Genomic DNA, 121,433 nt, shown 5'->3' with positions numbered 1-121,433 from the left:
AATGTATATGATTATAGGCTTCTCATTGGGCTAGTAAGAGTAGTCAGAGCATAAACTTGATCTTGCCAAATACAGAACCTGCATGAAAACTCGTTTGTTCCTAATTGTTAAAAAAAAACATAAAAAATATTTATAAAGTCTTATAATCAAATTAATTACTGGTTATATTACCCCAGCTCCTGTATAAGCAGCAGCCGATCAGTGGGCTGTCATTGTGCTGGTGGAGGTGCTGGTGGTGGTGTTATGAGGTCCCACCCCCTCTGCTGTGTCCTCCAGTCTCGTCAGGTTGGAGGAGGAGGAGGAGGAGGAAGAGGTTTCACTGGCTCCTCACATCCCATACTGGATCTACCGGACTCACTCCACCTGTCGCGGACGGACGGGGGATGTTGTTATGTATTCGCGTCGTAAGCGCGTGACAAGACAGGACGGCACGAGAGTCGCAAACACAGGCGCGAGCTGTGTTTTCGACGGAAAACGGGAGATTTAAAAACACACGCGCGCGTACAGAGAGAGAGAGCGAGAGAGAGAGAGCTCGGCACCTGTTTATTATCTGAGCTGTTTCCTCTCCCGCGGACAGAGGAGGGAATACCGAGCGTAATTCCAGTGGATGGTTTTATCCGCAGTGGCTGAGCCGAGCAGCCGAGCGGGGAGCAGGATGTCCAGGCAGCAGCAGTCCTACCGGACCCCGGTCAAACTCAACGACAACGTGGTGGAGGTCAAGAGCAAAGTGAGTATAGGGGTCTGATGGGGATGTTAGTGGTAATCAGATGATTGTAGCCTACTACTGGTTCTGGTTCACCGATGGAACCCCCCTCCTCTGCTGTCGACGACAGACGCGGTGTCGCTCTCTACAGACGCACCGACAGCAGCTGCGTTTCGCCGGTGATTCAGAGGAAATGCAGCGGGGTTGTTGTTGCTGCCAGGCGGCCTGGGTGCGTCTGTAGCCGACCCTGGAGCAGGAAACCAGACCCGATCCCTTCTGCTGCCGTCCCTTCTATTGCGCATTCATCCCGCCCCCCGTCTCCGTGTCGGTGCTGTTAAACCTCCGCAGTCTGTGTCGGTGTCTCTTTGTCTGTGGCTTCAGTTTTATTTTTTATTTTTTTTATCGTCCTCAGGTTGTGTTACTGTAGGACTGCAGTGTAGCGGGCTGTCAGTGCTGTGCAGCTGTGTGTCTGTGCTATCATCACCATAATAGCATGGCTGTTCCGCACATGCAGTGCAGTAAACAGTGCGGTGTGGAGGAGAGCAGCTCTCCAGCAGAGTAACAGAGTAACTCAACGTCTGACAGTGGACGAGCTGGAGCTGACATGTAGGCTGACTGCAGAACGAGGCACAATCATAACATTCAGTTCACTTCAAAGTAGTTTTAATATAATAGAGCGCCTTACATGTATTGCATTGTCAGTAATCTGTCAGTAATCTTTATTATTTGTTGCTGTCCCATAGAGTCTCAGTCAGATACATCTGAGGCAGTGTGTCCATATGTCCTCTGTCATGTCCTCCTCTATAGATTTACACTCCATTCTGTGCCCATATGTAATAGGACGGATCATTACGGGGAAACCAATCTGAAATTTTGAGTATAAAGTTATTATTATTTTACGATAATAGCCTAAAGTTGAAATTATAGGTTAGGTGTTGTCTTAGAGGGGAATGTCAGAGCATTTCCAATCTGTAAAATGAGGAACATTGAACATCCTGTTTTACTTATATGGCAAATAATGAGATACTGTACTACAGCTTATTACAGCGTTATTGTTTGTAAGATTGATTCTTCTTCTTCTTATATATCTTAGTTTTTTCTCATAATATGACTTCAATAGAATGCATATTTTCACTGTACATCAAAAGACAACATAATTTGTTCTGCCACCCTTTAGAATAGGCCTACATAAAAATTAAAATAGCACATATTCATACACACACACATAAACCAAAAAATCCTCACACACATCAATATACGCTCTACAAATTAATCACCAAAAGAGAGAAAATCTTGAAAATATATAAACAAAGCTTTAAAATACATGGCACATACTGGCTTTAAAAGCCGGCCATTTATCACAGTATTGTTTGTGAACTTGAGAGCATTATTGAACTTGTGTCATAATGGAGAGGCATCAGAGCAGCATAGCAGCAGGATTCTTCTGCTGCTGTCACCCTGTTTACACATGTGCATGTACAGAGCCTTTAAGAAAGGCAATCGGGGGTTTTATGGAATCCATGGTCATTTTCAAATGGAGATGTCACCTTATGCATTTTTTTATAATTGTACCAACATTTCAAAGATTGTCAAACAATCACACTGACAAACTCCTGTTAGGATGTTTTCATATTTTGTCCCTGTCAACCCTGAAAAACCAACTCGGAGGGAATCGTGAGCATGTATTTGTGCGTGTACACTCTGATCAGTCTGAACTGAACTGAACTGTTGCACTGAGATGTTCCGAAAACAAACCAACTGCCTGGATACTCCACAGTATGTTACTGTATCTGTATAGTCCTCAGTGTTTCCCTTTGAATGTTTTGTAGCACTGCGCCGTTGCTGTTGTGCCAGTGTCCATGAGGGCCTGTATTCATGCCACTCCAAATAACTTCAGATTCAGTTGCCTCTGATGGGATTTTTCACTTTGTCTTTTGTGTCTTGATTTACTGCTTTTGACATTTACTAATTTATCTGTAGAAATTAATATCAAAGTAAATAGCCATAGCGCAGAAAAATACTCACACCTTGAAAATTAAAAAGTTGACAGAGGCTTTTGCATTGAGATAAATATATTCTCTTAAAGGGACAACGAGGAGTTTCTATTTGGTTATAAAAAAATCTCACGTTAATGTGGATGAATCTACGTTACCCACACTTGTTAATGGGGCCATTTTCGATAAATACATTGTTTTGTCTCTATCGTTATTTTGTTATTATTAGTGGTGGTGGAAATGCTGGTCGAGCCGAGTCTCTTTACTTTCGGTTTCGTGGCGAGTCATGAGAATAACGCCGCCGAATCGCCGTTTATGGTCGGAACTACGACGGTATGTGATCGTCTTCGAACCTCTGACTTTAATTCTTGATGAATGAAAACATGAGTCTGTCTTGTGCCGGTCAAAGAATTTCATGGTGCACGGAGGCTCATAAATGTAGTGTGAAAACGCTTCGCTTTTCCAAAACTCCTCGTTGTCCCTGTAAGCTTGAAAGCTAAATAATAAGCATCACTGATAAGCTTTATGCTCATGTTCACCATCCTCCTTTCTGTTCACTTATTCAGTTAAGTGAGGTAGTAATGTCCCTGCAGCTCAGTCCAGCCTGTCTCAGCCTGTGAAGCCACTAGCTCTGCTTAAATTTCTGACTAACAACACTGGACTGGACACACACTCTGTTATGATGAATGTTTTGTTTAACTTGATTTTTAAACATAAAGAGCTCATCACATCTGATTTCGCGTTTGATAAAGCTGGATGAGGCCTTTAGCCCCGCCCACTACCTGCTGGCTCCAGGTGAAAGAGCGCAGAGCATCAAGATGGTTCGAGGAGGAAACATCAGAGAGACTCAGCCACATTCACACTCAGAGGAGGAGTCTTTGGAGACCAGAAACAGAGTCCAGCACAAGGTTTCATCTTTATTCACCCCGTCCCCACAAGTTGGATTGATTCCTTGCGTTTGCAACATGTGAATCTCCGGCTGTCTGAATCTGTTTTTTTTTTTTGGTTCATTGGTTCGTTGCAGTTTAAGGTGGTAACACTGACTGATCACATAGACGTTAACAAGGTTTAAGAATTGATTTTCAAAGGGTCTTAGTTCTTTTGTGTTCAAATTATGAGTTCATTAGAAAGATGACTCTGGTCTCTTTCTGGTCTACTTCAACACGTATGGAGCCTCAGTCCTTTTTCTGTTTACACTAGTTCCTCTGGAGCTCTCAGTCCTTTACTGCTGAGCATTATGGATACATGTCACCTGGAACCAGATAGCCACTGCTGTACTTGTCCTGCCACATTCCTGTGGTATTTGTTTAAACAGTTTATATATGGTCTACTGTATGACGTATGGTGGATATTTTGCATAGTGAGAGGGGGTGAGGTGGTATCTGTGTGTGGCAGAAAGGTGCCGTGTTATATCTGGAAAAGTACAGTACAGTAGTTGTACCCTCCACCCGCCCGGGGAGGAGCCTCACATTGTAAACATTTTGGGATTAGCCCAAATTTAAGGAGGTCAGGGGACATGCATCCCCATTCACAGCAGCTAAATACACTGATTTCCATGCCATCTGCACATCATTTGGGGACAACATGACACAAGATCATGCTCTTATAGTCATGTATCAGTAACACAGCTTAAAAAAGGTTGTAATTTCATCATTTCAGTCAGTATCACAAACTAAGGATAAACAAGGAAAGGGTGTGCTGGCCTTAAAGGGATAGTTCAACATTTTGGCAAATTGGCCCATTGTCATATCCCTATAGTCTTAGCAGTAGGTTTGTTACCTTTAATTGTCGGTGCAAGCTATTTTTAGAACGGCGGAGCAGAGCCGCGAGCTGCTCAGAGCTACGCTACGGAGGCTAATGGGATTTCTTGGTTTCCTTCATCAAACTCATCAAATACACAATCCAACAACTCCACAACACTGTGATGGACAAGTTGTGACCTGCACATTCACCACGCTATGAGATAATAACACAACGTTACCAGACAGAGTTGTTTGAGAGGGAAATTCATGTAAAACAGCTGATGCGCGTTGCCTTCAGGGACAGTTTTTCATCAAGCAGTCTCTGTATTTACCTCGAAAACAACTCTGTCTGGTAACGTTCTGTTATTATCTCATAGCGTGGTGAAAGTGCAGGTCACAACGTTTCCACCAGAGCGTTTTGGAGTTGTTGGATTGTGTATTTGATGAGTTTGATGAGGGAAACCAAGAAATCCAATGAGCCTCTGTAGCGTAGCTCTGAGCAGCTCACGGCTCTGCGCCGCCATTCTAAAAAAAAGCTTGCACCGACAAATACAGGTAACAAACCTACTGCTATGACTATCGGGATTATGGCAATGGGCCAATTTGCCAAAATGTTGAACTATCCCTTTAACTAAGCCATGGTGATACTGATTATGTAAATCCAAACATTCCTGAGTGACAGCAAAGCTGACATGAACACTGATTTTTAAAACATCTGTCTTTATATGAGCGACTGTTAAAAGGATAGTTCACCCAAAATTTAAATTGCACTCATTATCTCCTCCCCCTCATGTTGACTAAGGGCTGGGAGAAGTTTCAGAGTTATCTGTGGCTTCTCTGAGTTACAGGGGGTCTCGGCGTAGCAGTGCATGTCCATATAATGGTTGCAAATGGATACGTAACAAAAAGACACACCAAAAAACATCCAAATACCTCCATGCTGCTCGTATGTAATGTCTGTCTTGTATTGAAGCCCCGAAATGCAGTGCTGCACGGAGCCCCGCTGTAACTCAGAGAAATTTAAATTTTGAGTGAACTATCCCTTTAAGGCCTGTGCACATGGTCTGAATGACGACAGTATGCAGCCCAGCTGTGGAAAATACTCTGATGGCACCGACATTACACAACCATGCTGTTGCTTCACTCTCAAATGATACTGTGTAGTAGCATGTTATTACTGGGCACCAGTAAAAAAAAAAAAAAATTAAATTGAATATTCAAAAATCATGCACAATAGTTGTTAGAAGACTCTAACCAAGATATTGAATGGACAGATCAATCCTCAATTCCAGTCGGTGGTGAGTGGAGCTGCTGACACAGGTAATGATGATGCCAGATGAGTTAGAGGACGGAGCAGCAGGTCCCAGTGTGGTCAGCAACATACTGTATCACAGAAGAATATTAAACAAATGCAAATGTTCACACATATTTGTTGTTGGACATTCCAAGTCAGTGTATTTCAGATCTGTGGAAACACTGATGTGCATATGCACAGTCACTTCTCTGATGCCCCGTCTCTCTCAGATGAGCTGAGCAGCTTCTTTATCACAAACTGTGTTGACAAAGTAAAAATCCCTCTGTTTTGCCAACTCGCAGTCTGCACTCTGAAGCTGATCCTAGATAAGTAAAACACACCAAGCACAGTAAAGACAGGATCACTATTTGATCAGGTTTGTATTGGCCAATACTGCTCCATTAAGACATCTCTGCCTTTGTTATTTTATATTGTGATTGATTCAATTTAAAACAAACTATATGTGGTATTTTATTTAAACTGAGACCATGTAAAAGCAAACATTTAACACAGTGTGTAACTTCTGCCTCTAGACAGTGTCGGGTGATGTCATGAAATAACATGAGACCATGGGAGTTCTTCACCATCATTACTGTTGACACTGTACAGTCTGCAGGATCACTGCTGACCTTCATTTGGACTCTTTCTCTGAGAACTTATAAGCAGATGTTCGGTTTTCAGCAGAGAAATCCACAGAGGTGTCGCCCTCTTCTTTCATGACAAACACCACAGGATTAAACAAAAAAAAAGTTTGACTTCACTAGAAATGGCGCTAAAGAGCTGCAGCTGAGCTGTCCAACATTTACTCATATTTATCACTCACATTTATAACATACTATTTTTTCTGAATTTCTAACACACTAAATTCCTACGCACTGAATGTTGTAATCCTTAGTGTTTTTGAACCCATTTATTGAATCAGCACTCTTTAACCAGACACTTTTCACCTGGTTATATACAGCAACACATTTTCACTCACTAAAACACACAGTGCACAAAACACAGCAAAAAAGCTGTTAATGTTTTAGAGTATGTTATTATTGGTTTTTTTTAAGTATATTTTTTGGCTTTTCATGCCTTTATTAGAAAGAACAGTTGAGAGAGACAGGAAATGGGGAGGCAGAGAGAGGGGGGATGACATGCAGGAAAGGGCTGCCCAATGCAGGATTCGAACCAGGACCGCCTGCAGCCTCTATACATGGGGCGCCTGCTTAAAGGGATAGTTCACCCAAAATTTAAATTTCACTCATTATCTACTCACCCTCATGTGGACTAAGGGCTGGGAGAAGTTTCAGAGTCCTCCGTGGCTTCTCTGAGTTACAGGGGGTCTCGGCGTAGCAGTGCATGTCCATATAACGGTTGCAAATGGATACTAACTGTCTTCGTAACAAAAAGACACACCAAAAAACATCCAAATACCTCCATGCTGCTCGTATGTAATGTCCGTCTTGTATTGAAGCCCCAAAATGCGAAATTGTTCCGAAAAAAATTAAATAAGTCTATATTTCAAGCTTGTTTTGTAGTGGAACCTTCTCGAAGCTCCTCTTCCCGGTTTGTCAAATTTGGACGAACTGGGAAGAGGACAGACCCTGGTTCGTCCAAATTTGATGAACCCAGAAGAGGAGCTTCCTCTACCAACAAGCTTGAAATATAGGCCGAATTCCGATTCCCCCCTTAGCCCTAGCCCTTGGCCCTAACCCTTCGTTTTGCGCGTTCACGTGAAGTGGTAGGGGTGTCCCAATACTGGTTCAGACGAGGGTTAGGGGGAAGTGGTAGGGCTATCTGGCCCTCGAAACGGAGATTTTTCAGGGGCACACTACGGACCGAGGGCTATGACAAGTTTCCCAGAATGCATCTTGCGGCAACCCGCAGCTGTTTTATTTCTCACTGTAGCGCTTTTATTACGTCGTTTTGTTGCGTTTTAATATTTTTTCATGCGAGAAAGTAGCTGTTTAGATCCCCGATGTGCGGTCGGTTTATCCACATGAGGCTGTTTAGACGTTTGCTCCGATGTTTTTCGGAGAAGTGAAGCTCCACGTTGGAGCCTCCACCTGTGGAGCAGATCAGCGGCTCGTCACGGAGACACCACCCCGTCCGGAGAGCTTGTCAGCCGGCCAACCTCCCGACCTCGTCCCGGTAGAAAAGACGACCGCTAATTCACTTACCCGCAGGGTTTTAAAGGTTTACCGCCGCATAGTTTTATTTTATTTTATTAAGTTAACGTGTTTCTGAATAGAGGATTTGTGGCAAAAGCTCGTCACGTCTGCTTATGTGAAAGCCAGCAGAGACGACTGATGACGCATGTGATTGTTGAAGTGGTGTCCCAATTCGTAGGGGTTGACTTTCAACCCTACTCTTTGTAGCTCCGTTTCAAGGGCAAGGGTTAAGGGCTAGGGGTAGGGGTAGGGATGAAAAATAGAATCGGAATTGGGCCATAGACTTATTTAATTGTTTTTTCGGGACAATTTCCCATTTTGGGGCTTCAATACAAGATGGACATTACATATGAGCAGCATGGAGGTATTTGGATGTTTTTTGGTGTGTCTTTTTGTTACGAAGACAGTTGGAATCCATTTGCAACCATTATATGGACATGCACTGCTACGCCGAGACCCCCTGTAACTCAGAGAAGCTACGGATAACTCTGAAACTTCTCCCAGCTCTTAGTCCACATAAGGGTGAGTAGATAATGAGTGAAATTTCAATTTTGGGTGAACTATCCCTTTAACCACCTGCACCATGCCTCTTATATGTTATTATTGTTGTTAGCAGAGTTATATTTTTACTAATAGTGTAAATCTTTTCCACTCCATAGTGCCCTGTGTTAGTCTCAGTATGTTGGTGTTGGATTCTACAACCAATCAAATCAAATTTCTCTATATAGGCCTACTGTATTATATATATAAAGCACCTTTCATGCAAGTGTGCAGCACAAAGTGCACAACAGGCAACATCTGTCATCAGTTTCATGGTTCCTGCCTGTGTTTAATAAGTTATATACAGCCTGGAGCTTATTTACAGAGGATTTGCATTTCTTAATATACTCCCATATACAGTATATGGTTACACAATCTGCACACAAATAGAACAGTAATTATCAATAATGATCTACAATTCAGTTTTGTAACACCACAGCTGATGAATAATGAATTATAAAATCACTGGAGCCTGTATTCAGCTCAGTGCTGAAGTGAGAGTCAGCAGCAGCATCAGTGTCTCTCTCCACCTCCAGCAGCTGCTGCTCTGAGCTGCTGGACCTGCTGCTGCAGCCTCCCTCCCTGTCTGCATCAGGTGGAATGTATGACTCTTTCAGAGCTGTAAGCTGTAATGCTATTATGCCAGAGAAATCCTGCTTCTTCAGTGGCTGAGATACATATTTTGGAAACAGAAACGGAGCAGCAGCAGCATCGCACTCTTCTGGCTTCTGGTGCACAGCCTAAGCCGAGTCCACAAGGTGAAGGACAGGAAAAATAGGAACTGAGCAGCAGCCAATCGCAGCAGTGATTCATATCCAGAACAATCTTATTGGTGGATTTCATCATAATCTGAATTACACAGGCTGCTGTTGATCTATTGTAGTATTAATAATGGTTCCATTTACCCTGCACTGTGACGCAGACACACAGTGAGTTTAGGCAACAGTCCTGTTAATCCATTTACATCATTACATAACCCTGTAATAAACCATTTAGCTCTCAAGCATTACCAGTCTTTAATTACTGGTGTGCTTCATAGTATATCTCTGACACCCTGCTTTTTACCAGCTGTCTTCAGTGACTAACTATTGCATGATGCCATACGCCCAAACCTGCAATTCTGCTACAATCACAGTTGTGACAGACAGTACACCCCTGTGTTTATCTGACATTTGACACCAGCTGTGGGGCAAATGATTGTATGTCATGAGGAAATATGTTAAGGATGTTAGAAATGAGGGCTGTTGTGATGGCATACAGGTTCACCTACTTCCTGTTTCTTCCCTTTGTTTCAGAATAAAGCTCCTGGAAAATGTTAAAGCTCACTGCAGTGAGTGCAGCATGGGAACAAAAACAAAGCACAGCAGTTAGAATCAATGCTTTAGGATAGTTACAGGCATCTTGATGTTATCCTCCATCTGCTAATGGACCTCACTGACCTCACTGAAACAGGAGAGGAGGAAGTAGACCTCTATAATAGACTAATCATGTATGTATCTCCCAGTGAAGATGTTTCATGGTCTGAAAGTGTCTTGTGAGGCTTGGCTCAAACAGCCTCTAAAGCTCCTTCATCAGGAGAGGACACACACACACACACACACACACACACACACACACACACACACACACACACACACACACACACACACACACACACACACACACACACACACACACACACACACATTCTTACATAATCTCAGCAGCTTGATACAAATGACCTCTGACCAAAATGCCCAAAATCCAGTCACTTCACCCTCGAGTCCTAGTAAAGATTTGTGAAGGTCTGTCAAGGCGTTACTGAGATATGATTTCCATGAGAATGGGACAGACGGATGGACAACCTGATAATACAGTAATAGAATTGAGCTTTCTCAAAAGAAAACATGTAACAGTTGTCAGGGTAGTGATGGTTAGCTCTAGTCACTGTGTAAAGGAACTGTTTAAGTCTGCCTGTGCACTGTGTTCTGTGGGTTTTTCATCAGTCTGTCCATGACACATGTGTGTGTATGTATGCCTATTTACATGTGATATATTTGCATCTATCTTTTTATTTAATTTAATTTTGAGTATTGAATTGACATTAATTAAGTAATACTTATATAATTGCAGGGAAATGTAATTACAAATAGCAATACAATTTTTTTTTATCATATCTTGTCACGGTTAAAGGGACAACGAGGAGTTTCTGTTCACGTCTCACGTTAATGTGGATGAATCTACGCTACCCACACTTGTTAATGGGCCCATTTTCGGTTTCCGTTTTGTGACGAGTCATGAGAATAACGCCGCCGAATCACCGTTTATGGTCGGAACTACGACGGTATGTGATCGTCTTTGAACCTCTGACTTTAATTCTTGATGAATGAAAACATGAGTCTGTCTTGCGCCGGTCAAAGAATTTCACAGTGCGCGCGGAGGCTCATAAATGTAGTGTGAAAACGCTTCGCTTTTCCAAAACTCCTCGTTGTCCCTTTAAAGAAAGAAAACATAGCAGATCACATAACTGCCATGTCATATAACTGTCTGTATCAGCTGCTGACTGTTGTTCATCTTTCTGCAGTTTGAGGCAGAGTACCGTCGCTTCGCCTTGAAGAGGAACGGCCCCGGTGGCTTCCAGGAGTTCTACCGCCTCCTCCAGACCATCCACCACATCCCCGGCGTGGACGTGCTGCTGGGATACGCTGACGTCCACGGAGACCTTCTGCCAATCAACAATGACGACAACTTCCACAAAGCCGTCTCCTTGGCCAATCCGCTGCTCCGCATTATCATCAGCAAGAAAGGTAAGGCTGAACCCTGGTCACCACTAAAATGTTCAATATGAAAACAAAGCCTCGCTGCTGTCCTCCTCTGTTTACTGCTGTGTGAAGGAGAGAGAGAGAGAGAGTGCCATGGGCTGTGCACAGCTGCAGGGAAGCTGTTTGTTCTCCACATCAAACATGGTTTATTGTTCATACACAGCAACCTGATGATCCTCTGCCTGTTGTTTTCACACAGATCTCTCCTGTGTGGAGTGTGTGGTTATTTTGTTCTGTCACGTTCATTAGAGAGAGAGACACACACACACACACACACACACACACACACTGTCAGACACTACAGGGTTTCACATCCACAGGCTAAGGGACACGGTCAGGATATTATTATAGAGTTCAGAGACAGCAAAACAGTCTCGACTAAAGGGAAACCTATTCACTTACATTTCTCTTATCCATTCCCATTTCCCTTTTCCCAGCTGCTTTTCCTTTTCCTATTAGCTAATTGATTAAGTGATTGAGCTTCTCCACGTAGCCTCTCTGTGACTCTCTGGGCCTTTAGTGCTTTTTAGTCATGAGGTATTCATTGATGGATAAAACATTCATTTATGAATTGTATTTAGAGTTCTTATTCTATGATCTACTGTATTAAAACGTGAACTTAAGGAAAAGATTTTTACTTTCCCTTGTCCAATAGGTACAGACGTTAATGATGCTTTGATACAGTTAAGAAGCTTTAAGAACCTCATACATCGACACACACACTGTGAAGTCTTAAAAGATGCAACATTAAAACAGAGCTGCTAGAAAGCCCATGAGACCGCAATCCTGTGAGTCTCCACAGTCACGTGGATGTGGTGAATTAACAGGGCAGCAGTTGGAAAAGAATAAATGAATAACGTGATTGGGTGAGTAGATTTCTGGCTGAGCCAACTCATGGCCCAATTCTTCCTAATGAGGGGGGCAGGCTAACTTTCTCAAGCAACATGGAGATTGAATTACAACATTATTCCCAAAGCTGCGTGTGTGTTTGTGCTCGAGATGTTACTTCTGAATAAGATCAAATCTCATGTTAAACACTGTGTTTAACTCAGTTGTATACGTTGATTTCATCTTGCTCCTTCTGTACACCCCCCCCCCCCTCCATCCCCACTTCTTTCTCCCAGACCACCGAGTTAATCTGATTAAACTAGCAGCTGTCTGTGATTCTGAACAACAATTGTGGCCCGCTAAGTAGCAGATAAGCATCATTACATCATGAATTATGCAGAGGCACAGCAAGAGAAGGTGATCTGAGACTAAACAATAGTGTAGTCTACAATAATCAGTCTCATAATCCATAATGGTGGAACAGAGCATACAGAGTGATGGATGGATGTGTGTCTAACACCCCTCATGTGCCACAGAAATCTTTTATATCCTTTAGTTTCTCAACAATGCTAACTTTAGGCTTTAGCTGTAAAAGAAGGAGTCTCATCATTTTAAAGCTGTAAATGATCTCAAAAGATATGGAACATTTTCCCAGAATACAGGACGATAACAGACAACAAGAAAACACCATAATTAAGTGAAAATAAACTTATGAAAATAACAAAAATGAGACTTTATGTCAAATCTGAGGTGGCCCTGGAAGGTCAAAGCACTGCAGCTTAAAACACAGACAAGACTCTTTATAAAAACTGATGTGAATTAATATCGTTTATGTTTTAAACTCAACAAAAACCCTCAGAGCAAAGAACTATTAACTGTGGCCATGTGAACTCCTGCCAGACAAACACAACACTGTCATTGACAGGTGACTAAATGACAGCCAGCGTTATTATGATTATGGTTACACAAGCGTCACACAACAGGATGTACTTGGTTCAAGTGAATAAATGCAGATTACTGTGACAGCATTTATTTGTCCATTAGTAGCAATTGATGGTATTAATGTGATTAGGAGAATTTAAAACTTTATCTTTTGTTCATGACCTTAAAATGAATTTGTCCTTCTCTTGTCCTTCCTTCTGTGGCCGAGTTCACTGTGAGAGAGCAGGGTGACGATGTGAAATCACCCTGCTCTGATTGGTAGAGGAAGAGAGAGAGGATGAGAGAGAGGGAGAGTGATAGAGGCCCATCTGGTGTTGTGTGCCATTTGCCACTAAGTGGATTATCTTATACTAAGAGACTTCATCAATCATATCAGCTCCACTCACTGCCTCACTCTGTGTGTGTGAGTGGTGTGTTGTCTGAGAGAGAGAGAGAGAGAGAGAGAGAGAGAGAGAGAGAGAGAGAGAGAGAGAGAGAGAGATTGGTTGTGTTTGTAAACATCACCAATATCAAAGAGGTTGTTAACGAGCATGTCCGTCAGCTGTGTGAAGCTGGTTGCCATGGTGATGCTGTCAGTGTCTCTCCCTTTGACACAGCTCTTAGTGAAGGTTGGATCAGAGGCCGACAGTTCAATAAGTGTAGCTCCACCCTGACACACCCATTAGAACCTCAGAACAACAACAAGATGACAGAAAGCTGACTGCAAAAGTCATTGTATTTAAAGTCACTGGTGTCCTCTCTTAGCATCACTAAAGATATTAAAAAAATAATACAAAACATCTCATGGCATCACAACTGTTTCTAAGACAGGATGTTCAAGAAAACACTAAATAAATGTACGCACACTGCAGCCACCTGCACCACTGAATACTTTGTGTGGGTGTGAGAGATTCATAAAGTTTGAGGCTAAAAGCAGTGTGAATACTGGATTAAGACTTTTTGAACCTGACAAAAACATACAGTGATCAATAATTACAGGTAACAGAGCTACAGTGGTAGCCGACTAGCTGTGTTATGGTGCGTTCCAGGCTTTTGAACCCATAAGTCACGACTTCAAGTCACCAGTTATGACTTTGTAGCGTTCCAGGCAAGTTACGAGAACTGGGAGTATCCAATCCAAATCCAATAAAAACAACCAAGTTGACCAAAGTGCTTTACACAGAAAAAAGTGAACAAAATCAACATTCAGTAAAAAAAAGCACAACAGATAAAAACAGCAAAACAAATAAATTATAAGACCATAGTTGCTAAAATATTTGGATTTCAGACTGTGTTAAAAGCCAGGGAGTAAAAGTGCGTTTTAAGACGTGTTTTAAAAACAGCTAGGCTAGGGGCTTGTTTCACGTGAGGAGGGAGGGAGTTCCAAAGTTTGGGGCCAGCAACAGAAAACGCACGGTCCCCTCTGCCCCTGGGTCTGGTCTGAGGGACCTCCAGGAGCAGTTGGTTTGTGAGGGACCGAGAGGGGACATAGGGCTTTAAAAGGTCAGTCAGATAAAAAGGGGCAAGCCCATTAAGAGCTTTAAAAACAAACATCATCTTAAAATCAACTCTAAAATGAACTGGGAGCCAGTGCAGCGATGCAAGGACTGGGGTTATATGATCAAATTTATGTGTACCAGTCAAAAGTCTGGCTGCAGCATTTTGGACCAGCTGTAGGCGGGAGAGTGAGGACTGACTAACACCCAGATATAAACCATTGCAATAGTCCAGTCTTGAGGTAGGCTAATAAAAGCGTGAACAACTTTATCAAAGTCTAAAAACGATAAAAACGGTTTGACCTTTGAAAGCATTCTTAGTTGATAAGAATGCTCGATCTAGTACGAGTTCACAGGTGGGAAGTTACGAGTTTGACTGTACATTCCAACGGGTAACCATAGGAACACGTCGGAAAAACATGGGTTGCCTGGAACGCACCATAATAACCTGCAGAACTACAGTGGAAACTATGGTAACAACCTGCAGAACAGTAGTAGTCGTGGTGATAGCCTAGCAGTACTACAGTGGTAGCCATGGTAACAACCTGCAGAACTACACTGGTACCCTCAACCAGTAGCCGTGGTAAGAACTTGCAGTGGTAGTTGTAGTATTTTACTGAGAGGTGAAAGTTGTAAAACTACTGAGGTTGGTGGTAGTGAAGATTAAATCTAGTTAGAGTTAGGTGACTGACATCATGATAAGCCTACATCTGAAAAATCTGAAGATTAATTTTCAGACTCCAAACTACTGTAATACTGTTACTGCATTAAATGACATGAAATAATAGCACAGTGATGTAGCTGGTGAGTATTTTTATCAAGTCTTCTGCCACCAGCAGCTCAGCCAATGGCAGATTACTGTAGCTCTGCATCCAGGTTCAGAGTATAAGCTTTGTGATACAGTTAAAAGAGAAGCTGACATATCTTTATGCCAGAGCCTGGTGTGTGTGTGTGTGTGTGTGTGTGTGTGTGAGAGAGAGAGAGAGAGAGAGAGAGAGAGAGAGAGAGAGAGAGAGAGAGAGAGAGGGAAATGAAGAAATGAAGAAAGAGAGATTGAAAGAGAGCAGGCAGAAAGGGATGAAGATGAGGGTTGGGTTTATCTTCTTCCTGCCAGAGGGTGCCATAGAAATGACTTTCCAGAAATAACACATAACACACACACAGAGACATACCCAAATGAACAGAGTTTATTCTGCCGCGGCTGCTGACATGCTTGTGTCTGTAAATGTGTCTAGAAATGTATTTATATTAAGCTTCCCCAGCCCTCTGACTGAGATTTCTGTGGCGAGCTGACTATGGATGGCTGAAAATATCTGTGTACAACATGAAGATAGGAGCAGGGAATCAAATATTTAATACACAGGCAGCGAGATACAGGGATGGAGGGAGGCGGAGAGGAAGATGGAAAGAATCAGAGCTGGACAGAGAGGTTTTCACATCTTGTGCCTTCTGTCCTGAAACGCTGCCACCACACTAACTCAGCTAATGAACTGATGCAGTGGCACTGGTGGTGACATAATGGTAATGTTGTGTGTGTGGAGCTTTGGCACAGTAGCATATGTTCCCCCGCTCTGACTGGAGAAACACCAGAGAGGAGGAGATGTAGAAGAGGACGTGTGAGACACACATCAGAGAAATGATATTTCAGTTCATTACTAACCCCACGGGAACAATTAGCTGCTAAATACAATAAATAAACGGAGGTGTTTGGTAAATAAAACGTTTAAGGCCGGGAACACGTGAGGGAGCACGTGAGTGTGGCAGCTGCAGAACGTGTTGATTTCCATTTTGGCTCTCATGTTAAAGTAATAGAGAGAGAGCTTCTCATCTAGAGATTGTCCACGTGTGCTGGGAGACCTGTTGATGTCATCGTCACATCACAGCAGCAGCATTACATAAAACTGGCACCTCCAACTACACTGGTCTCTGTCTGAGCTGGATCTGAAGTGATAATTCAACTTTAACCACTGTAGCAGCTGCATGTGAAAACATAACACTACACACTAAAAACATTTGGGTTAAGAAATAACCCAACTGCTGGTTCAAATAAAGACGAACCCCTTTTTGGGTTATTTTAACCCAACAGGTTGGGTTTTTCTTTTTTGACCCAACTTTTGGGTTGAATATTCAACCTAAGAGTTGGGTTATGCTAACTGCAACGATGGCTTATTTTTAACCCAACTATTGGGTCGTGTATAAAGCGCTTGCTCGACCCAATATATTCACAGGTAGCTGTGGTGGCGGGCGGAGACACACAGAATTGCCCAACCCTTAACCCAGCAAATGGGTTACTCACTGAAAAATAACCCAATTAATTGAACAACCCAGGAATTGGGTTAAATTCATAGCCCTATAACCCTGAAAATGGGTTACACTCTGGAAAAATAACCCAAAAATTTAACTCAACACCAATAACTCATAAATTGGGTTACAGAGATAACCCAACATTTTTTAGTGTGTAGAAGTAATTTGGAAATAGATAAATCTAACAGTTCAGTAATCAGCAGACTCTCTGTAGAGACATGCGGAGGACCACAGCCTCAGACTTGGAGGTGCTGACCCTGATGGCAGCCTCTACACACTCAGCTGCTCCCAGTGCAGTGCAGTAGGTGGTGTGGGTTACTGCCACACCCTCACAGCATGCAGTGGCTCTTTGTCCCATGTCTGTCTCTCCACTGTAAACAGGCTTATTCTGGACCTGCACTCAACTGCCATATGGCGGCCCCTTGGGCTCCAGATGGTGGGCACTGCAGAGTGAGGTCACTGTTACACACACTTACACACACACACACACACGCATCTTATAGCAGCTTGTGCATTTCAGAGAGACACAGTAACATTGTCCACATCATGTTTTATGAATGATGATTACTAGTTTGTGTTTTATTGTCTTGGTCAGACACTAAGTCAGTGTGTAAGTAGCTCCCTCCCTCAGACTGACTGAGAGCAGCTTGTTCTCCAGATCTTTAACTTCTCTATCTTGTTCACTCACAACATAAAATTAAGACACTCTGTCAGTAAAGGCTCAGAGTCAGGAGGAGAACAGATGCTACAAAAGGTTGCTGCTGGAGTCATAGTGGAGCTGAACACCAGCTCCTTAGACCTGGTGGCTGATGGGTAATGGGGCAGCTGAGTGGCAAGGCCCAATGGAAACTACAGATGAGAGACCTGCTGCAGCATTTGAGAAAATCATTGCATAATTATACGATATATAAAAAGCCTCCAAAGAGGACTTCATTACATCTGGCCTAAACATTCAAAATGACCTTATTTGATTTTGGTGGACAAAGGTCAAAGGTCAAGGTCACTGTAAGACCTTTCTGACCATAACTCAAAAACTCATAGACAAAATATGACACAGTGTAACACATGTCAATAAGGATGTGACCCTAAAGGTCAAAGGTCAACTTCACTGTGACATCATAGCATTGTGTAAAATAAACCTCTGGTTGTTATTCAACACTGTAATTCATGAGGAAGAGACTGTGACCTCTTCCTGTAATTTGGCCGGTTGACAGATGGAGCAACCACCAGACAGTAATTTTAGGTTTCATTTGAATACTGTATTGGAGGGGGAAGGTGAAACACCTCTCCTTTTATTGGAGTTGATGTGTCCTTATGTAAAGATGTAATAGAGAGAGTTTTCAGCAAAACATGCTGCATGCTCAATTTGTTTTCAGCCAACCAGCTAACTGAAGGGGAACTTTCTATGAAGATCCATGCTATGCTAATAACCACACATTTCATATGTTAATAACCTAACCTTCAAAACACAAGGAGCAGCAAGAATGGACATTTTCTCCCTCTGAAAGGTCTGAAACAGTAAACTATACAGTCATACTGCAGTTATGTCATGTACTCTGTCGCCTTTACATTATCTGTCAGAGAATAGGAAGTTCCTCATTGTAGATTATCTCCAACAATGATGCATATGAATATGAAAATACCTGTCACTCATTATTTATATTAAATTATTATATTACAATTACATGTGTGAAATTATTATATGAGTAAGATACTCATGTCATAATACTACCACACTTATTCAACACATCTTGTCATGATACCTTACCTATCTTAGCTTTCTTTTTTTTTATTTCTTGTTCTATTGACAAGATGTCATATATATTTTTCTACTTCACTTTTAATTACATTCCCTACAATACAATATGAAGCTACATACAGTTACATCACATCATATGTATTTGTCAAACAGGGTTTTTCAACAGCTGTTAAATGCAGTTTGCAGATGATGTCTTTGTTGTCATGGCGAAGCCAGACGTTTAGGAACAGGGCAGTTTGTGGATTTACATGGATTATAATGCTGATCAGATTTTGGGTGTATCACTGCATTAAAGGACAAGAATGGTCTCATATTCTAGGGAGGGAGAAAGCCCATAATATCTTTCTATCAATCTGCAGTGTGTGTGTGTGTGTGTTTACAGGGGGCTTAGCATGTCTGTGCCTTCAGGCTTCAGTCTGGCTCTTTCCGGTGAGGTCTTGTCTCTGTCCTGTCTGCCTTGTCAGGAAACACACACACTTTCTACGTAGACACGGTGTGTGTCTGTTTGTGTGTGTGTGTGTGTGTGTTTGTTTGTGTGCATTAGTAGGCTATGTTTTGCCACTGATGTTGCTCTGCGTTGGTGGATATGTGAAGCAGCCTGTGTGACAGTGAAGGAATGCTGCTTACGGAGCAGCAGGTCAGGTATTTGTCTCCAGCAGAGAAGAAGCAGCTTTCACAGTGTTTACTCTCTTGCTGCTTCAACAGAATAATGTGTGTGGGCAGTTCTCTCTGTCTGCGTGGCAGAGGGTGTATTAACCTGGAGACGTTCCTGGCAATAACACTCCCAACTTTTTAACCAGCCTGTCCAGTCTCCTCGTGTGTAACACAGGTGCAAACTTAGTTTTTATGTTCTGCATAGAGCCAAAACAAAAACGACTAATAAGACTATTAATAATACCAAAAAGCAAAATGACATATGACATGCTAGCTGATAAAAATCTGGTGTTAAAGGGATAGTTCAACATTTTGGCAAATTGGCCCATTGCCATAATCACTATAGCAGTAGGTTCGTTACCTTTAATTGTCGGTGCAAGCTATTTTTAGAATGGCGGAGCAGAGCCGTGAGCTGCTCAGAGCTACGCTACGGAGGCTAATGGGATTTCTTGGTTTCCGTCATCAAACTCATCAAATACACAATCCAACAACTCCAAAACGCTCTGCTGGACAAGTTGTGACCTGCACATTCACCACGCTATGAGATAATAACAGAACGTTACCAGACAGAGTTGTTTTAGAGGTAAATTCATGCAAAACCGCTAATGCACGTTGCATTCAGGGACAGTTTTTCAGCAAGCAGTCTCTGTATTTACCTCGAAAACGACTCTGTCTTGTAACGTTCCATTATTATCTCATAGCGTGGTGAATGTGCAGGTCACAACTTGTCCACCAGAGCGTTTTGGAGTTGTTGGATTGTCTATTTGATGAGTTTGATGAGGGAAACTCCATGAGCCACGTAGTGTAGCTCTGAGCAGCTCGCGACTCTACTCCGCCGTTCTAAAAATAGCTTACACGACAAATAAAGGTAACAAACCTACTGCTAAGACTATAGCGATTATGGCAATGGGCCAATTTGCCAAAATGTTGAACTATCCCTTTAACACAGCATCTACTGCTGTATTGTTTTGTTGTTTTGTTTTGCCATGGATGAGCAGTCATGGCTCCACCCACTGAGGAGACGGGGAGGGTTCACTGTGTCTAACCATACTTACTGCTTGTAGTGCGTCATCTTTTGTTATGGGGTATGTTTGATAGCGTTGTGTGGCAAGCAGACAAACATCTGAACGAAGCATCAAAGACATGATGACTGAAATAGGTGATAGGTGATGATAACACAGCATTGCTCACTGTCTGTTTTAGTAGCATGTATACAATAGATAAACATTCTTATCAGCCCAAGGATGATGTGATGGTATGAGGCCATGTTTGTCATAGCCACCTGTTCAGCTGTCTCATGCCTCTTGGCCATGAGGTCAAACAGTGAAGGCCTCCTCACAACTCACCACAGCAGAGTTTGTCTGGATTATTTTAATCTCTGAGTATATATTTAACATGTAGGATGTAAGAAGGTAGCCTACTTTTTTGGACAAAATAATCTTTCCTTTAACTTCCTTTAACCACAAGTGGAGGCTGCATGTAAAACACAATTTCCTTCATTTCTGTGATTGCACATGTGACTATTGCCACTGACATTTTTATTTCCTGTGTGCAAAATATGAGAGTGTGCCTCGTCTCTCTGTCCAGCCCCAGAAACAGTGAACACTGTTTGACCAACACCACCTCACAGGAGGCAGCAGACAGCTCACTGACATCACAACAGGTGTTTTCCATCAGCTGACACTACTTTATTCAAATGGTTTGCACAGGCTGACAATGCAGGTCTGTTTGGCTCAGAGCCCATGGCAACACGGGAAAACAAGAGACAGATGTAGATCTGTGCTCCCGTAGATCAACGGAAAGATTGATGACTCGACCCTCGTGGTTCCTGTTCTCATCTCTTCCACTGGAGCTTTAACTTTCAAGTGTTGTTTGACTCTTAACTAATTAACTCAGTGTCTCTCACTGGATTTGTTTCTGGAGCTCATAATCATAGACACTATCATAAGGTGTTATGTTAATTACTTAAAGCAGATATCAGTGGAATGTTTTTGTTAATATAAGTCCTAAATAGTCCTATTTTATGTCAGCAATCACTTACATGAAGTATTTCAGCCTAAACACGAGTCTCTCCGTCACTCTGCTCTGCTGTAACCCGAGGAGAAAATTTTCCTTGTGGGATACAAGTGTTATCCAATGAGGGGAGAGAACGGCATGAAGGGCTGTGTGTGCAGCCAAGGGATGCGCGTGAATGTGGTGACGTAGCACGAGGACCAATTGATGCCTGACAAGGGCGGGGGCTGCTAACTCATGGTGCGTTCAAGGAAACTCGTACTTTGTGTTTTTCCTTCCTGTGAAGTCATACCAGTTCGATCTGGTACGAGTTCACGGGTCGGAAGTTACGAGTGGCCGTTATAGGGAACTTTCACAGACAACAGGACGGTAAAAACACGAGCTACGGGTTACCTGGAACGCTACCAAGTCGTAGTTGTGACTTGAAGCTGTAACTTACGGTTTCAAAAGCCTGCCTTGAACACAGCATTTGCCGAAACGGCCGTGCCACTGATATCTGCTTTAAAATATAGACACTTTTACAAATCGTCCAGGATCTACACGAGTCGTGGGTGGTAATAGAGAGTATCATGAGGCAGCTGGATGTGACTTTGGTGGGCAGGGCCGTTGCTAGGAATTCTGGGCCACCTTAAAGAATACTAAAGTGGGCCCCTACCCCCTGTATGTAATATCATTTTTTATTTTGCCTACTTTGTTTTGATGCTAATGCAGCATTACTATGAGTATTACTCAGGGTCTTATGCAGAATAAATCAGTCATACAAAGATTAGACTACTGGGGTTTTTTGTGGGCCCTACTGGGCGCTGGGCCCCTAGAATTATCATCACCTTTCTCCCCTATACAACGGCCCTGTTGGTGGGTGACAGTACATTTGTATGTAAGACATGGCTTCACACTTTTCCCGATGAAGAGGATTCAGGAGAAAACTTTTACCTAGAAACCTTTAGTCAGACAGAGCTTCCAGAAGTTTCTGTCAAACACAGATTTTAGACCTATCGCTATCAGTCAATCATGTAATGGGAGAAAAGTTTGTACAACCCACACAGAGTAAAGCAGACAGAATCAGGCTCAGACAGTCTTTGAGCTGTGATCCAGAGTCAGGTCCAGGTGCACTTGAGTCCTGCTGCAGTTAGTGGGCGAGGCTTTTCTAACCCTGTTTACTCTGTAAAAAATCTGCTGTTTAACCCCACGTGAGTGAAATATTGTTTTACAACATACAGCCAGAATCAATAGATCACATCTGAGTCACATCTGGAGAAACCCTTTAAACCTCTCAGTCGTGACTGCTATCATCCATCTGTTCAGAGCAGCAGAGCTTAAACGCAGCACAAGCCATCACTCATATGGTTCCCTGCTAGTCCTAATCCACAGAGTGTGGATTAATCCAGAGGTTACCAGATGTTAATCCTTGATCAATCAGGGAAGTTAGTGAAGGCTGACACAGTGGGACTCACTGAGGTTGGGTGACAGAAAAATAATGTCTTTATATTGGTCTAAACTTGTTTAAATGCATAACTGACATACAGGAGAATGATTTGCAGTGTAATGATTGGACAAGCTACAAAACCCAAAGTGATTTTTTTAATACCACTCTCAAATACTACTAACCTGGGCATATGCATTTACCCCGACTGCAGAGACTTTAATGATGCATACACACAAAACCACAATTTGCTGCACATAAAGTCCTTATAAACACAGAATATGTCGCTTCATGTGCATGTGTAAGTGAAGTTCAGAAATCCTAATTTAGCATAAAATAAAATTACCCCAAAATTTGTAGCAAGGTATTCCTCCTTTCTTTCTTTCTTTCTTTCTTTCTTTCTTTCTTTCTTTCTTTCTTTCTTTCTTTCTTTCTTTCTTTCTTTCTTTCTTTCTTTCTTTCTTCAGTACTGATCAGTAGAAATGCGATTAAATTGTTATAATCATTCATTTTTTCCACAGTATTTTTAGATTGCAGTTCCTTTGTTGTATTTGAATCACTAGTTTGAAGACTGTAGGTGCATGACATGACAGACAGCTCCTATTAGCAATGCCTAGAAATCTCAATTGCCCCCTGGTGGCAGGCTGCAGGACATGACATGAACCCCACCCCCTCCTTGTCTTTGGATGGACCACATGAAAAAGATGCCAAAGATGGCAGGCTTGATGATCATTGTTCTTATAACAGACAGTAGGTGTAGTAGTTTTAGAAACATTAGTTCTTAGTAGGGTTGTTGTTGTTTAACTCCACATGTTGTGTTTACTGACCAATCATTTTGGCTCAAAATGTCAGAGAGCAAGAGGAACATTTTTACATGGAATTTGTGATTGTAGACTTGTTGAGCCATTTTGGCAAAACATACTCATACTGGGAGACATGGGCCAGTGGCATGAAGTGATGATACCTGTAACATCAGGACTCTCCCCCTGTTTATTACTGTAATAGTAGTATTAATATTATAAGGTCAGGCGTTGTGGCTGTCAGAAATGGATGAGTTAGAGAGACTGTTTTATCAAATGAACATGTGAAAAGTTCAAGAGGTGGGTTTTTGCTCACAGCAGGAGTGAGTGGGACACTGTGATGATCCGGTTCATTAGTTTGTCCTTTTATTGAATATCCCTTCCTCTTCTCTTTGTCTTCTTGATAAACTCCTGCTGTCAGCTGATCACTGATGAAGCCTCACACAGAGAGAGAGATGGGAGTGAGGGAAGAGAAGTGTGAAATTAAAAAATGATGTGAATACTGTACTATAAATATTTGCAATACAGTCAGAGTGATGGGTGCTGATATGAAACCTGACACACAGAATAATATTGTTGGACTGAACTGTATGAAAGTTCCTCTAAACAGAGAAGAAGAAAAATATTCAGACGTCCTGTTCCACTTGATTAGATTATATAGACAAACCTGTCTTAGTGCGCTGAAATATGTGAAGCATGTGTGTGTGTGTGTGTGTGTGTGTGTGTCTGTGCCTTCATCAGTCTGTCTGTACTCCTCTTCCTCTTTTCACCTCTCCCACACCTCCGCCGGGGGCCAGGGGCCATCTCTGCTGAAGGTTCCCACAGACACTGACACTTTCTCTGGTTGTGTTTCTATGACAATATCTGCAGGTTTCAACTCTTGTCTGTTCTGGTGGGTTAGGCAGCTACAGTATGTAACGGTATGAACACAGGGCCATCACTGACTATTGTTAGGAGATGGAATAGGAACCAGGGGCCAATTGCACAAACATCTTAAAGGGACAACAAGGAGTTTTGGAAAGCAAAGTGTTTTCACACTACATTTATGAGCCTCCGCGCACACTGAAATTCTTGGACCAGGGCAAGACGTCCAAGAATGTTTTCATTCATCAAGAATGAAAGTTGGAGGTTCGAAGACGATCAGATACTGTCGTAGTTACGACCATAAACAGTGATTCGGTGGCGTTATTCCCATGACCCACTGGGCAGCGTCCGCAAAACCGAAAGTAAGGAAACGCTGGTCGGCTCACCCAGCATTTCCTCCACTAATAATAATAACAAAATAACAATTTCATTTCATTTTATTTATTTATTTAAAAAGGACAATGTACATTAATAACATCAGCTCTTTTCTATTTTTAAGGAAGAGAAAAGAAGAAGCCCAACGTAAATGTACTGGAGTTAGCAAGTAGCTAATTTTCACCCACTGTCCTCTGGCAGTTTACATAGAAAAGATTGAGACAAAACACAGGTATAACAAGACAGACATAGAATCAGATACAATATTGACAGATGAAGAGACAAAACAATACATTTATCGAAAATGGAGCCATTAACAAGTGTGGGTAACGTAGATTCATCCACATTACTGTAATATGAGACTTTTTTTTTTTTATAACCGTATACAAACTCCTCGTTGTCCCTTTAAGTTTAAGTTTTTAAGGTTTCCTTAAAATGGTTGTCCAAGTATTTGAGGTTCTCCTCATCTTGTTCCTATACTGATTGATTCATCTACAGTCTGTAACTGAGTGTATGGTGATAATGTAAATGAAAAAGATGTACACATCCCAAGACAAGTGGGCAACCCAACACACATCATCAGTGACAAGAAACTGTAGTAAATATGACACTTAAGGGTTTGATTTCTCATTAGCTGAGATAGTTATTGATTTACAGAAATGATGGATGGATGGATGGATAGACAGACAGACAGACAGACAGACGACATGTTTATTCATGGACTCTTCCCTCTTGTTCTTCTCTGTCGTCTTTCAGAGGATGAACCTGTAGTTTTTGCCACCAACTCCCTCCAGAGGCGTAAAAAGGGGCTGGGCTTAACTGGACTGCGCACCAGCGTCTCAGGCTCCACCCACTCCAAAAAATCGGGCATGGTGATTGGCCGGCCGCAGAACTTCAGACAGATCTCGTCCATCATCGACGTTGACATCTTACCTGAGACACATCGACGCGTACGACTGCACAAGCACGGCACCCACAAGCCACTGGGCTTCTACATCCGTGACGGGGTGAGCGTGCGGGTGACACCACAGGGCGTGGAGAAGGTGAGATCTCTCATTTCATTCACTGGAACCGTTATGGCTGAGTCACAAGTCACAACCCTGACGTCGCTGTGACCTGTGTCGTGCTGTTTGTGTGGTGGGTTTGGTGAGAGATGTTTAACGTTTAATACCTACCTTCCCTCCGTCCTGTAGGTTCCGGGGGTGTTCATATCTCGTCTGGTACGTGGCGGACTAGCAGAGAGCACGGGGCTGCTGGGAATTAATGATGAAATTCTTGAGGTGAACGGGATTGACGTTGCCGGAAAATCTCTGGATCAGGTAAATAAATACACAGGAGTCCAGCTTGGTGGAATTGAAACATTGAATACAAAAGAGTCACATAAACTGTATGGACAGTGTATATGTTTTGTAATCATAATTTTGTCAGGTGAGAAAGGCCTAAAGACTATACAGATACATAATTATATTAATTAATTATTAATATTATTTTAATTATTCAATTATTATTAATAATTAATAAGCTCTTTCTGTCTAATGTCACACCTGCTAATTAAATAAATGTATTGGTTTTTATTTTGTATTGTGTGAACAGATTGACAATGCATGTGTTGATGTGTAATGTGTTAACATAAAACACCTCCAACAAACATATTTTTGTAAACCCATAAATATATTAGATCATAAAGGAAAGAATCTATGGCAGTCATGTATCTGTCTGTTCACATTTTACAAAGATTTAAATCTATTAGTCATAGCTCTATTTAAATGTTCGTTGATGTCAATCCCACTGAAATTTCTCTATATTTGCATCATGTAGTTATTTTAAGATATTTTGCCTCACATTAATTCAACATATCAGAAACAGAGACAGAAAGGTTAGTGATAAACTGCAATGTTTATCCATATTTAGTGAGGATCCTAATGAAAATACTTAAAATACTGACTGCAATCAAAGCAGATTTATTTTGTCAGTGATAAAAGTAGAGTTCTGGCATCAGAGTAAGAGAAACAGGTGGAAAATAATGTTTAGTCAGGTTGTTAAAGTAGATGTTAGTTGTCAGGAGAGCTGAGTGTTGGTGAACATGAAGTGACATTTAGGTTTAATTATCTTTCAATCTGAAGAAGAAGACACTGTGATTCATGTGTGTGTCAGTCATCAGTATTATCATCATCAACCGTCCACCTGTCGTTGCAGGTCACAGACATGATGGTGGCCAACAGTCACAACCTCATTGTGACTGTGAAACCGGCCAACCAGAGGAATAACGTGGTGCATCGTGGGAGTAAGACTTCGGTTGTAAACTCTGGTTCGGTGGGCTCGGCTGGTTCTACAGGCTCCACTCTGTCACATGACTCACCGAGCCCCGCCTCTCAGAGCAACCCCATCACCGCGAGGTAGGCTACGACATCTGCATCACATGTTCATAACAGTTTGTTCATCATCACAAAGTAAAAATATCTTTCTCACGAGTCCACTCACAGCTGGACAGGTAAACCCAGGGTCAGGCTGTTGATAACCAGCTTCACGGAGCAGGTTATGATGTTGGGTTCAGTTAAAGGGATAGTTCAACATTTTGGCAAATTGGCCCATTGCCATAATCGCTATAGTCATAGCAGTAGGTTAGTCTAACAACTCCGTCTCGTAACGTTCCGTTATTATCTCATAGCGTGATGAATGTGCAGGTCACAACTTGTCCACAACAGCGTTTTGGAGTTGTCTGATTGTGTATTTGATGAGTTTGATGAGGGAAACCAAGAAATTCCTTTAGCCTCCATAGCGTAGCTCTGAGCAGCCTGCTGCTCCGCTCCGCCGTTCTAAAAATAGCTTACACCGACAATTAAAGGTAACGAACCTACTGCTATGACTATAGGGATTATCGCAATGGGCCAATTTAAACCAGATAATAGAAAGTTATCCTGGCTATGTTGAACTTGTTTCATATGTAAATCACAGTGATTAGAGTTAAGATGGTGGAGACCAAACATAGAGCTAAAAGAGAGGGGACATTAAAACACATTAAAATTCTCGATTCAACTTATCTCTAAACATTGTGTCTTTCATTACCATAGCAACAGCATTGCAGAAGGCGACAGCGATGACGACGACGATGACGGCGACCTCATTCTGGAGAACGACTGCCTGACGCCCTACGACGCCCAGCGGACCCTCAGCAGTAACAACACTAACCTCAACAGAGACTCGCCCAGCAAAACGCCGCACAACTCCACAGTGGGTAGGCCCCTCCCACAGAGCATCTCATTGCCCAATAGCGTCGGAGCATCCCTGAGTGACAGCTCCACGACAACGAGGATGTCCAGTCACAACGGAAACACAGCCGGTAGCAGTCACGAGAGTTTGAGGGAGGACGGGAACATCATTACACTGTAACCACGACGACACTGACGCTTACACTGTAGCAGTGATGGCGAGGGGGAGGGGTCGACCGCAGAGTGACAGACAGACAGCTGTGCTCCCATCAGACAGACAAAAGTCACTGATAGATCCTGTTTTTAAGGTGGACTGAGTCCAGGGGCCGGGGTTCTACAGGCAGGACAACACTGACAACACTACATGTCTGCAGCATGAGGCTGATGTAGTGTGGAAAAGAAAACAATTTATATTCACACCAGGAGATGATTTAACACCATAATAAATGAACTGGTTAATACACAGTAAAAGATCATGATAGAAAAGCCATAACTCAGTCTGATGTCCACCATCTACTCTGTAAACCACCAATCAGAAACATCACAACAAGACAGTGACAGAACAAACAGCATCGAATCAGGACCCTGTTTCCATGGCAGCACAAAGCACTGCCCCAGTTAGGTATTGTCTGACACACAGGTGGGGACGCGGTCGCCGCTGTGTCAAGAGATGCGCTGGGTATTTTAGTCGGTGGCCGTTGCTGTCAAGAGACATCTCGGAAACCACGTTTGTTTCTTAAGCAAATGAAACACCTGGATAATATGTTCCTACGGCAGCACCTGAAGGCAGCAGGTCCGCTGTGTGTTGTAGTTTCTGATTGGACGCCCAGAGCACAGCTGTTCCAGGGGTATCGGAGTGTTGTGATTGGCTGGGATTGTAATGATCTGACCTGCACTGCTGCACCTACAGGAACCAAAACAGCAGGAGGAGACGTTGAATAACACCCATGTGAACTTGTATCTTATAGCAGAAGAAATGATTGAAACCAGTTAAAACTTCAACAGATTTAATCATATTCGCAATAATCATCTTTTTTTTTATTATTCTTGTAATTATTTTGATTTTCTTTTTCTTTTCACAAAATCATTTGTTGAACAATATGATACGTGATTCATCTCACGGGTTTGAAATATTATATATATTTATTAGGGAAATGTGTAAATAAAAGAAATGGAGCTTATGGTTTCATAACAAATGAAAAGAGCCGTCAGCTCTGTTAAACTGTCAGAGGAGATCATATTATTCACTGTCTGATGATGATTTTAGATCATTTCTGTTTGGAGAGGAAGTGGAAAGTTTTGTTTAAGGCATTATTTTAGGACGTTTTAATCTGTTTTTACACTAAAAATATTTGGGTACAAACACATGAACCATCAGAGAGTTGTTAGGGAAATTCCAGTCTAGTTTGAACAATCTGAACTGAGAGCAGTGCATTATGGGACACAGAGCGCTCTTGTGCTCTTATCTGGGTTTTTCTGTGCATGCATGTCTGTGTGTGTGTGTGTGTGTGAGGCAGCTCTGGGGGTATCAGCTTACAGTCTGTCCACAGCGCTCTCTGTGTTTCCTCTGTCACGTCCTGCTTCACATTACATCTGTCGACCCCAATCAGCCTCACTGAGGTTTACTGAACCTGATCAGCTATTTGACGGACCCCTCCTCTGTCTGCCTCTTACAGGAGATCTGAGAAATTAAAAATCACAGCAGCACCCTGACTGAAGCCTCACCACAGAGCTCCACAGTGTGCTCATGTTGTCGGTCTCACAACAACAGTGTAACCGTGGTCACAGACGTCCAGTCCCAGGAACCCCTGCTCTGTTTTCAACCATCTTTACTGACTTCTATCGATGTCTTCCTGTTCACAGTCCTTCCTGCTCGATGGCACCTCCACAGGAAACCTTTTGATTGGCTCAAAGAGTCTTTTCTTAGCTGGTTAAAAACAGCTGTTACGGTAAATATCTGTCAAAACATATTGACTAACTGACAACTGACATTAAAGTAGTTTATACTGAGACGTCGGTGAAATAATCCCACCTCAGATGAACTGATCAACATGTGTTTCTTAAACCATAGAATCACACTGAATAACAAATGAAATGTGGGGACGTCCCGATGTAGCAGACAAATCATTTTCTGTCTGTACTGATCCCGCTGTGAGTGTCTGTGTCTGTGTCAGCTTCATCCTGCTGTCAAATCATAATTAAAACGTAGTTGGCGTTTTTGTGGTGAGCTCCCTGAGCATTAACACCGGTTTTTGATTTTGATTCACCTGAACGTCTGTGCAGTCAGAGATGTATCGGTTTTTCTCACAGAGATTCTCAGAGAACTAAAGCTGCATTTGTTCCTTTGACCTGCTGCTTTACTTAAAATATTAATGTTTACATTAAGAATGGACCTAAAGCAGTTACACTCATGCATGTTTCATTCAACAAGACCACAGCTCAAGAAATAACCCTCCAGGTCATACTCGTACCTTGTGGTGCATCTGCTACGGCTTCTACTTCATGTCTCACACATCATGCCTTTGGCAGTGTCCAGCTCTTCACTGTCTTCATAGAGTTTTCAAACCTTAAATACAGTCACACATCTGCCTTCACACCTGCTCCGTTATCATCAGACAGCAAAAATAAACCAGGTCAGCTGACAAAACATATTTTGTCAAAGTTTGATGTCAACAGGTGGTTCAACATAAACTTTTTTTCTTTTTTCATTTTAATGTAAATGTAAATGTAAGATTATGAAATAAGGGAGAGCTTCGTTACCGGGGAGAAGTTTTTATGTAAGAAAACATTTTATAAAGTGTGTAAAATATGGAGAGTATTTTTCTTATTCTTGTACTTTTAAACTGTACATGAGAGGAGGTAGAGGAGAGGAGGTGAAGAGTGTGTGTATGCTTGTGTGTGTCTGTGTGTCTGTGCGTGCGTGCATGTGTGGTAGGTTGTCACTGGCTGTGTGTTTGTGGGTCTGGTAGCTTCATTAAAGATGAAGTTCTTCTGCTTTAATTTGCAGTGAATGCATGCTCACATGTTAATGATGGTGTACTGTCAGCACAGCCACCATGGATCATCAGTGCATCCCTCACTGTCTGGATCATTTGTCCCTGCACAGGCAGTGAAGTAACACCAGGTTGGCAGTGTGTGGATTTATGCAGTAAAAACTTAAATGATAAGGGCCGCATTATTGATTTTAGATTCTTTATTGTATGTGAAGTCACTGTTGTTAAAGGGATAGTAGCATTTTTTTAAAGTGGGGTTGTATGATCTACAAATAGCCCCTAAGTACTTTAATTGCAGTAGAAGACTCTCTGCACTCCTCCTGTTAGCAACGCCAGCGCATAGCCCTGCTCAGAGATTTACAACATAGTGTTGTGAACAGACCCAAAGAAACGGCCTATTTTCGTGGCCTAAAAGAGGTTTTACCTGAAAAAAATCCATTGTTCGCTACAATATAATTTTTTCCAGCCCCTCAAAGTGCAGGAAAAACACAGTTTTTATTTGGACCTAACCAACTGCTGATCGGCGGGCCGGGCGCTAACCCTGGGCGGAGAGGGATACGTGAGTTGGTTAGGTCCAAATAAAAACTGCGTTTTTCCTGCACTTTGAAGGGCTGGAAAAAATTATATTATAGCAAACAATGGAACTGTGTATTTTTTTTCAGGTAAAACCTCTTTTAGGCCGCGATGATAGGCCGTTTCTTTGGGTCTGTTCACAACACTGTATGTTGTAAATCTCTGGGCAGGGCTATGGGCTGGCGTTGCTAACGGGAGGAGTGCAGAGAGTCTTCTACTGCAATTAAAGTACTTAAGGGCTATTTGTAGATCATTCAACCCCACTTTAAAAAAAATGCTACTATCCCTTTAACAGGCCCAGTATGAATTAAATAAGAACAGCCCAGTATTCCCACACAGAGCAGGTGGAGAGATCAGTACTGTATCGGTGGCAGAAACACACAAACAGGACATTTAGCTTAGCTTAGCATAAAGAGTGAAAGCAGGAGGAAACTGGTATCCTTGCTCCATTTACGTTTCATAACGGAAATGGAGCAATATGTCAACCAGACAGTAGCCCCCAGGTGTGAGGTAAAATAATATTTGTTCAAGAACCATAAATGTATGATCAAATTGAAATTGTTTCAGTTTGATTTCCTTAATAGTCAAACGGTATGGAGCCTATTTATTCATCATATGTAAGTCAATCATGGAAATGAAAGTGTCCCAGCCCCTTCCAATGATTTGATTGAAACATGATTTGAGAAATTTGAGAACCGAGGCCCCGGTGTGAACTGCTGGGCTGCTGATCACACAACATGGCATCAGACTGGCACAATCCTCCTCGACTCTGATGCTGTAAATCTGAAGCGCCGTAGCTCAATACAGCCGCACTGCATCACTTTCATTTGATTGTCACCTAGTTGCTGAAACGCTTGAATTTATTTCACCATCTAGGAAACACTGTTCCAGCAGGGTTGTCTGGTTAAACACTGTCAAAACGACGTTCTTTTGACTGTTTTTTTTACATCATGTGTACAACCTAAATCAGACAGCTATGTTGTTTTTGATAAGTGTATCTTTGTATGTAGCTCTGTTATGAGTTTCTCTCAGTCTGCAGTCATGATGCTAAGCTAGGCTAAACTTGTCCTGGGCTGGACACCACTGATCTTCTCATCTGACTCTGGAGCACAAACAAGCTGAAGTATCTCAAACATCAGGCTGATTCTTTGATGAATGACCATAAAGTGATGAATAGAAATAAAAAAAAACAAAATAAATGAAGGATAAGGAAGGAATAAGTTCAGTTCACATGGCCCCTCCCTCCACTACAGCCATTAACGGAAGTAAAAAGCTGTGGATCTGAAATGTTCCTCTGGACGCTGCTGCTGTCTGACTGAACAGGAAACAGCCGCTCTGTTTGTGATGTCGTGGATCTCCTCTGTATCTCCCCTGACCTCTGCGTCAGGGTCGGATCCCGGAGACGTTTTGGACGCTCACGTGGTGAAGCAAAAATGAAGGATATCCTCCCGTGACTGTCTGTTTTTAGAAAATAAAGCAAGTGCCTTTTCCCATTGAGGATACTTGTGTTTGATTGGATGTCATGTCCTGTGTGATGTTCAGTACCTGGCTGAGGTCAGCTCAGGGCAGCACGTGGTGTCAGCTGCACACAGCTGGTCTCTGTAGAGTCTGTAACTAAACTGTGAATGTCATTTGGAGGTAAAATATGATGATTATCAAATTATTATATTAAAGTAATAAAGTATTAATACAAGCCACAGAGTCTCATTTCTGTCCCGCTCTCCTTCTCTCAGTGGTCAAAGGTCAACGTCACTGTAATCACACCTCATCCATGTTAAAATGACATATTAACATTCACCAAGACTTAAAGGGATAGTTCAACATTTTGGCAAATTGGCCCATTGCCATAATCCCTAGTTTTAAGAGTAGGTTTGCTACTTTTAATTGTTGGTGCAAGCGATTCAGAGCTACGCCACGGAGGCTCATGGGATTTCTTGGTTTCCCTCATCAAATACACAATCCAACAACTCCAAAACACTCTTGTCGACAAATTGTGACCTGCACATTCACCACGCTATGAGATAATAATGGAATGTTACAAGACAGAGTTGTTTTCAAGGCAAATGCAGAGACTGCTTGCTGAAAAAACTGCCAACGACGGGAGCACGAATCAATGGTTTTGCATGAATTTACCTTGAAAACAACTCCGTCTTGTAACGTTCCGTTATTATCTCATAGTGTGGTGAATGTGCAGGTCACAAATCTGTAGCGTAGCTCTGAGCAGTTCTGTTCCGCCGTTCTAAAAATAGCTTGCACCGACAATTAAAGGTAACGAACCTACTCCTAAAACTATAGGGATTTTGTCAGTGGGCCAATTTGCCAAAATGTTGAACTATCCCTTTAAGACAAACTGGTATGATTTGGAGGTCAAAGGTCAACAGTGACTTGTCACCTCAACAACATAATAATGGTGATAATTTGGGCATTTATACAATAATTATGATAAAGTACACCTAATATCTTTATTATAGAAGTCTTAACTACATGTATAGGTGTAAGGAATGGTAACTGCAACGCAAAGACTTAAATACATGACTCAGGCAAAACCAAGATTTAATTACCCCATCTTACACCTGACACCACACCCAACACATGTATCTCTGTGAGTTTCAGGCTGACACAGTCGTCACTCGCCCATGTCCTTTACAAAGCACGTGAGCAAACACACATGAAACCTTCTGAACGCCCATGGGTGTGAGGTGTGTTCAGGAGCATTGTTATGTTGAGGTTGACTGACCAGCAGACACCTTGTCTTAAGGATGGATTATCAAGAGACGTGAACATCATGTTAACCCTTGAACTTCTTCACTGAACAAAGTCAACATTGCATTACGTTGTCGAAAGCACTTCACTGTATCACTTCATCTAACTCATGCTAGAAATATTTTGTCTTTTTCCTCAATCACTTGCTGAACATCACAACACTTCTGTCTGCCACGTATAACTTTCATCTCAAAAACATTTCTGCCACCTGGACTTACATCATCTCAATAAATTAGTATATGATGGAAAAATCCATTTCCACTTCAAGTCAAATAGCCCAAACCAAGTATTGAGTGCATATAGATGGACATACTTTTCAGAAAGCCAACATTTCCATATTAAAAATGTTGTTTTTAAATTGCTCCTTTGTAATATTAAAATTTTTGGAGATGTATTTTAGGTCTTCATTAAATGTAAGCCATAATCATTACAATTAAAATAAATTCAATAAATAAAGACATGAAATGTTTCATTCTGTGTGTAATGGAGCTATATAATGTATTAGTTTCACCTTTTGAATTGAATTACTGACATAAATATAATAAATAAATACAACTTTTCCATGACAATATAATTAATTGAGATGCACCTGTAATTCTAATCCTCAAACAGCAAGAAGATGGTTTATCTGTTTTTTAACAAAAACAAACTGACAGTGAAGAAACTGGGAGGAGCTTACAGTAATGGTGATGAAAACAACAATTCCCATGATGCCACATTATTTCATGATGTCGCCCAACGCCATATATTGTTGTTGTTTTGATTGAGAGACCCCTAGAGGCAGAAGTTAGAGACTGTTTAACGGTGATCATGCACACACACAGAGTGGGTAGGTACAGTGTGGGGGCCACACTTGAATCTCATAGGGTGAAGATAGGGTTAACCCCTCCCTCCCTTCCTTCCTCCCTGCAGATGGAAACATGCAGAAATGTCTAAAGTGGTTCCAGCAGCAGAGTGATGAAACTTCTCTGGGTTGGTCTGGACAGAAATGTGATCAGTCCAAACAGAGGTGATATCCGTTACAGGATTAGCTAAACCAAGCACTGCTGCTGTTTGTTTTACTGAGGCTAATACAGACTGTTTATATGGCTGGAGGAAATAGGGCTTTGAGTGGTGGAGGGGACAGGGAGGTCACGGTGTTCAGATGGAGCTTCTCTGGCAGAAAGCAGCAGCTTATCAAGATACAGCTGTGGAGCAGAAAGCCTCCATTCACACAACCTGATGGACATACCACTCTGGCTCTGTAGGGACAGACTACAGTCACATGGACCCAGACTCAGCCCGTGCAGCCCTGCTGCTAACGAGCTAATCTGTTAATTGGCAGTTTGACAATGTTGTCCTAATTTGGTAGGAACAGATACTGGAGAACAGATTTTTGTCATTCCCTTGCAGTAAAACAGAGCTGCTTCCTCTTATTTACCTGATATTTCCCCACAGAGGTGCTGCAGTTGTTTCTATGGCCATGGCACTGAAGCAATGTAAAAAAGCAAAAACAAAGAAAGGGCAAAACATTTTCTCGCGTTTTGGTGGGGTTTTTTTTGCATTTGGTGTAATTTCCATTTTTCAATTGTGAATTAAAGACCACAGGCAACTGACACTATGGAGTCATAACACAAATCACCTGTTGCAACAATATAAGTTTGTCATTGTGACTTTCACCAACATAAAATATGGCATGCCATCTCAATCAGTATTGAATAAATCAATGTTTAATATAAAGCTATAAAATAAATTGATCTGGTTACAAATGCTGAAATACATAAGTAGATATAAATATAAAATTGTGTCAATAAATAAAAGCTAAATGATCTTGATTATTGATTATTTTATTTCTTAAAACCACATTCATTTCCCATCTCTTTTTATTTCCATCAGTAATATTCAAATAAGGGGGCGTGGCTATCTGACATATTTAGACCAAAGCAGCAGCACCATTATGTACTTTATCTTATACTGATTTAAATGCTGTTCCCTAGTTTGTGGACAGGTTCTCTGTTATCTACGGCTGCCCTCTGGTGGTCACACTGACACAATGCAGCCACAGAGACAGAACATAGTGGTAAAGACCGTGTTCATTTATTTAGAGCATTTACGGTATCTATCAGATTTATATACAGCAGCCTGAAGTCTGTACAAAGACACACACAGATTATTCATGAGTAAAAAATACAATATAGAAGAAAAACCAAACAACTCACACTGCAGAAACGTAAAGAGAGTGTTTGTGATAAACTTCTGATGGTCTGGTTGTAGCACCTCTTATGTCTCCGCCTGTCACATTCAATAGAAAGTGGAATCTGACCATGATGAACTGAACTGTTGGTGTGCCGGTGGTCTCATCTGTCCTGGAGGTAGTGGATCAGGACTTTCTCTGAGCTCACGATGTGACCGGCTTTACTGAAGTCCAGTGACTGCAGCCTCTGGATGCCTGCACGCACACACACACACACACACACACACACACACACACACACACACACACACACACACAGGACAGAGCTTCACTACATGCATTGTTGTACTGTAATGTCAACTAACCCTTAAAGGGATAGTATCATTTTTTTTTAAGTGGGGTTGTATGATCTACAAATAGCCCTTAAGTACTTTAATTGCAGTAGAAGACTCTCTGCACTCCTCCCGTTAGCAACGCCAGCCCATAGCCCTGCCCAGAGATTTACAACATACAGTGTTGTGAACAGACCAAAAGAAATGGCCTATTTTCGCAGCCTAAAAGAGGTTTTACCTGAAAAAAAAAATACACAGTTCCATTGTTCACTATAATATAATTTTTTCCAGCCCTTCAAAGTGCAGGAAAAACTCAGTTTTTATTGGGACCTAACCAACTCACGTGTCCCTGGGCCTGGGCAGGGCTATGGGCTGGCGTTGCTAACGGGAGGAGTGCAGAGAGTCTTCCACTGCAATTAAAGTACTTAGGGGCTATTTGTAGATCATACAACCCCACTTTTAAAAAAAATGATACTATCCCTTTAACACACTGTGTGATGAGCCGCGGCGACGTGCTCCTGTACCTCGGAGAGCTGCGTACCAGCCCTGCAGACCCTGCTTCAGGACGCTGTTGTCCTCCTCTGAGACAAACCTCCTGCCATCTGAGGACACAGCAGGAGACACATGGTTTCTCTGACACCTTGCTGTCTGACAGTGGACTGCTGCTGTGAGCGTGGGCCAGTCCCAACACTAGACACCTGTTACCATCACACAACTGATCAGCTGATCAATTCCTCTGGTTTTCACCAAACCTGGGATCAATCAAACTTTAGACACACATTCTGTACAATCACTGTTACAGATAATGAAAGAAGAAAGAAGAAGTCTGTCTGCTCTGTTCATTAGGGGTGGGAGAAAAATCGATTCACATAAGTATCGCAATATTTTTTTGACAATTTTTTAATTTTTTTTTTTTTTCTTTTTAATATTGTGCAATGTGCATTTGTTCGCCTTTTTTACATACAGAGAGTCCAGGTTTTGAAAAAGGTTTAAAGGGATAGTTCACCCAAAATTCAAAATTCACTCATTATCTACTCACCCTCATGTCAACTAAGGGCTGGGAGAATTTTCGGAGTCCTGCCTTCTCTGAGTTACGGGGGGGTCCGTGCAGCAGTATTTGTCCATATAATGGTTGTCAATGGATACCAACTTTCTTCGTCCAAAAAGACACACCAAAAAACATCCAAATAACTCCATACTGCTCGTGTGTATGTCCCTCTTGTATTGAAGCCCCGACATGAGAAATTGTTCTGAAAATAATTAAATAAGTCTATATTTTAAGCTTGTTTGTAGCAGAAGCTCCCAGTGTCTCGGTTCACTGCTCTACCGGCGGAACAATTTCTCATGTCGGGGCTTCAATACAAGAGGGACATTACAGACGAGCAGTATGGAGGTATTTGGATGTTTTTTGGTGTGTCTTTTTGGACGAAGAAAGTTGGTATCCATTGACAACCATTATATGGACAAATACTGCTACGCGGACCCCCCCCGTAACTCAGAGAAGCCACGGAGGACTCTGAAAATTCTCACAGCTCTTAGTCAACATGAGGGTGAGTAGATAATGATTCTATTTTGGGTGAACTATCCCTTTAAGTTCACTTTATAATGGAGTATGTTCATTTATAGGCTCCTACAGTATCTGTGTGCAGATAAATGTTAAAATGTAGCAGTTCACCTCAGTCTATATCTCATTTTGTCAGAAAGGTTTCAGAAGCCTGCTTTTTCTATACTCTTTTATTTTTGCCTCTCTTATACAGTCCAGGCTTTTGAAAAGAGAGTAAACATATATATTGCTGCTGAATTAATCTTAAAAACTGACTTACTTACATGTGATGTGTATTTTTTGGGGAAATACGATTCCTGGAATAGTCTGTAGACAATCATAATCATTCAACTGTTTCACTGGTGTTAAAAAAAATGGGCAATGTCGTAGAATCACAATTTAAATCAAATCGGCATCCAAAAAATCGTAGAAGAATCGAATCAGGGGAAAAGCATATCATCCCAGCCCGAGTGTCCATACTCACGTTTTCCCTTCAGATACATCATGGACTGAGGACCCCAGTGGACGTTGAGCTGAGGGACAGGACAGACAGGACAACTGTTTGCTTTGGGCGTGTTACAGGAGACCAGTGGAGACTGTGAGTGGATGGTGAGTTTTACCTTCTGTGCATGACAGGACGCGACCAGCAGGGAGATGATTACAGCACATGTCCACACAGCGTTGGCCTTTATCTTCTGGAAACACAAGCACAAATCACGCTAACTGTGGTCACGTGTGAGCTCAGCCACAGATCAGGAAGTAAACTCAAGTCAGAACAGTGGAGTCACTACAGAAAAACATCCCACATGCTGAAGAGACCTGGTAGCTGAGCTGTTTCAGTCAAACTGCATGTGTAACCCTGCATCACGAAAAAACACACTGTGCTCTCCGGAGAGCTGAACCGAGCTCCTACAGTCACTGTTAGTGCTGTATAGAGTTCATACACTACACACAGATTAACATGTGGTACGTGTGTGTGGAGAAAGACACATCCTTTGTTTCCTTGGTCTTTGTATCCTGAACGCAACACTACATTACTTAACATCATATAAAACAATGCAATGTAATAAAACACAAAATAATATAATCTAATAATCAATATCTGCCATCATGCATATTGTATAAATACCAATCTATCAATAAATAATATAATAAAATATCATTTTCAGTATCATATTAAATAACGATGAATCAAAAAGTCAAAGAAAAATAATAATCAATATAATAGCAAAAAATATTCAATGATAAATATTCAAGTGACACTTAGTGGCCTGAGTATTATTTTAAATATTAAATGCAAACTTTCTCTTAATAAAAAATAAAGGGTTTAACTGAAATTATTGTCATAAATAAATCAGTCATTTTCTTTTTCGTGAACTGATGCATTTAACACAAAATAATTACATTTAAAAGTGAATACATTTCAGATGTTATAGAACTTTAGACTTTTATAAAAACAACTCTTCAGCACTGACACAGTTTAAAGACGGACACACATTTGAGCGAGTATGAAAAGTTGAAAACATGCACTTGCTTCACTCACCATGTCTGCTACAGTCCGCGGTCTCAGCATGTGTGTGTGTGTGTGTGTGTGTTTCAGAGCGATGTTCTCGGCTGCTTATATCCTCCATCAGCAGCAGCAGCAGCAGGAACCGGTTCGATCCTGCTCCCTGTGAGGCCTGGCAGGACTCCTGTTTACTAGAAGCTCAAAAACAGCACAAAAACACAGGCTGACGTCACGGCCGTGATCTGCACCCAGGAACATCAATAGTATGGAGCCGCTGTGTGGACCCTCCGAGTGCTGAGCTCTGTGTTTGTGTGCGACTGCTAGTAACACAGGTGTTTTATGTGTATATTGTTATTTCCAAAACAGGTTTCCCAGTATCAGCAAATCAGTTCTAGCAGATGAGCATTACTGATTATCCACAGTCTTCATCATCAAACAAAGACATGTAAACAGCAGCCATCAGAGATACGCTGCTCCGTGGCAAACCTCTGCCAAGACGCCACCTGACAGCATTATTTTCTTGTACATCACAAGTGTAAGTTTTTGAAGTTTGTCAAATAAGTTGTGTAGGGATTGTCTGTAGTTCAGTTCAGCTTCTGTCCTGCTGCATACTGAAACAAGACGACATTTTCAGTTATTGCATCGAAAAATAAAAACTATTTGGAAATCCCAGTGTTGTGTGGTAAGTAAGAAAATACATGTAAAAACAAGATGCAACTTAATACTTTTATTTTGGAACCTATTCAGACCAGAAATGATATAAACCTCTATTCCGAGCCCTTTGCGTAAATAAACACATTTTAATTATTTTAAATATCCCAAACAGGAGAACACACAGCAAAGAATAAATAAATTAAATAAGTTATTTTTTTCACAGGATGCGCACAGATTAGTCAGTGACTTGTTTATGGTAAAAAAAACTGACACTGAGTCAGAATGTTTTTTAAAAGCACAAAAACATTGCTCTTAACTAGTCATACAGTGTCTGCTGTATAAATAATAAAACAGTAATGTACTAAGTGCAACTTAGTAGCACACAACACATCCAGAACATACATTTTACTTTAACTATTACATTCTTCAGCAAAAAAGAACTTAGATCTTCACACATGTAAATGAACTCATATGATGAAGCTGTAAAATAAAATAAAAGACCTTATTTTGTCTATTGCCTTTGGTCATACTCCACAGTGTTATTGTAATGTCTCAATAGGCTTGAACATGGCCTTGACAATCTGAGTGATACAGTGACCGAACTCTTCCAGGACCATGTGCTCGGCCTGGGCAGGACTCTGGTCCTCCCGCTCAGCCTCCTCAGCCTGGGCCAGCAGACAGCCGCACACAGCATCCATCACAGCCGGAGTTATCACTGACACGGGCCATCTGAACACACACACACACACACACACACACACACACACACAGGCAAACACTCATTTCCATCCTGTGTCTTGTTTTTTTGTTTTGTTTGTTTGCTCAGCATCCGTTCCCCTGGAATCTCTAACCGGACAATTTTCAGACACCTTGTCTGTTGTGTTAAAGTTACTGACAGACAACCTATATTTCTTAAAAAGATAGTTCACCCAAAATTGAAATTTCACTCATTATCTACTTACCCTCATGTGGACTAAGGGCTGGGAGAAGTTTCAGAGTTATCCGTGGCTTCTCTGAGTTACAGGGGGTCTCGGCGTAGCAGTGCATGTCCATATAACGGTTGCAAATGGATACCAACAGTCTTCGTAACAAAAAGACACACCAAAAAACATCCAAATGTTGCATCCTCCATGCTGCTCGTATGTAATGTCCGTCTTTTATTGAAGCCCCGAAATGCGAAATTGTCCCGAAAAAAATAAAGTAAGTCTATATTTCAAGCTTGTTTTGTAGCGGAAGCTTCTCAAAGCTCCTCTTCCCGGTTCGTCAAATTTGGACGAACTGGGAAGAGGACGGACCCTGGTTCGTCCAAATTTGACGGACCAGGAAGAGGAGCTTCCGCTACAAACAAGCTTGAATATAGACTTATTTAATTTTTTTCGGGACAATTTCGCATTTTGGGGCTTCAATACAAGACGGACATTACATACGAGCAGCATGGAGGTATTTGGATGTTTTTTGGTGTGTCTTTTTGTTACGAAGACAGTTGGTATCCATTTGCAACCATTATATGGACATGCACTGCTACGCCGAGACCCCCTGTAACTCAGAGAAGCCACGGATAACTCTGAAACTTCTCCCAGCCCTTTGTCGACATGAGGGTGAAATTTCAATTTTGGGTGAACTATCCCTTTAACTGGTCAAGTAAAGAGGATGAGTGCATTGTCTCACTTCTTGTTGCTGCTGTTTCTGTTGTCTACATGCCGTTCAGATCTGATAGGGTTGTTTTTTAGCTGTTAACCTTGACTTCTCTCTCTCTCCCTCCCTGTTTAATTCTTCCCCTGCTTCTTTTAGGAATAATGATACATCTAAGTATAGTTCTGTGATTTGTTTTATTTATTTGTTAGGATCCCCATTAGCTGCGCTCTAGAACGCCGCTAGTCTTCCTGGGGTCCACAGTTAAAACCAATACATTTAAACATAAATCTGCAATCACAACATAACATGGACACATGGCTCACTGTATTGGAAGCACTCCTCCACTTCTCGATTGTTACTGCAGCTCTAGCAAACCAGAGTGGCATAGTGGACTGACCGTAAGGTGTTTAGGTTCGTACCCGGCTGCACAGGGTCCAGCCCTGTACCAGGTTTATACCCCATCCAGTCTGAAAACACTTTCTAAATCTAGTTGGGAATACTACAGACTAAACACCTTATACTAGAGCCGGTCTGTGGCAATGGTTGTTAAAAAACCCAACAACTAATGGGAAAAGTCGGCTGATTAGCGATGGACATATGATCATTCAGTCAGTCAGTCAGTCAGTCAGCGATATTTGCTAACATAGGTCTGGCCCTACTGTTACTGAGGTGTCAAGAGTAGCACACAGAGAGCTGATGGAGCTGACTGGTGGAGCCAAACAGTGAAAGACACAAACATGAAATTGTTAGTAATGTAATGTGCTCTTGAAGCTAATTAACTACGGCTAGTCCATTTAAAAATTCTCTACCAAATTGCAACAGAACAAATCTGTTCACATGGTTCTTGTTTGATATTAGAGATTTAAAGCAGCTCGGATGCAGAATGATGTGGTGTCAAACTGACTCACTTGTCCTTGACACTTTTCTCTTTGAGGCACATTTCAGAGCTATCGTCATAGTTTCTGCAGCCAACACATTTACAGCTCGAAGTACACATGATGTTCGCCTGCACAAACACACACACACAGAGGTTAACGCATTCTCAAAAGACAGTGGGAAAAAAAAATGTGAGTACCAGTATGTTTGAAACTGACTGATATTATAAGGTGATATAAAACAAAAGAAATAAGATGGAGGCATACAGGCAGATTTTCAATTACTATTCCAAATGATACATTTATCTCTACCAGAGAAACTGGAATTAACACAACAGATTACTATGGTTGTCAGCCTCCGCTAGACAGGTCAGCGGAGGCTAGACAGGTCAGATCCTTGAATTAACCATTTGCCAATTTCCATTGGCATAAAGGCTTCACGTGAACTGTTGACCTTCAAAATCTCATCAGTTCATGCTTGAATCTCACTGGAATTTGTAGCAAAACTAAAGGAAATCCCATTAAAGTTCTCAAGGTGGGTTCATTAAGGCCAAAATCATGTTTTGTGAGGTCACTATGACCTTGACCTTTGATCACCAAAATCTAATCAGTTCATCTTTGATTCTAAGTGAATGTTTTTGCCACATTTTGCGTTGTGTTGGCAATGCATCATGAAGGTGTAGCCTGGACATGGCCAGAGACCTAGAGACCTTGGGCCCTAGTTTTGTAGACGCCGCGCCAACGGGGTGTGTCCAGGTGCATTTTGCAAGTTTGGTGCACTCCCCTCGTCCCTCCTACCGGCGCAAACGGCAAAGAGGGAGGAGACAAGGCGGGAGTGGGAAAGGAGGAGGAGAGAAAGGCGTGAAGTGGGATTAACACAGCCGATTCAGATCTTCACCAATCAAATGAGCTCCTCTCCTCACCTTTAACTGCGCTGCGGGCGATGCGCACTGCAATTTTGTCATTTTATACTTTGACATGGACAGAGGAGACAGCGATGCCAGAGGCCGAACCTCTCCCAGGAGGAAACAGCTGTTTTGGTCCAGGAGGTCTGAACTCAGAGTGACCGAATAATGAGTTTACTAATATCCTTAATCAGGTTTGATCTGATACACTGAGAACCGCTGCCCAGTGTAAAAAACAACAACTAATAAACTAATAAAGAAACTCATATTTAGTATTTAAACCCTGTGTAAGACAGATGAGAAGTGTGCACTGATCACAACATAAACAAACACCATGCGTAACAGGGATGAAATCAGGAGCATCTCAGCGTAAAGGACACTCTCTCTCTCTCTCTCTCTCTGTCTCTCTGTCTGTCAGTCTCTTTTTTTTTTTTTTTCTGTGATGAGAGATGCTGAGTATAGGCTATATACTCACTATCTGATGCCAAGGCTGTTGTGGTTGGCTAACTGTGCGTTCACACCAAAAGCTTCCAAAGCGTCAAAAACGCCGGAAGTCAATTCATTTTCAATGAGAGCCTGGCGACACTGAGCGTCCAAAGCGTCACCAGACGAGAAGTTGAGCCAGGTTTAACTTTAGGGTAAGCTATGACGCGGTTCGGCGGCAACCGGCGGCAGCCTGTCAGAATAGAGATGTCCGTCGGCTGCCTTTTTTTTGTATTTCGGCTCCCCAATGACCAGCGCGATCGAACTTTGACCTCAGTCACGTGACAAGCGGCCAAAGCGGCTGAAAATATTTGCCGTTTTGGGAGCTGTCTTGTCTGACGCCCACCCTCGAGCGTTTTTGACGCTTTGGAAGCTTTTGGTGTGAACACACAGTAAGAGAGATGATAGTTTGTTTGTTTTTTGTTTTTCATTACGGCTGCGTGACGACACGGTCGCTCGCCCACTAACAAATTAAAAGTACGGTAAGTAAATAAATAAAGCGGATCATCACAACGGCACAGTGTGTAGTCTCAACACAGCAGTGACATGCAGTCATCCACCCTCACAGTCCTGCTCTTGGGACATCCGCAGCTGCTTTTTAGTCCCAGTTCGTCCCTGCTGTGTTAATTCAGGTGGAGTTTCCATTACGCGTGCCGACAGCCTTTGATCTGACGTCAGATGTGACGGGACAATCTATATAGATATAAATTCACGTGTTGATTCCATTAGTTGCATTAAATAGTGGTTATTGTGGTTATTTATTGCATCTAAATGTGCCTGGAACTGTGGAAACCTGCCTGCCAATCTACCACTGCACTGGCTGCGCTTCGCCTTGCGCCGAGAGTAGACCTGGTTTGAGGGGGCGAGCTCTCAGCGCACCCTCGGCGGGGCAGTTTCGCACGAAACTTCCACTGCGGCAAGCTGAATCTGTGACACCTCCCCCTGCTGCGCTGCCACACCCATCTCGGCGCAGCGCTATCTACCAATCTACCAGTCTGCCAAACTGACCGTGAGCCATGCTGCGCTGGACGAAACTTGCACTGCACTGGTTGCGCCACCCTGCGCCGCGCCACGAAACTAGGGCCCCCAATGTTGGCCACTGTCAACAGTAGTGAACCTGGGTCACTGTGTGTGTGTGTGTGTGTGTGTGTGTGTGTGTGTGTACCTCATAGCACTCGCAGTAGTTCTTAAGGCAGTTGGAGCGTTTACAGTTGCAGCCTTTGTTGTGCCAACCTTTGACCACTCCTGACCTCCCACCAGCAATCTTGGGCCTGAAGGCGTCTGGGTTACGACCTAAACAAGACTACAGAGGAGAAACACCAGTGATGATTAGAGAATGGCCCTTTAATAATGTTAATGGTCCTCAACCAGTGTTACACACATCTACAGCTCATCACATGGTAAGTACAAGAGGGAGGATCAAACAATCCTCCAAGTAAGAAAAAGCATGACAGCATGATGTTCAATTGTCAGAGCATGAGATGAATAGATGAAGTCTCACTGGGAACTATCTAGATTAGCTTCCACCACCATTCCCCATTCCCTCCAGGAACACGAAACACTCCCGATATGCTGCTGGCCGCCAGTTCGTCACGCTTGTTTGGGAGTTGACATCTCCCATGAGGACTGATGGGCAACTGCTCAGACGTCTTTTGGGCAGTGTTTGGGGGTTTTATCTGGAACTTTAAACACTGCATCAGAAAAAACAATGTATCTTCTTCCTCTCAGAGTTTAAAGCCCCAGTATGTAACTTATTTGGCTTTTTATTGGCGTTCAAGACAACTCGGAGGTCGGAAATCCCAACTTGAAAATTTCCGACTTCCGACATCATTGCGTTCACGCTGCAGGAACTCGGGAGGAAAAAAAACATGGATACCTGAAGGAAGTTTGGCGTATTATTGTGGCTCATAGCTGAATACGAAAAATAAATGCAGCAGTAAATGATGTTTATTTTGGAGGAGAGGAGACGCTGCAGATGAGTGCACATATAATGTTATAGCCTTGATAACAGTTGAACGTTATTTCTGTCACATACGAAGACCGCAATTTCACACCGTACAACAATCACAGCTTAATATAAACGTATTTCATATAGGCTACTGCAATAATACACAAAAATATGCATTAAAACCTCGACAAATAACTTAAAATGTCTAAATTGTAACCATTTAAGACGAGGGCTGCCATGTTTTGATGTTGTTGTGACGTGAAGTCGGAAAGTCGGAGCTCTGATATGATACCCGAGTTCCCGACCTGTAATTTCCGAGTTTGACGCCGTTCAATTCATTTTTTACAACTCGGAGCTCGTTTTTTTCCGACTTCCGAGTTGTCTTGAACGCAGCATAAGAATGAGTTGTTACAAGTCGTTACAAATACGTAAGTGGGCGACGCACCGAACCGAGGCGGCCATGTTGCATCGCCATTTTTTACGTTGAGTGGCAGCGTGACCGTAGGTAACCACGTTAACTCAGCGGAGCTGTGGGCTCGGCCTGTTAAAACTGTCACCACTGTGTAGTGTGAGGAAGAACGGAGGCACTGGTGTTGCATTCAGGTGCAGTCAGGCAGACGGCCATCGGCAAACCAACCGGATGTCATTTTACTCCACGAGAGAAAGACGGTAAAATGTGGGTCAGGTAGACAATACGACATCACCATGACAACATATTGTCACGCCTGTATTGTTTTGCCTTGTGCTGGCGGACCACTTGTTTACATAGACGCTTGTTTATCCTGTTACATGCAGCGCCTGTTGTCTGTCTGACGTCTGCCCGATTTCACGTGAATGCAACATCAAGAATACGTTCAGATATGCAACCACACCGCTAGATGGGGGGAATTCCTACATATTATACCTTTAAGCTTTGTTGTTGCTGTTATGGTTACAGTAGAAAAGACTGATATCAGGGTGACGGTTGTATTTGTCATGTGGTGTTTGTGGTTAAGCCACTGTCCTCACAAGTGAGAAAAATGTGTGTGTGTGTGTGTGTGTGTGTGTGTGCAGCAGAGTGTGAGAGAAAACATGTCTCCCTGTGAGTGTTTTCCAGTAACTGAGCCGTTGAATCAGATTCACTAATAGTGTGACACCGTTCACCCAGGCTGAAACACCAATTACAGCGATCAGTGCTGTCAGCCCAACTACTGCTGCAGATCAAACACCAGCAGCCAGCAACAGTCGATGGTGTTTCAGACCAAGTGATTAAACTGTTTCAAAATATAAGAGGAACTATGCAAGTCTTGTCTCTGTTCCTCTGTTTTGATAACCCTCCGCCTGGCCATGTGCATTTGTTTTTAACAAAGCTGTCGAAAAATCAATCCATGGAGCGGTGGATAACGTTATATGACATATATGATGTTACAACATGTATATTTGCGTAGGCTTATCTGTCATAAACAAAAGATTGCCGGTTGCGGAGCGCGTTTGTATCGCGGTGCGCAGCGACGAGAGCTGGGACACCGGGGCGGCGACCAGGTACTACACTGATGTTGCAAGGCTGGTTGAGATGCCAGGTGGAAGACAGAGAGCTTCTGTTCTTACTCGTAACAAGCCACAAGTCATGTAGTTAACAATCAAAATTACTCCAGAGCTTTTTAATTGAGGTAAAAATGCAGCATAGCCATGGGAGAAATCCCACTTAGTTCCTCTTTAAATTGTCTCTCAGTATTAATCGTAAGCTGCTTTCAATTACAGTGTGACAGAGGCGGGAGTGGGAAAGGAGGAGGAGAGAAAGGCGTGAAGTGGGATTAACACAGCCGATTCAGATCTTCACCAATCAAATGAGCTCCTCTCCTCACCTTTAACTTCGCCGCGGGCGATGCGCACTGCAAGTTTGTCATTTTATACTTTGACATGGACGGAGGAGACAGCGACGCCAGAGGCCGAACCTCTCCCAGGAGGAAACAGCTGTTTTGGTCCGGAGGTCCGAGCTCAGACTGGCCGAATAATGAGTTTACTAATATCCTTAATCAGGTTTGACCTGATACTTTGAGAACCGCTGCCCAGTGTAAACTAATAAAGAAGCTCACATTTAGTATTTAAACCCTGTGTAAGACAGATGAGAAGTGTACACTGATCACAACATAAGCAAACACCATGCGTAACAGGGATGAAACCAGGAGCATCTCAGCGTAAAAGACTCTCTCTCTCTCTCTGTCTGTCAGTCTCTTTTTTAATTTTTTTTCTGTGATGAGAGATGCTGAGTATAGGCTATTTACTCACTATCTGATGCCAAGGCTGTTGTGGTTGGCTAAGAGAGATGATAGTTTGTTTGTTTTTTGTTTTTCATTACGGCTGCGTGACGACGTGGTTGCTCGCCCGCTAATAAATTAATAAAGTAAGTAAATAAATAAATAAAGCAAATCATCACAACAGCACAGTGTGTAGTGTCAACACGGCAGTGACATGCAGTCATCCACCCTCAGTCCTGCTCTTGGGACATCCACAGCTGCTTTTCAGTGCCAGTTCATCCCTGCTGTGTTAATTCAGGTGGAGTTTCCATTATGCGTGCCGACAGCCTTTGATCTGACGTCAGATGTGACGGGACAATCTATATAGATATAAATTCACGTGTTGATTCCATTAGTTGCATTAAATAGTGGTTATTGTGGATATTTATTGCATTGAAATGTGCCTGGAACTGTGGAAACCTGGCACACGTCTTGGTGACGTGTGTGCAATGCGAGCCAGTCAGCCAATCTACCACTCCACCAGCTGCACTTGCCATGCACCGAGAGTAGACCTGGTTTGAGGTGGCGAGCTTTTGGCGCACCCTCGGCGGGGCATTTTCGCACGAAACTTCCACTGCTCCAAGTTGAATCTATGACCCCTCCCCCCCACCTCCCCAATTACAGTGTGACAGAATTTTTAAGTTCTGTGATGTTTCTCGTCAAAATACATACCCCTTCTTCTGCAAATGTCATGTACACAAGCTTGTATCTAATTTTCTCTACCATGGACTGAAGAGTTTCATCCTAATCACAAAGCCAAGAGGACGGGAAATAGCTCCTCCCACTATTGTGTTTAACCAATTAATATTGATTTATTTATCAATGATTTCTTGAAATTCTAACTTAACTTTATTTTGACATTCAATTCAATTTATAAAAGAACCAATGGTTCAGTCAGTAATGATTTGTGCATTAGCCCTCCATTCATCATTCATTCATATTACCATTCACTAACATCCATATGTTAATTCAATGTGTTTCTATTAATAGTACCATAAGCAATATGGTCTAACTTTGATTAGATGATGTTCTTTTCATGCATTGGCTGGTTTAGTTATTCTGTGAACTGTGAAGCCTTAGGCTCCTGTTTTTATCACAACCAGTACAGACCTTAATGGCCTTGTGCCGTTTTGTCTCGTGCTCTGCATTGTTGTGGCAGTTGGAGCAGTCACAGTTGTTGCACATGACTCCATTAGCAAAACAGTCACAGTAGCTGAAAGAGACAGTCACACACAAGTGTATTAAACACCATCAAACAACATAAAAAGTGTATGTGATGGGTGTGCTTTCTACTGCTTCTGTTAGATATGGATAGATAGTAAACATGGTCTACTCACAGTTTGAGGCACTGGGATCTGGTGCAATGACAGGGCTTCCTGGACTTGGATTCAGACAAAGTTCCAACAGCTCTACAGGTGGAAGATGCAAAAACATGGTAGGTCTAATATCCAAGTCCTCGTTGTATAAAGATAAATTCTCAGTGCAACACTTCCACCTGCTTGTCAGGTGCTATGATGTTTTGAGTTCTTGAGGTATGGCCAAAGATGTGCTTTAAAACACTCAGTGACCTACGACCTGGTCACCAAACTCTGACCAGTTCTTCCTTGAGTCCATGTGCACGTATGCTACAAACTTACAGAAATCACCTTTCCTGAGATATCACAAGTATGTGACGAGAAAACATCTGGCTACAGCTGTGGCCAGCGTGGAAACATGAACAAGTTGAGGTCTGCTGGTTCTTTGTTTCACAATATGCAGAACTATGGCACACACAGATTATTAGCAAATTATCATAATATATATAATTTAATAAGCAAATTCTTATATATAAGAATATAAACTTATGGCTCCATCATCATCAGCTGTGGTAATGCATTTTAGTAACCTCCTTGTACACTATATTTGTAAACTGTGTAACAGGAGTTTGGCATAACAGACTGACAATATGAAAGTAGTGATCCAGCAGGAGTACACTGAGAACTTTTGCATGTGCTATAGTACAGATTAGTGCCATATTATTCACTGCATGACGTCCTAGGTGGTTTATATATGTTTTTAATCAAATGTATGTATGTGCATTGTGTGTGTTCAAGAAACAACAAGTTGGTTTTCGTGTCCTTTTTGTTCACTGTACAGAAAGTGAATTCCAAGCACCTAACAGCTTGCACCTAGACATTCCTGTTGTCTAAGTCTGTGTGGTGGAAGCAACCAGATCTCCTGAGCTGCTCTTACCGTGTTGGGGGGGCTGGAGGCTGCATGCTGACCGCCTGATCTTGGGGCTCGTACAGAGAACAAGCTGTCTTGTGGGGCTGGTAGAGAGATTCTGGTAAAACACAAAGAAAAAGATGATAAGTACAGAAACTTAGATTTAACTAAAACATGTGCATTTACTGAAGAACTGTGTGTGGTCACTGTACACTGCTGTTGTAGATTATGGTTACTGATAGGTAAGAAAGGGCATTATCAGTGACTGGACACATGGTGGCAGTATCACAATGATTTTTGACTGAAGCCTTTCATGTGCTCGCTGTCAATCAAGTGTAGTTGCTGCAGCATTCAGAGTTTTTCAGATATGATTCATTTTATGAACTCCTCTTTATCAAATCAAAACCAAACTATAACTTGTGTAAGTATAAGTAAGTATGTAATAGCAATGTTCTCTTTAAATGTAAAAATGGAAATTCACTTGGTGAGATGATTTCAGGTTGTGTTTTATTACTTTTTGATCTTTTGAGCACATTTAGGGTAGTTATAACACTCACAACCATCATTTCGATCAGTATAATAGTGATATTATTTTTGATGATGAAGTTTATCTCTACCTGGAACAAAACTAAACTCAACCCTACCTGTAACCTGACCTGGTCCAACCTCTGTGTGTGTTGGTGCAGACTCCAGGGTGAGAAACACAGGTCCAGGCTCACAGTGGTTGACTGGCACCACCTGTCCAGCATTACACACCACCAACACAGACAAGAGGAGGACTTGAATTGTTTGTCCATTATTCAAAGGTAAATCATGGATTCATAGGTATCTTTTCTGGTAATAAGTCAGGTCAATTTTCTAATCTAAACCAAAACGTTTTCTTTATTTCTGCGTCAGACAGGAAGTTGATTATCTGTGGGTTGTGGACTGTAGACATTTAAGGTCATGGGCAAATACCAAAAATAAAGTCTGCACACCAGGCACTGCTCCTAAGGGTGCATTTTAATAATTGATCACTACATGTATGTGTGTGTGTGTGTGTGTGTGTGTGTGTGTGTGTGTGTGTGTGTGTGTGTGTGTGTGTGTGACCCGCCCTTTATCAGGCCTCATCAGATGAAGGGAGTCTTATTAAAATGCACCCTTAGGAGCAGTGCCTGCTGTGCTGACTTTATTTTTGTACTTGTGTCTTTGTCCAGCACCCAGCAGTTAGTTTTTCTGGGATGTGAGTGCTGCCTCTGCATTTATTTAAGGTCATGTGACCATTGAGGAGCATCCACTTTACTTTATAGGGATAGTTCAACATTTTGGCAAATTGGCCCATTGCCATAATCCCTATAGTCATAGCAGTAGGTTTGTTACCTTTAATTGTCGGTGTAAGCTATTTTTAGAACGGTGGAGCAGAGCCGCGAGCTGCTCAGAGCTACGTTAATGGGATTTCTTCGTTTCCCTCATCAAACTCATCAAATACACAATCCAACAACTCCAAAACGACAAGTTGTGACCTGCACATTCACCACGCTATGAGATAATAACGGAACGTTACGAAACAGAGCCGTTTTCAAGGTAAATACAGAGACTGCTTGCTGAAAAACTGTCGGTTTTGCATGAATTTACTCTCAACTCAACTCAACTTTATTTATAGAGCCCTTTAAAACAACCACAGCTGAAACGAAGCGCTGTACATAATGCAACATATGGAAATAAAATAATTAGCAGAAGAATAAATATAAAATACTTTTAAAACAATTTAAAAGCAATAAAACAATTTAGAATTTAAATAAAACAATTAAAATAAAAGACAATAAAAACAATAAATAGAACAGACCATAAAACACTAAAACAGAGGTAGAGTCTCATGCTGAGTTGAAAGCCAAGGAATAAAAATGGGTTTTAAGACAAGTTTTAAAAATGGACAGTGAGGAGACCTGCCTAATGTGGAGGGGAAGCTCGTTCCACAGTTTTGGAGCGGCAACTGAAAAGGCTCTGTCCCCTCTGAGCTTCCGTTTGGACCTTGGTACCTCCAGGAGCAGCAGATCAGCTGACCGGAGGCACCGAGCAGGGGCGTAGGGGTGAAGAAGCTCAGAGAAGTAAGAAGGGGCCAGTCCATTTAAAGATTTAAAAACAAATAAAAGAAAACAAAGAAGAATACCTCTAAAACAACTCTGTCTCGTAACGTTCTGTTATTATCTCACAACTATTATGTCACAACTTGTCCACCAGAGCGTTTTGGAGTTGTTGGATTGTGTATTTGATGAGTTTATTGAGGGAAACTGCTATGACTATAGGGATTATGGCAATGGGCCAATTTTCCAAAATGTTGAACTATCCCTTTCAGGTAGAAAATGATACAAAAACAATTCAATACTCGATGAGACTACTCATGTATCTGATGGTACAACCTACAGGCTGCGTGATGTGGGATGTGACTTCAGTCAATCCCTCGTGAACCTGCTGATGGTCCATGGCCTGTGGTGGACAAATACTGAAGAGGGGAGAGTGTAAGTCCCCCTAAAACAAGACAAAAGACACACCCACACACATACAGACACAAATGAGCACTGTTTAAATTCTGAATTCATACAAAAGATGTGTTTGATTGAAAATGTTTGACGTCACCGGCATCATGCTGCAGAGAATAGGTTCAAACCAAGGAGCTGAGAAGGAGCTGTGATGGCTGCTGTCTGCTGGACCGGGCACAGGGCTGAGGAAACCAGGACACCTGAATCACTGATTTATTCTGACTATTTTAAGGTTATTTTAAGTGCTTTTAATGTTAAGGTTATTTTAATACACTTCGCAACAAGACATGACCTTATTTTTTTATACAAATGCTGCTATGGATTGATTGTTGCCAAAACTAAATTTTGTTGTATTGGTTCACCAGTGCAATGACAAAGTATCTTGAAATCTTGAAACACATAGGTCTGTACACACAAAAATGCTAGAATCTGTTGATTTAAAGTCTCATCATGTTGAAAGTGTTTAAAGACACAAATATAATAACTGATATTTCATAATGCTCTCAGCCTGTTCATCTGCGTCCCAAATGTAAAAATAGTTATGAACTGGCCTGAAGATTTACTCTTGATGTCTACTGGTACTGGACATGTGAAGTGATTGAGCACTTACCTGGTCAGGAGGTGATACTGACTGGACTGGTCCAGGAAGTAATCTGGATAAGTCATCTGACACTGAGTGGACGGACATGGACACTGGAACCTGCGATCAATACATGGGAGTCAGGCAGGCAACATTTACATCAGCTGTTTATATTGAGGTGAAAGCGTGTGAAGCAATATGAACAGCACACATGCCATCTATCTTTTTAATCATATGGAGGGATCAGGGATTTTACACAACATCTCAAACGGGACGAGGATGTATGGCCAGTGATGTAGTGAAAAGAAAACAGTGTATGGATGAACATTCAACCTTAAGTTGAAGGGGTCCAACATCCCTGGCTGGATGGTATGCTGCTGAGGATGGGGCGGTATTAGGGGTAAAGTGGCATCTGAAGGGGGAGGCACCCAAACAGGAGTCCCTGTAGAGCCAGTGTGAACATCACTGTCCCTCTTAGAGCTGCAGTCAGATGAAGGGTTGTCAGAGCCCACGTGTCCCTGTTCACAATGTGTTGCTTTCAACTGTGAAGTAGGGCTGTTCATCCTGCCACCATACACCTGTTTTAAAAACACATTATAATAAGTAAAGATGTTACTGGTACTTTGTACTGACTACACATTGTTGCTTTCTCTCCGCCTTACTTCATCATTCATGAAACCTGTTCTACTGTACTTCACTTTTTGTTGTTATTTTTTGTTTGCCCGTTAGATTTTGACAATTTGTACTCCACGATTCAAATACTGTGCTTTTGTACTCCACTACATTTCAATGAAGTACCCTTACTTTGAAACGCACCTTTAATCAGTGAATGGACTTTCTTTTATTTTGAAAGTGTGTCAGACATGTTCATGGTTCATGGCAGGAGAAAAACTAATCAGAGCAACTCTGTCAGCTATGTTTGAACCGTGTCCTAATGACGCTCCTAAGTTTATTCCGTCCATTTAGTTTGACGTGTTTGCTCTCAACATATTCGCTGCCTAAAATTGGAAAAACAAAACAAAAACACTACGACAATGGCTCCTTCAGTCAATTGTTTTCTAAGGGTAATTTCAGGTTGTCAGACAGTAAGTCTGGCTAGTAACGTTAACGTTAACCATGAAGATTTAGTAAAATAAAGTTCTTCAGAACTTGAACTAAAATCTAACACAACTGACCTGCACTGTGTCCACCTCCGTCTCCAGACTATGAAGCTAATTCAACTGTATTTCCTTCCGTTCATTGGCGCCAACCACAGCCGACCTAAACAGTTAGCTTTCAGTTAGCTAAACTAACGTCCGGTTGGTTCGATGATGGCGGATCACTGAATCACTTTAAATTAATTGACTTCAACCAAAGTCCTTCTCTGCTTCAACTGAGGGGCAGCACACTGAGTAACGTTACCGCAGCAGTCCGTTCACTCCGAAGTAATGAAGTTAATTATGTGAGACTGTGATGAGGATGAACCATGGCTCAGTTTTGACTGACAGGGTATCAGAGGAAGGTGTGTTGATGGTCTGCTCCAAACGGCGTGATACCTTCACGGACTCAAAGAACTGTCGAAATTATGAAAACCTAACGTGTAGGCCTACGTTTTCTTCTTCTTCTCCCTTGAGGTTCATAGGTGGTTTGACAAATATCACCACCAATGGAGTGTGGAAGAAACTGGCAGGGTAGTAGGCTACTCATATTCCCAAATAAATAAAATAAACCTCATATCCTCCCAATTAGTTTTGATATTTTAGAAACTCGAAAAGTCTAGAGTTGCAGTAGCTATTAGATCAAATTTTCATCCCTCTTAAATTTTGGATACACATTAATGTCTTACAGGCTGTGTAAACTAGTCTGAACTGAAACTGATTCTTCTACTCATCATTTTCTTTTCCTACATAAATCTGTAATCCTAAATTGAAATAGGCTACTACTTGGCTACTTAATTAATCCAACTCTTGCAGCTGTATCATGATGTAGGCTATGGTAAGGCTATATAGAGGCCTGAATGGTTTGTGAACTATAACTGAAACCCCTTATCATTGTTCTTTTTTGCCTTTCTTTGTGTTACTTGGCAGAATGGAGTTCTACCAACTTCTAGGTGCATACTGACCATAGACTGTAAAAAGAAGATAGGCTACTGACACAAGGGAGCAGGAGGTAATCCAACAGCCAAGGTCCAGAAGGCCTACACATGCTGCCATAAGGGACACTGGTATTTCCACAGGAGTTTTTACTTTTGTCTTTATTATCTGGTAGAAATGAATCCATATCGTTAAAGGGATAGTTCAACATTTTGGCAAATTGGCCCATTGCCATAATCGCTATAGTCATAGCAGTAGGTTCGTTAGGACCTTTAATTGTCGGTGTGCTATTTTTAGAACGGAGGAGCGGAGCGGCGAGCTGCTCAGGGCTATGCTACGGAGGCTAAGGGAATTTCTTGGTTTTCCTCATCAAACTCATCAAATACACAACCTAACAACTCCAAAAGGCTGTCGTGGACAAGTTGTGAGCTGCACAATCACCACGCTATGAGATAATAATAGAACGTTACGAGACAGAGCTGTTTTAGAGGTAAATTCATGCAAAACCGCTGATGCGCGTTGCGTTCAGGGACAGTTTTTCAGCAAGCAGACTCTGTATTTACCCTGTATTTACCTCGAAAACGGCTCCGTTTCGTAATGTTCCATTATTATCTCATAGCGTGGTGAATGTGCAGGTCACAACTTGTCCACGAAAGCGTTTTGGAGTTTTGGGATTTTGTATTTGATGAGTTTGATGAGGGAAACCAAGAAATTCCATTAGCCTCCATAGCATAGCCCTGAGCAGCCTGCCGCTCCGCTCCTCCGTTCTAAAAATAGCTTACACCGACAAATAAAGGTAACGAACCTACTGCTATGACTATAGCGATTATGGCAATGGGCCAATTTGCCAAAATGTTGAACTATCCCTTTAATGGACCTTTTTAAAAGAAATTGCTGTGAATCATGGAAAGAAAGAAATTCACACTTGGTGAGTTTAGTGCCATTTGTTTGTTTATTTCACTCCATTCTCTTCAATCAGGTGATATTATATTTAGATAATAATACAGTCTTCTTCTGATCAGAGGTCCCTTTTACTTAGATCCATTTATAGTCAGCAAACACTCACTGATCCACAGGAGAGATCACGTTTTATTTACACAGGAGCAAAAAGATGTGGTGTTTGTACTGGGGGGGGGAATCATCAACCTCTGTCACAAACAGTTACAGGATCAGATCTTTGGTACCAGGACAGATCCAGAGTGAGAATGTGAATGGAGCTACAGAAAGGTGACATTTAGGGCAGAAACATAGACGTGGGAGGAGGGGGGTGACCAGCAGCGAGGCAGATCCATTAGGGATTCACTAGTTCATCTGAAGTCATGGGGGAGGGCAGGCTGTCCAAAGCTCCCATCTCTGAAAGAAACACACACACACACCTGGCATTGAGACAACATTAATGCAGAAATACAGATCAGACAACAGCTGTGTCTGTTGAACCAGTGTCAAAATGTAGCCTGCTGTATTTTCAAAACACAACAAAAAGCTGCCAAATATGATGTTTAGTTGATCAAATAGAAAAATAACACACAGTATTATCCATGATGTTCTTTTTAGAGTTCTGGTAGGAATACTTATGGTAATTGGGGTGAAGACAACCAGATCCCACGCAATTTCATGATGTCATCCAACCCAATCGTTCATCATTGTTAAGAGTTAGGTAACAGACTCAGAGTTTGAGGTGAAACGATGAGCATTACCTTTAAGTTTGAGGTACGACAGGAAGTCAATGACGATGTGGATGATGTCTTCATCTGCTATTCTTAGGGCACCTGGGACAGAGGCAAAGTTAAGCCTGTTATGTTGTCTGGAGCCAACAGGACAGTAAGGTTCAAACAAATATCTATACATACCATTAGATACTGACTGAAGGACAGATCTTAAATCTCTTTAATTTAACAAAGACATGAATGACAATCATTCTTCTCTTTGTACTATAAATAAATCACCATTCTGTAAAAAGTCTATTGAACAAACTTGAAGCAAAAAAAATAAAGTTTGCTTGTGCCGTTTATGTGGTAGCTTTGGTGCAGTGGTTTTTAAGATGTTGTAACACTACACTTGATCAAGTTTGTGTCCTCAGCAGTGAGATTAGCAGTGAGAGGACTGTCCTTTTTCTGCGTGTGAGACATGAACAGACCTGTTCTGAAGTCCTCCTCCTGACCCATGTCCCTCTTGCCAGCCAGACCCGGCTTGTCTCCTAGTGTCCTGTGTCCATCTATTCCATCTGGACAAGGGGAGTGATCACAATCGATACAGTCACACAAACAGCAGGTGGGTCAGCTGAGCTTTTTCATGCTTCATTCAAAGATTCACAGAACACACAAAATTCCTAAATTATCCCACTGCTGCAGGAGCATCAAACACCACACACATACACACACACACACACACACATACATACACAGTGAACACATGGCACACCTCTATCTAACTCTTGCAAAAAAAAAAAAAAAAAGAGCTCAGGGACATTGTTGTACACTTGATTATTTCATCATGGTGTTTGGTTTGTAATTGTTTGGGTTAATTTCCAAACTCGTACAGACCACCTGCAGGGCTTGGCTCATAGAATTGCAGTAAAACAGAGATTTGACCAACGGAGGAAATAAAAAGCAGGGTGTAGTTTGAACACACAAGGAAATGCACTGGAATAATAGGGATGATAAAAATGAAAATAAAATAATGGTCAAGCATAGAGATGATGGGGGCTTCGGTAGCTCTCTTCAGTTGTGAACTCCTATGGAGTCAATGCACAGTTTAGCATGTAGGCCTGAAGACCACGGTGTCATATAAGTCTTCATCCTGTAATCTCAACAATGTTATGTTTATGGTTGTGCAAAGACAGGTTAACTTCTAAGAGTCATTAAAGGCTCGTTGGGTATGAAAACGGACTTTTCCTCAATTAGTGAAAGCATTACTATTTAGCATTATCATTTAAAAAAAAATTATTTTCATACATAACAATCATGTATTTGGTTACAGATTCAGCAAGGTAAGATAGATTTAAATAGGTTGTCCTCTGTGGAATGAAGAATTCATACAGTTTAGTAATTTAATTGTCTATGTTTTTGTGTATATAGTACACACACACATACACGCACGCACACTACTCGCCACGTCACTGGTCACGTTCGCACAAGCAACAGAAGGCCACTTCAATAACAAGATTTTTCTTAATGTTACTTGGACATTTCTGTATGTTTGCAACTTATGAAGTTGTTGAACATATACAGTATAAACTAGAGAAAACATCCACGTCATCAGGCTGCTCCTGACTTTTACCCTTCAGTCTTCTTCAGGTATAGCCTATGTGTCTTTATCATTAGGTTCACCACTTCACTTTCTGAGTGGCTGTGATGTGTGGTTGAAGGTGAGAGAAGCTAAGTGGCCCCGAGAGTTTGACTCATCTTAGCTGCATCCCCATTAGCTGTAGTGGTGCTTGAGCTGGAACCTACTGAACTCTGTGTGTGTGTGTGTTAAATTATGAGCATGTGACCTTTGACGACCCCGAGAAGGACAAATAATGCCTAGAGGGCCCAAGCACCAAACAGTGACTGCTTGCTTATTTAGAGGAGAGCACGGCCGTTGTAGAGAGACAGCATATTAAACTGGATCTATTTATTTACGTTTTTGTGAACCTGACCAACTACTTTCTGTCTCTTGGGAGATCATGTGTAAAAAGAGTATGGGTTTTTTGTGCTGTTCATCTGGTGTCTCATGTACAACACCTTTCAGATATAGCACTGAAAGGGACAGCGAGGAGTTTTGGAAAGCAAAGTGTTTTCATACTACATTTTCCATGAGCCTCCGCGCGCATGGTGAAATTCTTGGACCGGCGCAATGTTTTCATTCATCAAGAATTAAAGCAGAAGTAAGCGGAGTATTTGTGTTAATATAAGTCTTAAATAGTTCAATCTCCCGACAGCAATCACTTACATAGAGTGTTTGGTCTGAAACACGGGTCTGTCAGTCACTCTGCTCTGCTGTAAGCCGAGGAGAAAACTTTCCTTGTATCCTACAACCTTTATCCAATGAGGAGAGAGAACGGCATAAAGGGGCGGTCCTCTCTGTGTGTGCAGCCAAGGGATGCGCGTGAATGTGGTGACGTAGGGACGAGGGCGGGGACTGCTAACTCCATCGGCTGACAGGAAGTTAGCCAAAGCCACCGGATCGCTTACTTCTGCTTTAAAGTCAGAGGTTGGAAGACGATCAGATACCGTCGTAGTTCCGACCATAAACAGTGATTCGGCGGTGTTATTACCATGATCCGAAACCAAAAGTAAGGAAACGCTGGTCGGCTCGCCCAGCATTTCTGCCACTAATAATAAAAACAAAATAACGACAGAGACAAAACAATATATTTATCGAAAATGGGCCCATTAACAAGTGTAGGTAATGTAGATTCGTCCACATTAAGGTGAGACTTTTTTATAACCAAATACAAACTCCACGTTGTCCCTTTAAACAGGAAAAACCTCATGCCTCAGTGTTGCTGCTCTAGACACGATCATATTTGCCACCCATCAGTCTCCCTGTCAGGGTGTAACCTGCTCCAACCTGCTGTTTGTCAGATAAATCAGTCATGAGTTGATCCAGGCTTCATTGCCTCTCAATATTTCTTACATTTTGCATCACATATTTTCACATTTATGAAACGACTCATGCTGCAATCACATTAGGAAGAGCAGCTTACTAAAGAATGGTCTATAGGTGTGGAGGCGACTGCTGTAAAATGATACGATGGAGTATGGGAAGTTGGTCCACAGTAGGGATGTCACGATTATTTGTTTTCACAGTTAATCGCGGTATTAAACGCCAAAATTAATTAATCGTTAAGATTCCTAAATACTGTTACTTTCCAAAATAGATGATGTTGGAAACACGGAGGCAGATGTGCACCAAAGTAAATGTAAATGTAAGAAATACTGGTCCATTTAACTAATGTAATATTGAATTGGTAGGAATTTAAATGTTAGCGTGTCATTTTTAATACAAAAAAAAAGCAAAACAAAACAAAAACGATTTAAATAAACACAAACATTTGGTATAGATGACAATTTATGACCTGAATATCTCAAACATTTCCCCTGGGGGGTTAATAATTGGTCCTATATTAATAGATACTTGAAATATTTTGTGTAAACAATGAGTAATGTAATTATATTTTTACTATATTTGATTAAATTAATTATGTGAATTGATGTGAAATTAATTAATGCATAATAATCGTGATAATAGTACTGTGATTATTTCTCTGACAATAATCGCACCAAGAAAATGTATAATCGTGACATCCCTAATCCACAGTGTAATGCCACCATGCTGGACCGACACACACTCATATGAGATTAACAGGAATCCCTGAGAGCACAGAGTGAAATGTTAAAACCGTTTGGATGCATTTAAAGCACAGACAACAGCGGGATGACAGACTCCGCCCCCGATGAAGCAGCTAAAGAGAGGCGGGATGTTTGGACGCAGCAATTCCTGCCCTGACACCAAGGCCCTGCAGTGGCCGTATGTTTCTATCTTACATTGAGTGACCAGCTCGTCTCTGCCTCTGGCACTGGGAGAATCCTTTATCTGAATTAGGTGATCAATACGACCTGAAACACAGGATGAGGCAGGAGCAACCTTTACCTGGGCTTCACACACACTCACATTCACACATTCACACACAAACACACAAACACACAGCATTTCCAGGGTTCTGGCCTGATTGGGACCCCATACACTGGTAAGAACACCGGCACGCACACACACACACACACACACACACATGGATACTGAGTGTTCAGTGAATGTGTCCTCTGAAGATAATGAGGCCATTTTAAATGACAGTAAATTAGCTGACACTGTGGAGACAGAGGACAAAGAAAGAAAACAGCCCCTGATTCACAGACCTGCGCTGGCTCTTTTGTTGTGTTACATAGGCAGCATTTTCAGGCAGCACAGAGCATCAAACACATCACACATCTGAGTAAAATGAGAAAATTGGTGTATACAAGGTCATTACAGGCGGATAATGTCTGCTCTGCTCTGCTCACTGCATATTTCAAATGTGGATACGTACTACTGGATAAGTACTAACTTGGCAAAAAATCCTGTCAGATACAATTCTACAATTGATGTAGACGTGAAATTTAGTCCACTGTAAAAACATATTAACTTGCATACAAGTACATTTCAACAAAAAATATCAGCAAACTCACAAAGGTTTCCTAAAAAATGACTTATCAACTTTAACATTTAACGTAAAATTTTGGTTTGCTGAATATTTTCCGTCTAATGGAAATGTAAAGTTCACATCCTCAAAGTCAAACACAAAGGCTCAGTTTCATTGAAGATGCATGAAAACGTTGATGCTTGTATCCACATTAGAAAGATTATCTATTAAATCTGTTGCACTAGTTTGCCATAAGAACTTTCTGGGGTGACAGTGTGTGGATGTTTTCATCTTGTTCTGCTGCCCCCAAGTGGAAAACATATAAACAAGTGCATGTTGGATTTACAGACAGAGCAACCGCTCTGTGAAATAAGTCTGCACAATCCTACATCAACTTCACACAGCAGCTTTAGATTCTTGGCATATGGGAAAAATATTATTATTAAAATATTATTTTGATTTTGATTTAAGGAAAAGAGTTCAGAAACTTGGCTGAATATTCATATACAGTCCATTTACTTAAACCTTTTATTTTGAAACCTGTAGAGGAGGATAGAAGGATATAACCATGAAAACAGTCAAAAGAAGGGGAGGAGTCCTTTGTAGCTGTCCACAGTTTATATCTACAGACAGTTTGTCTTGTCAAAGCAGAAAAAGCACAAGTGTAAAGGCTTTATTTCTTTACGTTAGTGAGTGAGCATCAGAGCACTAACCCTGGCTCACCTAAATGAGATGCAGCCATCATTAATGTTATTGATTCCTGATGCTTCACTTCAGATTTCCTCCTGTCAGAACTGTCTGATATCTGCTGCGTTACCATAACAATATTAAGACTGATGCTGCAGACTGCCTGGTTGCCCATGTATCACTGAATTTAAAGTTTCTTTCTTTCTTTGGTTGATGTTGTTTAGACAGTGTCACAGTCTGGCTCCTCTCCTGCCTCAGCCTTCATGGAGGATTTTTTTCTAATAGTTTCTTAAATGTTATGTCATGTGACTTATCACTAACACCTCTAAAGACGTTTCACTCAAAGATTTGGATAAGATCAGTCTAACAGACTGAGGGAAAGCGGGGAGCTGCTGTCTGAGCTCACACACAGGTAACGATGATACATGTTGTACAAATATAATTAAACTATGTAATGTGCGTATGAGCAGAGCAGCTGCCTCACACACTGGTCTGAAGAACCCGGGTCAAGTTTGTTGGGTCGTTCTCATCAGAACAGAAGTAACAATGGTTCTCTATGGTAACACAATGTTTTCATGTGCTCAGAGACACGACAGAGGCATGTTGTGTGTTGTACATGCTGTGTGCAACACACAATGAGCTGTTCTAAGTCACAGGCAGATATGGTGAGGTGTGTGTGTTTGTGTGTGTGTGTGCAGTCAGTACTTACGGGGACCTAACAGATAGCCAGCACTGTTCAGTGTCCAGCCACGCTTCTCCTTCGACTGTTGGATTCAGAGACACACAGTGATCAGATCATTGACAAACACACACACACACACACACAGCATATTGATGACTTTGCCTGAATTAATGGTATTCATCAATTAAAAAGTAATCAAACACACTTTTTGACCTAAAAACTTTCTTGCTTTACAAAAACAAACACAACAAACACACACACATGTACACAAAGTGCCTATATTTCTCTATGTGCTATTTTACTGTAGGTCACAACTGACTGTAAAAATATAGAACCATTTTGATATTAATTTTCATATAAAACCTGTTTATATACACTCACTGTATGTTTTATACTGTCATTTGAATTTCTCATCACCTATTTTAACATCGTCATTGATGATTTATTGTGACTGTAACCTCAGTTCCATCAAACTATTGTACCCTTAACTTTTCTCCTTGTGCTTTCTCTCTTCTCTGTTCTCTTCCTTCCCACTTAGAGCTCATATTGTGGCCTTTGTATTAGTAGTATTGTATTTGTACTTTTCTTGTAAAATAATAATAATAATAATTAACAATAATTTAAAAAAAAACTAAATATCACATCACTCATTACCTAATGAAGAGAGCACTTTAGAGCAGGACTTAGGTTACACCTAAGTTGTACTCTGCAAAAACTCAACATCTTACCAAGAATATTTGTCTTACTTCTAGTCAAAATGTAATTTCTAGTCAAAACAAATCTCATTATACTTATAATAAGACTCATCACGTTAAAAAGTAGCTTGTTTTCAGACACTTTTTACTTCTTTCAACCATATTTTCACTTGGAATAAGTAGAAAAATCTGATAGTGGGGCAAGTTTTTCTTTCTTACTACAAGTACAAAAAACTTGCTTTCACTGGCAGATTTTTCTACTTATTTCAAGTGAAAATGTGTTTGAAACAAATGAAAATTATCTAAAAAATAAGTTAATTTTTAGGTGATGAGTCTTATTTTAAGTGAAAAGAGTTTAGTTTTGACTAGAAATTAGACAAATATTCTTGGAAAGATTTTGAGTTTTTGCAGTGATAGTACAGTTTAGAATTTTTACTTTTGGTTGCAAATGTGAAAACTGTTCTCACCTCAGCTCAAACTGATACAGGTCAGGTCAAGGTGTCAAGAGCAAAATGACCAGAGCTAGATGAGTGCCCTCCCTATAACATTTGCATCATGTGTTTCTATTTTGCTGTCACGTCTAATAGCTGGACAAGAAGCGGCAGATCTGTGCTGTTGAATTTCTTACCGCGATCACGAGTCCGATGGTCTCAGACAGAGCAGCGCAGAAGATGAGCGACACGCAAAATATCCCAAAGCACTTCTGCATCTGGAAGAGAGAGGGGAGCAGCAGAGTGAGACTGGGTCATCATCTCCCTGCTCAGACTGGATCACCACACTGGTCAGAATCAACTTTGCAGAAGCAGTGACTTACCTTTGATGGGACTTTTCCGCTGCTGCAGAAGTTAGTGTGTGTGTGTACGTCTGTGTGTGGGACTCAGTGGTTGGGATGAAGTGAGGACTCTCCACCTTTTATTGTGGCTGAAGCTCGACCCCGCTGCTGTCAGCGCGCGTCAGCAGCCCCCCCCTCCCGCCAACAGGATGGGCAGGTCACGAACACAGCGCCTAATGAAATTCAATATGATATGAGACCATCATCAGATTTTTTTTCCTTTGTTGCCCTCGGAGACACTGGATTGAATTTAAAGAGGGAAAAAATCTCTCCGTCCTAATGTGATAGTGTAGTGATCGAGGCTTTAACGTGTTTATTCCGGGAGCAGTCAATAAACATGTGTCTCATGATCATCACTTCGTCTTTACAACCTTTTCCTTATGGCTAACTTAATGTCTTCTGTTTCTTTCATTGGATTTTGTGCAAATTTCTTTTTACAGATTTGACTTAGATATTATATTTGGTAAATCACATTTTAACATTTAGCTAATAAAAACCGCACTTCAAGTGTCTTTATGGAGTGTTAGAGGTTTCCACTGAGCAGGTAGTGAACAAAGCCATATCTGTAGCACCACCATGTTATTATACCTTCATCAAACGTTTTGCTGCTCCACACTTGGCCATACTGTGATTTTGATAATATTTCAATTAGTTCTAATGACTAATTACAGATTATTTTCATGTGTAGATCTTTTTTTTTAACAAATCACATGCATGTAAGCACAAAACACACACACACAGCAGTGACCAAAACATAAAAATCAGATACAAAATAAATAAAATAACATTACAATAAGTCTTCATATCATATATAGTCAGAGATCAGATGGTGCACTGATCAACACATCAGAGATCACAATGTGTCTTTTCATACAATTAATAATTTCCAGGTCAGCCCTTGTAAGCATAAGGACTGTTGCTACAGAAGAGAGTTACTGTGACTTAGTGTGTGAGGTTCAGACTAGAGAAAAACATTTTCTCCATTATCTCATGGTCTACATAGTTCAGCACCACGGACAGAGCTAAGGCTACAGAGGGAGTCACTGCAGATTCCTCTGTCAGTCAGTACTTCTACATGCAGTAAACACATGTGTCCGACATACTGGTCTGTCAGGAGGGGGTGTGAGGGCAAAGTGTCAGGCCAACCCAGAGAGCCAGAGAAACAGAAAGGGTCATAGAGGTCAAAAGAGCTTGTAATGTAACTGAGACAGTTTTCAATCTGTGGATTCATATGTGTTGAGTTTGTGGTGTAGTTCAGCACGTTTCTAATATTCTCCATGACCTTTTCTTCTTTTGGTTCCGAGTAGGTTGCATTTATTGAATAGCAAGTTGTTGTTTTCATTAAGACCCTCTAAGATAAGAACTGTAAAGCTCTAAAGCCCAGAGACTCAGACCTGACCTTACAGACTCTACCTTAGATGCATCACAAGATTTTTCCCCTTTGACATGATAATTTAACTCAGTTTTAGCAAAGCTGGAAAAATCAATAATCAATACTGATTTCTTTTCAAGAAGGGCACATTCTTTAGATTAGAGTTACTGGTGGATGTGTCACACAAACTAAGCAAATAAGAGAAAGAATGTAAATGATGGTGTAAATGGTGAAATTTAAATGTAGTTGTGTGGCCTGAACATGACATTGATCAGAGTTATAGAAAAGACATTAAAGGACAATTCCAGGCGAATTCAACTCAGGGGTGTATTTTCATATCATTTTAGGTCTAAAAGAATGAATCTGAAGATTTTCAGTTTAATCGCTCCTGTTTTGCGGTAGTTGTGTCTGTCCGCGCATCGCCACGGCAGCAATGAATGGGAGTGGATGTAAGTTCCGCTGTTTAGGCTGTTTCCAGCCCTCAAAGCCGCAATTTTTTTCCACAGACAGCATCAGATGGCTACTCAAACATGCACCGAGAAGTTTATTTACTTCAAGCAAGCCGACATGTTTGTAAAACTAGATCTAATTCAAAGTCTCCCGGAGTCTCGCGCGAGACCCAGTTGCCGTGCTCGGTGTGTTCAGGTGCAGTGGGAAAAGCTACCGTTTGTGTCATAAACACAGGAATATCAACTCTTTACTTGCGTCAAGTAAAAAAAACTTCTCGGCGCATCTTTGAGTAGCCATCTGACGCTGTCTGTGGAAAAAAATGTACACTTCAAGCAAGTAAAGAGTTGATATTCCTGTGTTTATGACACAAGCGGTAGCTCCGACTGCGCCTGAATACACCAGCACTGCAACTTCGGGCTCGCGAGACTCCGGGAGACTTTGAATTAGATCGACTTTTACAAACATGTCGGCTTGCTTGAAGTAAATGAACTTCTCGGTGCATGTTTGAGTAGCCATCTGATGCTGTCTGTGGAAAAAAATTGCGGCTTTGAGGGCTGGAAACAGCCTAAACAGCGGAACTTACATTCACTCCCATTCATTGCTGCCGTGGCAATGCGCGGACAGACGCAGCTACCGCAAAACAGGAGCGATTAAACTGAAAATCTTCAGATTCATTCTTTTAGACCTAAAATGATATGAAAATACACCCCTGAGTTGAATTCGCCTGGAATTGTCCTTTAACCTAACACACTGCCAGAAGTCAGTCGTACTCGAGCCGCCATGTAGGGCGTGAAAAGTTGAGACGATTCTAAGGGCCTTTGTCTGACAGGAGCTCTGAAATATACTGTATTAGATCATTAGGGTTTTTTTCCCCAATAATAAATAATTATTATCCACACAACAGTTATTATAGCCATCCACAATGGTTTTATCATATGAATATAATCAGAAAAGTGTTGTGTGATCCAGATTTAGTGAAGATCAGCTCTGGGAAATGATTATTGTGATGTTTAAGTTATCCACTATTACAGTAAACCTGAAAGCTCTGAACAATGTGTGATATCCATATTGTCCCCTCACTGTAATTTTTGGTTTGTTGTTTCCTTTAACATTTTATAGCGGAAGACTGATGTCTGGGTTTAATAGGTAAACTTCAGATTAATCAAGTCCAAATTACTGTCCAAGTTGGATCAAAGGAGATGTGTAACACCTGAAACATCACTTAGTGGCTATAGGCAGAGGGCACTGAAAAATAAAACAGTAGCATTAAAAACGACATTACAATCTTTTTCTCCATGTCATTTGTCAGTCACATTTCTGTTTTACCCTGTCACTATATTTTCATTGTCACTGGTTTTCAACTTCCAGTCACTAGCCTACTTGGTGCCACTGCAGAACGACTACAAGTTAGCAGCCACCTTCAATCAGTAATGCTAAAAACCACAGACCAAGCCAGAAATCTAGTCATGGACTCAGATCTGAATCTGAACAACCACATTAAGACCATAATAAAGTCATCTTAAAAACATATCAAGGATAAAAGGACTCATGTCTCAGCAGGACTTGGAAAAACGTGTCCATGCATTTATCTTTAGTGGGCTTGACTATTGTAACGGTGTTTTCACAGGTCTCACTAAAAAGTCCATTAGACAGCTGCAGCTGATTCAAAACGCTGCCCCTCGAGTCCTCACTAACACCAAGAAAGTGGACCACATCACCCCGGTCCTCAGATCTATGCACTGGCTTCCAGTTTCTCACAGAATAGATTTCAAAATACTGCTGATGGTTTACAAAGCATTAAATGGTTTAGGGCCAAAATACATCTTTGACCTCCTCCTCAACTATGAGCCGTCCAGACCTCTCAGATCATCTGGTACTGGTCTTCTATCCATACCTATGAGTCAGAGGTAAACAAGGTGAGGCAGCATTTAGTTTCTATGCACCCACTATCTGGAACAAACTCCCAGAAACCTGCAGGTCTGCCAGAACCCTCGGTGCCTTTAAATCAACATTGAAGACTTTCTTGTTTGCCGACGCCTTTCATTAACTGCACTGTAACATTATTCTGTTATATCTTTTTTACTATGTTCCATCTCCCTTTCTGTTTTACTTCTTTTTATACCTGTTTTAATTCTTGATCTTGTCTGTTTTTATATAATGTTTGCTTTTATGTTCTCATTCTGCTATGTAAAGCACCTTGAGTTGTCTTGTTGCAGGAATGTGCTATACAAATAAACTTGCCTTGCTTTGCCTTGCCTTACTTTGGCTGGGGGGGGGGGGATTGGGGAGAAAAATCACAATCAACATAAACCTGATTATTATATTATTAGAGTATGAAACTGTGAAATTAAACAATGTGTCATCTCAGTCAGGACCCTGAGGAACCTACTGATGAAGCTCTAAGCTTCTCTGATGCTGCATTGGGAGCTGGTCCCATCTTCATAATAATCCATTCTTAATTACATTCATTTACTTTTGTACCTTGGGCTTATCTCTGCAAACAAACAGTTTAAGCAGCTTCACACAACATTTCCAACCACTTGAAAATGAGGTCAGCGATACAGCATTTTACAGAGTTGTAATTATGTGTAATGTGAGAGAGTTTGGGTTTTATTTGAGGTAATTTGAGATCTGGCAGCTAAAAAAAAAACAGCATTTACCCGGTCTGAATCAGTAACTACAGGAGCTGGGATCCCTGCAAAAACTGCTTTAACACTTTTCTGAGATAACAAGATATTATCATGGCAGAAAGTGTTTTTTACTGATGCTCACATGCTAAATCACAGTAACTCTCTTCAGTGATCCCTGGTAACTAATAAACTGAAATGGCCTTGTATGAAAAGACATTTGATTTTAATTTTTACACTGTTGTCCTTCTGGGTCAAATTGACCCAATCTGTTCCCTTCTTCCATCCTTCCTTCTTTTCTTCCTTTCTCCCTTCCTTCTTTCCACAATCCTTTTTCCTTTCCTTCTTTCCTTCCTTCCCTTTGTCCTCATTTCTTCTTCCTTCCTCTTTTGATCCAATTGACCTGATCTGTTCCTTCCTTCCATCTTTCTTTCTATCTTTCTTTCCATCATTTTTTTCCCTTCCTTCTTTCCTCCCTTCTTTCCCTTCCTTCCTTTTTCTTCCTCCCTGAACGAATCTGTTCCCTCCCGCCATCTTTCTTTCCTTCCTTTTTCCCTTCCTTCTTTCCACAACCCCCCCCCTTCCTTCCTTCCCTTTGTCCTTACTTCTTCCTTCCTTTTTGACCCAATCTGTTCCCTCCTTCCTTCTATCTTTCTTTCCTTTTCCCCTTCCTCTTTCCTCCCATCTTTCCCTTTATCCTTCCTTCCTTCCCTTCTTTCCTTCCTTCCTTCCTTCCTTGACCCAGGAGGACAACAGGAGTGTTAAGTGTTGATCGATGCGTCAACCCGACATTTTCAGTTTACGACACTAGAAGTTGACGCAGGTCCACGTCTGTCTTTGTCCTGTTCAGCAGGCTTTCATGCACTGTTGCTGGATTAAGGCTCTTGTGAGCACATTACAGCCTGGTAACAGTAATATTGATTTGTTTTATTATCATTATAGTCACATTTGAAGGTTATTAGAAACCATTCAGAGGCCCAGAGCAAAGAAAGTGCACTAATGAAATTCAACCACATTTTTTTATGAGAGGAAAATATCCAGACTTTATTGGATATATTTCACATCTTCCCTCTGGTAGACACAACAAGCACCTGGAGACAGTTTAATAGGCAGGTGAAAAGTACAGCAGAGAGGGAGGGGGCTCCTCCTTGACTGTGTAATCACACACATCACACACTGACCTGCCTTTAATGATGGTCACTAGTTTCAGACGTGATGGAAGGCATTAGCTCGGAGTCAGGGCCCCTGATGATGATGATGATGATGATGATGATGATGATGATGATGATGATGTGTGATGGAGCAGAGACACAGCGAGACACAGACGGGAATGTGAGATCAGGTAAGTGGGGAAGAACACAGAGAGAGGACTGAAGGGAGAGGAAGACAGAGGAGAGGACAGAGCAGCAACGAGCAACAACAAAATAAAAGAAGCCAGTTGATGGAGTTAGTTATGCTTGCAGGAAAAAACATGAACTCATAAACCCAAAATGCTGGCTGTTAAAAGGACAGGAGCCAGAACATACAGGATCCATCTGGCATCATCTTTCACACTGATATTACGCTAACATTTTATAATCACTATAACCATTGATTACAACAAGTCCTCTAACCCAAGTGTTTCCTTAAATACTGCAACTACACTGCTTCGCTGCATTTCTCCCTGTGTTCCTGTCATTATTACTGTGACCACTATGTGTTGCCTAATTATGTGTCATAAACTAGTAACAGTCCTCCAGAACCAGACAAGCAATGTGGATTTGTTGTGTCTCAGTCGCAAAACAACAGCAGCACTCCTCTGGGCAGATCTGGGGTCTGAAGGGAAATCCCACCCTGGACTTGAATAACACTGAGGGAACTTTGATTGAAGATGTCACAGTGAAAGGCAGCAACACCTCAAATCTTGTAACTCCTCTTCATGATCATCACCCAGGACTTACAGGGAAGTAAATATTTAATTCAGTGCATGATGGGTAAAATGTTATGATGTATCTGTCTGACTTAACTGAAGCTTTTAGTGGAACTACTCATAAAATTGGTGTACACCAACACTTTTTCTTCACTTTAGCCTCAGAGCTAGCCAAATGCACATTTGCTGGTAAGAATTCATTCTATGAAAGTTTGGTCTAAACCAGGCATGGGCAAACTACAGCCCACAGCCCATATATGGTCTGTTGGGCTTTTTAATCCGGCTCATCAAATATTGGTACAAAATTGTCCAAATTAAAGCAAAGACTGCAGACTTTGATGCACTAACAACTCTGCTCCCATTGAAACTGAATGTAATTGGAATGTAAGTTTCCTTTTATATTTAGGTAATGCTTTTACATGTTTACACACATTATATTTGTATTCACACAAACACTCTCCATCCATCTGATACTGGACCGGCTTGTAAAACTCATTGTGGCCTGTGAGCCAAAAGGTTTGCCTAGCCCTGGTCTAAAGAACATACTTGACCTCAGTGACATGCAAATACACTTTATTTTCACTTTCCTTTCTGTGGAATTTCTTATAAATCCATAAATCCAGTTAGAATCAAGGCTGATGGATGATGTTGCTTCAGGTAAGGTTGTCAGGTACTGTAAGCGCATCCGCCTCAACAGATGCTCCCTGAAAGTGGACGGGACCTGTTGCTCAGTGCAGAGGTGTGACCAGACCTGAATGCATCTGCAGTTTCCAAGTTTTCTGCCTGGTCTGGGTAGAGGACTGCTGCTAACAGGGATCCATGATTGGTTGGAGTGAACAAAACACAGGAATCTCTGGTTGTTTCTGAAACTAAACCGAACCAAACCAAACCATGACATTCTTAATCACGTTATATTGTTACCATGACAAAGTCGTAAAGAAGGTTGGGACAAATATACAGTATGGTCCACATGGTCAACATGCTGTAATTTCTAGGGACCAGAGTTGTAAACAAGGGGGCAGTTGTGGGTCTGAGAAGTGAAGCTCACTTCTGCGTTCAAAAAACTGCAATCCCCCCGGCTTCCTCTGGGGGCTGGTGTCAGAAAGGAGCATTCTCCATAGACCCCCATGTTAAAATCGCCAACTTTACATCCTCAATAAACATGATCAAAGCCTGGTGTCAGAACATTTTTTGGTCACAATCGATAGTTTCTACCCCCGCACACACTCTGAGGGGGGTGAATTTTTTTTTAACTCTACCGTTTTACTAGGTTAAAACTCTGGCGAATTAGGGTGCAGAAACATTAAGTGACAGGTCCAGAGCGGTTCGGAGACAGGCTGCTTCGAGGCCAGTGGGCGGGTTCTCGGCCGGCCAATCCAACATGGCGCTGTTCAGGCCGCCATATTTGAGTCACAAAAACGACTCCCCAAAACCAATGGGTGACGTCACGGACGCTACGGCCATTCTTTTTACAGTCTATGGTTGTAAATAGGCATCAAACAAATAACTGTCAGTTGTAAAAAAAAAAATTTAAATAAAAATAAATAAAAATAAAAAAAATCCATAAATTAAAGCAGAAGTAAACGGAATATTTGTGTTAATATAAGTCTTAAATAGTTATATCTTCTGACAGCAATCACTTATATAGAGTGTTTGGTCCGAAACACGGGTCTGTCAGTCACTCTGCTCTGCTGTAAGCCGAGGAGAAAACTTTCCTTGTATCCTACAACCTTTATCCAATGAGGAGAGAGAACGGCATAAAGGGGCGGTCCTCTCTGTGTGTGCAGCCAAGGGATGCGCGTGAATGTGGTGACGTAGGGACGAGGGCAGGGACTGCTAACTCCATTGGCTGACAAGAAGTTAGCCAAAACCACCGGATCGCTTACTTCTGCTTTAATAAATTAATAAATAAAAAAATTTAAATACTATAAGCATGGCTTACAGTCTTTATGGTACGAACAAAAAATAAGGCATCATGACAAAGCACTTACATAAATGTGGAGAACATGTCTGGATGTTGTTGTGAAAACTGTGATAATCATGTAATGAACTACATACTAATATTTTCTCTCAATAACAGATGGATTCACATTTATTTCTGCCCCCCTGAGCAGCCTTAGAGCCAGAGGTGATGTGTGTGTGGATGAGACTGTTGAGAAGGTCATTGAAGTAAACTGGATCTTCCATCATGTTCCTGGAAGCTTCCTGAGACAGTGAGTGCTCTGTGACAGTACACATCCACATGGGCAGAGTGTGGAGAAAGGGATGCACCTGTTGAGAAACAATGCCAAAGTACACCGTGGCCATTTGACTGATGCTCACTTGAAGTGGTGAGAGTGTGCCAAGAAACTACTCTATACACCATTACAGTCCACAGCCCGCTGAGCTGACAGTCACATGAGTCTCTGGGTTTAGTCTGAGTGCACCAGATTCTGACCCAACCACTGATTTATCTAAAGAGCAATTATAATTAGTCATACAATTAGGTCAACAATGGATAATGTATAATGATCAGTGTGTGTGTTGGAGTGAGAGTGATTTGACTTTTTATAGCCAATATACTCAAAATTGGCATGGCCACAGGCACGATGAAGACCCGAGCTTTCAAAAACTTTTAATCACAAAGATCTTAAGATGAGGTTGACCAAGTATGAAGTCAATTGGATGAAATCACTGGGAGGAGGGAGGAATTTTGGTATGAGGAACCAAAATTGCAAAAGTGAGAGACACCTTTAAAACTATAAATTCTCACTTTTCACCAACACCTGCTTTCATGAGTTTTTGGGCACTTTTAGGCCATCACAAAGGATTCATTCAGATGAAAAATAATAATATAGGCCTACAAACAGAACACAGATGACCCAGATGGATCTTTTGTCAGTAGATCTGTTTTGTCCCTATATGTCTGTCAGTCATCTGTGTTAGCAATTAAACTACTGGAACAAACTACCAGCAGAACTAAAATCAGCCCCAACTGTAAGCACTTTTAAATCCAGGTTAAAAACGTTTCTCTTTTCACATGCTTATAGCTAAAACTTTATCTATTTTCTTTTATTTTACTTTTATTTGCTCTTGCTTTTAACTCTGTTTTTAGTGTTTTGTTTGTTTTTATTCTGTCTTATGCTTCTTCTTTTTTTAATGTTATGTCTTTATGTAAAGCACATTGAGCTGCCTTGGTATGAAATGCGCTACATAAATAAAGATGCCTTGCCTTGCCTTGCCTTACTGTCATGTGCAAAACAAGAGATTATGTGAAAAGAGGATGAGGCTGCTGGGGATTCAGACTGGTGGTGGTCAGAAAAGGGGAACCTGGGGGTCTTGATGTTTTCCACTGAAAAAGATTCTCACCTTTGTGAATATTAACTATCTGAGTTACTCCGCTGAGAGCTAACTTCTGCAGCTTCATCTGGAGGCATCTGTGATGCTGCTGGACAAAATCAAAGAGGACGCCGTGCCTCCTCACGCCTGGATCCTCATCACTGTAGAGCTGGATTAAGTTACGATCGGTCAGTGTTGCATTTGTGTGCTTCCTGCTCTGGTTTGCCTCAGTCTTGTGTTTCTGCTGTCAATACAGACCACCATGGAGGTCTGAATTGAGTTAAGAGTGACAGCTATGAATAGATCTTGTTGACTGTAAACTATTGACCTGTCTGGATCCATGTTTTCAAATAGAGTTTGGTTTTACTTAGCATGTGAGAGATATATCATCCACCTGAGGAGAAGTGACATCTAAACTCTGCTGGCTCCCACTACAACCAAAACAGCTGGTGTCCAGATTTAAAGGGATAGTTCAACATTTTGCCAAATTGGTCCATTGCCATAATCCCTATAAAGCAGTAGGTTTGTTACCTTTAATTGTCGGTGCAAGCTATTTTTAGAACGGCGGAGCAGAGCGGTGAGCTGCTCAGAGCTACGCTACGGAGGCTAATGGGATTTCTTGGTTTCCCTCATCAAACTCATCAAATACACAATCCAACAACTCCAAAACGCTCTGGTGGACAAGTTGTGACCTGCACATTCACCACGCTATGAGATAATAATGGAACTTTACGAGACGGAATTGTTTTCGAGGCAAATGCAGAGACTGCTTGCTGAAAAACTGCCCCCGATGGGAACGCGCATCAATGGTTTTGCATGAATTTGCCTCGAAAACAATTCAGTCTCATAACGTTCTGTTATTATATCATAGCGTGGTGAATGTGCAGGTCACAACTTGTCCACCAGAGCCTTTTGGAGTTGTTGGATTGTGTATTTGATGAGTTTGATGAGGGAAACCAAGAAATCCCATTAGCTTCCGTAGCGTAGCTCTGAGCAGCTCGCGGCTCTGCTCCGCCGATCTAAAATTAGCTTGCACCGACAATTAAAGGTAACGAACCTACTGCTATATGACTATAGGGATTATGACAATGGGCCAATTTGCCAAAATGTTGAACTATCCCTTTAAGTCTCAATGTTTCAACAGGAGTCTTTATGGTTGATAGTGCTGATATAAATCACATTTTAGATTTAAAGACACACATTTGAAGAACAGGGTTCATGTAAGAAAAACAAACTAAATGTTTAGCAAAGCAAAAGCACCATGGTTAGGAAGGGACTGTAATTTGTGAGGAAGGGCACATTAAAGCCGTAGAAGAAGTTATTAAAAAGAAACCCACATCTTGAGTTCAGGGAGACGGGAACCTTCTTCTTGAGATTCCTTATTACCTTGTGGTGAGAATTTGGGGGGGGGGGGGCATCAGGGCTCCAGGTCATCAGCTTTCACATCTGTCCCCAGCATCAAAGGACACCAAGCAGCAGCAGAGCCAGACCTCTGCCTGTTGCAGAGGTCTCACTGAGAGGAAAGAGAATAGGCTGTGACTCGTGAGCCATTACAGTGTCACTGACAGGTCCAGGAAAAGGTAGGTGGAGAGATGGTCACAAATAATACAGCCTCAGCAGGACGCAGAGACACACTGCAGGGCATGTCAGTCTTGAAATGAGCTTTTTGTCCTGCATTCAGATTTCTAAGGTTATTCAGACAGAAATACACCGACACACAGGTACAGGAGGGAGATTGTTTTTTGTCATTATCATCATCAGTGACACCAGAGTGTGAATTATACTGACAAGGGGGCGGACTTCTTCTGCATGGTGAAAGGGAAGCCACATTCTGGGTGTGGGTTTCATTGAGACCTTGTTAAACTAAAGCTGTGGAATAAATGTGCAGGAGTTCAAAGTATACAAACAATGTTTGATTCTGAAATGTAGCAGAGTGGAAGAATAAAACATCATAAAACGGAAATACTCAAGTAAACTACCAACACCTCCAAATTGGACTCACATACAGTTCTCAGAGAAAATGTAAGGAATTATGCTCGATAGGGTCCATCAGGTCTAAGAGTTGCAATACTGTACGTATAGCTTGGCTTTCTTATACCACACTTTATATCTTATAGAATATCTAGTGACGCTTCTGAAGAAGACGGGAGAATACTGTCGAAACATGCCAAGGTCTGAAAAAGAACGTCTTGTATAAGAAAGCCAAATTATATAGGCCTATAACTATAAGTAAGTGTCCACGAGAGCGTGTTGGAGTTGTTGGATTGTGTATTTGATGAGTTTGATGAGGGAAACCAAGAAATCCCATTAGCGCCCTCCATATAGCTGTGAGCAGCTTGCGGCTCTGCTCTGCCATTCCAAAAATAGCTTGCACTGACAAATTAAAGGTAACAAACCTACTCCTAAAACTATAGGGATTATGGCAATGCTAAAATGTTGAACTATCCCTTTAGGAATAGAGTTTATAAACTGATTAAAAACCAACTAACATTCAACAGTCTGGGTCATAATTTTACTCTACACCTTTATTTTCTCTTTGATCTAAATTGAATCTTTTTGTCTTCAGAGCAAACTGAGGGTGTCTTCTACACACATCTTTACTTAAAAAGATGACACATGAGGCACACAAGGTCTGCTCAGGTAGGCCAGTTTATAAATCTGAGGCTAACTCCTGCCGGGCCCCTGTGATTATTTTATTATGAAATGAGGAAGCGTCAGCAGCTGTAGTTTCATTATATTCCTTGAGCTTCCCTGCTGGTCTGAAGTAAGGCTCTCTGGAAACTCTCATCACTCACCTACAAACATCATTAGCATTTAGAGAGGCTGGGATCATCCTGGGCTCCACACCGACACACACACACACACACACACACACACACACACACACACACATACACACGCTCACCTGAAATCCATTTGAGATCTAAGGACTCTCAGGGTCACACACAAAAACAGGAACAGGAAAAACAGCAGAAATTTCAGATTAAAGTTCTATTTGTGTTGAATGACGAACATCAGAGAGAGAGGAGGCCACATCAGGACCGCTCATTGTAGAAGTTCAGTCCTTTGTCCTCTAAAGAAGTGTCTCCTTCCTCCATCTCTGGGATGAGCACAATATCCTGTTTATGCGGATGAGGTTTATGATAGTTTTTTTTCATTACAACAAAACGGTACAGTGTATTGTAGAAACGTCTTTGTTTACATTCATGAGTATATAAGAAGATCATTCCTCACGTTGATCTCTTCTTCACCTCACTCTACAAATCTGGTTCCCTCATTCATATCTCTCAGACCTGTATCCATTCACAACTGTCCTCATGGGAAAGCCATAGGCACGCAATCAAAGCTATCAGGCCAGCCAGGCACACTGCGTCAATGGTAGGGGGCATTTGCCTTGTTACAAGTCAATATGTCAAAGTTATTTAGAAAATATCATTTTAAGGTTAAAACAAGTTTTTATATATATCTCCTCTTTTTTTTTTTTTTTACTTTCTGAGACCTGAGAGCAGATCAGTGAACTGACAATAACATAGCTCCTCTTCCACATGTCAAAAACTTGCTAAGATCCACTTATGAAGGTTAGGTGTGCAATTGAAAAGGGTTCGATGGGCAGACACGGCCAGATGAAAAATGACATTTTTCACAGAATTTGTAAACACACCTATCACCTGTCCAGAAACACCATGGCTACACTGTATGGGATCAGAACTTAAATTGACATTATGCTCAGAGTTTGGTTTTAGGTTCCTGACTGGTAGCCTCGTAAACCAGCCTCTCGCCGAAATGCATTTTATTTCATTTCTCGGGAGAGTCTGGCCTCATCCCCATTCTAAGCATTTGGACTGAAACCCTCAGAAGGCCGAGCCAATCAGCGTCGCCCACTGTGATTGACACAGCACGTTGGCCAATCAGGGACCGACTGGTGCAAAGCCCCGTCACTACACCAACTTGCTGATTGGCTGAATGGGGTTGTCTGTAAACGCTACTACCAAAGATATTAAACCGTCTTTGCTACTACTCCCGCCCACCCCAAACGCTTAGAGGGGGGATGAGGCCAGACTCTCCCGAGAAATGAAATGAAATGCATTTCCGCGAGAGGCTGGTTTACGAGGCTACCTGACTGGTGCCTGTCTTATTAAATGTTAAAAAGTAAATAATATTTAATGCACATCTGATGTTGGACATGTCTTTTATTTTGAAAAATAACTTATTTTGAAAGGCACACGAGACACGTGAACACATGCAGTTGTAATGGTCCTCCTCAGTTTCTTATTATTTGCTCCATTTGCTCTGAATGCAAAGATATCAGTTTCTTATTAATGTGGCCTGAATGCAGTGAAAATACCTTGTTTTGTGGGTCTTTATTTTGTGCAATTTGATATTTATTCAATTTTGTGGATATGCTCTGAATGCAGAGATGCATTAGAAATCAAATATATCATTTTGCTGGTCTCCATTTTGTGCAGTTTGATATTTTTTTATTCACTTCCGTACAGTTGTCATGGTCCTCCTCAGTTTCATTCATGTGCCCTGAAATGCACTTTGCTCAATAAAGAGCAAAATTAGTTTTTTAAAGGCTTTAAAAAAAAAAGGTTTGAATTCTATAAAAGTGGGTCGCAACTTAATGACTATGGGAAAATGTGGGTCCCAGAGTGAGACTAGTTGAGAACCCCTAAGCATAGAAGACAATGCATATTAGAGGAAAATGAGGAGGAAGGACCAGAAGTGTAATATGAAAATAAAACATAGAACAAAACAATAAAACATAGCTACTCTTTTCAGAGACACAAATATTTACTGTTCACATATGATATTTGTTGTGTAGTGTACGTCACAACCTGAGTTCTAGAACAGTCAAGTTCAGAACCTCGTCACAAAGAGGAGGTGGAATCCAAGAGACAGAGTCACTAAGATATCAGTCACTTCACTGTTTACAAGTGGACCTCACACTACCTGTAGATCCATACAATCAGTTACCAATTTTCGAGGATGAACTGAGGAGACAAAATTTGGAATTAAACTCGGTAAGACGCTGTTTATGTCTATGGTCCAGTTATGTTGCAACAGAAAACCAGAGCTAAGAAGTGGGAAAACCCCCAGAAATTTGTTTCAATTCAATACACTCTAACAATTGTTTATTGTTGTTGTTTTTTAGGTCAAATGTTGGACAATAGTGCTAACAACATGTTTCTACATTAGGATTTAACTGGATTTAAATGAAATCTCAGAAAAACATGAAATAAATCAAGTTCATGGCATTTAAAGAGATGAGAATGAGATGAATGACAGTAAAATCCTTCTATTTCTTCATTTTTTTGACCTTTCCCTTTTTGTTTTCAGCACATTTATCAATTAACAATGTCAGACAGGAGGGGTCCAGATGTGTACCCAATCCCCAGCAACTATCAGCTGCTTAACTTTCTAGGAAGTGGGGGCTTTGGCACAGTGGCAAAGTGCAAGAAAAGAGACACTGGAGAAAACGTGGCCATTAAATTCTCCACACATGTCAAGTACGCAACAAGGGAGGTTGATTAACTTTGGTATTCTGATCATCACAGAAGATGAAGGTCACATCTGAATTCAAACTAAAGATAAGAACACATCTGTTTACACCTAAACATTTCAAATCTCCAGGCGCGTATATTGAACGAATTGATGAGTCACAACCTGGACCAGTCCAACATCGTAAAGTTCTACGGGTGGTACCACATGGGATCTTCTGTTGGACTAGTGTTGGAGATACTAGAAACAGATTTGTTGCACTATATGCAAGGGAGACGACTGCCTTTAGAGGAAATTAGACTCTTCATACAGCAGGTGCTGTGTCACACTGACAGATCTGTTGTAAAAATCAACACTTTACAGCTCTTAATTGTATTGCTCACCATGTTCTTGCAGTTGGCTACAGCATTTGACGGACTAAAGAGAGTTGGAGTGATACATGGAGACCTTAAACTGGACAACGTCATGTTAGTGAAGGACAAGGAACAACAATGGATCTTGAAAGTCATTGATTTCGGGTTGGCTTTTCATAGATCAGACGCTGTGGTGGGCTCTCGACACCAACATTCTTTTTATAGGTGACGTTTATAGAGAAACTGCATTTAATTCTACTAGAACACTGGTTCCCTATACGGCCTTGAACTCATGCTCCACTTGAAGCTCTCAAACATGTTGGTAGCCTACATCCAATCCAAAAACATCGAGGCCAGAAATATTTTCTAAGAGCTCTTTCATTTACAGTAAATAATAATTAAATAGGGGAGACTGGGGATGGTTAGTTAGTTTTTAAAAATTACAGTGGAAGTGGATTGTTTGATATGCAGTGGGAGACTATTCCATAAATAGGGTGCACGGTAGGAAAAGGCCCTAAAACCAATTGATTTTTTATTGACTGGGGGTCTACATACTGTAGGTCAGTTGCAACACTTCCAATATCTCCAATCAGGAATGTTAATATGTGTATGTTAAAAAGTAATTTAAGTGTTGAATACACTTTCAATATCAAGTTTTTACCACAATACTTATCTAATAATGTTACATCTCACCCTGAGGTTTCACCTCAGGTGCGTTACAACTAACCCACACAATAGGGTGTTTGAGGCTAAACCATGCATTTTCTGTTTGTGTGGCAGCCACGCCATTTAAATAGCAGACACATGTAACTAGTTTGTCTCACATGTTGAACACACTTGCTTAAAAGAACTCCCAGATACAGACGGAAATGTAAAAACTGTTAAAACCATCCCCGGTCTCCCCTAGTATTGATTTAATGTCTGTTCCTTGACTCTCTTTCTTTTTAATCCTTGATGTTGCTCATTCCTTCCTGTAACCATTCCAGTTTTTATGGATCATACATGTAACCTTTTAATCAGACTCAAATGGTTCAAAAGGTCATAAGTGGTTAAACCCCAGACAACATGAAAGGTCCTGTTACCGGGCCAATCACTTCTCACAGTGTGGAAACCAGTGTATTAGAGTATGTTTACAATATCCAGTGTGCTTTTAGAAACAGATATTTAAATGCTGCTTTTTCTCATAGAGCCCCAGAGATTATGTTGGGACTCCCCTACGATGAAGCCATTGACATGTGGTCTCTTGGGATTCTGTTGGGGTTGATGATGTTTAACGTTTTTATTTTCCCATCATTCTTTGAATACTGTCAGGTAAGTATGCTTCTTCTAGACATATACATCATTCATTTCCCTCACACAGCCTGAATTCACCATGTGAAGAATAAGTGGGACTGGATTTTTGTCATGTTCAATAGTCTGATGTGACCCCGTGTTTTCCCTCCAGATAAAGACTATCTGCAAACTCTTAGGGCAACCAGCAGACCATATTCTAGATGCTGCACTGAAAACAAATGATTTCTTCTTCAAGAATTCACACAATAAGTGGACCCTTAAGGTATTATCTTTAACTTTTATCAAGAATGAACTCATCCTTGACTTTGTGAGGTTTACTGTAACATTTATGGTTTAGGGACAACGAGGAGTTTTGGAAAGCGAAGCATTTTCACACTACATTTATGAGCCTCCACGCACCGTGAAATTCTTTGACCGGCGCAAGACAGACTCATGTTTTCATTCATCAAGAATTAAAGTCAGAGGTTCGAAGACGATCAGATACCGTCGTAGTTCCGACCATAAACGGTGATTTGGCGGCGTTATTCTCATGACTAGCCACGAAACCGAAAGTAAGGAAACGCTGGTCGGCTCGCCCAGCATTTCCGCCACCACTAATAATAACAACATAACGATAGAGACAAAACGATATATTTATCGAAAATGGGCCCATTAACAAGTGTGGGTAACGTAGATTCATCCACATTAATATGAGACTTTTTTATTGTCGCGGAATTTTTCGTTCTGCCGACGGAGAAAACTCCTCGTTGTCCCTTTAAGTCGTTGTTATTTCTTTTCTCTTTCTCTCTCTCTGCCTTTTAGTCAGACAATGAGTACTGGAAAAATAGGATTTCATTCTACAACAAGGAATTAGTCTTCAGCTCCCTAGATGATATGAAAACAGTATGAAATTTAGTCATTTGCAGTTTGTGACTCTACAATTTTATGATTTCATAAACCAGGTAAATAACTGTTGTTGATTTGTCTGTTCAGTTGAGTGGAGAGATGGAAGGTGATGGTGAAGGATGCTCGCAGGGCATTTGCTTGCTAAAAGCAATGCTACAGGTGGACGTCAGCAGCAGGATCACTCCAAGGGCGGTCCTGAGCCATCCCTTCATCACACGGAGCTACGGGAACGTGAACGTCCTGCAGCCAGCATCCTGTGAGCCAAGCAGAAGCCTCAGTGACAAGTTCAGTAGGCTAGTTATTGTTTTATCTTTGTCTCTTCCTGCTGTGGTGAGATATTTGTGTGCTCAGGATACAAGTGCTCCTCTAATGTGTGTGAGAAGCTGAGATATGATATGCAACATGTTAAGATCCTTTGTCTGTGTTCAGGTCTTACCAGGATGCTCGGGATGACGTCACATCAAAGAGTTGTGAAACAGTTTATCTGGATCCTGATGAACCCGAGGACACCGAGGAGATCCGGACTCTCAGCACAAAGTTAGAGGACACCATATTAGGTATGAAATACACACCTCAACTTAAAGGAGAATTATGGTCATTTTTGACCCCTAAATCATTGTCCTGATGGTCACCCAGTGTTGGTTGGAGCAAAAACCGTGACTAAAATTGATGCAGGCAAACTGGAGTTACACCATGGCTAGACGGTGCTAGGGATAGCAACAACGCTAACCTATGGGGGCAATTCTTTCAACCACAACAAACACTCAAAAAACAATCAAATATCTATGGTAGCCTACATGACTCAAATCCTTACGAGACACCACTGAACTCATACATAAACAGTAGGCTATAAACATTGTGTTTATGCATGTAGTCACTCACCTCAGCCTAACTCAGAAACATCCTGGAAAGACATTACTATCCAATCGCAGAGCGCCTGCTCTCCCCGCCACAGAAACAAACACTTTACTGTACACTATTTTTTATTTTACCTTTATTTTACCAGATTGCTTGAGATAAAAAAAAAATCTCTTTTACAAGCAAGGCCTGGCCAAGAAAGCAGCAACAAGATATACACACAAAGAAGAAGGGACAGACATGAGAGAGAGAGAAAAAAAAGAGAGAGAGAGAGAGAAAAAAAGAAAAGATAAATGACGTCCAGCGCCCTATGTTCTACAGTCCGGCAGGGATATGGGGGGAAGAGAAGGAGGAAGAGAGGGCTATATGAGTTCAGTGGTGTGTCATAAGGATTGCACTCATGTACCATAGATATTTGATTGTTTTTTGAGTGTTTGTTGTGGTTGAAAGAATTGCCCCCATAGGTTAGCGTTGTTGCTATCCCTAGCGCCGTCTAGCCATGGTCCTGACCGAGCGAGCGAAACGGCGACGAAAACTCGCGCAAAGGTGTCCTGATATGCAGTGTGACGATTTTGTCGCAAGTATATTCTATTGGTTCAGAATCCAAACCAATCAAATTATTGCTTGCAGCGCTATTTTGAGATTTCTGGCATTTCCTGGTTGCCGTTTTTCACATCTTGGAGTGTTTTTTTTATTTTATTCCTCTCATATTCTCCTCTCTCTGATAACTTGTTTGTCAACAGAAAGCAGCGTGTACTTTTCAACCAATAAGCTTATGCTTCCGCATCGCATCGACGATACGGCGTAGACCCGACACCGTCGTTGAGCATTCAAAGTTCTGCGTCGAGGGAACGCGTTGCTTCCAGTCACAGAAATAATGGAAACTGAAAAAAAATACGCTTTTATTGCAAATGTTGAAGCGCAGGCAACGACGAATACGTTTGCGGAGGTGGTCTGTCTGACCAGTCGAGGCTGAACGGGTGAATTTACCACACTGACGTTCTGAGCGGATCAATCACAGTCCTAAGCATAAACCAGGCTTAAGAAGTATTTAGGGGCGGGACACCGCCACAAAATGTCATAACTCTGGTTTGCCTGCATCAATTTTAGTCGCGATTTTTGCTCCCCCCAACACTGGGTGACCATTAGGACAAAGATTTAGGGGTCAAAAATGACCGGAATTCTCCTTTAATGTGAAATATGGAGGGTTTTGGCATTGTTGTTACAGTAATTCTGCCACAGAGAGCTGAAGCACTTAACATATGTTTTTCAGGCGAGAGCAAGTCTCCTATAGAGGAAGAGGAGGACGAGAAAAAAAGGAAGAGGAAGAAGAATAATGCATTTAGGCGCTTCTTTTTGTGGATGAAGCAGAAATTTAGCTTTCGTAGCTATCATGTCCCACCCTCTGAGGATTAGAGTTTCTGAAAAGATGGCAGCCACAAGTCTCTAAATGCAAATCAATTATTATGGGCTTCAGTGGTTCTGGATGGGCCGTCTGTTTAAAACAATCTCCAAATTTATTAGACCCCCATTTAGCCCTTGTACTAGAACTATGGTTACTTCTCTTGGGGTCCTTTAAATTCCTAATCAATACTTCAGTGTATAAGAAACAACTCCCACAATCTTTTAGATCAGTGGTTCCCAAACTTTCCATACTCTCGTACCCCTTCAGACATTTGACCTCTAGCCATGCCCCCTACTCCTGTGCACATTCAATTTTAATTTTTTTGACCAGAGCTTCAACAAGCACAGGTCCTTCCTCCCTGCAGCTGTCAGACTCCACAATAAGAGCTGCTCTCAGCATTAAACATAATTCAAATGTTTGTGTGTGTGTCTGTCTCTCTATCTCTCTATCTCTCTATCTATCTATCTATCTATCTATCTATCTATCTATCTATAGTATATATATACTATATATAATTTCTTATTATTATTTGTCTTTATCATAATATTAAAGCAGAAGTAAGCGATATTTTTGTTTTAATATAAGTCTTAAATAGTTATATCTTCCGACAGCAATCACTTACATAGAGTGTTTGGACCGAAACACGGGTCTCTCAGTCACTCTGCTCTGCTCTGAGCCGAGGAGAAAACTTTTCTCGTATCCTACAAGTTTTATCCAATGAGGAGAGAGAACGGCATGAAGGGCTGTGTGTGCAGCCAAGCAAGAGTACCCGTATGCAGGGACATGGGCGCCGCCATTAGCCCAGATCCATACCGGAAGTCACGACCGGAAGTTGCTCTTCTTCGTGTATATTATTTCTATGTAGATAAAAAAAAATAACTCAGTAACTCAATGGTCCATAATAAAATATTGTTTTCCAGCGGATATCTTAGTTACAACATGATTGAGCTATAAAATATTTTTTTGCATGGATCGTTTATTAAGTTATTGAGTTATTTAAAAAACGCTGCTAACGGCTAACGGCTAGCGCCGAACGGCTAACGGCTAGCGCCGAACGGCTAGCGGCTAACGGCTAATGGCTAGCGCCGCTCCTGCTGACAGCAGACCAGGAGAGAGAGAAAAAAAATAAATGAAATGTCGTTGGTGGGTGCTTTGGTTAGGGTTAGGCAATGAAGAAAGGAGTTGGTTAAGTTTAGTAAAAAGAGCAGGTAGAGGCTAGACAGGCCAGAGAGAGAGGGGGTTCTTAGAATAACATAGAAATAATATACACGAAGAAGAGCAACTTCCGGTCGTGACTTCCGGTATGGATCAGCTGGGCTAATGGCGGCGCCCATGTCCCTGCACACAGGTCCCTCTCCAGCCAAGGGATGCGCCTGAATGTGGTGACGTAGGGACAAGGACCAATAGATCCATGACGAGGGCGGGGGCTGCTAACTCCATCGGCTGACAAGACTTATGGTGCGTTCAAGGCAACCCGTAACTCGTGTTTTTCCGACCTGTGAAGTCGTACCAGTTCGATCTGGTACGAGTTCACGGGTCGGAAGTTACGAGTGGCCGTTATAGTGAATTTCACAGGTAAAACAGGTCGGAAAAACACGAGTGGGTTGCCTGGAACGCCACAAAGTCGTAAGTCGTGACTTGAAGCTGTAATTTACGGTTTCAAAAGCCTGCCTGGAATGCAGCATTAGCCAAAATGACCGGATCGCTTAGGCTACTTCTGCTTTAATCATACTCTAATACAAATACTGCTTTCTTTTTACTGCTATTGCTATTATCTGCTTTTTATTATCTGTCCTATACATTTGTCTGCTGCTGCAACCCTGTCAATTTCCCCACTGTGGGACAAATAAAGAATAATTTTATCTTATTTTATATCGTGCAAATGCTCAGACAGTTGAAAGTTATGGTCATGGCAATGTGAGTGGGCACCTCAGACTGTAATTTTATTTATTTTTCCGCGTACCCCATCACTTTGCGTACCCCTAGTGGGTACAAGTACCCCAGTTTGGGAATCACTGTTTTAGATTCTAGATAAGTCCTAGCCTACTTTAATGCAATTACTGGTGATTGTAGTTAAATGGGCAACACACTGATTTCTATTGCAATTATCATGTGAATCAGCGCAGGTAATTTCAATATTGTCTTTACCTGTGGATTGAGGTCACCTTTTTATCAGGAAACTCTCCTCTGTCAGCTTGAACAGCAGTCACTAATACATGTGCACAAAATTTAATTAAGAATCAGGAGGTTCACAAAGGAGGGGAGGGTCAGGGCTCAGGAGTTAGAGAAAGACCAGGATCAAACATGGGGCCGCAGCCCAGTCCTGGACAGAAAAATGGAATTAGTTCAGAAAGCTAAAGCTCTGGTTCATTTTGCAATCACAGAGAGCAAACATAAGTAATTCAGTGCTTCTTCCTTCCAGATGTGGGAAAGCATCATTGATATCATTCACCCAGCTTGATTTCGGCAGGTAACGAACAAAGAGGAGCTGAACCTCGTCAGTTGTTTTCAATTCTTTGCTGTGACCCTGTGTTTTGTCTTTTAGATGGAGTCCTGTGAAATCTTTGCTCAACCAGCATCATCATCAAGCCTTCAGCACTTCTAACCCCCGTTCCCTTTCTTTGGTGAATGTCTCTATAACGTGGTAATGTCTAGACCATTCCTAATGAAATAAAATGTAGAGATAATGCATGTTATGATACAAGAATGAAAACAAATGTATGTCCTGGTTTCAAAACAAACTCTCTTCTGTGCAGAGAATTCATTTTTACTGAACCCCCTCTTATGTCTTATGTCTTGAAGTTGTGTATAATTTCAATAGGGGCTCTGAGAGACAGGTGGGTTCCATTTGATGCATTGTAAATTGTGTTTTTTTTTTTTTGCTGTTGTTGTACTTAAATGTAACTGTTTAAGCCGCTGTTTTACTGTCTTTTCAGTAATTTCTCTGAATGTCACCTCCAGTTTGTGTATTTAAATGAATAGCCTACATGTAATTTGCACGAGGATGATATTGCCTTACTTTTGGTGACAGTAATATAATAAATATCAAATGAAGTTGGACTTGAATCAAGTTGAGAAGTCTGAGAGGAAACACTCGCAGCTCCAATGGCGAGTGTAATCAAACAGCTAAACATCGACTCATTGTACTGGGTTTGTAGATTTGATCACAGAGCTAATTGTCTGTCCTCTCCACTGAAGCCAGCAGATGATTAGCACCACACTGTCACCCCCTTCTATTAATAATATGTGCAAATTACACTTAATCACTCGTCATTCTGGTCATCTTCAGATGGAGCTGCACGCCCGCCATCTAAACACATTACAACGTGACACGGCAATTATGTGTTATTTAGGAAGAGAAGCTATAATGGCTGACTCTCTTTGTGGGAACATCTCTGTGTGCTTCTTATGATCTTCTCTGACAAACCCACAGTCCTTCAACTGAAACATGTGACTGGGATTTAAAAGACTTTGTTAGGGAGACAAATTCAAATGTTATCAGCCAACGTGATTTTATTTATTGTTGCGACAACTAACAGACATTAAAATGTGATGAGGTAATCCCAGTCTGTTGGCGCACCAAACATCACCCTCTGTAACTCCTGTGTGGATTTGCAGGATTATTCATCCTAATGTGGTATTCCCCTTTTACTCTCTCTGTTCCTCATTCTTTTGTCCTGAACCGCTCATCACACACATCACGACCAGTAATTTAGTCCTGTATGACTACTAAAAAGGCTCATTAGGTGACTCATATGGACACATGCACGCACACACACACGCACACACATAGACAGTTGCAAAAGTCCTGACATTTCTTTTAAGGTTCAGTTTCAGGTTGTGTATTTCCCTCTGGACTGCTGCTTTTATAAATCAGTGGGTAGTTTTTCCATGTGTCCACTCTGGTTTTTACAAAAGACCTTCTAACAAACAGAGTAGAGATTTTCAGACTCAATAATAACTTCTATTGCTCAATTTGTAGCTGAACACAGATTCTTTAATCCCACAGGATCCTGTGATGAAGCGTTTTCTCTCTTCATCACGGCAGCTCAGAATAACATGAGGAGACTCTCATGTGAGCATGACAGGGCATAAAAACCAAACCAAACATTGATCCACTCATCAGACATGAACTAGTGTTTGATCTGCATCACATATCTAACTTACTAAAATTTTGTGTGTTAGTGTGTAACTCCAGTGAGATCATAACATTTACATTTCACCTTATTGATCATCACATTTGGATATTTGCATCAATCTGGTCTGAATTACGAGTCAGTGTTTGAAAATTACCTGATAAATAATAAAACACTGTATACTGTTTGTTCAGTGGATCGCTAGATGTTTGATTTGGTCAGGTAAGGTTTGATAACTTATATATACATATTGTTTGTATTCAACATATTGTTTGTATTGTATTGCAAATGATGCACTCCACTGTTTATTCCCTCTAACAGTGTTTTTCTAATCTACAGGTTGCACTGAACAACAATAAACTGGTTCTTAATGCAGATTTGGAAATGCATGCTTTTCACCAGATCCAAACACATAAATACCCTATTGCCTCTCCCAATAAGGGTACAAATATTGATCAAGAGACTGAATATAAGTACTTGGATTTTTTGGACTGATGAAAAATAAATATTGAATATTTACTCTCGGAAAGGAAATTGGTTTCTCTTATAAATCCTCTCTTTTCCTCTTCATTATAGTGAAATTCTAATGAGGCAACTTATTTTTTTAATCAGTGCTGGATTGTCGCGACATTCTCACAGCTGCTTCATCTGTGACTCTGAAGCACCTGGATTCAATTTACTGTATCACTCTGCTTTAAGATGAGAAAGTTACAACAACACACATTGCTGCGCCATTTCTCCATCCTCTCTGTGTAAGGTGTGGAAGACACTGGGTTATATTCATTTCTAAAATTCTTATCGACCATGTCCCTCCTTAAATTACTTCACTGCTTTCTTCATCAAAACCCAAAACACCCTTAAAAATGACCAGCAGAAAGTATATTCATCTAATTCTGACTTTTTGGTCTCTAACTTTTAAAAAATCTTCACTTCAGTTCAGTAGAAGGATAGATAGTCGTAGTAGAGTATTTCTACCCAATAGCGCAGCAGTGCCATCTAGTGATAACATTTGAAAATATAAGAAATACTTTCTAATGAAAGAGGTGTTTTTGTCTATCTATCTATATACACTGTATGTTGTATGTAGAATTATTCCTTTAGTGTGGAAACAACTGTAAATTAATCCATTAGTTGATTGGCAGAAACTAATCCCTTTCAGAGATTCAAATCATTATAGACAGAATGGCTTTGGCTTTGAGACTATTGATCAGACAAATAGCTTTTTGAGATGTCACCATGGACTCTGTGAAGCTGTGATGATTTGCCAGCATTTTCTGACACCCAAACATTAACTGTAATCAACAAATAAGAGAAAGCATCAACATGTACTTACAGTTAACCTCTGTCTTCCTTCTCATTGTCATTTCACTTATTACCAAGCACACACACTGAGTTGGGTTTCTACACACTGAATATGTATTTATTATAATAAGAGGTTAAGAGGTGCACAGATGTACATTATAACAGCTCAGCTGGAAAGAAACAGAAGGCTGAGCTCCCATCTCAGCGGCCGGGGAACAACACAGCAGAGACTTGGAGGAGTTGGGTTGACTGGCCCGCATCTTAACCTGGACCACGATCATCGTCTGCTCTCCCTCCTCTATCTGGTCTTGTAGTCCTCCATGTGAGCCAGAACCCAGCCGGAGGGACCCAGGATGGTCACCGTCAGGACTACCATCGCTATCGCCTGCTCCTGCAGGACACAGACACAAAAAGATGGTTGACGATTGAGGAAAAGAATGTAAGAAAAACTAGAATCACCTCCATGCGCTTGTTTCTGGCACCAGTGAGTCAACTACCAGGTCATATGGTCACAGACAGCCTCTCCTTCCTGAGTTTCAACACAGTGAAACTGACCTTATATCCTCTAGGTCAACTTCAATGAGACACATCATCTCATTTGAAACATTTAAGTTAAATTGTGTCATAATGAGTACATGAAGTTTTAAGCTATAACCAAAAATGTGTTTTGTGAGGTCACAGCGACCTTGACCTTTGACCACCAAATTTGAATGAGTTCATCAAGTGAATGTTTGTGCCAGAAGTGGTAACATCATTCTTTACCTTCTTGATATATTGCATCCAAATGCATGTCCTTCAATTTTTCTATTCACTGATTTTCTAACCCCACTGTATATGTTAAGTTAAGTTATGTTATGTTATGTTATGTTATGTTATGTTATGTTATGTTATGTTATGTTATGTTGTGTTGTGTTGTGTTGTGTCCTTTTATTTTATTCTCAATTATTTATTTAATGTATTCTCCAATGATACAACTGCCTGGACATTCACTAGGGTTTGCTCATTGTTCAGTTCATTTGAATGTTAACTAATAGGTATATAAAGCTGTATCAACACCATGCATTGGTTGGTTACATGGTAACATGGACATACCAGTATTTCCTGTCTCAGAAAATGGCAAATGGCAACTGTACCAGCAGCTATGTCAACATAGAGGCATGCACTCTAGGTTTAAAGATAGATAAATAAAGTTTTTATCCACAGGTGGCACTATGGGGTAGATATATTGGTGAGGGGAGTGTGTTTGTATCTTGCACACAAGGACCCACACACTTATAGGGAATAAACAGGAACATTGTTTGCAAGAAAACTTCACAGCGTCCCTTTTAAAGCAGAAATTAGTATGTACTGTATATCAGCATTCCTGCGTGTGTTGTTCTTTTTGTAGGCTGTGTGTCTCAGATGTTTTTAACTTCAAGATGCCTGTTTATACGGAAATTTGTTAGTTATACATATCAGCACAGGCTACTTTATTGTGACTTATGACTTCCTGGTGTATAACAGGAAGTATCTAACTAAAGAACCACCATGTAAGTCCAAAGTGCACTGCACTAGAATCCACCTCAACAAAATAAGACGGAATCTTTTACCAGATTAAAAGATCTTAAAGGTAGATTATGTAGCTGACTGTGGCAACAGCATTTCAATGCTTTCAGATGAGATAAAATGCAGCATAACTGCAGAAGCAATATGGGATACAATTGAGGTTTTTGCTAATTTTAGTTTTTGCTTCATACTGAGAGATAAGACTCCCCCGTGTCCTCACACTTCCCTGTCCTCATAGTTAACCCTGTAAGTGAATTGAATCAGCAGCTTTGTCTCTGTTACAGTCCCATAAACATGCCCTTGATTTATTATTAAGCCATTCCCTCTGAGTCTGACGAGCTAAATGTAACCGAGCAAATAATTGATTATCCTTATTATATGTGTCGCATTGAACACAGATACTCGGTCGGTCCCGAAATATTTTATAGGCTATAATACAAATGAATAATCTTTGATTGTAAATCGGTTCGGGTCAACTCTGTCAGACTTTGGTCAGCAACAAGGTCAGATAGTTGGCAGCTGTTCAACACACTACACACTATTACACTTGCAGTCGCATAAACAGCATTTAACTCGTGCACTGCAGTCTACAGTAGGTTTGGAAATAAAAAACTTCTAGTCGGTGTTCGGCTCTAGGGGAGATGATGTATACAGAGGTAGTAATAGCTGTAGCATGTTGTTATATTTGGGCAGGCAGGGAGGTGTACGTGTTGGAATAAGGCGGAATAATGGCGAGATACTGACGCACTTATTTTGAGAGTTAAAAATAAATTCATTTGATTAGTTATCGATATCAGCATTTTGCAGAGAAAATAACAGGCTGATGGAAATATGAACAATTTCACCAAATGGATATCTGCAGAATGAGAGGTTTAATTATGAGTCAAGTCTGACGCAGTTTGAGGAAAGTGCGTCCTGCAGGAGGGGGGTCCTCCTCCGGCGCGTCGGGCCAAGATGCGCCTCGCCCTGCAACAATGACCGTTGTTGGTGTCTGGTGCATGTGTGGCTACAGCCTGTTGCAGGAGACAGAGGGCTATACCTGCTGAGCTGGCGTTAAGTCGGTCAGTTGGATGGAGCATGAACTGAACTCACCCCTACGGAGATATTGTGTTTGGCAGGTTTGGAATTGAGATTGGCTGCGGAGACCAGCTGAGTCTTCAGCGCGTTCCTGAACAACCGGGACACCGCGGGTAGGGACATAGCGACGGTCCGGAGCTGCTGCTGCTGGCTGGGCCGATGGAGGTGAAAACACAAGTAGCCTAGGAGGTCTGTGAACTACAACTGACACCGAGGGACTCACTTTCAGTTTTAAGTCTACGTACGCCACCAGGTTCAGTGTGTGCGCGCGTGTTTGTGTGTGTGTGGAGAGAGAGAGGGAGGGTGATAAGGGAGGGAGGGAGGGAGAGAGGGGGGGACGTCAGCCAGTAGCTACGTCGGAATTTGATTGGCCGTCTCACCTCTGGGTAAATGACACCGTGACCGTGAAGCGCGGGACATGTCCTCAGTTCACCCTCAGCTGCTTCCTCCACCCGCGCAGCTGCACCACGCGCCGACGCGCTGCATGGGGCCACACACATGTTTCAATGATAGATCACCGACCACACAATGACAGGCGAATTAAACAAAGTCATAAGGGAGTTTACAAGACAGTAGCATACACAGAGTTTACTTTTTCCTTTATTAAATATCTAATCACTAAACAAGTGAAAGAGTGCAGCAGGCCTACAGAATATAACAGATTGGTTAAAAGCACATAACTTGGTATGAAATAGCCTATAGCCTACCAAACTAATAATTAAGAAAAAAACGAAGTGATGCCAATTAAGGGGTTACTCAGCAGAAATAATATTAGCTATCACAATATTACAGTCTGAGTGTTGTAGCTATAGGCCTAGTTGCATGTCCATGCCTTCATGGCCACATTCATTACCTTATAGTGGCTTAAGGGTGAAAGTAAAAATAAGGGGGAAAAAAGTAAATGACCTGACCAAAATAACCTTGTAGGCTAAAAAAGAAAAATGTAAACACGGCATAGACATGTTTCAGACAGTTTATCAGACCAGCTGAAAACTGTAGGCTATTGTGCAATTCATATTCTTCCATAGGCTATTGTTGGTTTTCATTTAGCATCCATTTTACTGCTACATTAATTAAAGCAGAAGTAAGCGATCCGGTGGTTTTGGCTAACTTCTTGTCAGCAGATGGAGTTAGCAGTCCCCGCTCTCGTCCCTACGTCACCACATTCACGCGCATCCCTTGGCTGCACACACAGAGAGGACCGCCCCTTTATGCCGTTCTCTCTCCTCATTGGATAAAGGTTGTAGGATACAAGGAAAGTTTTCTCCTAGGCTTACAGCAGAGCAGACCCGTGTTTCAGACCAAACACTCTATGTAAGTGATTGCTGTCGGAAGATATAACTATTTAAGACTTATATTAAAGGACAATTCCAGGCGAATTCAACTCAGGGGTGTATTTTCATATCATTTTAGGTCTAAAAGAATGAATCTGAAGATTTTCAGTTTAATCGCTCCTGTTTTGCGGTAGCTGCGTCTGTCCGCGCATCGCCACGGCAGCAATGAATGGGAGTGGATGTAAGTTCCGCTGTTTAGGCTGTTTCCAGCCCTCAAAGCCGCAATTTTTTTCCACAGACAGCATCAGATGGCGACTCAAACATGCACCGAGAAGTTTATTTACTTCAAGCAAGCCGACATGTTTGTAAAAGTCGATCTAATTCAAAGTCTCCCGGAGTCTCGCGCGAGCCCGAAGTTGCAGTGCTGGTGTATTCAGGCGCAGTAGGAGCTACCGCTTGTGTCATAAACACAGGAATATCAACTCTTTATTTGCTTGAAGTGTACATTTTTTTCCACAGACAGCGTCAGATGGCTACTCAAAGATGCGCCGATAAGTTTTTTTTACTTGAAGCAAGTAAAGAGTTGATATTCCTGTGTTTATGACACAAACGGTAGCTTTTCCCATTGCATGTGAACACACCGAGCACGGCAACTGGGTCTCGCGCGAGACTCCGGGAGACTTTGAATTAGATCTAGTTTTACAAACATGTCGGCTTGCTTGAAGTAAATAAACTTCTCGGTGCATGTTTGAGTGGCCATCTGACGCTGTCTGTGGAAAAAAATTGCGGCTTTGAGGGCTGTAAACAGCCTAAACAGCAGAACTTACATCCACTCCCATTCATCGTGCCGTGGCGATGCAGGGGCAGACGCAACTACCGCAAAACAGGAGCGATTAAACTGAAAATCTTCAGATTCATTCTTTTAGACCTAAAATGATATGAAAATACACCCCTGAGTTGAATTCGCCTGGAATTGTCCTTTAACACAAATATTCCACTTACTTCTGCTTTAACTAGGCTACAGTTTCTATTATTTTGCTCCTCCCACTATTGGCTAAACATGAAGGACAAAAATGGCATGAAATAAATAAATAACCAGAAATAACATATTTAATTACCAAAAACGAATTCGCTTTCAGCATTTTATAATTTATTTCTGCAGTTATTTACTTTCCTATTTATGCTTATGTCATGTTTTGGTCCTTCCTGTAGCTAAGGAGTGCAGCAGCAGGCTTTTAAAGCTGGTGGTGCACTGTGTGGGTTGAGTGGAGTGGGCCTGCAGGGGGCAGTAGAACCTGAGGGCCGCCCACGCTGCCAGGAATACGGGCGAAGAAGAAGACACGCAGCAACTCCAGGAAGTGGTGTCCGAGCTGAGCTCCCCGTGGATACCTGCCTGGGCTTGTTGTGTCCACAAACGCATCACAGCAGATCGGTGGTAAGTCTATGAAACCACATTAAACATAGTTATCATGCTGGCGGCTCCCTCAGGCCTACACACGAGCCACTTCATTGAAAATGTCTTGTTAGCATTAGCTAGGCTACAGACTGTGGATGTTAACTGACCGTTGAACGTCAGCCTGACTGACACAGCCGCCCTGCTGCTGCTGCCTGGCTCTGAACCAGCTGTGGCTTTCTAACATCTGTCCAGGTCATAACTGTGCTGCCACTGTGGCTTTTAACCGTCGACGTTTCGGTACTTGTAAATGTGTTGGTCTAATATGAGCTAAACTTTGGGATAACCGGTCTGAACTAATGTTGGTGACTCTCTGGGGGCTAAGTGTTATTAGCCTGACCCGTCCCCGGTGTGTAGGTAACGTTATGTGTGGTTGTTTGTTACTTATGTGTGGTTATGTGTCAGTGGACGTTAAACGGCATTACAGTTACTGGACTGAGGTTGGTTTCCAGTCTTTCTAGCCTCATTGTTGACTGTGTAGGCTGCTGCAGCTGCTCTGCACTTCTCTCCACGTAGGCACCGTTAACGACCTTTGGATACTTCCTGTTTACTTTCAGGGCAGGTCACTGTGTTTAGTGTTTGTGCTGCTCAGGCTGAATGAAACGAGTCCTCATTAAAATGGAAGGCGGGACAAAACTCCATCAACACATTTTAATGTGTTGTCATGTCACTCAAGAAGTTTGAGAGCAGAGCAGCAGATGCCTGCACATCTGTCATACTTCAGAAGATCTGGTCTGACTGTGGCCAATCACAGCTTCCGCCAAAGACAGAGTGAGAGAGCTGGAGAGATGGAAAGAGTCAAGACAAGTCAAGTCAAATTTATTTATATAGCACATTTCATATGACAAGCGTAAACTCAATGTGCTTCAAAAAGTTAAAACAGAGATACAGTGTATAACATAAAATGGCATATAGGATAAGAAATCACACAAGAATGTATTATTATCATCATTTAAAAAGGGAGATAATAATAATAAAAATTCTTAAAGCAAACAAGACAGAAATAAAACACACTCTTTAAACATGACTAAAAGCTTGTGAAAAAAGATATGTTTTTAGTTTGCTTTTAAAAGAAGGCACTGTTGTAGCAGACCGTAGCTCATGTGGAAGAGAATTCCAGAGAGTAGGACCATAGTAGCTGAAAGCGCCATGAGCTGATTTGGAGTTGATTCTGGGTATAATGAGGAGCTCTTTATCAGATGATCTAAGTGATCTCTCTGGTGTGTATTCGGTGAGCATGTCAACAATGTAAGAGGGAGCCAAGCCATTACAAAATTTAAAAACAATAAGAAGTATTTTAAAATCAATTCTTTGTTTTACTGGGAGCCAATGAAGAGATGATAAAATGGGAGTGATGTGCTCAAACCTTTTGGTTTTCGTTATGGCTGCAGCATTTTGAATAAGCTGGGGTTTATTTACTGTCTGCTTATTCAGTCCAGCAAAAAGGGCATTGCAGTAATCCAGTCTACTGGAAATAAAAGCATGAACCAGTTTTTCAGAGTTGTTGTTGTACCTCACCTAAGTGAATACCAATGAGGGCACATGATATAGGCTAGTGATTATGAGTAGATATTGCATTGTGATTTCATTGTGAATGGTCATTATTGCTTCATTTTCATGATGAATGATGATGATTCATGATTTTTTTTATTATTATTATTGGGTCTTTTACCAAACAAATTTAAGTCTTGAGAATATAATTTGCTGCTAACAGTGCACAACAATGTTGTGACACATTTTTACCTTTGTCAAAAATAATGTAGCTCCTGTGATTTGGATATTGCACATGGCCATATTGCAATTTCAATTTGATTAAGCAGCCCTAAAGTAGCTAAGCAGTATCAATAAAAGTGATACCACCATTAAATTATTAACAATAAATATACCAAGTTGGTAATCACATTGTTCAGCCTGTGAGTGTATGTGATGATTCAGAGCAGGTATTGCAGTACTAGAAACTGGACTAAAGCCCATGGATAGAGGCTTAGAAATAATCTTTCAATACAATCAACATCCACAGTTTCTTGATTTGTACGCAAAACCCTGGATTGTTCCTTTCTGGAAATTCAGTGAGGCTTGACAAAAAGCTGAGGAAAGAAAGCTGAGATCTTTTTAATTCCGATGAATATTTTCAACTGATGTCCAATTTACATTAACATGACTCTCACTGCTGTAAAACAACACAGCAGTAAAATGCTGTCTTGGTAGGAAAAACGTGCTTGTGTGTGTGTGAGGCTCTGTCTGACACACTCACTGTTCTGACACTAGAGGGAAGTCTTTCCTTACATCTGGCCTGTGGTGGACTTTCTGCTGTTGTTCACACCTCATAGTGTTGTGGTATCCTGAGAGAGTTATAAATGTTCAGAGAGCTAACTGAATTCTTGTTCAACCTTTTTTTAATTAATTTTAAAGGGATACGCCAACATTTTTTTTCGTGTCTTGCCTCACTCCCGAGTCCATGACAAGCAGATAGACACCATCCTTTCGACTGTGCGTGCAGTAACAAGGGAGATAGAGCCGTATCGCTCGTAATTAGCTCAGCTCAAACGCTGGAAGTGTATAGGTAGTGTTAGCCTGCCGGGACCGATCTGCCGGGACGAGATCGGTCAAAACGGAGGGTTCAAGCAAAGACGGTTTCTTTTGGTTCAAGCTAGCTACATCGAGGGTAGGTTAGCTTCCTATTTCAAAGTAAAAGCACAAATTCTATCGTCATGGTTTTCTGTATGTAAAGAGCAACGGGTGTTTTATTTTGTGAAAGTAACCGGAAGTGCGTTGGTCACAACGGCTAGCTTGAGTAGCACCAAATTCGTCGGAACAAAATTGTAAACAGCTGGTATTTAGACAAATTAACGACACACTGCTGATCTAAACGACTACTTTCTCGCCTAAAAATGTTTGAAATGTGGATAAAGTGATATATTTACAGAGTTTAGAGCTGAAATGAAATCAGCTTCTGACTGCTGATTTCGGCTCGGGGAGGAGGCAGGCTAACACTACCTATACACTTCCAGCGTTTGAGCTAAGCTAATTACGGGCGATACGGCTCTATCTCCCTTGTTATTGCACACACAGTCGAAAGGATGGTGTCTATCTGCTGGTCATGGACTCGGCGTATCCCTTTAATATTTATTTTTGGTGACCAAATAAATTTAACTCAAGAGTTAACAAAAAGTTTTAAATGAACACAAATGTTGCAGGGACAAGAATCACCTTACTGCTGTGATATTTTTATAAGGCTGAAATCACACATTTGTGAAGAGATTTAAAGCATACATGCCATAGTGATACGACCTAAAAATGGATGACTGTTGATTTGATGCACTATTTGTCTCAACCAAGTTTCACATCCCTGCAAGTGTCAAACACTGAACTGTAATGAAACCAATAACTACAGTACTGTAATGGGCCTGGCTGCTGTTTAAACCTGCTGTTGTCTTTTCTTGTAGGTCCAGAAACCATTGGTCTCCATCCTCGTCCTCGGTGTGTGCAGGTTGATTGTGTGCACTTGACTGTGTTAAGCGTGTGTATGAATGTGTGTCACTCTTAGGCCTCTGTGTGTGTGTGTGTGTGTGTAGCTGTAAGGTAGTGTATGTGACCGTGTGTGCGTGACCGTGTGTGTGTGTGGGTGTGTGTGTGTGTTTGTGTCCACCATGTCTCCACATCCCTGGACATTCCAGCTGAGGCCTTCTGTGTGTCTTCACCTCCTCCTCCTGCTGCTGCTGCTCCTCGCCGACGCCTCCTCCTTCAGAGTTCCTAAGGCTGTCCCCCTTCAGACTAGCCCTACAGACCAGCTGAGTGAGTATGAGTCAGCAGAAAGACACCCAGCGGCCACATGCTGGAGCTGATGAAACCAAAAATGCACATATTTTTCATTGTGTCTTCCCTCACATCTGCCCCTGACAGGTGTTAACTCATTGAGTGCCGCGCTCCTTTCCAAAGTTTTAGTCAAGTGTACCGGCAATTTAGACGATTTTTGTGTATTCTATATTATTGCCACCAACACATACTGTGGCTCATTTGAAAGGTGAAACTTAATGCTTCAAATGGCCACAAACCGTTTGTTTCTACGTGCCTCCGTTCCTGAGAAAAGTCAAGCTAAACATGGCTGGGTTTCACCAAAATCTCTCCTTTTTTTCTAGAAAAGGAGATAGAGCGTCTTTTATGAAAGGTGCTCTGTTTGTGCCTGTCGCTCTTCTGACACTCGCATTTCTGGATCAAAGGGCTCGTGTAAGATAAATATATACAACAAATGTTGTTCTATTCACAAAACCACCATCAGGGGCGGGGGGGCGCCACTAAACAACAATAACACAGACGCACTGTGCCGTGTCACAGCCTCTCGCCGCGGAATGTGATGGTCTCTCGGCCACAGCAGGTCTGGAACACCGGCCCCACCGGTGGTCGCGGTCCTTCTGTGGTACGGGTCGGTGATGCCAGTCTGCTTTGACGGAGGGATCATCACATTTTACCACGGGAGGACACGGTGTTGCTCCAGATGAAGACCGGGCGGGACTGTCGGCTGAGAGCTTCCTGTTCGGCTCCGAGCTGCTGGAGCCTCGCGGGTGAGAGCAGAGCAGCTGCTGCATCCACATGCAGAACTCCGTTTGCAAAAGCCGAGTTATGATGAAAACTTCCAGATCATGAGCTGTCATGAGTTTTTGATCGTCATCTATTTCAGTTCTGCTCGTCGTAGAGTCCCCAAATTTACACAAAAGGTGTGTTAAAGTGTCTAGTTTCATAATTTAAAAAAAAAGCAAAAAACGAGAAATCTCGTTTTTGGCACTCAACGCATGGGAACGAAAAACGAGAAATTATGTGGTTGGCACTCAATGAGTTAAAGCAGAAGTAAGTGATATATTTGTGTTAATATAAGTCTTAAATAGTTATATCTTCCGACAGCAATCACTTACATAGAGTGTTTGGACTGAAACACGGGTCTCTCAGTCCCTCTGCTCTGCTCTGAGCCGAAGAGAAAACATTTATCGTATCCTACAGTTTTTATCCAATGAGGAGAGAGAACGGCATGCAGGGCTGTGTGTGCAGCCAAGGAACGCCGTGAATGTGGCGACGTAGGGACGAGGACTGTTATGGTGCGTTCAAGGAAACTCGTATTTTTCCGACCGTGAAGTGGTACCAGTTCGATCTGGTACGAGTTCACCGGTCGGAAGTTACGAGTGGCCGTTATAGTGACTTTCACCGGTAAAACAGGTCGGAAAAACACGAGTGGGTTGCCTGAAACGCTACAAAGTCGTAAGTTGTGACTTGAAGCTGTAATTTACGATTTCAAAAGCCTGCCTGGAACGCAGCATTAGCGAAAACGACCGGACCACTTACTTCTGCTTTAAGAAGGGATGAGTCATGATTTTTGATTTTTTGAGAAGTTTTTTTCTCAAATAGCTTTTGTGGCTCTCATGATGATTTAAAAAATGTAAATTCCCACTTTCTTGCATATTATGGTTGCATAGTATCACAACGTGGAAATGCAGTTTGATGAGGGAAACCAAGAAATCCCATGAGCCTCCGTAGCATAGCTCTGAGCAGCTCGCCGCTCTGCTCCGCCGTTCTCAAAACAGCTTGCACCAACAATTAAAGGTAACAAACCTACTCCTAAAACTATAGGGATTATGGCAATGGGCCAATTTGCCAAAGTGAACCATACCTTTAAAGCTACATGCACAGACAGCAAAGAAAGCGAATAAGCAAATTTACCCAAATATTGTCATATCACTTGTTTATGCGAGAGATAATGTTGCACAAAATACTGCTACTAAGAAATATCTTGACCCCCTGTAAGGGAAGGATACCTCATTTTACTGGTACCGATGCTTTGAAGAGGAGTTGTTTTAATAAAAGCCATATTTCCAATGAGTTGTATAAATGTGCAGCAGCCCACGTCTGCAGTACTCCTGCCGGTAAGTGGATGAGGCCAAGCGTCTCTCTCATATGCAGCTGCACCTCTCTTATAGAGACACAACAAGTGAAAATAAATGTCCACAGCTTGTCAACAGAGAGCACGCACCGAGTGAAATACGGCGTTGTTTCGGTTACATGGCCGACAATCAGGGCAAAGCTCTTCTGAAAAAGATATTTCAAACCCACACAGACCAAAGGGAGTGAGACGTCCAACTTGGCAATGCTTCTCGCCAACAGACACGTCGACGTGTTTTAAGAATTCAAAGAGCCACCCTGCCAACAGTACCTGTGCACCCGGCCACAAGTCTGGTCTGACTGAAGAGCACATTGACACACAAGAATCTTCAAGTGGCCAAACAAGTGTTTAGAAAATAAGTCAGAGAAAAACACGTGCTATTTTTCTGTTATATTTTTTAAACAGCAGCTTCAACAGAATGATTTTTTTTAATTTTTTCATGAAACATATTCAATAGCTATAAAGCTGTGACAAACTGTTTCACCAGGTGGTGGCATTAGCATGATCTGATTGATTCTTCTTTCATTAATTCCATCACTGCCTATATAGTATCAATCATCTATCAAAGTCTGCAGGATCTGCTTTAAAGAGGAACTATGTACGTAAGTCTGGTCGCTTTACCGCTGTTTTGCTAACCCTCGTCCTGGACATGTGTATTTGTTTACAACAAAGCCTGCAAGAAATCAATCAATAGAGTGGTAGATAAAGTTATATAATATATACAGTGTTACAACGTGTATATCTGTGTAGTTTAGTACTGTGTTGTTTTTCAGTCAAAAGATGCAAGTGACACGCACGTGAAAGGCAGAGAGCCTCCATTCTCCCTCGTAACAAGCTACAAATCCTGCATAGTTTGTCTTTAAAGGAGAATTCCGGTCATTTTTTACCCCTAAGTCGTTGTCCTGATGGTCACCCAGTGTTGGGGGGAGCAAAAAACGTGACTAAAATTGATGCAGGCAAACCAGAGTTACACCATGGCTAGACGGCGCTAGGGATAGCAACAACGCTAACCTATGGGGGCAATTCTTTCAACCACAACAAACACAATCAAATATCTATGATACATGACTGGAATCCTTATGACACACCACTGAACTCATATAGTGTACAGTATAAACAGTCTAAACTTTGTGTTTTTGCATGTAGCCACTCACCTCAGATAGCCGAACTCTGAAACATCCTGGAAAGACATTACTATCTGATCACAGAGTGCCTGCTCTCCCCGCCACAGAAAGTTTATACTGTTTATACTGTACACTATATGAGTTCAGTGGTGTGTCATAAGGATTCCAGTGATGTACCATAGATATTTGATTGTTTTCTGAGTGTTTGTTGTGGTTGAAAGAATTGCCCCCATAGGTTAGCGTTGTGGCTATCCCTAGCTCCGTCTAGCCATGGTGTAACTCTGGTTTGCCTGCATCAATTTTAGTTGCCTTTTTTGCTCCAACCTACACTGGGTGACCATCAGGACAACGATTTAGGGGTCAAAAATGACCGGAATTCTCCTTTAAGGCATCAATCCCATTAAGTCATATTCCTGTAAACAGGTTGATTAGAGTGCGGCATTCTTCATGTAGCACATGCAGTTGTTATTGAAATCTCAAGAAGGCCAAGTTTAAAATCACACCACAGTTTGTTTGTTAAAGGTGAAATCTGTCACAACAGAGAAGCTACAGATTAACCCTGAGCAAGAAACCATGTTCTCCAGATGTAGAAGAATCTAAAGAAAGAAAGAAATCCCAACAAAAAGAAACAAGAGCTGATTTGAATTCAACCTGGTTGAGCGACTGGTCATTGGGAAAATTGGTGTCTGGTCTATGTTGTTTGACGGGGGTCTGGTGGCACTCTTGTGTTCCCTGTTTTTTTAACATGCTGGTCTTGTGTTTCATGCTGGTTTTATTTGATACTTCAAGTGTTTTGTTTGATACTTCAAGTGTATCTTTATTCTAATCTACTGAGCTCACTCACTCATGGAACTTGTTGTTTCCCAGGTCCTAGTGATGGTGTCACTCCAAGTGCAACAGCTCCCGAGTCCAAAGTGAACAGTCAGCTGCAAGCCCCCCAACCTGAAACAAATGGCACCAACATTGCAACCAGGGACCACTCTTCCCCCAACTCATCTTCATCGGATAACAACACCAAAGCATCCGTAATCCCACAAAGTCAACCTGCAGAAGGAGGCAATTTGTCCAGACCTTCATCATCCAATCAGCAGCCAGCATCAATAGACCCTCAATCCAAGCCTCAGCCTCAACCACTTCCTCTTCCCTCCTCTACCACTGACTCAGCTCCAGCTGCTCCTAATGCAGCCAACAAAGGTGCTGGTACTAATGACTCCACCAATACACAGCCTCATGTACTCACAAACACTGCACTGATGACAACACCATCACCTACAATCACAACAACAACATCATCTACAACCACAACAACGACATCATCTACAACCACAACAACACCACTACCAGCTACAGCCAGAACAACACCACCGTCAAAAGCCACAACAACAACGACAACAACATTACCATCTACAGCCAAAACAACAACAACAACATTACCATCTACAGCTACAACAACAACAACAACAACAACAACATTACCATCTACAGCCACACCACCACCAGCACCAACAACAACATGGCCTCCAGCTACAACAGCACCACTTGTTCCACCGGCGGTAAAAGCAACGGCCACTGTAACAAACGCTACCACCACCGTCGCCACTACAACAACCGCGGCTGTAAAGACGACGCCTCCACCATCATCACCAGCCACGCCAAAGCCAAACGCCACACACGCCGAGACGCCACCGTCTCAGACCACAAGGCCATCCACCGCAGCCGCCACCAGCACCAGCGCTCCAGCCAATCAGAACGAGGCGGTCGCCCCGGGCGGCGTGGTAGAGGAGGCCGGCGGCGCTCTGACCAGACAGCTGGTGGACACGGCGTCTCTACTGGCCGTCCTGCTCTTCGGCCTGCTCTTCTTCTTGGTGACGGTGGCCGTGTTCGTCACGCAGGCCTACGAGAGCTACAGGAGGAAGGACTACACCCAGGTGGACTATCTGATCAACGGCATGTACAGCGACTCTGGGGTGTGAGTGTGGAAGGGGCCAAGCACAACCGGTGGAGGCTGTTTTTTTGCACTCGGAGACGGAGCGACGGGTGAGACGGGGACACTCAGGTGCCGTCAGCTCACAAGGTGACTTTCCTGTGCCGCCGTCACAGTGAGAGGAGGTTAAGACCAGACTGAACTGAGCACTAGCTCGCTGACTCCGAGGCAGCCGCTGATCTGTTTCACCACAGATGTTCCACTTAAGGTTTTTCTTCTTTGCTTCTTTTTCTTTGATGGTTCGAATGTGAGGAGTTTGGCTTGTCCCATTTTTGCCCACAAATAAGACGGCCTCTTCCACGTCGGGTCGTCAGCTCCAGAGTGGCTGTAACAGTCACGACACTTACAGAGCTCAATGGACGACTTCGTCCGTTGAGCTCTGATTTCCAGGAGAGTTGTTCCGTTTCTCACGGCAGAAAAAAAAGACTAAACTCAACATGTTGTTTTGTTTTTGAAATAATTTTTCGATGAAAAATTTCAAAATCCTTTCCATTACTTTTAATTTATTGTCATTTTGCAGATGAATGTAGTCACACAGAAGACTTGTGCCCATTAAGGATTCGGGGTGTTACTTGAAACAGTTCAAGTTTGAGTTTGAATACAGCCTCGAGAGCTTCATGCATTTTTCCACGCATTCAATTTGAGTTTTGAATAGAGGGAACAGCCCTGTTAAGGACCAATCACTAATTACTCATTCCACTTAAAAAGAGCACAGAAATGACTGATTGACTAAAAAATGTCAATGTTAAATTCATCATCACTGAGTCCCAGACCATAGAGTACTGAGTCCTGGTCCATCATCAGATCAGTCTTTTGTAGTTTTGTCCACCATTTCTATCAGATACACTGATGTATGATTTTACTGGAGGTCATTCCAGATCTGAGATCACAGCTTAAATGTTAAAGAGCTCTGTGATCACAGGAAAACACAAGCAGACAGCTAATCAGAGCGCTTAGTCTAAACACACCCTTCAGATTTACAGTGCAATGAGGGATTTCTGGCACAACATCACATCCAAGGTGCAGGAGGAAGGAAAAAATTTCCAAGAGGTCAAAACTGAAGCAACACTTCAAATATGTAAAAACAACACGATTGTGAAACCGTCTCATTTTAACTTGTGGCCTGGACCAGGGTGAAATGAGGAAACATTACCAACATTTCAGGTCTATTCACTTTGGCTTTGACCTCCAAATATATACATTTTACACAATCTGTGTAGATTTTTACAACCTGGCTGTCTAAATGCAATTACCCCAGGGAATAAAGTGTTGTTGTAACTGATAGAAAAGGTCCAAAACGACAAAGCTCAGATGCAAATGTCACCAGATTTATTCCAGTTGATGATCTGTGTAATGTAGCGGCCTGATGAAGTACCGGTCCAGCCCCGTCAGAAGCAGCAGCGTGCTGCGAAAGAAGATCTGAGCTGAGCTTAGCAAACCGGTCTTGAACTGGCCTCGTTCACACTGTAATGGATGTGGAAAAACCTCACGATTTCCTCAGAAGTATTTCAGCAGAGTTTTCTCAGAAACACGTTGGAATTGGACACAGGTACCGCTGCCAGCTTAACACAGTGGAAGATGTATTTCCATCACTCGGCGTAAAGTTTCCCCCTGATGTGGCCCGCCGCTGCTGCGTCAACGCCAAAGTACATACGGTGTGTGGTGTCTGCTGTAGCCGGGCGGCCAAAGGCAAAGGAGGGATCTGCATGTCGTCTGAGTCGAGGTTTATCATCATCTGTCAGTGGCCTTATCGCTGACCCTGGATCTGTGTAGACAGCATCTGCTTTGTTTCATGATGAGGCAGCGAGACAGGCTTCATACTGAGAGACGATCAAATCCACCCAAGTTACATGAAAACACTCGATCAAAACTTTCCAAGAGATCACATCGGGCAGAGCAGTGAGGTCGCACCGTTCATACCCACACTGAGTCACACAGTAGTAGTAGTAGTAGTAGTTGTTGTAGTATCTTGGAACAAGGGCTTAAGTTTTATGGATGACATTTAAACAATGGTCATGAAATGAAATCAATTGTTTACTCATGACTGACGGTGATGGTGTTTGTAGAGTGTAGTGACAGTGTTTTTTTGTTTGTTTTGTTTCCATTTCTGAATTTCATGTCATGTCATTTCAGTCAGATATTTTGAGAGATAGATTTGTTTGCTGTGAAACCAACAGTTGAAAACAAATGAAATTGTGTTTTTTGGCTTAAAGTGATAGTTCACCCAAAATTCAAATTTCACTCATTATCTACTCACCCTCATGTCGACTAAGAGCTGGGAGAAGTTTCAGAGTCCTCCGTCCCTTCTCTGAGTTACGGGGGGGGTCCGCACAGCAGTATTTGTCCATATAATGGTTGTCAATGGATACCAACTTTCTTCGTCCAAAAAGACACACCAAAAAACATCCAAATACCTCCATACTGCTCGTCTGTAATGTCCCTCTTGTATTGAAGCCCCGACATGAGAAATTGTTCCGCTACAAACAAGCTTAAAATATAGACTTATTTAATTTTTTTCGGAACAATTTCTCATGTTGGGGCTTCAATACAAGAGAGACATTACAGACGAGCACTATGGAGGTATTTGGATGTTTTTTGGTGTGTCTTTTTGGACGAAGAAAGTTGGTATCCATTGACAACCATTATATGGACAAATACTGCTGCGCGGACCCCCCCGTAACTCAGAGAAGGGACGGAGGACTCTGAAAATTCTCACAGCTCTTGGTCGACATGAGGGTGAGTAGATAATGAGTGAAATTTGAATTTTGGGTGAACTACCCCTTTAATTGATGCCAAAACTGGTGTTTCTCAAAAGAGACATTAGGGGGTGCTATTTCAGCTATTTATTTCAGCTATTTGTGAAACCACAGGGGGCAACTGGTGCCTCGCTTTGGACAGGTTTAGCTGAAGTGGAACTTGCAGGTTGAAGTACAGTGACCTCTAGTGGCATCAGACCATTTCTACTATGTCACAGAGTACTGGTTTCAAAAACATACCCACATAGTGTACTTAGAAGATGTACAGTAAGAGCTCAGGCGGTGTAGGCCGAGTACCAGGTGAAACACTTTGTTCTCACCTTGTCCCCACAGTTACACATTATGACTGAGACAGACGCAGCTTTGCACACAGTCTGGACGCAGAGGGAAGTCGTAGCCTGGCTCTGAGGAAGAGCAGACAGAGCTAGGCTAACACCCAGCCCTGGCCCCAGTGTTTGTGCTAAGCTCGTCCGGGGAGATCTGTACAGTATCAAATGGAGCTCTCCACCGACTCGTGTAACTGTGGTCAGCAGCGACAAACAGTATTTCCCAAAGTCCAGACTGTTTCTTAAAGTCTTATGATCTTTCATTTCATTTTCATTCTGTTATGTCGACATTTCAGCTGCTTTTCAGTGGTAAACGTTGTGGATCACAGGAACAGGGCCATACCAGATTGTTTATTTGAAAAAATGTTATATTTTTCCTCACAATGAATGTATTTTTGAACACTCAGCTATTTTGAAAATATTGTATGTTTATTTTCTGCATTAATCCACTGTCTGTAGATGTTTTAAATCTGACTTCAGTGTGATATTTAGTTTGCTCATGTTTCAGCTGTGGAATTTGCCATCTTTTTCTTTTTCCTTTTTTTTTAAACTTATAAGTGAAGCTCATGAGATATTTTTCAATACCAATAATGTTTACGCTCACGTTTCAATTCAGACAAATGTGAAAATAAACCTTGTGTATTGTTGCAGTAACGTTAGAGATGAGGGTACGGTGGCCGTGAGAGGTCAACCCACTGCAACTTCAAAAAAAAAACTGTACCCACTTCAGAAAACATTTGCAGACACCGTTTCCATGGGACACTGAAAGCTGATGAAGCTGGTTAGCGCACCATTGTTCAAAACTTTGTGACAAGTTAAAGGGATAGTAGCATTTTTTTAAAGTGCTAAAGTTGCTAACGGGAGGAGTGCAGAGAGTCTTCTACTTAGGGGCTATTTGTAGATCATACAACCCCACTTTAAAAAAATGCTACTATCCCTTTAAAGCCAAGGTTCATCATGTTTTTGTGTGTGTGTCTCCTGGAAACACAAAACAGTGCTGTGCATTGAGCTCTCCAGGCCACCGTAGCAGGTATATTCAAGAGTGAAGCCTGCACATGCTCAGTACGTGTCGCCTCTGTTATTGTTATGAATATATGTATGACCTTAAGGCTTATTGAACCACTCGCTCCGCATAGTTTGTGCATCAAGAACAAAAACATGACACAGATCCCAGAGGGCGGTGTGTGTCCATGCTACAGACTGAATTACTGTTGCCTTTTTCTCTCTTCTCCATCAGTTTGTGTTGGTTTACTTCTTCTTGCATGGTTGATGGAACTTTGCCAAATAATCACTGAAGCACATTATTGTCTGATAAAGCCAAGGGAAACGTAAAGCCATTATCAACCTTTGACTGATGGAAAGGAAGATGTGAACTGTATTCCATTGGGGATGGATCGGAAAACTGTCGCAGCAGAATTGGTCTTACAAAGTCCTGTTTGTGTCCGTGTGTATTTCTGCAGTGAACTGTATACATTGCATTTCTGACTTGTGTTTTTTTTTTTTTTTTTTAACTAGTGCCAATTTAGTGTTTATTTTCCAATTTTCCATATGTTTAAAGAGGATGCCACAGCACGGTTGTTGTCTTTTGTGAGAGAGTGTATGTTTGCAGCATTTGGAGCAATGTCTGTTTTTTTTTTCCAGAGCCCATTGATACCGAAGCAGAGAAAGACTTTGTTTTACAATGATTTTTGTCAAAAAAAACAAAACATCCTCTTGTTTTCATAAAAATTAGAATTTATTTTTATTTTTATTTTCAAATTCTTCAAAAAATATTTTTATAACAAAATGAAGCACGTTCTCAGCTTCCATGAATGGGTGCAATAAGTTTTATTTTTATACTCATGGTTTTTCATCCTCACAAAGTAACATTCTCTAATGTCACAAGATCATTACAGATGATAAGAAATATTCACAGGCTGACGTCACGTCTGGAGCAGAGACCATCTAACCATCTATTGTCCACTGGTGACCATGGCAACAAGAACATGAGAACATTGTGTCAGCCTAACAGTTCCTGTAGTGAGCGTGACTGAAACGGGCATCTGTGAGACCAGGAGTTGCTCCTCTTCTGATTATAATGTAAACAAATTGACCTGGATGATGTCACTATGTCTTTTTTTCATTTAATTCCTTGGACCAGTTTTAAAGGGATAGTTCACCCAAAATTCAAATTTCACTCATTATCTTCTCACCCTCATGTCAACTAAGAGCTGGGAGAATTTTCAGAGTCCTCTGTTCCTTCTGAGTTACGGGGGGGTCCGTGCAGCAGTATTTGTCCATATAATGGTTGTGAATGGATACCAACTTTCTTTATCCAAAAAGACACACCAAAAAACATCCAAATACCTCCATACTGCTTGTCTGTAATGTCCCTCTTGTATTGAAGCCCCGACATGAGAAATTGTTCCGAAAAAAATTAAATAAGTCTATATTTTAAGCTTGTTTGTAGCGGAAGCTCCCAGTGTCTCAGTTCACTGCTCTTCCTGTGAGATTTGCACTGACCAGTGGAACAATTTCTCATGTCGGGGCTTCAATACAAGAGGGACATTACAGACGAGCAGAATGGAGGTATTTTATTTTTTGGTGTGTCTTTTTGGACGAAGAAAGTTGGTATCCATTCACAACCGCGGACTGCGCGGACCCCCCGTTATTCAGAGAAGGAGCGGAGGACTCTGAAAATTCTCACAGCTCTTAGTCGACATGAGGGTGAGTAGATAATGAGTGAAATTTGAATTTTGGGTGAACTATCCCTTTAAGTTTGTGATGTCAGTGGTGTAAACTGAGCTGGTCTAGACCCTGCAAACAGACTGGTGGGTTGTGTCTGCAGTAAGTGATGGTGCAGAGGGTCCAGACACCTGCCGTGTGCCAACTCAACATTGTACTAATGCACTTTGAAAAGATATTTTTACTTAAGAGAGAATAAATGATATAAAAGAAGCAAATTGATCCTGTTGGTGTTTGAGTCAGTCAATGTTCTTGTGATGATCGTGTATATTATTTATCGCTGCGAGCCCCGGTGCGGTCGGTGTGAGAGCATCAAAGCCGTGCTTCCAGGTGTAGCCAGCGGTTTGGTTTAGTGTGGACGGCTCCTCAGACAGTCAGCTGCTCAGCACATCGATCCGCTCTCCTCCTTTCTCACAGTTCCACCTTGGCCTCGGGGCTCTGAAGGACGTACAGCAAGTTCAACTTGGCTTCTATTCCGCATCTTTGTAAAAGGTGAAATATTTTTATTGGTGTGGTTCTCTAAGCTCATCTTGTTTAATCAGATGGTGAAATGCACGCTAATAAAATCCAGTTCCTCCACAACCTTTTTGGAAAGAGAGGGGAGCGTTAGTTTTTTTTTTTTCTTTTGGCTTCCCGGAATGACTTGTTTTTTCCAAATTTCCTTCAATAATAGCTCCAAATCCCAGGTGGAGATGAAATGCTCCAAACCTGCCTCAGCTTTTGGATTCATTCATTTCAGTGCACAACACAACTCTCAGTTGAGTTAGTCCATCACTGAACCTCATGTCTGTGTTGTCAAAATCAACATTACATCACATCCATGTGGTAACTGTTCTGCTTTATGACTATGAAATACTATGAAATGTTATCTCGTTGTTTTATAACAATGAAAATGAACTATTGAGAATGAATTGTAATCATCACACAGATTAAAGTCTGCACTGCAGATCATGTACAGGCTGACAGTGGTGTTACATACAGGTGTAAAGACCAGCAGGTGGTATGAGCCATACTCCATTTCAAATAACCACATGAACCCTAAATGTTATCGACTAATGAAACTTAGAACTCAGGGAAACACAATGTGCTTTTATGTGTAAAACTGAGTGGAAATAGTTTGGTGTGGTTACATAAAAAAACCTCTCAGGATTGGCGGTGTTTAGCTCACTTGGTAGAGCTGCTTCCCCATGTTGAAGCTACAGTCCTCACTGCAGGCAGCCCCAGTTCGAATCCTGCATCGGGCAGCCCTTTCCTGCATCTCATTCCCCCTCTCTGCTTCCCCATTTCCTGTCTCTCTTTCTACTGTGCTATTGATTAGAGGCAATAAAAAGCTCTCAGGACGTCTCAAACACACAAGATTAGATGTATGAATTAATTTGTTTATCCACACATTAGTTCTAACGCCTGATCTGATAGGATCACAGTCCCAGCATGGTACACAGCACTCATGTATGGAGACAGTATCTGTAAAAATGCCAAACTGAGAAAAACAGCTTTTTGTGTTTTTCATTGTCAGGTTTAAGCATCAAATTATGAATAACTACCAAGTCTATAATTGATTAGATAAAGGTGGTGAATTAAATGTATTTTGTAGTTTGTCTTTCTGACCAATATTGACCGTTTTATGGCAGATACTGCACTTTGACTTGGTATTAGCTATAAATACGGCACTTTGCCTTGGTTTTACTCCAATGGAATCATAGAGTAAAGTATAGAATGTAGGGAGTACAATTCTTTGCAGATACTGCACTTTGCCTTGGTTTCACAGTGCTTTTTTGGATGGACAGCAAAATAAAAAGCCCAATAACTCTGGAAATTTTAGCAGTAGCAATATCAAATTCTACCAGATTGAAGAGAATATGCCACACTTTTGATTGGTCAAAAAAAAAAAATTGAAAAAATGCAGATACTGCACTTTGCCTATAGGGCAGAGTGGTGCCAGCGGCCATAACCAGGTATGCACTGTTCATACTTTTTTTTAAAAATCTGTTTGGTTTTTAAACAAAACATCTCAAAATAAAATGGTCATTCAGTCTTATTTTTAACATTATAAATCTAGACTCAGATTTAGAGCAGGTATAACTGAGAGTACATGCTGTCTTGAATATTGTCTGCAGATGAAGCATGGGACATAGGACTGGGCCGCCACATCAGACTGCAGAGGGCCTGTAAACCTGTATAACTGTATGTAATTATAACTGCATACGGTGATTGCATGTGCGAACAGTTGTGAATATTGGTGGTAATCCAGAATCTGTCTCTGTGAACCACCTGGAAACAGTTCACCTGGATCTGATCTTCAAGTGTCATACTCACACGAGTGGTTTTTGCCCAGTAAAGTGGTTGAAGACCACAAGGCTTCTACCTCTCTTGAGATCACATGCATGGGCAGAAGTGTGTGGAAACTGCACTTCTGCATTAAGCATTAAGAGGGAGTGGTTAGAAATAAACAAGTTAATTAGACAGATTTGTCATCTCTGTGTGAGACCTGCTGTAAATCTGAGACAGAATATTGTTAGAGGAGTCGAGTGGCTCTTTCCAGGTGTGTGTGTGTGTGTGTGTATGAGAAAGAGAGAGAGCAGTCATGTCAGTAACTGGAGCACTGAGAAATTTCAACCATCATCCCACCTCTATTGGTGGCAGTGCACTGAACTCTGTGTCATTACCGGAAAACTCAAACATTTTTTTAAACAGCACTTGTCCTTATGTCTAAATGTATCCATGAATAGATGGATGGATGGAGAATTATAAAACAACCACTACACGAACTCAAACCCAGCTCAAAGATCTTCCCATCAGGCCAACTGTGCTAAAGTCAAAACACTTCAAACCACTGGAATTACATTCGAGTCCCTGAGTGATACAGTTTTCCATGCCGCTGCGATGCAAAGCTTTCTGCACTTCACCTCTGTGATAATGTGTTTTCCAGAGAACCAGTGAGTGCTTTTCATCTTAGTCATCTGGCACAACTGGAGGAGCACGCCCACAACAAAGACAACACGTCAGTCAGGGTGCATGGGAGTCCAAACACAGTAAGCCGTCTGCAGACTAAACACCACACACAGTAAACATGCATCTCAGGCGTCCTGTACAGTTGACAGACACTAAACACACGACCCTTGCAGAACTGGATGGATCATTTAGAGTACAGTACTTTTATTTTTTGAATTTTGTTTGTTTTCCAATGTGGGAATGAACTCACATTTCAACAGAATAGACGCATTGCACAGATAAGCAACACACTGATACACATGGGGGTTGGTTGGTGGGAGGTTCAAGGAAAGTCTGCCTGGATTTCAGGCCCCTGACAGGGATTTTTTTTTTTTTTAAAGGGAACTTCTCCTGTTATCTATTCACGAAAATCGATTATTTCATTCAAAAGTCTGTTTTTTATTAATCAGTAATCCCCCCCCATCAACAAAGTGAAGTGTTCCTTTCAGCTCTGAATTAGCCGTTCATATCATTCATATCTACATGGAGCGGGTAAGCTCGGTGCTGGCTGCCATGTGGTGTCGCCATGTTTTTACGTTCAGTGGCAGCGTGACGTAGGAAACCACGGAAACTCAGCGGAGACACCGGAGCTGTCGGCTCAGGTGGAGGTGGCGTCTGTGAAAAGTCACCGCGGTAACGCAGTGAGGAGGAATGGAGCGTTACACTGATGCTGCATTCATGTGCAGTCGGCCGTCGCTAACAAACCAGATGTCATTTTAGTCACAGAAGTCCAGAGAAAGCCGGTAAAACGTGGGTCAGGTAAACAATACGACATCGCCATGACAACATATTGTCACGTGTATTGTTTTGCCTCGTGCTGATGGACCACTTGTTTAGAGGCTTGTTCATGCGGCTGTCTGAGAGGCTGCCCAATCTCACGTGAATGCAGCATGAAAAATACGATTGAGTTGCCTGCGGTATACAACCACAACGCTAGATGGCAGGAATTCCTACACAATGTACCTTTAAGCTTGAAATGTGCCACAACATTTTCCCAACCATTTACTCCAGAGTGTATTGGTAGGAGGCCAATAATGACAGGAAGTCCAAGGCTTCTCTGACTGTGCAGTGGGAGCTCAGTGTGTGAAGTGACTGTCAGTCCTCAGCTGCTCCTATGCACATTGTAGTTCATTGGAGTCATATTAGACCTGGTATTACAGTAAACTGTTTCCACTAAGTTCTTCTGATCACAGCTGCTTTAAATCTCCACATGAGTCTCGATTGTCCACATGTGATTTGAACTCACTTCCTTACCTAATATGCAAACAAGTTTGTCTTCTGTTGTGCTTGAGTGACTGACTGACTGACTGACTGACTGACTGAGCGGTTCATGGAGGGATGGAATAAATAAATGTGCTGTCCGCAACTCTTAGAATGAAATAAGGTTTTATCCATTTGAAGTATTGAAATCACTTGAGTTCATAGTGACACACTGTTGGGATGAATTAGACTGTGACAGCGGACGTCAGTAGAGTAGGTGGTCCTTCTGTGTGTGGTCAGGAAATGTGGCCCAGACCACCACCAAGTGTGGTCTGTCATGACTGATCAGATCTCACATGCATGAGAGAGATCCACTCTCTTGCATGATTAATATAAACCTGTCTTTATGTCCATGAGCTAAACCTGCAATGCAGGCCTGAGCACTATAGCTATTTAAGTGCTGTAGCTATATTTTACATGAGTTTTTTTTTCTTTTGTGACACTGTGACTTTTACTCCACTGAATCTGACCAGGGTTGGGGAGTAACGGACTGCATGTAACGGCGTTACGTAATAAAAAGGGTAACTAGTCCGTTACAAGTAGGCTACAGAAAAAAAAAACCCGTAATCAGATTATCGGTACATTTGATAAAAACGGAGATTACTTGGCTGATTACTTCACATTTAAAAAATCAACCACAGGCTATAGAGCGGCCGTAGAAGCCACTCGCCTTCTCTTTGTATTTCAGAGGAGAGGCACAGAGCTCCTCTGCCTCTTCTGCCCCTGTGTGTGGCTGAGGCTACGCTGCCTCATTGCGTAACTCTACTGAGTGTGAGTGGCACGTAAATTCACGTTGCTTTCGTGAATTGTAAACACAGACGCCCCCCTCAGTTTTAGCTTCTAGCAGTTTAGCGGCTAATTCAACAGCAGTGATGGATAGCTATACCGGAGAGGCTCCACAACTTCATGAGCTTCATTTGAGGAATAAACGACAACGGCAGCTTTTACCTGACGGGAGACCGACGCCTGAGCTACGGTAGCTAACAGCTAGCAGGTTACATACTTTCTATAGGCCTACTGTAATACTCGCTCTATCTCTTCTTTACACACACACACACACACAGCCCAGGTTGTCTGTCGTATCTGTTGTAAACCTTGTAATAATGGGTTGTTGACCTACAGTTAACATTATTGTTGCTTCGGTTTGAGTGTGGATTAATTGTTAACGTTGTTTGTTGTGTAGCTAATGTGAGCGGTGGTCCAATGTCACGATCCTGTTATTGATGAGTTGGGTTTTAATAACAGCTGTTTGTGTGTTCTGTGTAGCCTAGCCTACTGTAAATTAGATGGCGTGGGTTGTGATGAGAAGGTGTTGCAATACACACTTTAAGACTTATCTGTACAAAGTGTAAACCATTGTTTCCCTCAAACCTGTTTGTTGTGACCCCCCCCCCACAAACTCGTGGTTTGTGCCGGCGGCTGTCACTAATGTTGATAAAGTGATGATTTACAATCGAGAGTTTATCCATTTTGAAATTTAACAGATGCTCGGTGCGTTTCATTTCCTGTTTCCTCTGCGTGGATTGATGCGTGGTATTTAGGTAATCCAAAAGTAATTAAATGTAATCCGTTACATTACTTTAATTTTGTGGTACTTAGAGTAAGTTACTAATTACATTTTCTAACAGGTAGCCTAACTTGTAATTGTACTGGAATACATTTTTAAAGTAACCCTCCCAACCCTGCTAAAGACACATATTGCTCTTTTGACTCCACTACGTCAAGCAGAGCCTCTACTCAGCCGAAGGAATTTTATTTTATTTTCACGGGAGGAAAACCAATCAGAGCCAACTCCTCACTGTCAGCCATGCTTGTCCTAATGATCCTCAGTTAGATAAAGATGTCAGATTTAGACTGGGATAGTGGTGCACTCCACCCCCCCTTTGGACAAAATCAATAATACAAAAGCAAACCTTAACTGATGGAGAAAAAAAAAAATCAATTGCAGAAAATCCCTGAGAGGCAAGTGAAAAAAATATTTGGAGAGGCTATCGCTTTGTTTTTTTGTTTTTTCCCCCCTTTTCCCCAAATCAAAAAAGCAACAACAACAAAAAATGTATTTAAAACAACCCTAAAGTGTTTGCCTTCCTTTCAGAGCACTGTCTTTAAAAATGAAAAAATGATAGTGGAAAAACACATTTTTCGCTTGCCCATCAGGCTTCCATATTCTTCACTCTATCACAGAGGCTGTCCATTAATCTGGACCTGTCCACACCACAAAATACACTTGTGTCTCTCTCTGGTAGCCACAGAGTGTTACTGGCCAGTGGCCACACTGCCACAGTAGCTCAACGCCCTTCATTCAAATTGTAAAACTAAACACAACTGTAAATGTCTTCAGATGTGAATTAGTCTGAGCTCCACATCAGCACCGTCCACTTTGAAAAAAAGCACCATTACGTGAAATCAATGGATCTCAGAGATCAAACTGTCACCTGTGTTTTCATGAATTACAATAACAATCACAATGATTTGACTCCCTCGGTGCCTTCAAGTGTGTTTGTTTCCCAGAATTTTAGAGGTGTATTTATTGGGCAGTTTATATGACTCACGTCTCACAATAATCAAGGAGGTCGAGACAGAAACGCGGAGCCATCTGTAGAGGGCTGATTACTTCCTGAAAGCAGCGTGCTCGTTCTGCGCGTCCTGTTTGCTGGGAACTGGAGACGAACACACAAGGAGAGGTGTGTGTGTGTGTGTGTGTGTGCGTGTGTGTGTGTGTGTGTGTGTGTGTGTGTGTGTGAGAGAGTGAGCGAGCGAGCATATGCACAGGGCAATGTAACACCTTTGTAATTGCACTCTAATTTTGTTTCTCTGTCAGCGTTTTTCAAGTGCACTGAATTGCATTAAATCAACATTAATTGTATGGGTGTTTATGAGCAGAAGATGTTTTGTTCTTTTAGTGATGCTGGAACATTCAGGGTTCAAAATGATTTTGCTTTTATCATAATAGGCCTATCCACTTAGACTATGCCCACATTAAGTATATAATATGCATGACGTATCTTTAATTATTATTAGGAACAATAGGTTTTGTGTGTGTGTGTTGAATGACATCAGGTTTAATTATGTATTTTTTGTGTTTATGTGTTTTTTTTTTTTACAGAAGAACAATTTACATTGTCCTTTAATTTTGTGAAATAGTTCTCGACTCTCTCTTGTTACACTATGGGTCTCCCCACATGGTGACCCCCAGTCCCTGTACTGAAGGTGAAACTACGCTTTCATCTAAAACAGGCCTCAGACATACAAGATCAGAGCACAGGTGGACTGGTTTGAGGATTAGCAGCTTAAATCCCAGTGACGGCTTCAGTGGTGTGTTTTAGTCTCTGTCAGTGTCCACATGTCTGGAGTGGATCAGTCCACAGCTGAACTTATTTCCCAAGTAATGTAACTGACAAAATCTTTACAGTTACATCAAATGTAAGATGTTTGTCTCTTTATGTTGACCTGTCCAGGGTGTACTCTGCCCTCATCCCATGTCAGATGGGATTGGCTCCAGCCCAATAAGAGGATGGATGGATGGATGGATGGATGGATGGATGGATGGATGGATGGATGGATGGATGGATGGATGGATGGATGGATGGATGGTAAACTCTAGGTAAACTGCTCACAGATGTGTCCAAGAAGACATCATTGTTTTTTTTAAAGGGGTCACAGGCTGAAAAGTTGTAGTCAAGGTCATCTGGAAGAAAAAACAATTACCCAAGATGCATCACCAGTATCGACCTCTACCAGTTGCACTTATTGAAACTATACGGCTAGTAATAACTCTAATAATCTCCTTCTGAGTACAGGGAACATCTTTGCTCCCTCTGTGGGCTGAAAAAAAAAACACAACCCCCCCCCTGCTGGTGTTGAAATCAGAATGCAGTGAACAACATCTAAACTCTAATGGTTTGGAAACCAGACTGCTTATCTCAGTTCCTGAAAAGTTGCCATTTGGACAAGAGTGCTGATATGTAATGTGGACATGAATTACTCCCAGCATGCACCCAAACACATGACCCGCACGCCCACACTGACAACCAAACCACACACAAACACTCACACAGCGGGAGGGCTTTTCAGGTTGAGGGAAAACAAAGGTTTTAAGAGGGAAACATGGGAGCCATTAAAAGTGAAAACTGTGAGAACACAACTCTCTGGCTTCAAAGGCCTGTTTCAGGTGGCCTCTGTCTGCAGACAGTGTGAAGCAGATGACCTTCATGTTTTTTTTTGTGTCTTAATGTGTTACTAAATCCTTGAGGTGTTAGCTCTGCAGCTCAAGCACAACAATGGCTTCATTTTTTGTTTTTTTTGTTTCAAACACAAGGAGTGAAATGTTAAGTTGAGTTGAAAAATACTGACAATAAACAACTTTTCCCTGATGTGATTACTGCACTTTGCACTCGGCCCACTTGTTTTCCAAAACATTACTGGGCTTTTTCTTGTTGTTGTTTGTTTTCACTGGTTTGGTCACAGTGACTGCATCTCTCCAATCAACAGCTCTGATACATCAGAGCTGATACCTGTCAAGGAAATATGTGAAGGAGAATTCACAAGGACAAAAGAGAGTCAGGCTGTAACGCTTGATGGTTGATGTGGTCACCATGGGTCTACCATGGTGAAACTATGATATAAATAATTGCAATATGCAGTAGGCTACAGTTATCACCCTGAGAATGGTTGTGCATGCTCCCATCACTGTTCACTTCCAAGTAAAATGCTTGTTTGAAAATAACTGTTCAATTTTTGTCATGTTATTTTTTCATGCTTTTCCTATAGTTTCATTGAGAGAATAGAAAAATTGTTTCCAACACAGGCCACTGCAGTTAAAGGGATAGTTCACTCAAGATTCAAATTTCACTCATTATCTACTCACCCTCATGTCAACTAAGAGCTGTGAGAATTTTCAGAGTCCTCCGTTCCTTCTCTGAGTTACGAGGGGGTCCGCGCAGCAGTATTTGTCCATATAATGGTTGTCAATGGATACCAACTTTCTTCGTCCAAAAAGACACACCAAAAAACATCCAAATACCTCTGTACTGCTTGTTTGTAATGTCCCTCTTGTATTGAAGCCCCAACATGAGAAATTGTTACGAAAAAAATTAAATAGGCTAAGTCTATATTTTAAGCTTGTTTGTAGCGGAAGCTCCCAGTGTCTCAGTTCACTGCTCTTCCTGTGTCAGTGCAAATCTCGCGTGATTTGCACTGACCGGCGGAACAATTTCTCATGTTTGGGCTTCAATATAAAAAAAATATAAAAAATTCTCACAGCTCTTAGTCGACATGAGGGTGAGTACATTAGATAATGAGTGAAATTTGAATTTTGGGTGAACTATCCCTTTAAGACTAAATGCTACAAGCTCCACCTGAGCTGCTGAGGTGACCCCCCATGGTTAATTTATTGTTAGAATTAGGCCAACAACTCCGCAGTTATCTTGTGGCACATATAGAGCAAGCCAGACCCGTCTTTACAACATAATTTACCCAACAACTCCCACCAAGAGCAGAACCAAGTGGAGCCATCTTTTCTAATACCAGCAGCAACAGCTTTAATAATACTGTATTACTGGACTGGACTGTATACCAGGCATGGGCAAACTGTGTGGCCAGTTGGGCTTTTCAATCTGGCCTGCAAATATTGGTATAAAATTGTCCAAATTATAGCAAAGACCACAAGCTTTGATGCATTGGCAAAAACGGGTGACCAACAACACTGCTCCCACGGAAACTGAATGTAATTTTAATGCAAGTTTTCTTTTACTTTTAGGTAATGTCTTTTACTTGTAATTTAAATTCACTTTTGTGGTTTCTAGACAGAAACTCAAAATTGACTTTTATCTAATTCTAAGTAGGGCGGCACAATATGCAAAAAACTTTATTGAGCAATCTCTTCCAAACATGTCACAATGGAAATTTAATAAAATGAACCTTTATAATATGAATACAAAGAGGAATGTGTGTGAAAACATTTGAACTTTATGGGCAACAGTGCATTAGGCAATTTCGCTTCTCATTTTCACTTGGAAAATTGACGAGGTGATTTTTTGTTGGTTCTCATACCAAACATGTGATGATCAACAGATGACATCATCCAGGTCAGAGGTTAGTAGTCAACCTACAGACCCCGGATGTTGATAACAGCTAACCCCGGACTCAGAGGGGAATAGCACTAGTATATCATAACAAAATATTGATGAAATGAACGAGTTTTGCGGCGGATAATGTGTTATTTAGAGGCTGCATTGCGTTGCCCTATACACGCGCGTTATATGGATATACGCGGCTCTCGGCTGGATCTAATTTTGTCAGAACGACTTGTAATGACATCAAAGTTATATGGGTGAGTAAATTATCGTATTCTATGCTATAAATAAGGTCCAGATTGTAAAAAAAAAAAACCCCGGCAATTCTCCATTAACATATTGGGAACAGGATTTGTTGTGCAGGGTGTCTCTGTGGCAACACAACATCTTTGGTGCTTAACGTATACAATAATGTTGTGAGTCGTGAAACATTTTATCTTTTCCCATAACAAATTTGCTCTGGCAATTTGGATGTTGCACTTTTGACATGTTGCAATTTCGATTACATCTCGATTAATCGTGCAGGCCAAGATTT

General features: G+C 41.6%; 7 protein-coding genes across 11 annotated transcripts; 3 read left to right on the top strand and 4 right to left on the bottom strand.

Moving 5' to 3' along the window:
- Positions 1-274: 274 nt before the first annotated feature.
- On the top strand, positions 275-29,074 carry pard6a (par-6 family cell polarity regulator alpha). Its single transcript, XM_085778263.1, has 6 exons — positions 275-727; positions 10,993-11,215; positions 25,424-25,710; positions 25,861-25,986; positions 26,864-27,063; positions 27,739-29,074. The coding sequence occupies exons 1-6, from the start codon at positions 608-610 to the stop codon at positions 28,055-28,057; spliced, it is 1,275 nt and encodes a 424-aa protein (XP_085634389.1). The 5' UTR covers positions 275-607; the 3' UTR covers positions 28,058-29,074.
- A 7,191-nt stretch (positions 29,075-36,265) lies between these two features.
- Positions 36,266-40,288, bottom strand: LOC146985342 (spexin prohormone 2-like). Its single transcript, XM_085780427.1, has 5 exons — positions 40,247-40,288; positions 38,874-38,948; positions 38,738-38,786; positions 37,235-37,312; positions 36,266-36,633 (listed from the first exon to the last, which is right to left on the bottom strand). Exons 1-5 carry the CDS (start codon positions 40,286-40,288, stop codon positions 36,542-36,544), a joined length of 336 nt encoding a protein of 111 aa, XP_085636553.1. The 3' UTR covers positions 36,266-36,541.
- Positions 40,289-40,689: 401 nt separating this feature from the next.
- On the bottom strand, positions 40,690-54,415 carry tesmin (testis expressed metallothionein like protein). Of its 4 annotated transcripts, none has more exons than XM_085780541.1 (11): positions 54,174-54,415; positions 53,871-53,960; positions 53,358-53,442; positions 53,145-53,249; positions 51,386-51,479; positions 50,769-50,859; positions 49,874-49,945; positions 49,647-49,749; positions 45,478-45,615; positions 42,958-43,055; positions 40,690-41,143 (listed from the first exon to the last, which is right to left on the bottom strand). In XM_085780541.1, the coding sequence occupies exons 1-11, from the start codon at positions 54,401-54,403 to the stop codon at positions 40,954-40,956; spliced, it is 1,296 nt and encodes a 431-aa protein (XP_085636667.1). In that variant the 5' UTR covers positions 54,404-54,415; the 3' UTR covers positions 40,690-40,953. The 4 variants fall into 4 exon arrangements, with proteins under 4 accessions (XP_085636667.1, XP_085636668.1, XP_085636670.1 ...); XM_085780542.1 differs by having other exon boundaries at positions 51,398-51,479; XM_085780543.1 differs by having other exon boundaries at positions 41,006-41,143; positions 42,954-43,055.
- A 2,430-nt stretch (positions 54,416-56,845) lies between these two features.
- On the bottom strand, positions 56,846-65,052 carry gal (galanin/GMAP prepropeptide). 2 transcript variants are annotated; one of them, XM_085778265.1, is made up of 7 exons: positions 64,954-65,052; positions 64,768-64,848; positions 63,472-63,526; positions 61,444-61,515; positions 58,050-58,136; positions 57,610-57,681; positions 56,846-57,265 (listed from the first exon to the last, which is right to left on the bottom strand). In XM_085778265.1, the coding sequence occupies exons 2-7, from the start codon at positions 64,846-64,848 to the stop codon at positions 57,204-57,206; spliced, it is 429 nt and encodes a 142-aa protein (XP_085634391.1). In that variant the 5' UTR covers positions 64,954-65,052; the 3' UTR covers positions 56,846-57,203. The 2 variants fall into 2 exon arrangements, with proteins under 2 accessions (XP_085634391.1, XP_085634392.1); XM_085778266.1 differs by lacking the exon at positions 61,444-61,515 and having other exon boundaries at positions 64,954-65,040.
- Positions 65,053-79,650: 14,598 nt separating this feature from the next.
- Positions 79,651-85,235, top strand: LOC146985339 (homeodomain-interacting protein kinase 1-like). Its single transcript, XM_085780540.1, has 10 exons — positions 79,651-79,671; positions 79,988-80,173; positions 80,282-80,464; positions 80,546-80,727; positions 81,690-81,813; positions 81,947-82,057; positions 82,597-82,677; positions 82,768-82,964; positions 83,110-83,237; positions 84,812-85,235. The coding sequence occupies exons 2-10, from the start codon at positions 80,006-80,008 to the stop codon at positions 84,952-84,954; spliced, it is 1,317 nt and encodes a 438-aa protein (XP_085636666.1). The 5' UTR covers positions 79,651-79,671; positions 79,988-80,005; the 3' UTR covers positions 84,955-85,235.
- Positions 85,236-90,477: 5,242 nt separating this feature from the next.
- On the bottom strand, positions 90,478-93,293 carry cox8b (cytochrome c oxidase subunit 8B). The gene is made up of 2 exons (XM_085778262.1): positions 93,019-93,293; positions 90,478-90,772 (listed from the first exon to the last, which is right to left on the bottom strand). The coding sequence occupies exons 1-2, from the start codon at positions 93,124-93,126 to the stop codon at positions 90,680-90,682; spliced, it is 201 nt and encodes a 66-aa protein (XP_085634388.1). The 5' UTR covers positions 93,127-93,293; the 3' UTR covers positions 90,478-90,679.
- A 2,250-nt stretch (positions 93,294-95,543) lies between these two features.
- Positions 95,544-105,855, top strand: c6h11orf24 (chromosome 6 C11orf24 homolog). The gene is made up of 3 exons (XM_085780425.1): positions 95,544-95,712; positions 99,177-99,525; positions 103,651-105,855. The coding sequence occupies exons 2-3, from the start codon at positions 99,381-99,383 to the stop codon at positions 104,754-104,756; spliced, it is 1,251 nt and encodes a 416-aa protein (XP_085636551.1). The 5' UTR covers positions 95,544-95,712; positions 99,177-99,380; the 3' UTR covers positions 104,757-105,855.
- The last annotated feature ends 15,578 nt before the right edge of the window (positions 105,856-121,433 follow it).

This window comes from Trachurus japonicus, chromosome 6 (genome assembly GCF_045865225.1).
Source record: "Trachurus japonicus isolate A0001 chromosome 6, Traja_1.0".
NCBI classification, from domain to species: Eukaryota; Metazoa; Chordata; class Actinopteri; order Carangiformes; family Carangidae; genus Trachurus; species Trachurus japonicus.
This window is presented reverse-complemented; position numbering and strand designations above follow the sequence as displayed.

Bases quoted from the DNA above. Each gene is read 5' to 3' on its own strand.
- cox8b (XM_085778262.1), bottom strand. From the start codon at position 93,126: ATGTCCCTACCCGCGGTGTCCCGGTTGTTCAGGAACGCGCTGAAGACT. The intron at 90,773-93,018 runs GTGAGTTCAGTT...TGTGTCCTGCAG, and splicing joins AACACAATATCTCCGTAGGG to GAGCAGGCGATAGCGATGGT.
- gal (XM_085778265.1), bottom strand. From the start codon at position 64,848: ATGCAGAAGTGCTTTGGGATATTTTGCGTGTCGCTCATCTTCTGCGCT. The intron at 63,527-64,767 runs GTAAGAAATTCA...TGAATCCAACAG, and splicing joins CCATCGGACTCGTGATCGCG to TCGAAGGAGAAGCGTGGCTG. The intron at 61,516-63,471 runs GTAAGTACTGAC...CCTGTGTTTCAG, and splicing joins TGGCTATCTGTTAGGTCCCC to GTCGTATTGATCACCTAATT.
- tesmin (XM_085780541.1), bottom strand. From the start codon at position 54,403: ATGAACAGCCCTACTTCACAGTTGAAAGCAACACATTGTGAACAGGGA. The intron at 50,860-51,385 runs GTAGGGTTGAGT...GTGTTTTACCAG, and splicing joins TGGACCAGGTCAGGTTACAG to AATCTCTCTACCAGCCCCAC. The intron at 43,056-45,477 runs GTACACACACAC...GTGTTTGTGCAG, and splicing joins ACTACTGCGAGTGCTATGAG to GCGAACATCATGTGTACTTC.
- c6h11orf24 (XM_085780425.1), top strand. From the start codon at position 99,381: ATGTCTCCACATCCCTGGACATTCCAGCTGAGGCCTTCTGTGTGTCTT. The intron at 99,526-103,650 runs GTGAGTATGAGT...GTTGTTTCCCAG, and splicing joins TAGCCCTACAGACCAGCTGA to GTCCTAGTGATGGTGTCACT.
- LOC146985342 (XM_085780427.1), bottom strand. From the start codon at position 40,288: ATGTACAAGAAAATAATGCTGTCAGGTGGCGTCTTGGCAGAG. The intron at 37,313-38,737 runs GTGAGTATGGAC...CTGTGTCCTCAG, and splicing joins GATGTATCTGAAGGGAAAAC to ATGGCAGGAGGTTTGTCTCA. The intron at 36,634-37,234 runs GTACAGGAGCAC...GTGTGCGTGCAG, and splicing joins CTGGTACGCAGCTCTCCGAG to GCATCCAGAGGCTGCAGTCA.
- pard6a (XM_085778263.1), top strand. From the start codon at position 608: ATGGTTTTATCCGCAGTGGCTGAGCCGAGCAGCCGAGCGGGGAGCAGG. The intron at 25,711-25,860 runs GTGAGATCTCTC...TCCGTCCTGTAG, and splicing joins CACCACAGGGCGTGGAGAAG to GTTCCGGGGGTGTTCATATC. The intron at 27,064-27,738 runs GTAGGCTACGAC...TCATTACCATAG, and splicing joins AGCAACCCCATCACCGCGAG to CAACAGCATTGCAGAAGGCG.
- LOC146985339 (XM_085780540.1), top strand. From the start codon at position 80,006: ATGTCAGACAGGAGGGGTCCAGATGTGTACCCAATCCCCAGCAACTAT. The intron at 80,728-81,689 runs GTGACGTTTATA...TTTTTCTCATAG, and splicing joins CACCAACATTCTTTTTATAG to AGCCCCAGAGATTATGTTGG. The intron at 83,238-84,811 runs GTATGAAATACA...TATGTTTTTCAG, and splicing joins GTTAGAGGACACCATATTAG to GCGAGAGCAAGTCTCCTATA.